The sequence below is a fragment of the Amia ocellicauda genome, chromosome 1 (genome assembly GCF_036373705.1).
Source record: "Amia ocellicauda isolate fAmiCal2 chromosome 1, fAmiCal2.hap1, whole genome shotgun sequence".
NCBI classification, from domain to species: domain Eukaryota; kingdom Metazoa; phylum Chordata; class Actinopteri; order Amiiformes; family Amiidae; genus Amia; species Amia ocellicauda.
This window is the reverse complement of record NC_089850.1, coordinates 59,137,865-59,282,043: the sequence shown is the minus strand read 5'-3', so window position 1 is coordinate 59,282,043 and position 144,179 is coordinate 59,137,865. Positions and strand designations below refer to the sequence as shown.

At 44.7% G+C, this 144,179-nt stretch overlaps 3 protein-coding genes across 4 annotated transcripts; 1 reads left to right on the top strand and 2 right to left on the bottom strand.

Annotated features, from left to right (window-relative positions):
* Positions 1 to 11,877: 11,877 nt before the first annotated feature.
* fxyd6 (FXYD domain containing ion transport regulator 6) lies at positions 11,878 to 30,526 on the bottom strand. 2 transcript variants are annotated; one of them, XM_066711453.1, is made up of 10 exons: positions 30,391 to 30,526; positions 30,258 to 30,351; positions 20,517 to 20,570; positions 18,705 to 18,728; positions 18,009 to 18,044; positions 17,763 to 17,837; positions 17,600 to 17,636; positions 16,746 to 16,795; positions 15,362 to 15,404; positions 11,878 to 15,076 (listed from the first exon to the last, which is right to left on the bottom strand). In XM_066711453.1, exons 3-9 carry the CDS (start codon positions 20,563 to 20,565, stop codon positions 15,376 to 15,378), a joined length of 300 nt encoding a protein of 99 aa, XP_066567550.1. In that variant the 5' UTR covers positions 20,566 to 20,570; positions 30,258 to 30,351; positions 30,391 to 30,526; the 3' UTR covers positions 11,878 to 15,076; positions 15,362 to 15,375. The 2 variants fall into 2 exon arrangements, with proteins under 2 accessions (XP_066567550.1, XP_066567542.1); XM_066711445.1 differs by having other exon boundaries at positions 30,258 to 30,526.
* A 2,928-nt stretch (positions 30,527 to 33,454) lies between these two features.
* On the bottom strand, positions 33,455 to 60,433 carry tmprss13a (transmembrane serine protease 13a). Its single transcript, XM_066711433.1, has 13 exons — positions 60,291 to 60,433; positions 53,685 to 53,853; positions 51,042 to 51,152; positions 50,712 to 50,858; positions 42,830 to 42,956; positions 42,032 to 42,130; positions 39,762 to 39,805; positions 39,350 to 39,512; positions 36,318 to 36,496; positions 35,680 to 35,778; positions 35,326 to 35,468; positions 34,965 to 35,117; positions 33,455 to 34,701 (listed from the first exon to the last, which is right to left on the bottom strand). The coding sequence occupies exons 1-13, from the start codon at positions 60,306 to 60,308 to the stop codon at positions 34,687 to 34,689; spliced, it is 1,467 nt and encodes a 488-aa protein (XP_066567530.1). The 5' UTR covers positions 60,309 to 60,433; the 3' UTR covers positions 33,455 to 34,686.
* Positions 60,434 to 80,307: 19,874 nt separating this feature from the next.
* On the top strand, positions 80,308 to 88,547 carry il10ra (interleukin 10 receptor, alpha). The gene is made up of 7 exons (XM_066711421.1): positions 80,308 to 80,700; positions 83,467 to 83,587; positions 83,768 to 83,949; positions 84,374 to 84,519; positions 84,934 to 85,093; positions 85,195 to 85,322; positions 86,040 to 88,547. Exons 1-7 carry the CDS (start codon positions 80,637 to 80,639, stop codon positions 86,925 to 86,927), a joined length of 1,689 nt encoding a protein of 562 aa, XP_066567518.1. The 5' UTR covers positions 80,308 to 80,636; the 3' UTR covers positions 86,928 to 88,547.
* Positions 88,548 to 144,179: the final 55,632 nt, after the last annotated feature.

Sequence of the window (144,179 nt, the reverse complement as noted above, 5' to 3'; positions counted from 1 at the left end):
GAAACCTGGCTATCGGTGAGCTGATAGTGTGGGAGGAGCTCCTAAGAATGCTTAACCCAGAAGTTCAAGTGTGGGTCAAAGATCATGAAGCGCAGACAGCAGATTTGGGAAACGCTTATAGTGCTGCAAGAAAGGGCCAGAGAGGCTATCTGTTTGGCAGACATGGAGGCGAAGATCAACGATTGGAGTTGGGAGGTACGACCGTTCTGCTGGGAGCCGTACTGTTGAGGCTGGAGAGAAAGTGTGGTTGCTTCTACCCACTCAGAAAGTGATCTTCTAGCAAAGTGGCAGGGCCCCTATGAAGCATTGTGGAAACTGAGGCCTGCAACTTATGAAATTTAACCACCTGACATCCGAAATAGGAAAGCCAAATACCATGTAAACCTGTAGAAATCACAGGTGACCCAAGAGGAGGCCCCAAGGGAACAGCTGTTAGCAAGAGCTATAGCTGAAGACGACAATTTGGCTGAGCAGTGCTTTCCAGTTTCTTCAGTAAACCGAGATTGAGGTGTGAGGGAAGAGTTGCAGGACTATTTACCAGAAGGGCTGTTTAGTGAAGTTCGTGGACGTACCGTTTGACACAACAATATATTCCAACCAAAGCTAAACCAAATTCCCTTGACTGAATCAGCAAAGACCTTGACGGCATTTCATACACCTATCAGTTCACTGTAATGCCATTCGGTCTTCGCGGAGCGGCAGATATTTTGCAGCGATTAATGGACCAAATGCTACAGGCCATCTGCAACTTTTATCTGATGTCTCTGATTGCATCAAACAAGCAGGTTTGGTTGTGAATGTAAGAAAATGCACAGTGGCAAAGACTGAAGTCCAGTATCTTGGGGATGTTCTGGGGAATGAAGTCATTGGGCCACAGAGAGGGAAAATGGAAGGAATACAGGCCTGTCTTGCTCCCTCTATTAAACGAAAGGTTTCATCTTGTTTAGGTTTAGTGGGATAGTACAGACATTTTATGTCCAACTTTTCTGCTGTGCTGTCTGAGCTCACCTACAGACGTGAAATGGACTGAGGATGTGAAGAAGCTCTCAGGGAGTTACAACAATGTTTGTGTAAAGAGCCTGAGCTGCAAAGTCCCAAGTTTGATTTGCCTTTTGTAGTTCAAACGGTGCTTCAGGAGTTGCGCTTGGGGCAGTATTGCTGCAGGAGGCGGACGGACATGGACGACCTGTAGTTTACATCAGCTGAAAATTGTTCCTTAGAGAGATTAAATATTCTACTGTTGAGAAAGAAAGTTTAGCAGTGAAGTGGACTTTGGACACCTTAAGATATTATCTTCTAATGAAGGACTTGACATTGGAGATGGGTCATCGAGCGCTGCAGTAGATGTGGAGAATTGAAGACTCTCGATGGTATTTGTCATGACAGCCCTTTCGTTTATTTCGCAGAATGTGGCTGCTGACTATTTGTCCAGGTGTCCAGAAGACATGGTTGGGCGGGTGATGAAGCAGCTTTAGTCTGGGCTTATAAGAATAAAAGTGTATAGTTAAATATATAACTTGTATAAACGTTCTGTTTGTATAAATATGCATTTTTCAATGATATGTAAAAGTGTGTTAACAATTATGAAGACAGAGGGTTGCACTGAAAGCACAGAATAATGTGATTGTTTAGTTTTAGACACCATAGTTGGTTATTTTTACGCGAACAGGAGTGGGGTTTGAGGGGTTCACCTTCATTCTGTGAAACTCGCATAGATATAGAACAAGCGTTTAATGGTTAAATATTTATTGTTTATTAATAAAAACAAAGCTCCATGTTTTAACATATGAACTGACTTCGACAGGAAACCATCCGACACATAAAGCTTCGCAAAAGTCTCCTGTACTCCACTGTGGTGGGCGGGTGGGTGGGCGACTTCCAAAAGAGCATGTAAGTGTTGGGAAGAGCGCACTCTGGTGGAGGGAAGTGTTACTTACGTCTATCTTTGAATGTTTATATTTGACATATTTGTTTATATTTGTTCCTTAATAAGATAATAATTTCCTTATACAATTTTATAATTAACTTAAAACCCCTACTGTTACAAATAATTAAAAGGCTCTGATTTAGGAAATAATTAGTTCAATTAAGTAATTGAGAGCTCGGTTTGAACAAAAACCAGCAGGGTAGGGGGTCCTCCAGGACCGGTTGAGAACCACTGCTCCTGGTTATTATAAAACAGGGTGTCAGACTCCAGTCCTGTTTTTTGTTCCAGCCCAGCACTTGGCTTCTTATTCAATCTAATTAAATGATTAACTGGATTAATTTAATTAACTCCTCTCTCGGGAACCCGAAATGTTAAGTAGGTACAATATTTTAATTAATCAACATATTGTAAGTTATCATTTGTAAAACTAAAATGTTAAAGTATTAGATAAGCCTACCTGAGAAAATAATTGCATTAATTGATTAATTGAGAGCTCTTACTGGAACAAAATCTAATAGACACTGCGGCCCCCCAGGACTGGAGTATGACACCCCTGCTTTAAAAGGTTTTTTGATAATGTGATAAGGTAAATAGTCAGTACCGTTATCTGTTTATATGAATGATTATGCAACACTATGTATACCTGGGTCATCCTGACTAGTGGTTTAGCTGAGACACATCCTCAGCCACGAAAGAGTCAGTGTGTCAGTAACAGGGGAGGTGGGATGTCCATCTTTAATTGAGACCATGTAAGAGGTGAATCCTTGTAGTGTATTTAGTTTCTTGTTGTCTGTTTGCCGGGCACAGTTATATTACTGTACTAAAATCTCTCTCTAATAACCTCTCAATTGGTTCATCGCAAAAACTGTTGAATGGACTAAATGCATTTCCTGGAATTTTACATTTGTGCTCGAAAATAAACTGCCAAAAAGAACCAATCGTCCTGGACTTGTGTCTCCCCTGGCTCGTGACCACTCCCCCATGTTTACTTTGTGACAAACATGGACAACTGTCCGCTTCAGAGTAGCTCAGGACAGGAGCCCTGGGAGGTGGGGGGACGTCCCAGTCTACAGTTCTGTCACAATGAGCTTTGTGTAAGTAGCTCAGGATTAGGACTGAGGACAACCTAGTATCTATTAATAGGTCTGGGATCCAATTACTCCGAGACCTCCCGCCTAAAGGAAGACTATATTGCGTCAGGGTGGTGTTGGAGTCGGCTCTACACATTTTGAAGGGGTGTGGGGAGACACGCCACCGAAGAAGGGGCAGAAACGTTTGTAACACTTTGTGGAGATATTATCTCTTGTGCTTCCCAGGCTGGGGACTGGAGCTCAATACCTGTATTGACTGTATGTTGACTAAGGCTAGAGAGGACGTTTCTGCATCCACCAGTGTGCAGTATTTACACTGTTTTTACCGTCTGGGCAGCAGAGGTCTCCATTACTCACTGTGTCTCCCACTGGGGCGGCCAGTACCAGAGTGTGCCTATAATGAATTCCGCCCACAAGGAAACAAAGGCAGATCTGCTTTGGATGTAGACTTTTCTTGGGAGACAAATCTGACTTACAGAAATACGGTAAACGAGTGGGTGTCAGCGGCCAAGTCAAGATTAGCGCAGACTTTGGTCAGGGTCAGGTGATCAGCAATCACTTTAGAGACCCTTTCTGCAGCTTCGCAAAATAGGCTAGAAGATTTACAGCAGAATTGTCAAGTTTTTTCTCCAGAGATAAATGTGTTCCCCACTTACTGAAGCTAACTGTAAATGTCAGAGGTCAAAGTCAAGACACTGAGCTACAGAGAAAGTTCAGTTTTAGAAGCTGAATGTGTATTTGTATTGCTGTGTTTAGGGAAGAAAAAAGGTGGCGTTCATTTGGTGTCAGAAAAGTGGGATATTTATTTTTCACTCCGTAGCAAAAAGCTTTTGAAGTGACCTTGTGAGTGTTTTAATTAATTCTTAATTCATTTTACTTTCAAAGGGCAAACCTACCTTCTTCTTTCCACAAGACCTCCTGATTTTGTTACCTGGGGGAGAGATTTAAAGACAGAAAAGGTCACTCCAGACAGTCTAGTAATTGTCATTGTATTGTCAAGCAATCGGCACACGCACAACAAACACAGACACGTTCTAAATAAATCAAAAGTATCAGGACCAACAGAAAAAAAAATGATGCATTGCACACTTGGGTCTAATTTTATTTTCTGGGGATCAAACTTTTGGTTTAAGTTTTATACACAGATTTCAGTCAGAACTGTAAAGATCGGCCGATAGCAGAAGGTGCTGTGTGACGCAGACCCAAGTTTAATTAAAGGGAAGCTATATTTTTTGTCCGTGACCTTTACTGTTTAAAGACGAGTGAACCGTCAGCATCATTTTTAAAGCATTTGAGACTGTAATGTGTAAAATGTGAGTTTAAGTGAGTTCTGTGCTGTACAGTGTAGGAACCTCCCCTTAACTTCCAGCAGTTGGACTGACTCACTTTTCATTAAGACTTATTTTACGGGTTTTTGTGGCATGACGTGTGGTCCTGTGTAGTAGAGGTACACACTCTCACAATAACAGCACTTCATTGGCATGCTAATCATGTTCCTGTGGTTAATATTGCGTGAATGTCTAACCCCTCTCTCTTGAGAGGGACTCCGCATCCTTTGACTTACCAAAGAGCAGCAATATGGACAGGAACGTGATGACCCCGGCAAAGGTCAGGCCTCCGACCCTGAGGACCTCGTAGTCTGGAAGGAAACCAGTGAGAGAATCGATCACTCCAGTGGCTTGTTTAACCAGGTACATCAAATGAGTTTCTGCAAGTCTATTCAGATAAAAGCAGCTGGTTCATGACTTATTGTTGCAGATCTAAATGATGAAGAACAAAACAAGAATTAACTCAAAATAACCGAAGTCTCGTGTGGAGAGGTGTCGGTGTGCAAGGGGAGAGGGATGCGCTGACAGGTGTCTAGCAGCACCAGGCGGCTGGGTGGGCACCCAGAGCAGGAGGTAGAGGCTGCCGTGTTAGTTGCACTGTGCTCTCACTCACCGTACACAAAGGGCTGGTCGTCGGGGTGGGTGGCTGGAGAGAGAGACGAGAGAAGAGTGAGGACCGCCTGCTCACAGGAACCGCCCAGGCATGAACGGACACAAGACCGTCGACCGCCCAGGCATCCAGACACACCACTCATCCCGGCAATCTAATTCGCAGAGCTCAGCCAACTCTCTGAGACCCAAACACACACACACACACACACACACACACACGCACACACACACGCACACACACACGCACACACACATGCTCAGGCACAGAAGGACACATGAAAGCACAGACCGCCACTTTCCATCAAAGGCAGAGATTATAGTGCTGCTGTAATAAAAGGGTGTCTCTTTGGCTCAGTACTTGGAGAATTACACTTCCAACTGCCCAATCATTTTCAATAACCGCTTCATCCAGTACAGCAGAGCCAATCAACCTCAGCAGCCTGTCTTGGGGATATGGGAGGAAACCGGAGCGCCTGGAGAAAACCCACTCGGACCCACACACAGGGAGAACATGCCCACTCCAACCAGGGAGACACCCAAGGCCGGATCCAACCCAGGTCCCAGGAGCTGTGAGGCAGCAGTGCTAACCACTGTGCCTCCCCAGAAATATACTGTAGGGACTATTACATTTTATAGCATTCAAATGTACTTATCTGCTTCCTATGTGCCTTCTCCCTTTCTCCTAAATGTTACTTACTCTCAGCTTCACTGCCCTGGACCTCAAAGCCCAGGTGGTATTATGACTAAACAGCTTTGTGGTGTATTATTCTTCACCTTGGTTGGTCTGGTTCCCAAGGGAAAAAGGGGGGATTGTTTTGGGAATTAAGTCTACATGGCAACAACTGATTTACTGATTACATGGCCCAGCATGCTCCTGGGGTGATTGTATATAGGGTGTACTGTGAAGAGGCATTATTGAGAGTCACTTTCGAAGCATCTCTGGGTACTGTAGTCTGTGTACACAATATCTCATCTTATGCTTTTATTCTGTAGCACTGCGCACATAATAAATGTTGATTGTCTTTTGCTCTGGGATTTCAGGCAGTTTTGTTTCCTTACAGTACTTTTAAAATGAAATAATGCCTAGAGGAAGAGGGGAGGTAGTGGATGTTCTCCTTAGATTCCTTAAAATCTCCATATTACTGCAAATGTCTCCTTTAGGAATCAACCACAGAAAAGGCAAATTAAAGAACACGCTGGAAGGGCATCCTGGGGGAAACTGTAGGAATCCCAAAGGATTGCTGGTCTTAATTCCTACATGATTTCTGGCATGATCTCCCTGTAATAATCATGATAATAATGCATATTGGGAGATGTTTTTGGTGTGAGAGGGCTGACCATGGAACTCACATTCGAGCATGCTGTCCGGTTGTCTGTCTGTCTCTGCCTGGCCAGTGGGATGGTTGGAGATGTCGGGCTGCGCAGGACAGAAAATACGGATTTGTTTTGGAGAGAACAAGGACACTGAAAACAGCTGCGATATTAGATAACACTTTACACAACCTAATCAGAGTTTCACTGCAAAACACTTTCACTTCTGTTGCTTTTATTACAAACCTGCAACGACGAGATTATGTTGGGGTCTGTTTTCTTTGTATTCCCATGTCTGCGCTGTGCTGCTCATTCCTTTATAAAGTACCCCAGTTACTACAGAATTACACTACAGTCCGGCAGCAGCAGCAGCAGACGCCCTTACCCAAGCAAATATGCACTGCACACAGAAACTTTGTAGCCTACAGTAACAACCAATAGAAACCTCTAGTGTTAATAAGAGGGAAAAACATGTATTACAAAACACAATGAGCCAATTGCTTCTGCATTTTCTCCTTCAATGATATAAATGAAACGTCTCATCCCGTCCGTCTGCGGTGTCATTATTAACAGCCGGCCGCTCGGCCACTGCAAACACCATCACCTACAGCAAGCATCTGTCCATCTCTCTCTCTACACACAGCGGAAATATACTTCATATCCACACTGTAATCAAATTAGTGGTGTTCAAACGGGGTGCAGAGAAGATGGGATTAAATAAGGAAAATCGTTTTTATACATTGATAAATACAAATACACAAACAAAAAATGCCAATTTATAAACCCTCCCTTTCTTCAAAATACATTCAAATTGTAATTATATACAGAGAGCGAGGGATGCATTTGATATGTATTGATTTGACTTATTAATGCACATTGCCAAGTGCCCTTGACAGTGTGACGCATACAGATACCATTTGAATCCGATTTGCAATGCAGTATTAAAAATAAAATTGTTTTACAGCGACATTCTTCATAAAGACCTTTAACCCCTTAGATCTGTATAATCGTATATGTCATATTGTTATTTTATTAGGCATTTTATATATTAATGTGATCTTTTCCCAATTTGAGTGATTGCGTGCGTCTGTAGTGTATTAATTGGTGCATCTCTGTATGAGTGCTTGTGGGGTACTTGCGTATGTCTGTGCATCTCTCCCATATTTCCACACATTGATCCTCTTCTGCTGAGGTAGAATTCATTACTTATGTCCCCCTCAAGCACACGGCAACATCAGTATCTTAGTTTGCCTCATCAGTTATTTTATTTTTTTAATCAATAAGCTTTTATCAAAAATTAAATAAAAAGCTTGAAGTTATACTGCTGGTGTTCAGCACAATTCTGGTTTATGTTTGTATCTGTTTGGTAATGAAACCCGATACTAAAGTTAAAAAAATTGACTAAAGATATCTGCAAATGACTTTCCAACCCACACACACATGCTGCTTGTGAGGTCAGTAGAGTTTGAGGAATCACACAACATCTCAGAGAATGAATGCCTCGTTTAGGTTTATTTTTTTATCAAAACTATCATATATGGTTGCTGTGTCTCGCAGAATCAGAGGTGTATTGAGAAAGTAAGGACAAGTCAATCAACTTTTTACAGTCTGAGAAAAAATAAGAATAAGTTAAGTACATTCTACACTTTTTTATCAATTAAGACAGGACTTTTAATTTCTGATGGAACTACAAACAAAGATCTAGGTCATACAAACTGGTTTTGACCGACGTTTTGTTAACAGCTATGGCTGTTCGCCCTGGCCCTGATATACTGCCAGGGCACCAGATCACATCACTGTGTGTAATTATACTCTTTAATGCCGCACAACTCCCTGGATAATCTCAGTTTTTCAGACTTCTGGCTTGAATTTCATACTTCAATACGTAATGACTGCGGACACTGGGGTCCCTGGGGTGTTTTGACAGCTGCAAGAATACAGCCAAGTCAAGGATAAAACTAAGCCTGGAGGTCACCAGGAGACTGTAACATCTTTAGGATCGACAGTAGGAGGTGAGTCTGTAGATAACGAGATCTAGAACACACTACCCAATCTCACAGAAGCCGATGTTTCTGGGCCCCATCAAGAAACGGGGAGATGGAAGTCTGGGTTTGGTTGAGTACTAAAAAAACAGGACCATAACCAAGATAGTTCAGATGTTTACTGTGCAATTATTAACACAAGAAAAATCCCCTCTCTAAATGCATCAACTCACTGTGAACTTATTTTTGTATCCGCAGCTAACCACCCACCTGTGCTGCTGGTCTTGGCTCTGGGTCCGTCTGCGTGTCCGGCCCGGTGTCCTGGGGAAGATGACGGTGCAAATGGAGAGATCCTCTGGGGGGCCGAAGTTCTAACACAGCGTCTCCGTGCCCCACCCTCGCTGCAATCTCTCTTTATGGCACCCATAAAAGCGTAACCTTCACCGAGATGCTGATAAAAGTTGGTAATATAACCTTTGGAGTCGACCAAATCAGATTGCTTCAAACAGGAACATTAAACGATAACAGAGGGGAGACTTTACACTTGCACTGAGGCAAAGTAACAGGACAGAGATAATGGGCAAAACCTGCATTAGCAGGAAAAGGACACCCCCGGAAACATTCAGTGAAATTGACCACCTTTGCGTTTTCATTAAAGGGGGGAGATTATAGTTTTAGTTTCTGTCTTTGGTCATGTTTTTGTTTTTTAATGCATTTACTGCCAGATAACAAAGATGGATAATTCTGACTACACAATACAGCTCAGAGGAATCAGTGTCTATATTTTGCCATGTGAGATATACACTCACCTAAAGGATTATTAGGAACACCATACTAATACTGCGTTTGACCCCCTTTCGCCTTCAGAACTGCCTTAATTCTACGTGGCATTGATTCAACAAGGTGCTGAAAGCATTCTTTAGAAATGTTGGCCCATATTGATAGGATAGCATCTTGCAGTTGATGGAGATTTGTGGGATGCACATCCAGGGCACGAAGCTCCCGTTCCACCACATCCCAAAGATGCTCTATTGGGTTGAGATCTGGTGACTGTGGGGGCCAGTTTAGTACAGTGAACTCATTGTCATGTTCAAGAAACCAATTTGAAATGATTCGACCTTTGTGACATGGTGCATTATCCTGCTGGAAGTAGCCATCAGAGGATGGGTACATGGTGGTCATAAAGGGATGGACATGGTCAGAAACAATGCTCAGGTAGGCCGTGGCATTTAAACGATGCCCAATTGGCACTAAGGGGCCTAAAGTGTGCCAAGAAAACATCCCCCACACCATTACACCACCACCACCAGCCTGCACAGTGGTAACAAGGCATGATGGATCCATGTTCTCATTCTGTTTACGCCAAATTCTGACTCTACCATCTGAATGTCTAAACAGAAATCGAGACTCCTCAGACCAGGCAACATTTTTCCAGTCTTCAACTGTCCAATTTTGGTGAGCTTGTGCAAATTGTAGCCTCTTTTTCCTATTTGTAGTGGAGATGAGTGGTACCCGGTGGGGTCTTCTGCTGTTGTAGCCCATCCGCCTCAAGGTTGTACGTGTTGTGGCTTCACAAATGCTTTGCTGCATACCTCGGTTGTAACGAGTGGTTATTTCAGTCAAAGTTGCTCTTCTATCAGCTTGAATCAGTCGGCCCATTCTCCTCTGACCTCTAGCATCAACAAGGCATTTTCGCCCACAGGACTGCCGCATACTGGATGTTTTTCCCTTTTCACACCATTCTTTGTAAACCCTAGAAATGGTTGTGCGTGAAAATCCCAGTAACTGAGCAGATTGTGAAATACTCAGACCGGCCCGTCTGGCACCAACAACCATGCCACGCTCAAAATTGCTTAAATCACCTTTCTTTCCCATTCAGACATTCAGTTTGGAGTTCAGGAGATTGTCTTGACCAGGACCACACCCCTAAATGCATTGAAGCAACTGCCATGTGATTGGTTGGTTAGATAATTGCATTAATGAGAAATTGAACAGGTGTTCCTAATAATCCTTTAGGTGAGTGTACACTGATCAGGCATAACATTATGACCTCTTGCCTAATATTGTGTAGGTCCCCCTTTTGCCGCCAAAACAGCCCTGACCCGTCGAGGCATGGACTCCACTAGACCTCTGAAGGTGTGCTGTGGTATCTGGCACCAAGACGTTAGCAGCAGATCCTTTAAGTCCTGTAAGTTGCGAGGTGGGGCCTCCATGGATTGGACTTGTTTGTCCAGCACATCCCATAGATGCTCAATTGGATTGAGATCTGGGGAATTTGGAGGCCAAGTCAACACCTTCAACTTGATGTTGTGTTCCTCAAACCATTCCTGAACAATTTTTGCTTTGTGGTAGGGCGCATTATCCTGCTGAAAGAGGCCAATGCCATCAGGGAATACCGTGTCCATGAAAGGGTGTACATGGTCTGCAACAATGCTTAGGTAGGTGGTATGTGTCAAAGTAACATCCACATGAATGGCAGGACCCAAGGTTTCCCAGCAGAACATTGCCCAAAGCATCACACTGCCTCCGCCGGCTTGCCTTCTTCCCATAGTGCATCCTGGTGCCATGTGTTATCCAGGTAAACAACGCATACCCACACGACCATACCCGTGATGTAAAAGAAAATGTGATTCATGAGACCAGGCCACTTTCTTCCATTGCTCCGTGATCCAGTTCTGATGCTAACGTGCCCATTGTAGGCTTTCGGCAGTGGACAGGGGTCAGCATGGGCACCCTGACTGGTCTGCGGCTACGCAGCCCCATACGCAACAAACTGCGATGCACTGTGTGATCTGACACCTTTCTATCAGAACCAGCATTCACTTTATCAGCAATTTGAGCTACAGTAGCTTGTCTGTTGGATCCGACCACACGGGCCAGCCGTCCATGACCCTGCCGCTTTTCCTTCCTTGGACCACTTTTGATAGGTACTGACCACCGCAGACCGGGAACACCCCACAAGAGCTGCAGTTTTGGAGATGCTCTGACCCAGTTGTCTAGCCATCACAATTTGGCCCTTGTCAAAGTAACTCAGATCCTTACGCTTGCCCATTTTTCCTGCTTCTACCACATCAACTCTGAGGACAAAATGTTCACTTTGCTGCCTAATATATCCCACCCACTGACAGGTGCCATGATAACGAGATTATCAGTGTTATTCACTTCACCTGTCAGTGGTCATAATGTTATGGCTGATCGGTGTATATCTATACTTTAAAAAGCTTTAGCGGTGTAATGTGTATGTAAAAGCACACAGAATAAAATAAAAAATGTAAAATGTTTTACAAAATATATATATTTTTTTCTGCTTTTACTGGGAGTGCAGATTGTGCGCCATACTACACACAGCGCCGCTCCAGTCTGGGCCCTATAGTCCCCACAGCGCCGCTCCAGTCTGGGCCCTATAGTCCCCACAGCGCCGCTCCAGTCTGGGCCCTATAGTCCCCACAGCGCCGCTCCAGTCTGGGCCCTATAGTCCCCACAGCGCCGCTCCAGTCTGGGCGCTATAGTCCCCACAGCGCCGCTCCAGTCTGGGCCCTATAGTCCCCACAGCGCCACTCCCGATCATTGTAATGGCGGCTGTAGGCCTCTCCTGCCCCCCCAATGAAGACCCTGAGCACAGTGAATGTGTACATCCGTTGTTTTTTATTGTCTGTGAAAAGCACACAAACAGAGACAATTCGTTCAATACAGCAGCACATCTGACATTGTTATTAATCTTATGATCATTATTCTTGTTAATACTTTGAAGAATTCAAAGTGATATCTGACTTAATTACATGATCTATACCTAACAGCTTTTACTTTGCTTTTTTTTTGCTTTTTAGATTATTTAAATCTCGTGTGATACTTAGTGAACTGTGATCCCTCACACTCAGGCACGCCCCTCGCACGCACAAGACACGCACACGCACAATGCACGCTTCTGCGCACATGGAATACAGCAAGCGACAGCACGGTGACGTCGAAACAACAAGCCCGCCGATCGCGGGGACGAGAGAGAGGACGGTGCGGTGGGTTTGGGGTGGCTCTGAGGTGAGAGAAGCGCTTGGCTGTGGAGACTCGTTCTCAGACGGATTCATTGAGCACCGCAGAGCTCTGACATATCAAAATGAGCAACCCCAACACCTCTCCCTGAAGCCGTGGATTTGAGCTGCGGGGGGAAGGGCTAACAGATTGGGGTGGGCTTGTGTCTGCTCCATTTCGTGTTTGGCAATGTGCTGAGGTTGTATTACCTAGGCGAGGCTGCTCATTCTCATGTGGCAGGGGTCATCAGAGAGAGACTAGTCTAGGCATAATGTTTTCTTCTATGTCAGAGATAAAAAGGAAAAAAGTCAGCGAAGGCATATTGTCCCATAAGATGTACAGCACAGTAACAGGGCAGTGCACAGTATAGTACAGTACATCCTTCCACAGGACAATAAAAGGGATCAAAACACAGGTCTGAGAAATACGGTCATTCTAGGAGGCAGCAATGCATGACCTCTGCCCTCTGACCTATTGCCTATGACCTATGACATCAGTGGTGGGTTCTGTCATCTCTCTGAAAGTTCCAGAACTCACTTCTCTCTAATATACCTCTCTCATCTGTACATATATTAAATATAAATATATATATATGTAATTATACACATACAGTAATCCCTCCAGGAACGTGACTTTGAGTCATGTGATTTTTGATAACGCAGTTTATAAATGGACATCCACGCAGGAGAATCAGTTTCATATGTTCTCAGAGTTTACATTAGTCCTTTCCAGAGCACAGGGAGTTGGCAGCAGATTATTTTACTAAAGCCTTGTAATAAGTCTCAGATTAAACCAGAAATATGCTCACTGGGACAACCTCCTTCTCATTTAAAGTGCATAAATAAATTGGAACAATTGACATGGTTAAATAAGTTATAATATAATATTTTGACTCCAACAATGTATGCCTAACATAATTAAACAACATAGAAATAAAGAACAAGTTAGACACATGTTCAAGACCCAAACACAAAGTGCATGACCAAGAATTTAAATGAAATCCATTTTAAATTAATTCAAAATTAAAATCATATGTTTGTCTTGTCAGATATGTACGACTCCGAACACTTTAAATCATTTGAGAGCATCCCACAGCCGTCAAGCCCAGTCTCTCTCTACCCCTTGTGAGGCAACATCTTGGACTCTGGCTTCTGCTTGAATTCACATTAAGAGCCCTGATAACGAGTCTCAGGTGCCCCGGCAGCAGCGATAGTTCTTCATTCAGATTGTCCTTGATCTCGATTGAACATTTAAAGTGTCTTTTTATTGTGTAGTACTTTATATCCATGTTAATTGAATAAATAGTCACTGAATATGATGTTGTAACTGTATAAAAAATATACTGACTAAAGAAATGGCATATCCACACATTTCTATTGCTGTTTGAGAATATTCCCAGAGTTGCGCGATTCTCACCTACGAAAAGTCCTCGCAACTCTCGCGTTCTCTCGAGGGATTACTGTGTTTATATATATATATATATATATATATATATATAGTCATGTACACAGAGCCGGCCATATTGACCTGAGCCATCTCCACCCAGAAAACTGATTAATTGCCCAATTTTCCCAAAGTTCACCCACCCCCAGGGTATCAAGATCAGCCTTCTGCATGGGCATCTACATCTGGCCTTGCATGAGGCACAGGGCCAAGATACCAGACAGGGAGGTGTCGGTGTATGCTCCGTTTTGTGCTTGGTGTTGTGTCACAGTTGTACGTCTTTAGTTACAGCGGCTCATTTCAGCACGGCAGAGCTCTGCCTACATGCACACACACACGCACACACACGCACTGAAATATATATTTGTATATATATATATTATACATAAAGCATTATGACAACAATAACAATTATAACCATATTAAGAATACGAGTTTTTCTTTTTAAAAAAAGCTACTTTTCAACAGAAAGTATTGCGGGAGATTGGCGCAGCCCTGTTACGATATGCACTGGGGAAACTCAGTGTGTAGACGGACATGGTCTCAGTCTGAGAGGGAATTGGGGAGAGGAGACAATAGTATAGATTTCTGAATCCCCCAAAATATCAAAAGTGTACTTTTTCAGTTTAGGTCCAAAACTAATTGAAATGAGCAGGAGAGTTCGTCAAGAACTGTAGTAAAACTGCACTGAACAGCTGCAAACTTTTCAGTAAACCGTATGACCTGTAGGTACTGATGGAGAGACACTAAAACTAGGCTGGCCACAGATCACCAAAAAAAATCCACAGCCATTTACCGCAGTGTCACTTAAAAACAGTTCGATTTCTAGTAAATCCCTCAAAGATAAAACTACAGTTTTGCTGAAAAGTTTTGCTCTGGGACGCATGTGGTGTTTTTATTTTTTTCACTGGCCGCTGAATGGAGAAAAGGACCATGTGGACGAGGTCGCTTCCTCTTGTTATAAAGGGTTTGACTGACTGTCCAATCAGAGTCCTGAACTAGGGCTGCCCATCCTCCCGAGATAAACAAACAAACAAACAACAAAAACAAACAACAGAACAAGGAAATAAAGGAAGCTAAGCCCCAAACACAATAACAGATACGGTATCACTAACGGCACTGGCTAAGACCTACTGACGGACGGACAGGGGCACTGCTCACGAGACAGGACGGTGCGGCTCTATTTACAGGACAGAGCCGAGGCTGCAGCCGCCCCCCCTCCCCCCGGCTCTGACACACTCCTCTTCCCTCTCTCTCTCCCCCTCCTTCTCCCTCTCTTTCTCTCGGGAAGCTTCAGTCAGCATCGCATCATCAGTCATGTCGTGGGTCCGTGGTGGCTCTGTGTTGGGCTTCAGGCTGGAGGGAGAGGAGGACAGAGGAAGAGTTAGAGCGCGATGACAGATCTGCACACTGCCACGGGGGTGAGTGTGCAGGGTTTGGGGAGGAGCCCGGCTGGACTCCAGCCAGCCAATGGTACTGGATGTCCAATCTCCCTGGAGAGCCGAGAACAAATCGGGTCGTGTTCCCCTGAACCCCAGACACTCCACTGCCCCCCACTACCATGACTCCGATTGCATTAAGTGAGAAATGCGCTGGATAATGGGTAATGGGCTTAAGTGCTAGCAAATGGGATTGGTTTACCTGGGTGAACTGCTTTAGTTTTCAGTTTTCGGTGCTTCTTTCACTGTGGTGGGGGAGAGCAAATATAAAGTGGAGAGAAAGAGAGAGAAAGGAAAGTGAAAGACAGAGTAAGATGTTAATAAAACATTGAACTGTTAATTAGCAATCCTGTTTACAAAATCCACCAGTCGCAGGGCATCATTCACCAAATCACACCTTCACCTTAATGTTCAAATATCATCAGTGAGACAGAGCTGTGCGCATATATACAGTAAAACTTAAAGCCCTGCATGTCCCTGTGTGCCAGTGTGTCCCTGTGTGCCCCTGCATGCCTCTGTGTGTCCCTGCATGTCCATGTGCCCCTGTATGCCCCTGCATGTTCTTGTGCCCCTGTGTACAAGGGTGTCCCTGCATGCCCATGTGTCTCTGCGTGTCCCTATGTGACCCTGTGATTCCCTGTGCCCGTATGCCTGCATGCCCGTGTGTCCCTACGTGCCCCCGTGCCCCCCTGTGTGTCCCTGCGTCTCTTCGTATGCCTACGTGCCCCCATGTGTCCCTGTGCCCGTGTGTCCCTGTGTGTCCCCATGTGTCCCTGGGCCCCTGTGTGCCTCTGTGTGTCACTGGTGCTTCTCACAATCTCAGCATGCGTCTGTAGTCTGCCAGTCCTGTCTGCGCATCACAGGGGGGGGCTAATGAAACAGAAGGTTGCCGCGCTTCAAACGGTATTTGCCAGGAGAATCCCGATCCCGGTGTCACTTAACTCTGTGAACCGCGTCTCAAATCAAACTACATGGAGAGACATGATTGCATTCCCGTCTCAGAATTATAAATTCCACGTGAGAAACCAGCCAATCACAGAACAGCATTACCAAGCAGTCCCCTTATCTTGTGTATCAAAGTCATCCCGTGCGGAGAATCATCAGCATTTAAAAACTGAACATGCCGAGCCATACCATCCCACACCAAACCAGAGCAATGGTTTCAACCCTTCACATACCAACAACATTTCAAGACACTTCAATGCTAGTGTTGCCAGTTTCACAGGATGTACGTTTGTTTTTAAAAAGTAGTTTCGTGAACAGCATGAAAACACAGCACAGGTCAGTTACAGCCCCCCCAACACTGCACATCTCTCATACAAACAGAGACACCCCTTCACGTGACATATTAACTTATAGTCAGTCAGGACAGAGAAATGCCAGCACTGTGAAATGGCCACTGGCCATCGCTTGTTTGCACAGAGAGTGGTGGGGGGATCAGCTGCAGACTGACCCACTGGGACCCACAGCTGGTCGAGGCTCTGGGATAAGGGAACGGAGTATTCAGCATGATGGGGTGACCTGGGCTGCGCTCATTTGTCGTGTCCCGTTTGATATAGACAGCGGTGTCATGCCTGTCCTCTTACCGTTGGAGGTGATGAGATTTTCTGCCTGTGCCTCCTCGTCTCCTGGGGCCCTGTGGGAACAAGCAGGGGTCAGAGTGGACACTAAGCTCTGGCCACAAAGGGGCCCCTCCCCTCCCTTCAGTCCCACTAAGCTGTAAAGAGCAAATAGTGGGGTCTTGAAAATCAATGTATACTGCGGGACACCTCCCCGATCATTGCTACAACAGTTTAGCCAACGCGCCTGTACCTCTTCCAATCACTCACATCTGTGAACTTTATTTAAAAGTCAGGCTGTAAGTTACTGCACTGTAATTGTACTGAAGTGTGCTGTACTGCACCAGTACTGCACTGTGTGGGACTGCAGTGTGTTCAGTGTTGGGGGAGATCTGTAAAAAAGTAGCCAGCTGAAGCTACAAGTTACCGCTGAAAAATATAGCTAGCTATACTATAAGCTACTGTGGATAAAAAGTAGCTAGCTGAAGCTGAAGCTAGTTTTGAAAAGCTGCTACTTTCAAAGCTACTTTTCATTTTTGAAAACCTTCATCCGATACAAATGTAACAGTTGAAGAGAATACAAAACATACATCAAATAATAGTAACATTAGTGTGCAGAGCGATCTGTATTGCTACTGATTGGGACTTATCCAATTAAAATCCTCACAGAGCCCTTACAGATACTTTCTTATCACGGCCCAGCGCAGTAACTCGCAGGGAGAGCGCGGCCAAACCACAGGAGAGCACGGAGAGGAGGATCAAGGAGTGGAAATCTCACGGGAACGCTGCAGTGAGAGTCCCGGTGAAAGCGAAACCTCACGTGAGGGAGGGCAGGAATTCATTTACTAATTAACTCTGTTAATTATTGACAAGGGCCTCACCTGGGCTTCTGGTTGAAGCTGCAGCGGCATCGTCTGCCTGAAAGATTAGAGAGGAAAAGAACACGAATAAATGGAACAGTCTCATCACTCCCCGATTATAAACTGATCCTTTTATTGTTATTATTATTTATGATAATTGCAAAATGCACACGGGGGGACTCACTGAGGATGAGGAGGATGCCGAGAGTGAAGAGCACCACTGCAAACACCAGCCCTCCGATTCGCAGGCTCTCATAATCTGCACAGAAAGAAAGAGAGAGAGAGAGAGGGGTGGAGGGATTAGGATTAAAATACACGTGTACAAGAGGAGTCCTTTGATGTGAACGAAGGAGGAGGAAGCAGCGCAGACAGACACCCGGAGGAGATGATGAGCCAGGATTCACACCAGCATGTACGAGCGGAGGCTTACCGTAGTCAAAAGGGTTCACTTCCTTCTCTTTGTCATCTAGACAGAGGAGAAGAAGACACAGTGTAACGGGGATCGCATCAGAAGACAAGAAACATACATCTGTGGAGCTAGCTATCTGCCATCTCTCTCCCTCTATCTCTCTGTCCGTCTGTGTGTGTGCTGTATCTATCGCTCGCTCGCTCTGTCTCTGCCACAAGCTGACAAACAGCCTGTGATAGTCAAGTGCTGACTGACTGACAAAAGCAGCTCATGGTTTGTCTGCCAAACTGCCTTCTTTCTTCTACGCTGGATTAATGGCTAGTCTTTGGCTTAAGACCTGAGCTTCTGGGAACTTTATTAAAGTCAGACATCAACTCAGTGGTAGAGTACAAGAGTGAGGCACTAATAATAATAATAAAACTACAAGAAAAGATCTGTATTCCACCTGTGTGTGAAGCGTATTGCTCTGTGGTTTGTCATTATTTATCTGACTGCTGGACTTCACTTCAGAAATAAAATCTTCTGCAAGTCAGGACTGAGATCAAAAATGTAGACAACCGCAGATCAGAGCCACAGTGAAGCAAAGCAATGAAGCACCCCCACCCCCAAGAGAGGATATATAAAGAACACATGGCCAAATCCCAGTGCTGTTTATGTACAACCACACAGAAGTGCAATAAAATCACATGAAGGGAGGTTTGTATAGAGGGGTCTTACCCTGTCCACTGGGGTCCGCTACAGCTGAAAGGAGAGAGAGAGATTGTCAATATTAATCTCACTGACACACCCCACCCCACCCATCAGCTCCAGCAGGGGGCACTGTGGCAGACACCCCTGTATAACTAATCTCATAGTTTACAGATATCCCTGTATAAGTATTCTATGTATATATGCTGATTCCCCCTGTGAAATGTCTACATATGTACAGATTCTCCCATATGACTACTGTATATATACTGTACCGATTGCCTTGTATAACTATTCTGACATCACTCTGTACCAGGCATCTCAAACTCTGGGTCTCTTGGTCACTCCACTTATCTCGTCACGCCATAGATCCAAATTACAATCACTGTTTCCAGGTCTTTCTTTTACAGTGGCTGGCTCAAAACGATTACTCTGATGATTCAAGATGCCACTACCTGTGACATCATTAGCATCCAGGAGAGAAGCACTACATTCCTCCAGCTCATCAGAACAAACTGGGTACCTGGGAGACACTGTGGCCCTGCAGGAGTTGGAGACGCCCACTCAGTGTCAGGGAATTTCACCTTGGATCAATATAACTGTTGGTGATGGCCAGATCTCACTCCTGTTAACTCTGGGCCATATCAGAGGGGTGGCAAAGTCCCACAGTAACACACACACACACACACATACAAACATGAGTACCCACCCACTCACTCACTCACACAAACACAGCGTCTTTCTTCAAGGTGATTTGTGTTTGCGACATGCTTCTCTAAACTGTGGTTGTTTAGGGTCAGCCTGGCTGCTTCTCCGTCACACTGTCCCTGATAAGGGTCTGCCACCAACGTGTGTTGAATCCTAACTAGATGGATCCCAGGTGAGGGAAATGCAGCCTCCCGGAGAGGTGGCCGCAATAAAAGCAGTTTATTAACCCGGGTTAGTCGGGGAGGAGGGGCGCTCTTTGCCCTTGGGATCTGCACGGTGAAAGAGGGAGGGAGAGAGAGTGGGAGAGGGAGGGGGAGAAAAAGAGTGAGTGGAAAAAGGGGAGGGATAACAAGGAGAGGGTGAGAGGGAAAAAGAGAGAGGGAGTGAGAGCAAAAAGGAGAGAGTGAGAGGGAGAGAGAGAGAGAGAGGGCAGGCAAAAGGGAGAGCGAGGGAGAGCAAGAGGGAGAGAGAGGATAAAAGACAGAGGCAGAGCAACAGGGACAAAGAGCAGGAGCAGGAGAGGGAGAGGGAGAGGGCGAAGGAAGGAGTGGGAGGGGGACGCAGCGTTGGCCTTACACGCACCCCGCAGGGCCGGACATAGGGGCACCCCCGAGATTTCACACACAGGAGGTTTTGCGAGTTTATATGTCAGCTAGCAAGTCTGTATGGTTATAAATGGGTTTCATCCAATGAATAAAATATAGCCTGGCTGCACACAGCGTTCTCTCTCTGTGGGAGGCCGAGTAGAGACTGCAGCCCACCCCCCTCAATGACATCAGACCGACTGCCTTAAATGACACGCGCCAGGCATTCAGTTCCAGCCCGGCATCTGACGCAGCGCTGCTGGGAGACGGCTCTGATCTGACAGCAGCCGGGGCAGTCTGTGGGGAGAGCCTGGCCGCGCCCACGGGCTCCCCGGATCCGTGAAAGAGCAAAACGATTATTCGATTCCACTCCGATGGCCTCCCCGTGTCTGACTCGTTTGGCTTCATCACATCACATTTAGACGCACACACACACGTCTCCAGTGCACAGCCATGTCACCCAGAGATCCAGAGAACACAACATCATTACAGACACAGAGACACTCCCACACACACAATCCCACACTCAGTCTGGGGGGGTGATAGCTACCAGCCACGTAGACCAGCAAGGAGCAGAAGAAGAGCAGCACTGTTTCCATGGCAACTGCAGAGGAGAGAGAGAGAGGCATTAGTGGCGGCGTGGAGGGGGGCGGGGGTGCCGTGTGTTTACGAGTGGAATTGGGAGCACAGAGGCGCAGGTCACACACGGCAGCGTCGGGACAGTCCTTTTGGGTCAACAGTTATCACACGTACCTAGGTCCAAAGTGAAGTTAATGTTCTCGTATTCCTCTTTTTAGATTAATCTGCATTTTGGGAGTATATGCTAATAATATGAAATAGTTCAAGAATAATATTCCACCCGAGAAGGACGGGGACCTTCATAAGCACAGGAGTGTGTGTGAACAACTGTGTTTAGCGCTACACAAAAGATGCCCATATCTCTTTGAAGTTTCTTTATGATTCCCAGGGAAAAGCGGATTTTGATCATTGACAGGGATGTCTTTGACCTGTGTGTGCTGCCTTTATCATCAAAACTATGGGGACTAGACTTTCGGATTGTGCGCTGTGGTAATGGCTGGTGTGTGTGAAGGGCCCCATGCCCAGCCAGTGCAGTGTTTCCCCTGTCTCGGGAGGATAGCAGCAAAATGTCACTTTTTTTAGATCTGCAAAACCTGCCAGATAAAGAAACTCCAAGGAGGGCAGCTCTGACACCCAGGGCTCGGTACTGGATCAGCACTGATGACTAAACCCAGCCAATACTATAGAGAGGAAAACAGCGCAGAAAGGTCTAACCAAGCAAATCATTTGATTAAAGGGTTCAGTAAGTCTACACAAATAAGCTCAGTTGGAAAGAATAATATCCTCTCCATTTCTGGTTCAGGACACAAAAGCGGTGCTGATAAAGAGAGAATTGTTTAGTGCAGTGTAGTACAATAGAGTGCTGTGCAACATAGTGCAGTACAATACCACACAGTGCAGTTCAGTTCAGGACAGTCTTGGTGTCTCTGCTCCACCTGATTCTCTCTCCTCTCTCTCTCTCATCTCTCCTGTACTGGTGCAATAGCTGAGCATTGCACAATTGTGTGTGTGTGGGGGGGGGGGGGGGGGCAGAGGTAACAGGCAGGTAAGAGCCCAGAGACACACAAGATGAGAGAGCAGGACCGGCTGCCACCCGGAGTAATGAGCCAAGCAAAGCCGGCTTACCCGTTTTTTAATCATTTCCGCTGTAAGCCAGCATAAAATCCCGGAGCTCTGCTGTAATCACACTGCGGCTCTGAACAAGACCGTTCATTAATCCATTATCTGGGGGAAGATCTTGCTGCATCAGTCCCACAGGTGGGTGGCTGTAGCGATCTAACGTTTCCAATTAGCTTCCCCTTCCCGTGTTGAGTCGGAGTGCGCTGCACAACGGCCCTCAGCACCACTGGAGTCGAGGCGCTTGTAAACGGAAAAGCCGCAGCACTTAACACTTAGGTTATAGTTAAGGAGCCGAGCTGATACTAGTTTTCAGGCCAGAGAAGGAGTTGGTTACAAGGCGCCACCTTGTGAAGCAAAACTGCACGACACCTCCCCACCCCACCCCCGGATTCAGGACTGAACTCAAACCACACACTGAACTCGGGTCTGAATTACACCGTAACCTGATGCACTAGTACAATCCCGCCCAGAATTAGTTCTGATCAGATCTGGTCACGGACAAGGACTCCAGTGGAAATTAAGTACAGGAAGCATTTAAAACTGTGAAATAGGAGGCACTGCTTGAATCCAACACCATAACATAGCAAACAAACAAAAAACATGGAAATAAACACAGAGGATCGATATGAAAAGGATTTGCTTGGCAGTAGCACTTTTGCATTTGCAACACAAAGGTCGCACTCTCAGCTGACATTCCCAAATCAAAGGAAGGCCGTGACCGACCCACAGGGATCTCCGATGTAATCCGTTGTCAGATGCATCAGACACTTTACAGCAGTGGGGTGCATCTCACCGGGAAGAAGAATGGCGGTCAATAATTTAATAATACGACCCTGTGGTCTGCAAGGGGGCTGGGGATGCTACATTTACTTCACTTGAACAGGTAAGACACACAGGGACAAGAGGTCATGACTGTGAGGACAGAGTTTGGCCCCTTTTTCTGATTAAGGGCCAGCAGGCAATCGGCTAGGGCCACCTGGCTGGGGGATGGGAGTTTGCTCAGTTACACCAGGTGGGACACAGATAGACAAGGCTCGAACTTTTCTGGCTTTATTTCCCTTCTCACTACTTGAATGTTGAGTTTTCCGGAACATATCCTTTGACCTGATTGTAAGAGAAACCTTTCATTTGCGATCGAAGAAGGCGCACGAGACACTGGAAGCTACATGGGGTAAAGTGAGAAATAGAATGCCAGTTGATATAGGATTGTGTGAAATCCAATCTAGACATGAAGTCAAAGAGGAGCAGCCTTACTTGATTTGGTCATTAGTGGCCTTTCCCCAGTTTAATTAAGAGTGTGAATGGGCTCCCGATACGGATAAAGGGAAACCGTGCGATCAGTGACACGAACGGAAACCTGCGAGGCAGATGGAGAGACTTTGAAGGCCCTCGAGAGCCTCTGTCAGGGCTAACATTCACAAGGTGACACTGGTCACAAAATAGACACTTTGTACAGAACACATCACAAATGAAACAAAGTCAAATACAGTGTAAAGGTTCTGTGAGGGGCAGTTCAAACAGAGTTCGCACAGAGCAGGCATTCATCGCAAAGACCAAAAGTGTTTCAGTTATGTTATCAAAGGCTGGGCTGGATGCATGCCAGAAGCCCGGCTGTCCGTCCAGCTCTGGGATTGGTGACCCCTGACCCCTGAAGCAGACACTAACCTGAGACAGGAATATGCTGAATACTCCTGGTACGGCAAACACACACGCCGAACAACTTCCTTACCAGCTACTCGACTTGTCCAGACCCTGGTCCTCTCATGCCATACTTTTATTGTGTTACTGCGTCTTTAGCACACACCTGGGACGTAACGATTATATCTGCACTGCACTAATTGTACCAGGATGTGTGCTTATTGTATTTTGTAGCAACTGTACGACTGCACTTTCGTAATGTTTTTAGTGTATCTTGTACAGACTGGATTACTGCACTTTTGTAATGCTTCTTGTGTAAACTAAGCTGGATAAGGGTGTCTGCTGAGAATTTATTATTATTATTATTATTATTATTATTATTATTATTATTATTATTATTATTATTATTATCAATAGTGGAGCCAGCAATCATTTAGCATCAGGACTGACAGCTTTTATTCATGTACGGAGACTCATGCCAGCCCAGGAATACCGATTGCTGTCCCACTGGGTGCCTGGCCATTTCAGTCTCTCACGTCCTGGGTTAAGATTCCTTGCTAGGCTCCAGTAAACAATACCATCCCATGTACTGGGGAAATGGACACGATGCAAATGGCAGTTAGCTGTAACAGTCCAGGCCCACCTTTGGCTGTCATGACTGCTGTGTAGCAATCCTTTACATAGACTGCCAGTGGAACAACGTATCATTCTCACTAAAGTCTTGATTTGCTGCTCCAGGTCCTCCCAGAGGTGTTCTCTCAACGGGATGGAGGTTGGGACTCTGAGCAGGGCTGTGAAATGTCTTCAGCACTGTCCTATAAACTCACTCGGCATCCCATAAGCTGAGCTATAAACTAAGGTGCTACGGATGAGAAAGCCTACCCCTCTGCCATTCCTCCCATATCACCCAGTCTTTTGCAGTGGGGGGAAATTGGTCCCTGAAGTTGCCATGTGATTTATATCTCGACTTCCTCCCTAGGGTGTTCCCTCCTGACCTCCTGAGCTAACCCTGCTGCTGTGTTATGTGGGGAGATTCGCAGAGAGTTAAAAGCCAGTTAAAGATCACCTCCGTTGTGAGTTCTTTACAGAAGCTGCACAACATCTCCGTCTTCTAATCCCCGCCCTGACTTGTATCTCCACACAATAACCAGGCGATGTCATCCCTCTGACTGCCCCGTGTGGGTTTTCAAAGGACACTGGGAAGCCTTTGGTTCACTGAAGCAGCCAACAAAAAAAAGGACAAGAATAGTTGGAACAGTCTGGGTTCACTGGCCTCTTCACTCCTTTCACAGATCAATCGCAAATAAGGACGCATGGTTTAATAAGAGGGGGGGTGAAGACATTCGATTTATTTCTCCGTCTCCCTGGAAAACTGCCCCAAAACCCTGAAAGAGTCTGGATGGAGAACAAAAGCATTTGAAGTGGCATTTGAAAAAGGCATTCAAGTTTGTAGTATTGCATTAAAAAAGCGTGTTTAACCTAGCATGACTGAAATACATTAAATATTTGTATTATGATGGTTTCGAGGGATGATTCTCTGTGCACTCCTGGCTGTATTGGGCAGGGTGTGGATGCCAGCTCTGTTCAGCAGCTGTGCCCTCAGTCGCAGGTGAGGTGGGCAGTCCTGCCTGGCACCTACCCGCTGCACTGGCTCATGTCACCCCCCCCCATGAGCACAATTAGCTTCTGCTCTGTCCCTGTCCCTCAGCCTCTGCCCGACACTGTCTCTGCTGGGAAAGCTGTCATTACTTTGAACGGGAAATTGCCAAGCTGCGATTGATTGATTAATAGGCTTCGGTCTGGAGGCACTTCTATAAATCACACTTCTATAACCGAACAAATAATAGCTTTCATTCACTGCAATTAGTCATGGAAGTACTATACCACAATAAACATGCAAATCAAGTCATGTTCACCTCATATTTGCATGACTGAATATGCAAACGTAACTGTACAACAATGCAGTTCACCCTGATGTTGCCAGTGGTTATAACTGCTACAACCCCCATACAAACAGCACTGCGACTTTTCCAACTATTACTTCTGATGCTGCTGTTACAGTCACTACTGCTCCATTGCTTGAGGACTGCAATTAGAAGAATAATTAAAATCTGAAGGCCAGTCAAGCGTTATTGCGGTTCGATCTCTAGCCTCCAGGGACACGTTTACTGATGAGCCTCAATCCTGCCGGTGGCACTGCTATCCTGTCACGGTCTGAGGATCAGTCGGTGGTGAACCAGGGTGATGCTCACGAAAGGTACTGTCAATCGCTGCTGGGAGCCCGGCTGGCCTCGCCTCCACCAAGGAAAACCAGTTAGCGTGATTTGGGCCTTCTTAAGGGTGGCGAACCCTAAAACTTCCCCTGCACGTCCCAGGGGAGAGAGAGAGAGACAGGGGGGGCTGGAGAGAGAGAAAGGGGGGAGGTTGGGAAGAGATGTCAAGTGGCAAACAACTCATACCCAGTTAACGGCATCTGCAAAATGCTTTACATATTCAACAGAACATTACACAAATAAAAATGAAATAAATCGATGACAACATTAAAATTGCCTATAGAATATATATGATGCATTTGGAAAGCAACTATGTAGAAATCTATGGAACGCCACACCGTCTTCCCTCGCACAACCTACCCATCAAAACCAATATCATTCTTTTTTTTTTTTTCACGGAATCCCGCCAGGTTGGCGACTGAGATTTAATGCAAGCTCAGAGAGGGTAGGGATGTATAACACGATTGAATGTACAATTAATTATGAATTCCCAGCTTGAGCAAACGGGGGAATAGAGCAAAATAAATCCGTTCCGAATTGACTGTGTGCGCTTGACTGAAGGTTGGCGTTCCGTGAATCCGTGCCCGTATTGACGTGTTTTGCGAGAGATTTCTTTTCATACAAGATTAAGAAAGCTGGAGGAAAAATACTGGACACGTTTCAAGATTCGTTGCAATCCGTACACAGTAAGAGGAGGTGGTTTCATGTACCATCGTGAAATGTGCGCTTTACTGCGTCTTCAATTCAGCAAAACACGCTGAATGAATGTGGTTACAAGCAGACTTGATAAACGCAAGAAAAAGATGATGATGCAATTCAATATTAAGAAAGAAAGAAAAGACAGATTTGCGTTTTCCCTGGAACACTGACTAAAATCCATTATAGAAGATAGAAGAAAAGTAAAGCAGTTTAAATGGAATGAAGTGCCCCCGACTCCAAAACACCCCTAATCTTAATTTCCACGAGAAAACTTGGTCCATTGTTCATGGTTGAGTGTGAGGAAATCCCTTCTGTATGTTGAAAAGCAGTTGAAAGTTGAAAAGTTCAAGACTACAGAGATTCAGTTTCCCTGTTTGTGTCCCCTGAGACCAGGTCTTTCTTCCGTCTCTCTGCTCTGAGATCTCTCCAGGGCCACAGTGGTGTAGTGTGGGGACCCATACTGCACACTGTATTCCCAGGGCCACAGTGTGGGGACCCATACTGCACACTGTATTCTAGCTGAGGTCTGACTAGCGAACTGTAGAATTTGAAGACAGATTCCACAATAAAGTGTTGTAAAGCAGAGCGAAATCACTGTCCATGACACACCAAGGAAAACCAAAGTAAATGCTCCTAATAACTATGTGAAACAGGTGACAAATTATAGTGCAAATGTACTGTGGCAAACTCCCATATAAACATTATTTTATATATGTGGGTGTGTACTCTATGTGCTCTGCTCAAGAATACACTATAAACTCATTAGTTCACATTCAAGGCCTGGTGCCTTCTTATCTGTGTGAACTGATGCCGTAGTCTTCTCCCAGGAGAGCACTGTTTCCGGCAGATGTTGCCCTGCTACATGTGGCTGTATTAACGATGGCTAATCTTTTTTAACTGCCATGTCCCACACACTGTGGATCTCCCTCTCAGAGACGGAGTAGCTCAACTGCTCCTTTGTTTAAAAACAGAACCAAGAGTTATTTTGTTTGTCATTTGGTTCTTTGTGTAAAAATATTTTGTAGAAATGGGGAGCTATGCTATATTATCAGTAATGTTAGGAAAACTGCAAAATACACAATACAGCTGTCTTGTCAGGGACACTCTTCTGTCCTGGCTTTCAGAGCTTTGTCAGATTACTGACCAGCGCTGCTATTGTAACTGTCATCAGCTTTTGTTTGTTTTTTCACCCACCCTATAATCTTGTGTCTATAATCTGATGCTGAATAAAGATAATCCCTGTCTATTGGTTGGATTTCAATAGAATCCAACAGCTTAGAAAACAACACACACACACACACACACACACACGCACACACGTAAAGAAACATACGGCCACAAAGACACACATATGCAGAGACAACAACAAGGGCACAGAGAGAGACAATCACACACAGATAGCGGCAGACAGGGACACAAACACACATCTGATACACACTGTACTGTCAAACACCTGTCTCCCTCTCTCCCTCCTGCCACTCCCTCCCTCTCCCTTGTCATTTTTCTCACACTATCTGACTCTCTCTCACTCACCCTATCTCTCCCTTGTGCTCTGTATGGTTGCATGGACATCTTGTCTTTCTTTATCCCTCCATTTCTGCATCTCTCCCCGTGGTTCTAACATTTTTACTGCAGTCAAAACAGGAACACCATACTAAAGACAGTTGAATGCGTGTGTGCATACATACAAACATATATATATGTGAATACATAGAGATATATAAATTAAATAAATATATAAATAAATGGTAAATATTGCCTAATATTCATGCAGTCAAAGGCCAAAAGATGGTGTTTGTGTTTTACTCTCCTCACTTCCTCTGGCTGTCTTTCTAGTCAACATAAACAATTTCTAATACAGCAGATGTCAATGCTAATGAAAGACAAGTATACAATTAGCAAGGATTTCCTTTATAAACACTGGACATATTGTCTTCTCCAGCTCACACGGTAGGAACTGGATTGTCACCCACACGCAAACACACACAATGATAAAAGAGTCACTAAATAAGCAAAGACAGCCGCCTGAAACTGGGGCAAGGCCTGCACATCCGGGCTTCTCTCAGAACGCATCGCATCCCTGGAATGCGAGACCGACGGGTAACCATGACAACCGCGCGGCGGTCCCCGACGTTGCCATGGCAACTGGCTCCATCAGGCGACTGCCCTGAAAAGCATCAAATGCCTGCAGGCGACCGCGGGGCAGAGAGGCACCTGGCGAGGGAAGAGACACAGGAGGGACAATTGACGCGGGTGGACAGGGGGACAGGATTTCTCCAGAAGACACACACGGACTCAAACAGACGCTTCCAGCAACTCGCGAGTGGAATCGCACTTCTGTCTCAGAATCGAGAATGTTGTGGGGAAACATTATGACATTATGACATTATGACCTATATAGCTGCAATACAGTTTGTAAAGATAGTGCGTTAAACAGTTTATGATGGGTAGTTCAGCACAATCGCAGCACATGTTTAAATCTCGTGTCTCTAATGCCTTTAATTACATCCAATATCCATCATAATAACTTGTATTACTGCCGATATTAAAAACTGTATCACGTTTGATGCAACACATGCCTAGTTTCCCATTGGACAGTGTTAGTTTGTTGGGAAAATGCAGGACTAATAGGACATACGGTGTGAACGACAGCGCTCCAGCTACAGGCTAAAAATGTATGTGTGAAGTACACTGTGGGGAAACGCACAGAGCAGTGATGTTAACAATCGGGGACCAAGTATTAGCCCACCTTATTATTCTGTTAATGGGGACAGTAGACGTCCAGCAGTGTAACTGGCGACAGGGAGAATTCAGCAGTAGTTGTAAAGAAAAGAAAGAGTACATGTGGGAGCAGCTGTAGCAGACTTCTGAAGCGTTCTGTGTGATGTCACTATCTGTATAAATATTAGTTATTTACCACACACACACTACGCTACTGGGGATAGTCTTGTTTCATTAATAAGAAAAATAAGATCATCATCATCATCATATAAACAACGTCGCCCGGTTACACGTATAAGCGCTGTCTGCAGATTTGCATCTTATGTTTTTCACGCCCTTCATCGGTCATAAACATGTTTATATCTTGGCCATCTTTTAGTGTTGAAACGACAACCCCCTCCCCAGCCCGTGATCGTCCCCTGGACCAATTCAAACACCACTATGTCGGCGTCTCTCAGTCCAACAGGTTATTTGGCGTTTCTGCGCACGTATACAGTGTCTGATAAGAATCACAATATACAGGTGGCAGGCTAAACGGTGCATAATAATATCATTGCTGTTGTTGTTATTATTATTATTATTATTATTATGAATAATAATAAATGCATTTGCTTGATTCGAAAAACGAAAAACAGTCGCCTTTACTGGCCGGTCTGTGTAGAAACTGTTGCACGTTGTTTGTTGAGCACCATTCCCCGAGCAGGGCACACCCTTCATCACAGCACACCCTTCATCACAGCACACCCTTCATCACAGCACACCCTTCATCACAGCCGGACAGCCGGACAGCAGCCCGCAGCCACGGAGCCGCCGGAGGACCGGCTGAGCGCAGCGCAAAGCACACCTTGTCGCACTTTTAAAAATGACTGATGAATTGATGATAAACACGGACTAGTGACTGAGGTGCAGACAAGGCAATTCCAGGGGAGGAACAATAATCAGCACACAGGCGCGACTGATCGTATTGTGATTGCACTTTAAATACACACAGATTAAAGCTATCGATTCTTCAGACATGGTCAATTATTTATTAGACCCCGGCTCCCCTCCCCCACGTCAAGACTCTTCCTCTCATATGTCTTTGTCCCCCCGCCCCAGACAGACTGATGAAAAGCACCCTTTATAAAGGGCTTAATCGATGTTGTTTCTGAATGAGTCAACAAAGAAATTAAAAGAAAAAAGGGTCAAATAACTTGTATCCCTGCCCTTAAAACATATATATATAAAACATGCACTATCAGACAGTAAACTTAATTGCTTACCTTGCGTCTCTGTGGCGAGCGACAGACAGACAGACAGACGGACGGACGGATAGGGACTGTCCGGATGGCCGCTGTGAGCTTTGATTGATATTGTAGATTCGCCCGCGTTGGTCTTCACTGACCCCCCCGCCCGTCTGCCGAGAAGTTGACTCGGGTGGGTTTTTCCTTCCAGCGCGAACAAAAATGGCTTAGTTTGAGTGTTGGCGAGGTTTAATCGCTTCTTAATGAATGAATCTCTCTCTCTCTCTCTCTCTCTCTCTCTCTCTCTCTCTCTCTCTCTCTCTCTCTCTCTCTCTCTCTCTCTCTCTCTCTCTCTCTCTCTCTCTCTCTCTCTCTCTCTCTCTCTCTCTCTCTCTCTCTCTCTCTCTCTCTCTGGCTGAACGCGACTGGCTGGCTGGCTGCGGGGTGGTGGGTTTGCCCGTGGGCTTGAGCTGTATGGGAGGGAGGTGAGGCGGGCTGGATGGTGCAGATACGAGCATGAAGATGATATGAAGTGTTATTATTGTAATACATTAATTCAAACACGAGAGCAAATTATTATGAATGATGATGATGATTCCAAGAAAGCGCCATTCAACAGATGTCCAGGGTTGACCGGCTGCAGTATGACCTGTAACCGGTCTGACCCTGATGTCTGCACTAATGGCACATGGATACACTTGTTTAACCTATTTTGAACAGCAGCGCTGCTGGGGCACCAGTAGCAATGTTAAAAGAGCAGACACTGTGGCGATGGCTGCGCTCTGTTTCACTTTAGGCAGGGTGGGACAGCTCCCCTCTGGGAGCCAACCCAAAACGGTGAGTTAATTCCAGTAAAATTGCCTTAACTCTAAAATTGACTAATACTACTACGGTTCTAGTTTCAGCATCTTGAGATTGTTTTAATGGCTCAATAATAATAATAATAATAATAATAATAATAATAATAATAATAAGAAGAAGAAGAAGAAGAAGAAGAAGAAGAAGAAGAATAATCAAAATATAGACCACTAACTATAATAATGGAATCAGGCCACTCTGACTGGCCGAACAGCAACAACTGGCACACAACAATACAACACAGACTAACCAGCTACAACCAAAGACAGACGTAAACTGGAAAGACCAGGAGCTGATCAACAGTGGCTGGGGTTTACAGTGCACAGGAGGTGTTTCTGTGGGAGGACCTGTAGGGGGCACCCTTCTCTCTGGAGCAGGCTGTCCCTGTCTAACCTACCTGGATAACAACCTGCAGTTTCATTTTCATTCCTCCACACTCTCTGTAGGGCAGTGTTAGTGAACAACTGGTGTGTGTGTGTGCGTTTATTTGCGTGTCTGTCTGTAAGCAGATCTGGCTCCGAGTACACAGAGGCACAGAGACGCAGTGTGTGACACAAGACTCGTGGATGCAGAGGCCCGAGTGGATGTTCACCTCAGGAGGCCTCATGTGATGGCAGTGGGGAATGATGTACAGCTGTAAGCGACCACAGAAACACGACCCCCAACTGAAACTGATACACGGTACACAATACACAAAAAAAGAACCAACTGACCAGTAGAATGTTTGTGTTCATGCGAATCAAGGACAAATCCGAATGCCACGTGCCTTAAACGACATTGTGCCCTGACTTTGATTCATTCGTCCACATTATTGATCACAAGAGGACCTTTTTCTTCAGTCAGTGGAGGAATTCAGTGAACTGGTCAACCTACAAGTCTGAACAGGACCTTCTCCTGATAATACCATATCTACTACAATTACTGCTGCTGTTTATTTCTTTCTTTCTTTCTATTTTACAACTGCTGTACTTGTTGAAGAAATCCTCCCATTTTGGCGAGTTCTTCAGTGTCTGGCAGACAAACTGTGATCAATGCAATCAGGATCTGAATGATCACTGACCTGTGGAGATTGAGTAAGAGCTGCTTTTGTCTCGTGCTAATGGAAAAATAACAGATGTGGTTGGGTGTGGATTTAGATGATTTCACATAGATTAGCTGCCTAATGGACAATGCATGGAGAAAGAATGATAAAACATTAATCAAGACGGTAAAATGCAAACAAGGTCAATGGAGCCGACCTGAGGAGTGAAGAATTCTTGTTCCAGAGTTTCTGCTTCTAGAACAGTAGAATTAGTGGAGAGAGCTTGACATTCTAATACTATAGAGCAGGAACATTTGAATAAAGATGGGCCATCATTATTAGGGTACGACCCAAAGGGGGAGTAATAAGATCAGGTAAACACCTTATTTGTACTGCTGTCAATGTTGCTGGCATCTTTTTATTTTGTCATTTTTAGCTGACGCTCTTATCCAGGGCAATTTACATTTGTACCCATTCATACAGCTGGGCATTTTACTGGAGCAATCTAAGTGAAGTACCTTGCTCAAGGGTACAACAGCACTGTCCCACCGAGGATTTGAACCCACAACCTTCACAGTCATGAGTCCAGAGCCCTAATCACTACTGCACAGTGCTGTAACTCACTTTGCACTTTGCAGTCTAATGCAATTGTTACTATACATGTAATATCTGAATCCTGTATCAATAAATGTCAAGCTATGTTTATCTGTGATTGTTTTAATACGTAATTAACAACAGACGATCATATTTTCCCTTCATACTATAGCGACCATCTCCACTACCTGCCTGCGGACATCTGTGAAAGTAACGAACAAAAACGTACCTGCCAGGAAGACGAGCCGCACCGTCGAGAAGCAGGACGTGTTTGGTGTCGCAGTCATTTGTGAGTGTGTCTTTGTGCATCCCTCAGTTACACCTTCCCAGATCTTTTTTGTTTTAATTGTATATAATTTCCCGAAGTTTTTTTTATTTATTTAACGCTTGATCTGTGATTTATTGTGTAGTAGTTTTTTTAACGTCCGAATGACGTAGGCCGAATGTCGAAGAACTGTTGATAGATCGAAACTAAATCGATCAAAACTGAATAATTACACTATGTAACACAATTTGTGTTCCTGGGTAGTAAGTGTTATTTCCTAATTTCTTATGCCTCAAAAGTATAGAAAATGGCTATTATTCCCCACAAACTTTGCTTTTGTGACCAGGACAGTGATATTTTGAAATTGAACTATTTCCAATGAGAAAACGGGCGAATTTGTGTCTTTTCGTTCACGTAAAGTCAGAAAAAAACAACATATGGATCCAAATTAACATGTATTTATACTACAGTAATGACTACAAAAGATTTAGAAGTGAGTAGTTTTTCAAGATTTATGATTATACTTTATTTACTGTATTTAGAGTCAAACAGAAACACATATATAAAGAGTACACAAACAAATGGGAGCAGATTTAGAACTTGATATTTTCCACCACCCCGCATTTATTTGGCATTCAGCAATGAATTACAGAATGGAGTCAGTGCTGGACACGTATCGCACACATCAGTAATGCTATTCTCAATAAATTATCATATAATCATTATTATAATAATAAAAATACAACCAAAAATCCCAGAACCAACACAAACAGACACAGACAGACAGACACAATCTCTGAGTCCCATTCCACCCCCAGGTTATGTCAGTTATTGGTCTTTGTTGGGGGGGTGCACAGCGGTAGACAGCTGGGGGCAGGACTCCATCGACATCATTAGAATATCTTTTAATTTAATTTAACAGACTTAGATAATTTAATTTAATAGAATTTCCTTTTCTATAACAAATACAGAGTATCGGAGTCACATCAGTCAATACATTTAATCTTATGTTTCCTCAGTTTAATTTAATTACATATCAGAGAAATACTGGCAAATAAGATTGGGTGAGGTTGCGGGTGGCTACCATTTCCACCCCGCTCCTGCCCTCCCCACTCTCCGCCACCCAGCCAGATCTGTGTTTCTGTCCCTGCACCCACCACTCCAACACACTTTCATAAAACTATACAATATTTACACCTGACATGTACATAGACATTGAGGAATATTTATATATGTACATCAGAACATGCAAGGGATTCATGGTTAGATTGCATGAGCCCTATCAAATGATCTGAGCAAGCTAACAGATCAGTTCAAGGACTAATTAACCTCAGTAATTAAGACAAATCAGAAGACACAGGGGATCTCCAGCACTGGTCTTTTACCCCTCAGAGCTAAAAACTTTAAGCTTCCATTGCCCTCGAAACCTTGATTGATAGTGGTTAAGCCGGCTCCAGGTCCTAATCGAGACAAAAGCCATCGCTGGGAGCGGAAGATATCTGTGTTGTCTTGCTATTGTCAGGTATTGCAGCCTTGCTTGTGAGGTAAACAGTATCGTATAGGAATAACAGCATCGGTGAAGGGCAGGAAAAAGAGCTGGGGAGAACCGTCCGGCACCAGGGGGGTGCTGTGCACTGGTGGAGCTAGTGAAGGACAGGGCTCAGGAATGGTTGCTGTGCCCACTGCTGCTGCCCCCATGCATGGGCTGCCCTCGGTGCTCGGCCCCTGTCTCAGGGCTTCTGTTCCTGGGGGACCAACACAAGAGGGGACACGTTAGAGCCCTGCAGTCCGGGGACGAGGGAGAGAGCTCTGAGACTGGGGGTGGGGGATGAGGGAGTGTGGAAAGGAGACACAGTGCATAGTGCATAGTGTGTGGGCCTGAGTGTAGTCTATAGACTGCAATGTAGCGTAGTACATAGTGTAGTGCATAGTGCAGTGTGTAGTGCAGTGTGTAACGCAGTGCGTACTGCAGTGTGTATTGCAGTGTGTATCGTGGCTGCAGTCTCACCTGCATCTGTGTGTAGACCCAGGGCAGCAGCTGGGTCACTTTGCTGTACACCCCTGGACTGTTCGGCTGCCCGCAGCCCGCCCCCCAGCTGGTGATGCCAGCCAACAACCAGCTCCCCTCCATTTGACACACCAGGGGGCCCCCGCTGTCACCCTGCCGAGAGAGAGAGACAGAGAGAGAGAGATTATTGCAGACTAATTTGAAGCAGTGAACAGGCGAGTTGGACACACACACAAACACTCACACTTCTTTAACAAGCAACAACAACAACAAGAAACATCAAAAAGACAGAACAGATTGTCTTCCCTGGTCATTCCTGGGCCGGGAGGGAGCCCAGCTGAGGGGAGGAGAAGCAGCTCACCTGGCAGGAGTCGACGCCCCCGTTGAGGTCTCCAGCGCACAGCATACTGGAGGTGATTGCGCCGTTGTAGACAGTGCGGCTGTTGCAGACGGTGGAGTCGATCATTTTCACCGACACCTGCATCAGCGAGTTGGAGCCTTGGGCTGCACAGAACAAAAAATGCATAAATAAATACAAATATACCCTGTTTGTACATTGAGTCTGCTGTCCTGTTTCAAAACCCTCTCGCTTCTATGTCTTCCAGTCTGCCTCACTGTCCCCCCCAATCCCTCCCTCCTTGCTTTCCCTCTCTTCCACTCCTCCCCTCCTCCCTGGCCGTGACCCTGCCGTCCTCCCCCAGCCCAGTGCTCTTACAGGCCCCCTGATGCAGAGTCCCGAAGCCTGTGGTCCAGCATGCGATCCCTGCAGGGAAATTCTGGTTGAAGGCAGGGAGACAGATGGGGCGGATATTATCTGAAACAGACAAAAACACTGTGAGACGCACTGACACACTTGAAACACACTGACACACTGAGACACACTACCCAGAACACACTTACACACTGTGAGACACACTGACACACTGAGACACTGTGAGACACACTGACACACTGAGACACACTACCCAGAACACACTTACACACTGTGAGACTGTGAGACACACTGAGACACACTGCCCAGAACATACTGAGACACTGTGAGACACACTGACACACTGAGACACACTACCCAGAACACACTTACACACTGTGAGACTGTGAGACACACTGAGACACACTGCCCAGAACATACTGAGACACTGTGAGACACACTGACACACTGAGACACACTACCCAGAACACACTTACACACTGTGAGACTGTGAGACACACTGAGACACACTGCCCAGAACATACTGAGACACTGTGAGACACACTGACACGCTGAGAAACACTGCCCAGAACACACTGAGACATTGACACACTGTGAGGCACACTGCAGACAGCAGGGCAGTGGGAAAATCAGGCGCTCACTGTTGAAGGTGAGAGGGCTGGCCAGTCGCAGCAAGGCGATGTCATTGCTGTGCGTATTTGAGTTGTAGTTCTCGTTCACGATGATCATGTCTACGTAGGAGGGCAGGGGCAGCGAGAGCTGAGACACGGTGCCTGAGTACACAAGCCAGTTGTTCGGGATCTTGGAGTTGGGGTCGGAGCTGAGAGGCAGGGAGGGAGAGAGAGAGAGAGACTGGTTGACTGCCTGCCACAGCACAGCAAAACACAGCCCACAATGCTCCCGCCCCCGTTGAACAGCTGAGCGGAGCAATTAGGAAGCACACAGTGAAGGGAGGCTAAAGACACTGATGGATAAAATGAGCGGATGGATAGTGCGTTCACACAGTGTTGGTAGAAGGACCTTCCTCTGATTAGCACAGATTAAGTGTTTACTCTATTACTCAGTGTAAACAATGAGTTTGATATGATATCGATCAAGGAGTCATTCGGTCAGTAAATGAATCAATCGGTGAGTCAGTGTATCAGTCAGTCGGTCAGCTTGTCAGTCAGTCAGTCAGTCAGTCAGTCAGTGTGTTATTCAGTCAGTCAGTCAGTCAGTCAGTGAATCAATCAGTCAGTCAGTCAGCATGTCAGTCAGTGTGTCAGTCAGTCAGTCAGTCAGTCAGTCAGTGTGTTATTCAGTCAGTCAGTCAGTCAGTCAGTGAATCAATCAGTCAGTCAGTCAGCATGTCAGTCAGTGTGTCAGTCAGTCAGTCAGTCAGTCAGTATGTTATACAGTTCAGTCAGTGTGTACTTCAGTCAGTGTGTTATTGAGTCAGTCAGTTAGCATGTCAGTCAGTGTGTTATTCAGTTCAGTCAGTCAGTGTGTACTTCAGTCAATGTGTTATTCAGTCAGTCAGTCAGCGTGTCAGTCAGTCAATAAGTCAGTGTTATTCAGTCAATCAGTCAGTCAGTCAGTCAGTCAGTCAGTCAGTGTGTCAGTCAGTGTGTTATTCAGTCAGTTCAGTCAGTCAGTCAGTGTGTCACTCAGTCAGTGTATTATACAGTTCAGTCAGTGCGTCAATCAGTCAATCAGTCAGCATGTCAGTCAGTGTGTCAGTCAGTCAGTCAGTCAGTGTGTTATTGAGTCAGTCAGTCAGTATGTTATACAGTTCAGTCAGTGTGTACTTCAGTCAGTGTGTTATTCAGTCAGTCAGACAGTGTGTCAATCAGTCAATAAGTCAGTGTGTTATTCAGTCAGTCAGTGTGTCAGTCAGTGTGTTATTCAGTCAGTCAGTCAGTCAGTGTGTACTTTAATCAGTTCAGTCAGTCAGTCAGTGTGTCAGTCAGTGTGTTATTCAGTCAGTCAGTGTGTTATTCAGTCAGTCAGTCAGCGTGTCACTCAGTCAATAAGTCAGTGTTATTCCGTCAGTTCAGTCAGTCAGTCAGTTCAGTCAGTCAGTGTGTTATTCAGTCAGTCAGTCAGAGTGTACTTCAGTCAGTTCAGTCAGTCAGTCAGTGTGTTATTCAGTCAGTCAGTCAGAGTGTACTTCAGTCAGTTCAGTCAGTCAGTCAGTGTGTCAGTCAGTGTATTATTCAGTCAGTCAGTCAGCGTGTCACTCAGTCAATAAGTCAGTGTGTTATACAGTTCAGTCAGTCAGTGTGTACTTCAGTCAGTGTTATTCAGTCAGTCAGTCAGTCAGTCAGTATGTTATACAGTTCAGTCAGTGTGTACTTGAGTCAGTCAGTCAGTCAGTCAGTGTGTTATTGAGTCAGTCAGTCAGTCAGTATGTTATACAGTTCAGTCAGTGTGTACTTCAGTCAGTGTGTTATTCAGTCAGTCAGTCAGCGTGTCACTCAGTCAATAAGTCAGTGTGTTATACAGTTCAGTCAGTCAGTGTGTACTTCAGTCAGTGTGTTATTCAGTCAGTCAGTCAGCATGTCAGTCAGTCAATAAGTCAGTGTGTTATTCAGTTCAGTCAGTCAGTGTGTTATTCAGTCAGTCAGTCAGTCAGTGTGTCAGTCAGTGTGTTATTCAGTCAGTCAGTCAGTGTGTACTTCAGTCAGTGTGTTATTGAGTCAGTCAGTCAGCATGTCAGTCAGTGTGTTATTCAGTCAGTGTGTCAGTCAGTGTGTTATTCAGTTCAGTCAGTCAGTGTTTATTCAGTCAGTCAGTCAGTCAGAGTGTACTTCAGTCAGTGTGTTATTCAGTCAGTCAGTCAGCGTGTCAGTCAGTGTGTTATTCAGTCAGTCAGTGTGTCAGTCAGTGTGTTATTCAGTCAGTCAGTGTGTTATTCAGTCAGTCAGTCAGCGTGTCACTCAGTCAATAAGTCAGTGTTATTCAGTTCAGTCAGTGTGTTATTCAGTCAGTCAGTCAGAGTGTACTTCAGTCAGTTCAGTCAGTCAGTCAGTGTGTTATTCAGTCAGTCAGTCAGTCAGTCAGTGTGTTATTCAGTTCAGGCAGTCAGTGTGTTATACAGTCAGTCAGTCAGTCAGTGTGTACTTCAGTCAGTTCAGTCAGTCAGTCAGCGTGTCAGTCAGTGTGTTATTCAGTCAGTCAGTCAGCGTGTCACTCGTCAATAAGTCAGTGTGTACTTCAGTCAGTGTGTTATTCAGTCAGTCAGTCAGCGTGTCAGTCAGTCAATAAGTCAGTGTGTTATTCAGTTCAGTCAGTCAGTGTGTTATACAGCCAGTCAGTCAGTGTGTACTTCAGTCAGTCAATAAGTCAGTGTGTTATTCAGTCAGTCAGTCAGTCAGTGTGTCAGTCAGTGTGTTATTCAGTCAGTCAGTCAGTGTGTACTTCAGTCAGTGTGTTATTGAGTCAGTCAGTCAGCATGTCAGTCAGTGTGTTATTCAGTCAGTGTGTCAGTCAGTGTGTTATTCAGTTCAGTCAGTCAGTGTGTTATTCAGTCAGTCAGTCAGTGTGTACTTCAGTCAGTATGTTATTCAGTTCAGGCAGTCAGTGTGTTATTCAGTCAGTCAGTCAGTGTGTACTTCAGTCAGTTCAGTCAGTCAGTCAGCGTGTCAGTCGTCAGTGTCTGGGTGTGGGGGTGGGAGAGGGGTTGACCTCTGACCTGGGGAAGCAGTGTGCGGCTGTGACGATGAAGTCGAGGGAGATGATGGTGCCGCCGCAGGTGGGGAAGCCCTTGTAGTGAAGACTGACCTGCCAGGGCCAATTCCCCAGAGACGCCTGCGTGCCCCCGATGATCCTGGTGGAAGAGGTTCGCAGGCCACAGTCTGAGGGGAGAGGAGGAGAGTGAATAGGAGGGAGAGGGAGTGAGAGAGATGGAGGGGGAGAGGAGATAGGGAAAGTGAAGTAGGAGGAAGAAGAGGGAGGGGAAGAGTAGGACAGGGAAGAAACAGAGGGAAGAGAAGAGCGTGAGGATAGGTGAAGGAGAGGGAAGGAGGTGAAGGCACAGCGTGGGGTGCAGTACAATAGCCAGCTCAGTTCAATTCAATCAAACGGAAGATGAAGAAGGATCTTACTTGTACACTTCAGAGACACCGTCTGCTGGCCTGGGCAGGAGGAGCTGTAGGGAGAGGACAACAGCGTCACCGCACAGCCCCTTACTGAACACCAGCCTGTTACTGAACACCAGCAGTACATTACTGAACAACAGCCCCTTACTGAACAACAACAGCCCCTTACTGAACACCAGCAGCCTGTTACTGAACAACAGCCCCTTACTGAACACCAGCCTGTTACTGAACACCAGCAGTACATTACTGAACAACAGCCCCTTACTGAACAACAACAGCCTGTTACTGAACAACAGCCCCTTACTGAACAACAGCCCCTTACTGAACAACAGACCTTTACTGAACACCAGCAGCCTGTTACTGAACAACAGCCCCTTACTGAACAACAACAGCCCCTTACTGAACACCAGCAGCCTGTTACTGAACAACAGCCCTTTACTGAACAACAACAGCCCCTTACTGAACAACAGCCCCTTACTGAACACCAGCAGCCTGTTACTGAACAACAGCCCTTTACTGAACAACAACAGCCCTTTACTGAACACCAGCCTGTTACTGAACACCAGCAGTACATTACTGAACAACAGCCCCTTACTGAACAACAACAGCCCCTTACTGAACACCAGCAGCCTGTTACTGAACAACAGCCCTTTACTGAACAACAACAGCCCCTTACTGAACAACAGCCCCTTACTGAACACCAGCAGCCTGTTACTGAACAACAGCCCTTTACTGAACAACAACAGCCCTTTACTGAACAACAGCCCCTTACTGAACAACACACCTTTACTGAACAACAACAGCCCGTTACTGAACAACAGCCCCTTACTGAACACCAGCAGCCTGTTACTGAACAACAGCCCTTTACTGAACAACAACAGCCCTTTACTGAACAACAGCCCCTTACTGAACAACACACCTTTACTGAACAACAACAGCCCGTTACTGAACAACAGCCCTTTACTGAACACCAGCAGCCTGTTACTGAACAACAGACCCTTACTGAACAACAACAGCCCCTTACTGAACAACAGCAGCCCCTTACTGAACAACAGCAGCCCGTTACTGAACAACAGCCCTTTACTGAACAACAGACCTTTACTGAACACCAGCAGCCTGTTACTGAACAACAGACCCTTACTGAACAACAACAGCCCCTTACTGAACAACAGCAGCCCGTTACTGAACAACAGCCCTTTACTGAACAACAGACTTTTATTGAACACCAGCAGCCTGTTACTGAACAACAGACCCTTACTGAACAACAACAGCCCCTTACTGAACAACAGCAGCCCGTTACTGAACAACAGCCCTTTACTGAACAACAGACCCTTACTGAACAACAGACCTTTACTGAACACCAGCAGCCTGTTACTGAACAACAGACCCTTACTGAACAACAACAGCCCCTTACTGAACAACAGACCTTTACTGAACACCAGCAGCCTGTTACTGAACAACAGCCCTTTACTGAACAACAGACCCTTACTGAACAACAGCCCCTTACTGAACACCAGCAGCCTGTTACTGAACAACAGACCCTTACTGAACAACAACAGCCCGTTACTGAACAACGGCCCTTTACTGAACAACAGACCCTTACTGAACAACAGCAGCCCTTTACTGAACAACGGCCCTTTACTGAACAACAGCCCCTTACTGAACACCAGCAGCCCGTTACTGAACATCAGCCCATTACTGAACAAAACAACAGCCGTTGCTGAACACCATCCTGTAACTGAACAACAGCCCAGTGGAATCCACAGTAACAGGCGAAGGCTGACGTACATGTTGTTGGTGGCAGCTGACTTCTATTGAACAGAGCGTTAGTGTTTATATTTGTTCGCACCGATATTTCTGAAGGTCAGGGTGAGGGTTAGGGTTAACACGGTCTACATTTACAAACAGGTCCCATTATTAAACTAAAACATGTAGTTCAATGTCTGTTAACGTACCTCTCAGCAGATACAATATCGAAGTTTCCTATTGGCTGACTAACAAGTACGCACAGGTATACCCTGCTTTGCACAGCTTCGCTACAGAATGAGTTTATGAAATGAATTGATAAAACAATCCATGAAACCCATTTATGTTTATGAAACCCATCCCCCATTAATTAACTGCATTTATGACCCACAAATTGTTCTGGACCCTTTGACAAACACAAGATTTGCCCCCTCAAGGAAAGTCAGACTAGTTTATTCACAGGGGTTGTATTCTGTGACGGGTCTGTGGAGTCTGATCCCACACGGGACTCGCTCTGCTGATGGATGTACCTGTAGCTCAGCTGGCCCTGGATGGTGTCAGAGGTCGTCGGGGTCACGGTCAGGAAGCCGTACGCGGAGCTGGTGAAGTTGCTGCTGCTTCTGTAGTATCTGACAGTGGGCAGAAACACACGGACTCACCATCGGCCACAGTGTGGAGCTGCGCGAATCTCTGCTGACCCCCCAGATCATGTAACGACTGCACTGACCACAGATTATTTTCCCTCTGCTCCCCCAGCATTTTGGTCACCAAATTCAATACAGTCGCACTTTCAGTCTCTCACCACTGGGTGGTAGCAAATGACACCACTTCCTCCTGAAGCAATCGCTCTTTGTGGAGGAGCAGCAACAGGAAGTTGAGCTGTCTTCGCTTTTGTCACATAAGAGACTAAATGTGCGCACGCTGTGATCGATTTTTCACTTGATCAGTGGTCCAAATAAGGACATTCTCCATCATATAGTTATTGTAGTAAGGTGTCCTTTGACTGCCATGGAGTAACTTTTACAAAATGAGTCTTGCTCCATTGTGAGTTTACTAAGTGCATTGAACTGCTTTGATGTAACCTTTGAAATGTGTATTGTGTTGTTGTAGGTCACCTTGGACAAGAGCATCTGCTAATTGATAATTATATTATTAATAAGAATAAGAATATGCAGAACTTTGTGAGAATAACAGACATAAATAAGCCATTACTGTGAGTAACTATCACCATTTACAGTGCAGTTTGCGTGTGCATGTGCGTGTGTGTGTATGTATGTATGTACTCGGGCACATGACCCCGCGCAGGGCAGCAGGCAGGGTGAGATTACTCTCTGAATCCCAGCTCCGTGCAGGTCAAGGTTGCGAGGGAGTTGTTCCACTCTGTAAAGCACACGGGCAGGAACGTCTTGTCCTTGTAGTTCATCACCTGGAGGGTGTTAGTTGTAGCGAAGCGCACTGCAGGGGCAAGAGAGGGAGACTGGGGTTTACTGTGGGGCACCAGATCCAGGGCCCAGACTGGAGCGGCACTGTGGGGACTATAGGGTTCACAGTATGGTATTAATTCCTCTGTACTAGACACCAGGTCAATAAATGTGTATTGTACAGTGTGTCTGTGTAGAGTGTAGAGGAGTGTGTCTGTAGAGTAGTGTGTCTGTGTAGAGCAGCGTGTCTGTGTAGAGTGTAGAGCAGTGTGTCTGTGTAGAGCAGTGTGTCTGTGAAGAGTAGTGTGTCTGTGTAGAGTAGTGTGTCTGTGTAGAGCAGTGTGTCTGTGTAGAGTAGTGTGTCTGTGTAGAGCAGTGTGTCTGTGTAGAGTGTAGAGAGTGTGTCTGTGAAGAGTAGTGTCTGTGTAGAGTAGTGTGTCTGTGTAGAGCAGCGTGTCTGTGTAGAGTGTAGAGCAGTGTGTCTGTGAAGAGTAGTGTGTCTGTATAGAGCAGTGTGTCTGTGTAGAGTAGTGTGTCTGTGTAGAGTGTAGAGCAGTGTGTCTGTGTAGAGTAGTGTGTCTGTGTAGAGTAGTGTGTCTGTGTAGAGTAGTGTGTCTGTGTGGAGCAGTGTGTCTGTGTAGAGCAGTGTGTCTGTGTAGAGTGTAGAGTAGTGTGTCTGTGAAGAGTAGTGTGTCTGTGTAGAGCAGTGTGTCTGTGTAGAGTAGTGTGTCTGTGTAGAGCAGTGTGTCTGTGAAGAGTAGTGTGTCTGTGTAGAGTAGTGTGTCTGTGTAGAGTGTAGAGCAGTGTGTCTGTGAAGAGTAGTGTGTCTGTGAAGAGTAGTGTGTCTGTGTAGAGTGTAGAGTAGTGTGTCTGTGTAGAGCAGTGTGTCTGTGTAGAGTGTAGAGAGTGTGTCTGTGAAGAGTAGTGTCTGTGTAGAGTAGTGTGTCTGTGTAGAGCAGCGTGTCTGTGTAGAGTGTAGAGCAGTGTGTCTGTGAAGAGTAGTGTGTCTGTATAGAGCAGTGTGTCTGTGTAGAGTAGTGTGTCTGTGTAGAGTGTAGAGCAGTGTGTCTGTGTAGAGTAGTGTGTCTGTGTAGAGTAGTGTGTCTGTGTAGAGCAGTGTGTCTGTGTAGAGTAGTGTGTCTGTGTAGAGTAGTGTGTCTGTGTAGAGCAGTGTGTCTGTGTAGAGTAGTGTGTCTGTGTAGAGTAGTGTGTCTGTGTGGAGCAGTGTGTCTGTGTAGAGCAGTGTGTCTGTGTAGAGTGAAGAGTAGTGTGTCTGTGTAGAGCAGTGTGTCTGTGTAGTGCAGTGTGTCTGTGTAGAGTGTAGAGCAGTGTGTCTGTGAAGAGTAGTGTGTCTGTGTAGAGCAGTGTGTCTGTGTAGAGCAGTGTGTCTGTGTAGAGTGTAGAGCAGTGTGTCTGTGTAGAGCAGTGTGTCTGTGTAGAGCAGTGTGTCTGTGTAGAGTGTAGACAGTGTGTCTGTGAAGAGTAGTGTCTGTGTAGAGTAGTGTGTCTGTGTAGAGCAGCGTGTCTGTGTAGAGTGTAGAGCAGTGTGTCTGTGAAGAGTAGTGTGTCTGTATAGAGCAGTGTGTCTGTGTAGAGTAGTGTGTCTGTGTAGAGTGTAGAGCAGTGTGTCTGTGTAGAGTAGTGTGTCTGTGTAGAGTAGTGTGTCTGTGTAGAGTAGTGTGTCTGTGTGGAGCAGTGTGTCTGTGTAGAGCAGTGTGTCTGTGTAGAGTGTAGAGCAGTGTGTCTGTGAAGAGTAGTGTGTCTGTGTAGAGCAGTGTGTCTGTGTAGAGTAGTGTGTCTGTGTAGAGCAGTGTGTCTGTGAAGAGTAGTGTGTCTGTGTAGAGTAGTGTGTCTGTGTAGAGTGTAGAGCAGTGTGTCTGTGAAGAGTAGTGTGTCTGTGAAGAGTAGTGTGTCTGTGTAGAGTGTAGAGTAGTGTGTCTGTGTAGAGCAGTGTGTCTGTGTAGAGTAGTGTGTCTGTGTAGAGCAGTGTGTCTGTGTAGAGCAGTGTGTCTGTGTAGAGTGAAGAGTAGTGTGTCTGTGTAGAGCAGTGTGTCTGTGTAGTGCAGTGTGTCTGTGTAGAGTGTAGAGCAGTGTGTCTGTGAAGAGTAGTGTGTCTGTGTAGAGCAGTGTGTCTGTGTAGAGCAGTGTGTCTGTGTAGAGTGTAGAGCAGTGTGTCTGTGTAGAGCAGTGTGTCTGTGTAGAGTAGTGTGTCTGTGTAGAGTAGTGTGTCTGTGTAGAGCAGTGTGTCTGTGTAGAGCAGTGTGTCTGTGTAGAGTGTAGAGCAGTGTGTCTGTGTAGAGTAGTGTGTCTGTGTAGTGCAGTGTGTCTGTGTAGAGTGTAGAGTAGTGTGTCTGTGTAGAGTAGTGTGTCTGTGTAGAGCAGTGTGTCTGTGTAGAGCAGTGTGTCTGTGTAGAGTGTAGAGCAGTGTGTCTGTGTAGAGTGTAGAGTAGTGTGTCTGTGTAGAGCAGTGTGTCTGTGAAGAGTAGTGTGTCTGTGTAGAGCAGTGTGTCTGTGTAGAGCAGTGTGTCTGTGTAGAGTAGTGTGTCTGTGTAGAGCAGTGTGTCTGTGTAGAGTGTAGAGCAGTGTGTCTGTAAAGAGTAGTGTCTGTGTAGAGTAGTGTGTCTGTGTAGAGTGTAGAGCAGTGTGTCTGTGAAGAGTAGTGTGTCTGTGTAGAGTGTAGAGCGGTGTGTCTGTGTAGAGCAGTGTGTCTGTGTAGAGTGTAGAGCAGCGTGTCTGTGTAGAGCAGTGTGTCTGTGTAGAGTGTAGAGCGGTGTGTCTGTGTAGAGTAGTGTGTCTGTGTAGAGCAGTGTGTCTGTGTAGAGCAGTGTGTCTGTGTAGAGTAGTGTGTCTGTGTAGAGTAGTGTGTCTGTGTGGAGCAGTGTGTCTGTGTAGAGCAGCGTGTCTGTGTAGAGTGTAGAGCAGTGTGTCTGTGTAGAGTAGTGTGTCTGTGTGGAGCAGCGTGTCTGTGTAGAGCAGTGTGTCTGTGTAGAGCAGTGTGTCTGTGTAGAGTGTAGAGCAGTGTGTCTGTGAAGAGTAGTGTGTCTGTATAGAGTAGTGTGTCTGTGTTGAGCAGCGTGTCTGTGTAGAGCAGTGTGTCTGTGTAGAGCAGTGTGTCTGTGTAGAGTGTAGAGCAGTGTGTCTGTGAAGAGTAGTGTCTGTGTAGAGTAGTGTGTCTGTGTAGAGTGTAGAGCAGTGTGTCTGTGTAGAGTAGTGTGTAGAGTGTAGAGAGTGTGTTGTGTAGAGTGTAGAGCAGTGTGTCTGTGTAGAGTGTAGTGTGTCTGTGTAGAGCAGTGTGTCTGTGTAGAGCAGTGTGTCTGTGAAGAGTAGCGTGTCTGTGTAGAATGTAGAGTAGTGTGTCTGTGTAGAGCAGTGTGTCTGTGTAGTGCAGTGTGTCTGTGTAGATTGTAGAGCAGTGTGTCTGTGTAGAGTAGTGTGTCTGTGTAGAGCAGTGTGTCTGTGTAGAGTGTAGAGTAGTGTGTCTGTGAAGAGTAGTGTGTCTGTGTAGAGTGTAGTGTGTCTGTGTAGAGCAGTGTGTCTGTGTAGAGCAGTGTGTCTGTGTAGAGTGAGAGCAGTGTGTCTGTGTAGAGCAGTGTGTCTGTAGAGTAGTGTGTCTGTGTAGAGCAGTGTGTCTGTGTAGAGTAGTGTGTCTGTGTAGAGTGTAGAGCAGTGTGTCTGTGAAGAGTAGTGTGTCTGTGTAGAGTGTAGAGTAGTGTGTCTGTGTAGAGCAGCGTGTCTGTGTAGAGTGTAGAGAGTGTGTCTGTGAAGAGTAGTGTCTATGTAGAGTAGTGTGTCTGTGTAGAGCAGTGTGTCTGTGTAGAGCAGTGTGTCTGTGTGGAGCAGTGTGTCTGTGAAGAGTAGTGTGTCTGTGTAGAGTGTAGAGTAGTGTGTCTGTGTAGAGTAGTGTGTCTGTGTGGAGCAGTGTGTCTGTGTAGAGCAGTGTGTCTGTGAAGAGTAGTGTGTCTGTGTAGAGTAGTGTGTCTGTGTAGAGTGAAGAGTAGTGTGTCTGTAGAGTAGTGTGTCTGTGTAGAGTGTAGAGCAGTGTGTCTGTGTAGAGCAGTGTGTCTGTGAAGAGTAGTGTGTCTGTGTAGAGTAGTGTGTCTGTGTAGAGTAGTGTGTCTGTGTGGAGCAGTGTGTCTGTGTAGAGCAGTGTGTCTGTGTAGAGTAGTGTGTCTGTGTAGAGTAGTGTGTCTGTGTAGAGCAGTGTGTCTGTGTGGAGCAGTGTGTCTGTGTAGAGTAGTGTGTCTGTGTAGAGCAGTGTGTCTGTGAAGAGTAGTGTGTCTGTGTAGAGCAGTGTGTCTGTGAAGAGTAGTGTGTCTGTGTAGAGCAGTGTGTCTGTGTAGAGTGTAGAGCAGTGTGTCTGTGTAGAGCAGTGTGTCTGTGTAGAGCAGTGTGTCTGTGTAGAGTGTAGAGCAGTGTGTCTGTGTAGAGTAGTGTGTCTGTGTAGAGTAGTGTGTCTGTGTAGTGCAGTGTGTCTGTGTAGATTGTAGAGCAGTGTGTCTGTGTAGAGTAGTGTGTCTGTGTAGAGTAGTGTGTCTGTGTAGAGCAGTGTGTCTGTGTGGAGCAGTGTGTCTGTGTAGAGCAGTGTGTCTGTGTAGAGTGTAGAGCAGTGTGTCTGTGAAGAGTAGTGTGTCTGTGTGGAGCAGTGTGTCTGTGAAGAGTAGTGTGTCTGTGTAGAGTGTAGAGTAGTGTGTCTGTGTAGAGTAGTGTGTCTGTGTGGAGCAGTGTGTCTGTGTAGAGCAGTGTGTCTGTGTAGAGCAGTGTGTCTGTGTGGAGCAGTGTGTCTGTGAAGAGTAGTGTGTCTGTGTAGAGTGTAGAGTAGTGTGTCTGTGTAGAGTAGTGTGTCTGTGTGGAGCAGTGTGTCTGTGAAGAGTAGTGTGTCTGTGTAGAGTAGTGTGTCTGTGTAGAGTAGTGTGTCTGTGTAGAGTGAAGAGTAGTGTGTCTGTAGAGTAGTGTGTCTGTGTAGAGTGTAGAGCAGTGTGTCTGTGTAGAGCAGTGTGTCTGTGAAGAGTAGTGTGTCTGTGTAGAGTAGTGTGTCTGTGTAGAGTAGTGTGTCTGTGTAGAGTGAAGAGTAGTGTGTCTGTAGAGTAGTGTGTCTGTGTAGAGTGTAGAGCAGTGTGTCTGTGTAGAGCAGTGTGTCTGTGAAGAGTAGTGTGTCTGTGTAGAGAGTGTGTCTGTGAAGAGTAGTGTCTATGTAGAGTAGTGTGTCTGTGTAGAGCAGTGTGTCTGTGTAGAGCAGTGTGTCTGTGTGGAGCAGTGTGTCTGTGAAGAGTAGTGTGTCTGTGTAGAGTGTAGAGTAGTGTGTCTGTGTAGAGTAGTGTGTCTGTGTGGAGCAGTGTGTCTGTGTAGAGCAGTGTGTCTGTGAAGAGTAGTGTGTCTGTGTAGAGTAGTGTGTCTGTGTAGAGTAGTGTGTCTGTGTAGAGTGAAGAGTAGTGTGTCTGAAGAGTAGTGTGTCTGTGTAGAGTGTAGAGCAGTGTGTCTGTGTAGAGCAGTGTGTCTGTGAAGAGTAGTGTGTCTGTGTAGAGTAGTGTGTCTGTGTAGAGTAGTGTGTCTGTGTGGAGCAGTGTGTCTGTGTAGAGCAGTGTGTCTGTGAAGAGTAGTGTGTCTGTGTAGAGTAGTGTGTCTGTGTGGAGCAGTGTGACAGTGTAGAGTAGTGTGTCTGTGTAGAGCAGTGTGTCTGTGTAGAGCAGTGTGTCTGTGTAGAGTGTAGAGCAGTGTGTCTGTGAAGAGTAGTGTGTCTGTGTAGAGCAGTGTGTCTGTGTAGAGTGTAGAGTAGTGTGTCTGTGTGGAGCAGTGTGTCTGTGTAGAGTAGTGTGTCTGTGTAGAGCAGTGTGTCTGTGAAGAGTAGTGTGTCTGTGTAGAGCAGTGTGTCTGTGTAGAGTGTAGAGCAGTGTGTCTGTGTAGAGCAGTGTGTCTGTGTAGAGCAGTGTGTCTGTGTAGAGTGTAGAGCAGTGTGTCTGTGTAGAGCAGTGTGTCTGTGTAGAGTAGTGTGTCTGTGTAGTGCAGTGTGTCTGTGTAGATTGTAGAGCAGTGTGTCTGTGTAGAGTAGTGTGTCTGTGTAGAATAGTGTGTCTGTGTAGAGCAGTGTGTCTGTGTGGAGCAGTGTGTCTGTGTAGAGCAGTGTGTCTGTGTAGAGTGTAGAGCAGTGTGTCTGTGAAGAGTAGTGTGTCTGTGTAGAGCAGCGTGTCTGTGTAGAGCAGTGTGTCTGTGTAGAGTGTAGAGTGTAGAGTAGTGTGTCTGTGAAGAGTAGTGTGTCTGTGTAGAGTAGTGTGTCTGTGTAGAGCAGTGTGTCTGTGTAGAGTGTAGAGTGTAGAGCAGTGTGTCTGTGAAGAGTAGTGTGTCTGTGTAGAGCAGTGTGTCTGTGTAGAGTAGTGTGTCTGTGAAGAGTAGTGTGTCTGTGAAGAGCAGTGTGTCTGTGTAGAGCAGTGTGTCTGTGTAGAGCAGTGTGTCTGTGTAGAGTGTAGAGCGGTGTGTCTGTGTAGAGCAGTGTGTCTGTGAAGAGTAGTGTGTCTGTGAAGAGTAGTGTGTCTGTGAAGAGCAGTGTGTCTGTGTAGAGCAGTGTGTCTGTGTAGAGCAGTGTGTCTGTGTAGAGTAGTGTGTCTGTGAAGAGCAGTGTGTCTGTGTAGAGCAGTGTGTCTGTGTAGAGTAGTGTGTCTGTGTAGAGTGTAGAGCAGTGTGTCTGTGTAGAGCAGTGTGTCTGTGTAGAGTAGTGTGTCTGTGTAGAGCAGTGTGTCTGTGAAGAGTAGTGTGTCTGTGAAGAGCAGTGTGTCTGTGTAGAGCAGTGTGTCTGTGTAGAGTAGTGTGTCTGTGTAGAGTGTAGAGCAGTGTGTCTGTGTAGAGTAGTGTGTCTGTGTAGAGCAGTGTGTCTGTGTTGAGTAGTGTGTCTGTGAAGAGTGGTGTGTCTGTGAAAAGTAGTGTGTCTGTGTAGAGTAGTGTGTCTGTGTAGAGCAGCGTGTCTGTGTAGAGTGTAGAGTAGTGTGTCTGTGAAGAGTAGTGTGTCTGTGTAGAGTGTAGAGCAGTGTGTCTGTGTAGAGCAGTGTGTCTGTGTAGAGTGTAGAGAGTGTGTCTGTGAAGAGTAGTGTCTGTGTAGAGTAGTGTGTCTGTGTAGAGCAGTGTGTCTGTGTGGAGCAGAGTGTCTGTGTAGAGCAGTGTGTCTGTGTAGAGTAGTGTGTCTGTGTAGAGTGTAGAGCGGTGTGTCTGTGTAGAGCAGTGTGTCTGTGTAGAGTAGTGTGTCTGTGTAGAGCAGCGTGTCTGTGTAGAGTGTAGAGCAGTGTGTCTGTGTAGAGTAGTGTGTCTGTGTAGAGTAGTGTGTCTGTGTAGAGTAGTGTGTCTGTGTAGAGCAGTGTGTCTGTGTAGAGCAGTGTGTCTGTGTAGAGTGTAGAGAGTGTGTCTGTGAAGAGTAGTGTCTGTGTAGAGTAGTGTGTCTGTGTAGAGCAGCGTGTCTGTGTAGAGTGTAGAGCAGTGTGTCTGTGTAGAGCAGTGTGTCTGTGAAGAGTAGTGTGTCTGTGTAGAGTAGTGTGTCTGTGTAGAGTAGTGTGTCTGTGTAGAGCAGTGTGTCTGTGTAGAGTAGTGTGTCTGTGTAGAGTAGTGTGTCTGTGTAGAGCAGTGTGTCTGTGTAGAGTAGTGTGTCTGTGTAGAGCAGTGTGTCTGTGTACAGCGGTGTGTAGACCAGTGTGTCTGTGAAGAGTAGTGTGTCTGTGTAGAGCAGCGTGTCTGTGTAGAGTAGTGTGTCTGTGTAGAGTAGTGTGTCTGTGTAGAGCGGTGTGCCGGGTGCAGGGTGTAGTCTCCTCACCGCAGCCTGCCTCGTCACTGCCCTGCAGGCAGTCCTTCTTGCCGTCACAGAGCACCGCAGAGGCCGGGCAGGTGTCGGGGGTGATCACAGTGGGGGTCCCCCCGGTGCCCTTGATCGCACTGGACACCAGTCCGGGGCCGTAGCGTACTGCAAGGGACAGGAGGGGACAAGAGGTCAGCACCGAGGTGAAGGGGTCAAGAGCTGGGATTTCCCTCTCTCTCCCAACCTCCAACATGCCCTCTTTCCCAGCCTGCAATCACTGACCCCCCCCACCCCTCTCTCTCTCTCTCTCTCTCTCTCTCTCTCTCTCTCTCTCTCTCTCACTCTCACCTCCGAGCCAGATGGCAATAGCGATGGCCACAGCGAGTATCACAAAGCCGGTGGAGCCCCCCAGCCAGCGGCAGCCATTACTGCAGCATGCGGGGTTCTTGCGACGGAGGGCTATTGGGGAGAAGACCACCGTCACAGGTGAAAGGTCACATTCACTCTCACACACTGACCGCCGGTCCACACTGGGCTCAGTACCCTTGCGCTGGAACAAACAGTATTAATGTCTCTATACTGTACTGTACTCAGATACAGGTGTATAGAACAGTGTTGATGTCTCTATACTCAGATACAGGTGTACAGTTCAGTGTTGATGTCTCTATACTCAGATACAGGTGTACAGTACAGTGTTGATGTCTCTATACTCAGATACAGGTGTACAGTACAGTGTTGATGTCTCTATACTCAGATACAGGTGTACAGTACAGTGTTGATGTCTCTATACTCAGATACAGGTGTACAGTACAGTGTTGATGTCTCTATACTCAGATACAGGTGTACAGTACAGTGTTGATGTCTCTATACTCAGATACAGGTGTACAGTACAGTGTTGATGTCTCTATACTCAGATACAGGTGTACAGTTCAGTGTTGATGTCTCTATACTCAGATACAGGTGTACAGTACAGTGTTGATGTCTCTATACTCAGATACAGGTGTACAGTTCAGTGTTGATGTCTCTATACTCAGATACAGGTGTACAGTACAGTGTTGATGTCGCTATACTCAGATACAGGTGTACAGTACAGTGTTGATGTCTCTATACTCAGATACAGGTGTACAGTTCAGTGTTGATGTCTCTATACTCAGATACAGGTGTACAGTTCAGTGTTGATGTCTCTATACTCAGATACAGGTGTACAGTTCAGTGTTGATGTCTCTATACTCAGATACAGGTGTACAGTACAGTGTTGATGTCTCTATACTCAGATACAGGTGTACAGTACAGTGTTGATGTCTCTATACTCAGATACAGGTGTATAGAACAGTGTTGATGTCTCTATACTCAGATACAGGTGTACAGTTCAGTGTTGATGTCTCTATACTCAGATACAGGTGTACAGTTCAGTGTTTATGTCTCTATACTCAGATACAGGTGTACAGTTCAGTGTTTATGTCTCTATACTCAGATACAGGTGTACAGTTCAGTGTTGATGTCTCTATACTCAGATACAGGTGTACAGTACAGTGTTGATGTCTCTATACTCAGATACAGGTGTACAGTACAGTGTTGATGTCTCTATACTCAGATACAGGTGTATAGAACAGTGTTGATGTCTCTATACTCAGATACAGGTGTACAGTACAGTGTTGATGTCTCTATACTCAGATACAGGTGTATAGAACAGTGTTGATGTCTCTATACTGAGATACAGGTGTACAGTTCAGTGTTGATGTCTCTATACTCAGATACAGGTGTACAGTTCAGTGTTGATGTCTCTATACTCAGATACAGGTGTACAGTACAGTGTTGATGTCGCTATACTCAGATACAGGTGTACAGTACAGTGTTGATGTCTCTATACTCAGATACAGGTGTACAGTTCAGTGTTGATGTCTCTATACTCAGATACAGGTGTACAGTACAGTGTTGATGTCTCTATACTCAGATACAGGTGTACAGTACAGTGTTGATGTCTCTATACTCAGATACAGGTGTATAGAACAGTGTTGATGTCTCTATACTCAGATACAGGTGTACAGTTCAGTGTTGATGTCTCTATACTCAGATACAGGTGTACAGTACAGTGTTGATGTCTCTATACTCAGATACAGGTGTACAGTACAGTGTTGATGTCTCTATACTCAGATACAGGTGTACAGTACAGTGTTGATGTCTCTATACTCAGATACAGGTGTACAGTACAGTGTTGATGTCTCTATACTCAGATACAGGTGTATAGAACAGTGTTGATGTCTCTATACTCAGATACAGGTGTATAGAACAGTGTTGATGTCTCTATACTCAGATACAGGTGTACAGTTCAGTGTTGATGTCTCTATACTCAGATACAGGTGTACAGTTCAGTGTTGATGTCTCTATACTCAGATACAGGTGTACAGTACAGTGTTGATGTCTCTATACTCAGATACAGGTGTATAGAACAGTGTTGATGTCTCTATACTCAGATACAGGTGTACAGTTCAGTGTTGATGTCTCTATACTCAGATACAGGTGTACAGTACAGTGTTGATGTCTCTATACTCAGATACAGGTGTACAGTACAGTGTTGATGTCTCTATACTCAGATACAGGTGTACAGTACAGTGTTGATGTCTCTATACTCAGATACAGGTGTATAGAACAGTGTTGATGTCTCTATACTCAGATACAGGTGTACAGTACAGTGTTGATGTCTCTATACTCAGATACAGGTGTATAGAACAGTGTTGATGTCTCTATACTCAGATACAGGTGTACAGTACAGTGTTGATGTCTCTATACTCAGATACAGGTGTATAGAACAGTGTTGATGTCTCTATACTCAGATACAGGTGTACAGTACAGTGTTGATGTCTCTATACTCAGATACAGGTGTACAGTACAGTGTTGATGTCTCTATACTCAGATACAGGTGTATAGAACAGTGTTGATGTCTCTATACTGTCTGGTCCTGGGGTGACGTGTAGTGACCGGTCTGCTTACGGGCAGCTTGCTGAGTCACACAGGGGGCCGCAACTGTGGGGGGCGGCTGGGGGATGTAGTAGGGCTGGTAGGGAGGTACCCCCCCACCCTCTTGCCAACCATAGTCCTCGTACTGGGGGGGTGGTTGGGGATGCACTGGGTTGGGATTGTAGGGAGGAGGATTATCATTCTGCGGAAAGAGAGAACAGAATTATTTTGAATTCTGGTAATAGTGGTAATTACACAACAATGTAACTCAACTTCAGATTAAACATTCAGCTGATACACTGATTCGGCCAAATGTTAGTTGTTGTTTTTGCCACAGTGCAGATTTTGATTTCCATCTCCAGATGAAGTCTACAAGCATGTTATGACCCTGGAGGCCTCAGCTGTTAGCAAGAGCCTGGAGGATGAATGTAGGGAACCGCAACCACGCCGCTCTTACGTCAAGATCCCCATCGAGAGGAGATCTCCAGAGCACCGGCTCCTCGGGATCTCGGCACAGCTTTGTCTGTGTCCGCCTGCTTCTATGCAATCTACTGCAGCAAATCCAGGCAGGAGGCTGCGAAGTGAAGCATGTGCGTGAAGAGTTCGTGCTCCTGCGAACAGGAGTCACTGCAGCTCACGCATATGCAGGGGGTCTGAGCGAGAACATCGAGTCCAGGGGGAGAGAAGCACCTGTTGGAAAGTCATCCTGTGGCTTTGAGGCTGCCGCTCCTGGCCACACAAAGGTTTGTTCCTCAAAAAAATGAAACGGAGTGGGGATTTCAGAAGGCTTCTTCCACCGATCACTGATCTTCCTGGTAAGATGACCCTGAGCAACCAACAGATGGTAAACCCCCCCAGACCCAGAGCGCACAGGAATCAGCCCACATGTGGTGAGCTCAGAAATTATCTCATGCAGGCTGCGGTCCAGTCTGGGCCCTATAGTCCCCACAGCGCCGCTCCAGTCTGGGCCCTGTAGTCAACAGTGCTGACTTCAATCTGGGTTTTCATAACTGACTGTGGCTGTGATTCCTCAAAGAGCAGTGCGCTGCCAGGGGTGGGGTCTCAACTCGACCTTACCAGGCGCCTGGGAGCTCAGCCTTGTTCTCAAAGAGAGAGAGAGCGTCAGTCTTCCTGACAGGGCTGTAGCTGCGATTGCGCTGTGGACTGGCAGGATGGGAAGAGGCAGAAAGCCCGACGCCAGGGATCTAATCCACCACGTTCTTAAGAATCAATTTCAACAAACGCATTTTTACCACAAAACTGAGATCTGATGACCCGATTCTTCTGAACAGGAAACAAAAGCCCTGTGTCACACTTGGAATGTGTCGGAATGTGAAAATGCATATTTCCTGCTCAGCTCCCGAGGTGACGCCGCTTGCCACTGATCCAGGAACTGACGGGTATTTTTCAAAAGCTTGTGTTCCAATTTCAGGAGCCGACTGACTCTTCTGCGAACGAACGCCTCATACTGGCTGGTGATTGGTTGGAATAAGGTGCACTTAAAGATCAAGCATCGCTCCTGGGTTTTTCTAGTGAAAACGAATGCATTTCTCCAAGAATGCAAAGCTGCAGGATTTCATTCCAGGCCACGGCAGGAATGCAGCGACTCCACATTCCTCGAAGTGCGCACTTCTCCTCTCCGACCCACCAGTGATGAAGGCTTTTGTTTTAATTTCCTTTTATTGCTATGCATCTTATGTTCTTGTTGTTTGTTCCCCTCTCCTGCCAAATGTCACGGCTCAAACCCTTCATTTACCAGCATGAACTGCATTCCTGTTCCAAGTTGCCGGTGAATGTGCGCTTCAGTTCTGCTTTTTCAAGGGTGTTACTCGTGCATAATCTAAACAAATCTTCATTTTCATGTGTCCCATAAAAAAACGATCAACAAACAACATTCACATAAGTAACAGATTGTACAGCAGCGCAACTTCATAGGGAAGGCAAATAGGGAATGCAAATTGTCAGGCTTTCCTGCATTCATTCACCCAGAGCGCCGTGAAGGACAGGCCAGGGATCGGACACACGAGGGATGGTGCTGTAGGGAGAATTGACGTAGTGTTATCTCTATTACAGACTGGAGCCAGACAATAGGGTGGGACTATGTGTGGACTATAGGGCCCAGACTAGAGCAGCGCTATGTGGACTTTAGGGCCCAGATTTGAACACTGTGTGAGACTAAAGGAATACTTTGCTTTATTCCAAACAAAAGTAAGAAAAGTGACATATTTAAAAGTTCTCTCTTTGACCCAAGAAGATACAATACAAAAATAATGGGTAGCTTCTGAGTTTCTCTGGTGTCTATGAATTAAAAAAATCGTCATCATACTTTCTTTTTGGGCTGTGGATAATTTGGCTAAATTGAATACATTTTCCCATATGTACAGTAACTCTGTCTCTCACACACACACACACAACCACAGGCTTGTCAACATTTCAGGCAGTTCTGGAGAAGAGCCACCTCATTCCTGGCCATTTATATAGACACACCAGTGTTTACCTCTCGGCCGTGCAATCAAACAAATGCTCAGATCAACCCTTAAAAGGCTGAACTTGATGAAACTGTTTTAAGGCGGCCCTGACCTTTTTGGAAAGGTTTAAGGTTCAATGTAAGAAACAATAAGATCCAGCTAGGTCATTGTTTAAAACTTGCTCTGCAACAACTTTCAGGACTCAGTGTTCAGTTGGGGACATGGGAGTACAATAGATGACGCTGCTGCACTGAAGAGAGTTCCAGGAAGAGCAACGACTGCATGGGCTTTTACACGGCCTAATTAGCATACCTCAGACTATTGAACCTGGAACCCAGATACTTGGAAAAGATTAATCCAAAAACTGACACATTACTTACACCGAGAGTGGCAGGGGCAGGCCCAGCAGCAGGATTAATTCGGCAAGGGGGCATCAGAAATGTCTAAGGGGGCACAACTATTTTCACTCGATGATTACACAGGATGGATAACACTGTAATGTAACACAATTTTTGTTCCTGGGTAGTAAGTGTTATTTCCTAGCAATTGTGAGCATTGGTAAACTATTAATTTTGCCTACTAATTAGTAATGTTAGATATATTTTTTTATCCAGCTGCGCGGAGAAACTTATTTTTTTTATTTTCGTTGTAGGCACACGTAACTTTAAATCTAGATGGTCAAACTGACCCCGCCCTTCTGCCGTGTGAAGGCCAATCAAAATTAGATTTTTTCCAACGGGTAAAATGTGTGAGAATGAAGCATATAGTAGTTTAATTAGTAGTTTAATTAGTTTAATTTAGTATAGTAGTAGTTTAATATTCATGAGCTCCCGGAAGTGAGCTGTGTGCCCCAGAAAACGTACGGTTTGATGTTATTCTTTGCTGCTACACTGAGGGGGCAAACTGTAGGACAGATAGGGATACAAAACTGAGGGGGCACAATATTCCAGCTGATGTAGCATTGCCCCCTTTTGGGCAGGGGGCTGGACGGTGCTGCCAATGCACCCTGTGTCCCACTTCACCGGGCCACTTCAGAGGGGCTGGGATTTAAAGAGCAGAGATGGTGCCGAGTGGGGCGGTTATCTTTGTGCTCCCCGCCTCGAGGGACCACTGCAACACCCCGTCATAGCAGTGGCCAAACTGCCAAAGTAACACATCTCTCGGGCCTTTGGGGAGTGAGTAGAGACTGATGAAGGGGTGAAGACCCTCCATTATAAAGACTTACTCATGGTCTATAGAGGTGAAAGCCCAGTAAAGCCCAGGAGGAGAGGCAGGGCCCAAAAAGGCCCAATGATCTCATACATTGACCACGGAGACGAGGGACGATTCTGAAAGCAAGAAGAAGAAGAATCTAAGGGGTGTCTTAGAGCACAAGCTCACTGCGAAAAGCTGGAAAGCAACTGGCGGAGTAACTGTATCTCACCAGACCGGCCTGCACAGATTCTTCTCTGCTGATGATTTACTCATTTCACTAATTATGTAATTTGAATACTTGGTATTTATGGATATTCAAATCGCCACACTCCCGCTCCGACAGCGCCTAGGGAATTGCAAGGTGTGTGTGCGTGCGTGCGTGCATGAGAGTGTGTGTGTGTGTGTGTGTGTGTGCGGTGTGTAATGCACAGTCTGTGTGTGTGTGTGTGTGTGTGTGTGTGTGCGCGTGTGTGTGTGTGTGCATAAGAGTAAGAGTGCGTGTGCTTGTGTGTGTGAGTGTAGCTCAGCTGGGAGAGGGTGTGGAGGATGTGTTGTGGTGAAAAAATAAAGACAATAGCAGTGATCTCAGAGAGTTGTTGTCGAGAGCTCTGCCCTGTTCCATTCAGGCTGTGCTCGGAACAGGGATTCTGGGTAGAAGCAAACAGAACTGTCTCGGATGGGAGCAGATATAGCACATGACCAGAGGTAACAGACAGGGATACAACATAGGCTTTCTCCTCAAAACCTTGAACTCCCTGTATGTTTGCATACGGCTTGTAGATACAAACGCAGAGTAGAAAGGTTTGACCGAAAGGGATTTAGTGTTCTTTCGGCCTCAAGCCTTAATGATGAACACATCCACACTTTATTACCAAACGTGATGAGAGAAGGTGCCCTCTACCAGTGAAGGACTGTACCAGAGGTGGGGGGTGTTGTGTAGAGGCTGGTGTGTGTGAAGGGCCCCATGCCCAGCCAGTGCAGTGTAGTGATATTGGGGACCACAGGGCCCTGCAAGCACTGATACAGTTTTTCAGTGAGTGGCACCTGTACATCTACCCACAATGCACCCTGTCCCAGAGCTGGGAGTGGAGCACAGCATGCTCAGGGAGAACAGGACAGCGCTGAAGACACTTCACAGCCTGGCTCAGAGTCCCAACGTCAATCCCACAAAGAGAACACCTCTGGGAGGACCTGGAATAGGGAATGAGGGAAGGAACACTCATGGCCGGGGTTGTGTCAGACTGTGTGATGTCACTCGCAGCTGACGGAGGAATACCAGCTGTGGGTGCTTCCATAACATGGCATGTAGGAGTGAATTAACAACAATACAATTGTCATAATCCACAATGAATAACTCCCAATCAGGGCCCATTGAACCTAAACTAATTAACTAGCCTTTCTAATTAATAAAGCATAAAGCATGGCAGCATATGAGAAAATGACCCACAAGCACGAAGTAACACTAAAAACAAACGCCGCATCACCACGTAGCTGGGACAGTGACATCACAACCGGCAACTCGCAATCCCATCGAACGCCAAGCTGAGGAAGTGGATCACTGGCCAAGATTTCCACTGGGCTGAATAAACTGAGACGGGGCGACTCACAGCATGAGCAGAGGTCTAGTTCACTCGGACTGAGCCAAAATCCAGTCAATCTCTGGTTAATATATCTGTTGAGCATAGCGACTGCTCAGACTACAAAGTGTCGTGACCACAAACACGAGACCTAACCAGGATACACACAGTTTCATAGCAATGTGGATGAGCGTTGTCAGCATGTAAGATAATGCCAAATCAGTATTGCCTGATACAGAATCTGAACAGCCCAGGTGATATCTGGTGGGAGCTTTTAGAAATACAGGAAAGCGCAAGAGAAAAATCTGTCCAATTTGAATGTACTTTTTCGGGGTTTAAATCTATGGTTTGTAGCTATTCTAAGACAAATAAACCGATCATTCGACCAAAACGAATGGGTTTAAAGTCCTGTTAAAGATCTGGCGCAACTGATCAGTTTAGGATCAGTTTTTAACAAGTTCTATTTTGCTTATTGTTCGATTTTATTTTTGTCTGGTTCATTCTGCAAGCCTTTACATTTTCACACTTTTGTCCAGCGCCACAGTCCGGGGCTCTCAGACAGTGGCAGTTTACCTACAAAAGCCCCCAAGAGGACACATCACATCCTTGTACGGCGATTGTCGAGTATGCATTGTGTATTGAAGAGATGTCAGATTACAGATTATCTCTGAGCTGCTGCTCATCTGTGAGAATCTGCACCACAGAAAGATAAAACTGGCAAGGAGAGATTGACAAAATACAACTGAAAAACAAAAAAAGAAACCATCTTATCTTCATCTTATCTCAAAACGGATGAACACTGCAGACACAGAGACTCAAATGTTTCAGAGCTTCCTGTTTGTGAGCGCTCTGCTCAGTGCGGTCAGACTGATGGGGAACGCAATGTTCATTCTCTCCCTTTAACATAAGAGTCTTTAAACTGCAGAAAACAATCCAAAAAACATAAAACCCCAGAGTACAGGTAGACAACCCTACAGTCTGCAGGTGGCATTTTGACCAGTGCAGTTATTCAGATCTTTGGCAACCAACCTCTGATCAGCCCTGAGTCCCCAAAGATTCCCTTCTGAGAAACAATCACTGTGCCTGCCATTCACAGATAAAGGCTATACTGGAAGCTGAGGTTTTCCTTTGAGAGCCGACTTGGAGGAAAGTCTTTATCTTTCAAAGCATCTCTCCTGGCCACTCTCACCTCCAGCCTGGTCCAAGACAGACCTGTGTCCTTCTCTATATATCATCTACTCTCACCCTAACAGTTACACAACATTCAGGACAACAACTTGAGAATATAGAGCAACAAACCCCGGACACATCCAATACAGAGAATCAAGAGAGAGAGAGAGCAAGATAGAGAGGAAGGTCAAACTACTAACCACAGCAAGAGAAATCCTATGAGTACATACCATGTTCAGGTGTGCCATTAGATGTCCGGCTCCCTGGCGTGCGGATGGTGAGTTTGGCAATCCCTGAGGAAACTCTACAGAGTGATGTTAATGTTTCAGCCAAGCCTGGTGCAACCTGGGTCCTGATTGGGCGGCTGGGAGCCGTACTGCTGCCCCATACCTCGCTGAGGGAGTCGCCCTCCAGGACCGGTCGGACCTGTATGTCTCTTTTCCTGCCACTCACCGTCACACACCTGCCACACCGGTTCCCCCGCTGAGCAAGGGAGGCCATTCAGGCTCCAGGCTCTGGCTCAGGCTCAGAGGCAACATGGTGGCTGTGGAGAAGTAGGAAGTGTCGGTTTCACTCATTTGCTTACTTTTACTTGCCCTGCCCTATCCTCTCTCTTTCCCTTTCTCTCTCTCTCTCTCACAGAAGTTACAGAGCCCTCCATCTGCATATCTACACTCTCTCTCTTGCGCATGACTTAAACTGCTGTCCAGATACAGTAAGGCAATGGTTGTCAGGCAGGCCGATTCAGTACACCTTTTCCAGAGTGACATCTTACATCGTCTTTCTTCTTCTCAATAATAAGTAGGTCTGTATTTTAAGAACATAAGAGCATAAGAAAGTGTCCAATCGAGAGGAGGCCATTCGCCCCATCGTGCTCGTTTGGTGTCCATTAATAACTAAGTGATCAAGGATCCTATCCAGTCTGTTTTTGAATGTTCCCAAATTGTCTCTTCAGCCACATCGCTGGGGAGTTTGTTCAGATTGTGACGCCTCTCTGTGTGAAGAAGTGTCTCCTGTTTTCTGTCTTGAATGCCTTGAAGCCCAATTTCCATTTGTGTCCCCGGGTGCGTGTGTCCCTGCTGATCTGGAAAAGCTCCTCTGGTTTGATGTGGTCGATGCCTTTTATGATTTTGAAGACTTGAATCAGGTCCCCACATAGTCTCCTGTATATTTTAAAAGTCAATTCAAATCCTTTAGAATATACAAGCTGTGGCAAACAGTCTGTAAATGGATCGGTTCAAAGCCCAGACTGAATCCTGGTGTAGCTGAGCCCGAGTCCTCAAGCCCTGGTACTGGTCAGTCCTCGTCACTCAGGGGTTTATAGCTTGGCTTCAATTAGGGGTTTAAGAATGTGTCAGAGTTCGGTAATCATGCCATTCAGGACCAGAAACTGAAAACATGCTGCGTCATCCTCATCAGACCTGTGGCTTGTCACATGCAGAGGCAGATAATGTCCCTGTTGTTTTGGGACATTTGAAAGTGGATCCAACACTCACGCAACAGGAGTCCTGATATCTGGCCAGGTGGACAGGAAAGTCTACTACAGCGCTGGTTGTGTGATCACGGGGCACCTGCACACAGAGACACAAGGGCGGGGGGGGAAGTAGGAAACAAGGCCTCATCTTTTTCTGTCTATCTCTACATCAAGAGATTAATGGTAGAGAGCTGATCGTATCTTGTGCTCTTACCATCGCAACTGCATCAATTAAGAAAACAAACCAGCCTTTGGAGAAGGCCACAGTCTATCCATCGAGATCTACAGGACTGCACCACAGAGCATCATGGAAACTATTTCGAAAGCAGTTCTACAGAGACGCTGAGTGCCGGCCCCGTCTGCAAACGCCGATTGTCTTCCAGAGCTCAGGTGTCATGGCGTTCACACGGAGGATGCGAAGGAGATGAGGAGTGAGCTGAGCTGCTACAGACAGAGGTGGTACCGGTAAAGGATAATGCCATGAAGCACTACACACCCACAGTTACCCATAATTAGGCTGATTTGACGCACTGAGTGTCAAGACTCATTCACAGGCTATAACCATAACAAGGCAGGGTAAACAGTGACGCGACACTGCGATACAGGACACATTCAGAGCTTGAGTGATTAAAAAGTCCACAGGACTGAAACCCGGGTTAGAAGCAGGGGATGTCAGTCTGGATCTAGAACAAGACAGACTAGATATTCACATGGTTTATAAGGGCAGACGTTCTCTTCTTGATGGGTCTGCAAGGGTCCCAGGGCAACAGTTTTAAGACCATAGCTGGGGCAATCTGTTCCGGGTTCCTGCCACTCTTTGTACAAAGGAGGGCCTCTTCTGCTTTCAAGCTGAAAGCAAGGGGGAACTAGAAAAAAGTAAACTTCTTTCCTGTAACATAACTGTACCCAAATAATGAATGTTACTCATTTGTGCTTCTTTCTTTCTGTGAAATCCTGTTTCTGAATCTGTTCCACACTGTTTCCAGTGTAGAGGGTTGTGTGTCTGTGTTTGTGTGTTTTAAGGGGGTGGGGCAGGTTCATTATTAACTAAGTTTATAGTTTTATAATTGAGTACTGAAGACTCAAGAAAGGCACTATTTTACATTCTGGCTAATGGCAAACTCTGGATGTCAACATCAGAAAGGAACAATTAACACGGAGACAAACAATCTCATGACATAGGAGGTGACTCATGGGTTCGGCTTTCAAAAGCAGATGACAGGTTAAAAAGTGAGAGAGAGAGAGCGAGAGCGAGAGAGAGAGAGAGAGAGAGACAGGGCAAATTTCCAGTGCAAGGAAAAACAAAACGGTCAGTATGTTCACCATTGAAAGCCCCGCTGTGTGACATTGCATTTCAGTTTCAGATCTGATGGTCTGCAGTGGCAATAGCTCTGAGAGAAACATCACACGGACGTTCAGACTGAGGTAAATGAAGACGGTTTCTTCAGTGCCATGTGCAAGGTAAAGATGGAAACGGACACCAGCGACGAAACAAAGGGATCTTAATTACAGGTGGTTGTTGAGCAACACAGCTGTTTCCCCAGACGCTCAGTCACTGGGTCACACCTCCAGCACCTGAACACAAGAGTCTAACGGGTTTGAGAGAGTGAGTTTCAGTGCGGGGGGAGCGGGGCGAGAGAGAGCGGGGGGGATTGTTTTACAGGCTGCATTATCTTGGAGGGAGCGGTCAATAAAACACACAGAGCACACCTACTGGAAACTACCTGAGAGAAAAGCGTTACGTGATGTAGCCAACGCCAGCGGACGCACTCTGGCCTTCCTCTCGCAGGTGGAAAGTGTGAGGCTTCAGCGTGCATGGGATGAGAAAACCACACGGGCTGTCCACCCAAAGACTCACTGGGTCAAAGACACAGGGGTGGCTACTCCCGATCAGGGCACAGGCACATCCTTTTGTCTCGGTCAGGTTTGAATTGTTGCCTCTCAGACCCTGTTTTAGTTTGTTGTACATTTTCCAGCCTTTATCCCAGCCTAATCCAGTAAACCAAATAAGTCAAGAACAACAAATACAAAATCATCATCATCACAGAAAATATATATATAACAATGACAACAATGACAAATCAGAAACCAGTTACATAATCGTCATATAGATGTTATTATATTTCAGTCAACCAAAAACATCTCTCCCTGATTCAATACACACACGCCCTAACCGCACCCGTCCCCACGGGCAAATAATCGGCTTCTTCAGACTCACAAGTATGGAGCATTATAAGGGTCAAAATTAAATCTTTAATTCATCAATTCATAAATGAATTAGTCAATTCGTAAATCAATTCATTAATTTATTGCGCTGTTTGCCAAGTAATTGCTTATGTAATTATTTTTTAATATAATATTTAAACAAATCAATACCTACATATTAAGTAATTTAATAATGCTTGAACACAGCATAATAATAATGATAATAATGTATTGTTTTTGATCTCAAACATTGAATTTGATCCACTGTAACTGTGATATAAAGCGAGCGGCGCAGGCAGGACTTCGCGGGGGGGCATGGCGGGGGCCTCCCCATAACATTGTGAAAATTACATACATGACATTAGGCAGATTCAAATATATCTGCTTCACAACCACATGTGACTATGGGGCAAATGTGGCGACTCAACCAGCATTATGCAGCGAACTAGCCACAAACACCGTGTCATGGCCCCCAGGGCATCGTGTCACTGTGCGCTATTACCCCGTTGCCGGAAGCGCTGCTCTTATTGGTTATTATAGTTATAGTTCTAATTAAGAGAAGCTGTGTAACAGGCTAATTAATCACCGTATAATGGATCGTTTTATTTAACTACAGGAAGAAAAAATATACAGCTCTGGAAAAAATTAAGAGACCACTTAAAATTGAATTATATATGTATATAAATCCAAGACCTACATAAGCAATAACTTCTCCCGCATGTGGAATCGAACCCACACCCGCAGGTTCAGCTTATTATTATTGGAATTCTTATTGGAATTCATTTAAAATAAATGTATGCATTGAGGAAAAATGTGTGTATGGGCTTACAGCACTATATTACATATGCTTTTTTGACATTCACTTGGGAGACTTTAAAGCACTGATCACGGGTGCAAACGGACTCTGTGAAATATTGTCAGCACTAGTCGTCCAGCAGCCGCGCAGCCCCGCCCACAACCACAGCGCCACCGCGCGGCCCCGCCCCCTGCGTGCGATTGGTGCCTCCAGAAGGACAAACCCGCCCCCTCGGGTGATTGACAAGCATTACAAAGAAGTTCGTTTGCCAAATGAAATTGACCGATCACTTGGCAAACAGCGCAATAAATTAATGAATTAATTTACGAATTGACTAATTCATTTATGAATTGATGAATGAATTGATGAATTAAAGATTTAATTTTGACCCTTATAAGGCTCCATACACAAGAGATTCCTCGCGGTTCCTGGGCCGGCAGCCACATCTTTCCTGCCGCGGTGCTGCAGCTCCCAGGTCTCGCCACTAGAGGGAGACTTTGGATAGCAGTCTTTCTTTTTTAACCTGGCAACTTGAATGAAGGCTGTTGGACTGGTCTTATTGGCAGAGATGGGAAGTTACAGATCTATGAGAGCCTTGACTTTCAGATGTGTTTCAGGATTTGTTGGCAATCAGAATAGTTTGATCAATTTCTGCAGAAAGTCACACGATGACAGCACATTGTGCTTAGGACTGCGCTTTTCTCTTTTTTGTTTCAAATCTGTTTCTCCTTATTTTGTTATTTTGTTATTGGATAAGATGCTTCCTCAAAGTCCCGCTCCTAGGGAAATCCCCTGCAATTTAAAAACTCTCATGCTCCACTGAAACTGCAGTTTAAATTTCAACAATTTCAACAGCTCAGATGCCCCCTTACAAATGTAGCAATCACCAACTGATGGTAAGTCTGGTTGCTCTCCTCTGAACTGCCTCTAGAGCAGCGATATCTTTCTTGAAGTGTGGAGCCCAGAACTGCACACAGTATCCAGATGAGCTCTAACTAGTGCATTGTACAGTCTGAACATCACTGCCCTTGTTCTCAATTCTACACTTTTGACAATATACCCTAACATCCTGTTTGCCTTTTTTATTGCTTCCCCACATTGTTTGGATGGAGAAAGTGAGGAGTCCACATAGACTCCTAGGTCTTTCTCATGCGTTACTTCTTCTAGTTCTATTCCTCCCATAGTGTAATTATAGTGGACATTTTTGTTACCTGCATCTATTACCTTGCACACACAGAAGCTGAACACAGTCAGAAGAGGTCAGATCAAGAAAAGAGTTTAACATACAGATAAAAGCGAGATCCTACGTAATGCCAGAAATAGTGGCAACAAAAATGCGATTGAGGATTTCTACTCTAAAAAGGATTTAGCAAACATGTTGCGACATCACCCATATAGTGAAATACGTGGGATATTTCAATTTGGAATCCATATATTTGAGGTGCTGAAAATATATAGGGGACTTAACTTCACCACAGGTTTTGCATATATGAATAAACATATGAATTACAGATTAAAACTATTATAAATGTATCCCATGTATTTAAAATGTACAAAAAGGGGTCAGTTTTAGTGTATGAACAATATAAGGATCTACCATATATTAAAAACATATTTTTTCATATGGCAAAGGGCTGGAGGCAAAACCATCCATTACCTTTCCATTGACTCATGCCAATTAAACAAACACTGACAAGAATATCCTCCCACACACCTAATTCCTTGTGGAAGGAAATCATTTCATAATATATACATCTTGGTTGAGACCACCACTCAACAATAAACAATAAACATTTGGGCATGAAACAGCTGACAATCCCGGCAAACCACAGCTCCCGAAACATGCAACAGGAAGGTAGGTGGCAGTCTGCAGTAAATCTGTAGATCTGGGAATGTTATTATTATTGCCCAACAAAAAAGGCTGAAAGCCGGCTTTGTTTGAGAGAGAGCAGTCTGTTAGCACCTTCCCCTGAACCGCATTTCAGCTCTGAACATGCAGTTTCTTAGGGCAAGGCAGTGCGTGTGGGGGGTCTGGGGGGTGGTTGGGAGTCTGGCATTTCTTCACAACTTGTCTGCTTTGACAGGAATTGTTAAAATTGAATCAGTGTCCAACCAACTCCAAGAAGCCATCGTGGAAAAATAAGTTAAATTGACTTAAGCAGATTTATGACACGGTTTCCATGGAAGGGTGTGAAAACTATCCCTTAAAACGTCTGTCTGTGCAAGATGTGTCTCAGCTCTGGAGCGCACCGCCACAGTACGTGTCGAAACGCACATGACAGACAAACATAAATGAGATCTGTGGTTAACAGCGCTGGTGCTTCAGGGTTAGTAAACCTCACGTAGGTGTAGATATCCTTTCCCATGGCACGGGCTCTTCTCCATTTCAACAACTCATTCCAGATGCCAAAGCCATGTCACAGGGTCCAAGGCCTGGTGCGTTATTGACACGCAGGGTGCATCGCACACACCGAGAGGCTCACAGCTATAGGTGGGAGAGTTGGGTGACACAGCCAAACTCCCCGGCTTTCACACAGGCCAAGCCCCCGTTCAAGTTCCCTTCCTTCAGGCTTGGCTGGGGTCACCGGGGTGGTGAAAGCGATCTGCAGATGGGGGGGTGGGAACAGTGTCGAAACAAAAAGAAGAACTGAATCAGAGGTTTCACTCCTGTCTGGAAGTCCCTCAGCATTGGGAGCTGGGGCTGCCTTGACCACAAGGGAAATTCTGTGTGGGCCATGAGTTTGAGATGGGAGGCTTAGAGGGTCAGATTGTAAAGCATGCCCATTTGATATTAGACTATTACGCACCCAGCCCACACAGAACGAGTCTGGCATCTAGAAAAGCAAAACAACAACAATGCAGATGTAAATTCACCCTTAGACCCACACCTGGTTCCTGAAACTGACCAAGCCAGAAACTTTTCCACACCCTGGACAAGCCCCACTCCTCGGAAAACACTCTCTTCTCCTTGGAAAGCTCCTTGGAAAGTTCCAGAAGGAATTGGCAATGGATGTTAAACCCAAGGTCTCCGACTCCATGTCTGAAGCAGGAACACAATGAGATCCCACACAGTCAGGATCCTCAGCTTTGGATTTACTTTAGTAAAATAGGATGCGAGAGAGACCCTAAAACCCCACCTTTATGTCTGTGTCACAGTGTCACAACGCACGACACAGACTCCATGCGTTATCCCAAAACCGAAAATGCACAACGTCTGTCTGTCGCCAGTTTCCTGTAACTGCGCACATCTCTGCCACTTCGCTCTTCACTTTATAGTTGTTCTGGGGAGTTATTGGAACGTGTGTAGCAGTGGCACGGCGTGTATCTAATGAAATGCAGGTATACAGCGCTGTGCACGAGAGAGAGGCTCCAGAAAGATCCGTGCTAAATGAAATTCATGCTCAACAGAAATTCAGTGAATTAATGGGAGATGGGTTTCTTAATCAAAATTGGTTTGATAAATTGACAATATTTCAAATAATGATGATGCTAAACTTCAAACGTGGACTATTTATTGGAATTTTAATTTGAAATCTTGGCTCCTGACTGATGCTCTTTCACTTAATTTTAGATCCCCCTCAGCACTTTCACTTCCTGCACGTTTTGGTCCCGTTATAATGATTCGGTTCCTTTTTATTGTTTTCCATGTTTTTCAGGATTAAAGTAATGAAGTTAAATGGATCCACCGCTGTCAACACTGTATTCAGGGCCGGGGGAGAGTCTGACGGCAGGCAGCATGCACTTTGTTTGATTTTTGACTCACTTTAGAATTTTTGTAATTGAATCAGTTTTGTCTTTAAATTACTGAACAGAACTAAAAACACCATCTATCTACGCACGGCGACTGTTGTGTCTCAGTCTTGCGAATGCATGATATTTCTTTTTAAAATGAATGCTTTTCATAAATGTGTGGACTGAGTGCTGGACTGAGGTGCCCCCACCGTCCACACCTCCTGAAGACACACCTACTCCCTTGATCCCTGTAGACCTGAATACACCCAATAGTGTGTATAGTGAGGTTGTTACCACTGCATAGTTGTATGTACAGCTCTGGAAAAAATTAAGAGAGTGGAGTGGTCTCTTAATTTTTTCCAGAGCTGTATATACTGTGAGCTGGCACCCAGGAAGCAGGAGGCAGGAGAAACAAAATTAGAGAGAACAAAATGTATTTAAATAAATACAAAACCAAACCACAAGTTTGGCCTGAAATACCAAAATTAAAATGCTCAGTTTCTGTCTCATAAGAACATAAGAAAGTGTCCAATCGAGAGGAGGCCATTCACCCAATCGTGCTCGTTTGGTGTCCATTAATAAGTGAGTGATCCAAGGATCCTATCCAGTCTGTTTTTGAATGTTCCCAAATTGTCTCTTCAGCCACATCGCTGGGGAGTTTGTTCAGATTGTGACGCCTCTCTGTGTGAAGAAGTGTCTCCTGTTTTCTGTCTTGAATGCCTTGAAGCCCAATTTCCATTTGTGTCCCCGGGTGCGTGTGTCCCTGCTGATCTGGAAAAGCTCCTCTGGTTTGATGTGGTCGATGCCTTTCATGATTTTGAAGACTTGAATCAAGTCCCCACGTAGTCTCCTCTGTTCCAGGGTGAAAAGGTTCAGGTCCTCAGTCTCTCAGTAGGACATTCCCTTCAGACCTGGAATAAGTCTGGTTGCTCTCCTCTGAACTGCCTCTAGAGCAGCGATATCTTTCTTGAAGTGTGGAGCCCAGAACTGTCCACAGTATCCAGATGAGCTCTAACTAGTGCATTGTACAGTCTGAACATCACTGCCCTTGTTCTCAATTCTACACTTTTGACAATATACCCTAACACTCTGTTTGCCTTTTTTATTGCTTCCCCACATTGTTTGCATGAGGAAAGTGATCAGTCTACATAAACTTATCACTTTCCCCATGCAAACAATGTGGGGAAGCAAAAATAAAAGGCAAACAAAATGCTAGGGTACATAATGTCCCTACCCCACTGTCTCTCTCATGGTCCCCATCTCTCTCAGAGCCTCCTTAAAAGGGTGGTGTGCCAGTTCAGGGGATAATTGACTGATTAAGCCTCAATTAATCAATTAAGCCTCAGACCAGCACAGCAAGTCCCCATGTGGTGGGAGGGGAGCTCACTCGGTCCCAATACGTAGAACGCGGTCTGTTCATTGTTTGAAAAGCAATATAAATTGCCAGGTACATTGATCTGATAAATGACTGAAATAAATGAAAAAAATATTAAACTTGAACTTTGAAACTAGGATTAGAAACAGTAAACTTTAAAAACAGTAAACAGAGCCCTTGAGGTTGTGAGCCTTCCCCACACTACTGAGCACAGACAGATGTCCCCTTGTGTGCTTTAATAAAACCGATATTGACTATTGTCGTTCTGTCAGGAAACATTCGATCGCTGGGGAAAAGAAAGAGGAACACAGAGCAATGCAGACCTGATTAAAGCTCAAATTCTCAGCACATCTCCTTTCAACTCCTTCGTGCTTGAGCATGCATGTGGGGGAGGGTTAAGTGCAGTGAAACTGTTAAACACTAACTGAAGATAAAAGGAAGGGGGAGAAAAAAAAATCCCCTGTCAATTTTTAGTTTCTGTTTTAAAGTCCCTAAAGGCAGATAATGCCCAAGCTCAGCCACCTAGTTGTGATGAGACAGACTGGGCTTTCTGTTAATGACTGGTCTTCTTTGAAAATGTGTGTGTGTTCTTTATCCTTTAAATATATCATATGTCCCCAGAGCACCACACATCCTTGCAACATTAACCCAACAAAACATTCAAGTAGGCGGGTAAACACAAGTGAGGATCGAACTCCATTTTGTTTTAATTTTTAACCAGCAAAAACACAGATCAGCTGCAGATCTCAATTCAAAACACTGCCAACAAAAATACTTTAATGACTGATTTTAATGACTTATTTTACATCGATTTCTTCTTTCCTTCTGTGCATTTCTCAGACAATTCAAGCTATTTAGATAGATGGGTGTTAAATCTGTTAGACTGCAGGTTATACAGTGAGAGACTACAGGACAGGATACAGCAGTTGCAGCACTGAACCTCCTAGTGCTCTGTCAGTCTGGAGAAATGACAAAACTGGAGGCCTGATGGACAGTCAGTGACTCTACAGCAGCAGCAGTACAGTACAGTCAGTGACTCTACAGCAGTACAGTACAGTCAGTGACTCTACAGCAGTACAGTACAGTCAGTGACTCTACAGCAGTACAGTACAGTACAGTCAGTGACTCTACAGCAGTACAGTACAGTCAGTGACTCTACAGCAGTACAGTACAGTACAGTCAGTGACTCTACAGCAGTACAGTACAGTCAGTGACTCTACAGCAGCAGTACAGTACAGTCACTGACTCTACAGCAGCAGTACAGTACAGTCAGTGACTACAGCAGTACAGTACAGTCAGTGACTCTACAGCAGTACAGTACAGTACAGTCAGTGACTCTACAGCAGTACAGTACAGTCAGTGACTCTACAGCAGTACAGTACAGTACAGTCAGTGACTCTACAGCAGTACAGTACAGTACAGTCAGTGACTCTACAGCAGTACAGTACAGTCAGTGACTCTACAGCAGCAGTACAGTACAGTCACTGACTCTACAGCAGCAGTACAGTACAGTCAGTGACTCTACAGCAGTACAGTACAGTGCAGTCAGGACTCTACAGCAGTACAGTACAGTCAGTGACTCTACAGCAGTACAGTACAGTACAGTACAGTCAGTGACTCTACAGCAGCAGTACAGTACAGTCAGTGACTCTACAGCAGCAGTACAGTGCAGTCAGGATTCTACAGCAGTACAGTACAGTCAGTGACTCTACAGCAGTACAGTACAGTACAGTACAGTCAGTGACTCTACAGCAGCAGTACAGTACAGTCAGTGACTCTACAGCAGCAGTACAGTACAGTCAGTGACTACAGCAGTACAGTACAGTCAGTGACTCTACAGCAGCAGTACAGTACAGTCAGTGACTACAGCAGTACAGTACAGTACAGTCAGTGACTACAGCAGTACAGTACAGTAGTCAGTGACTCTACAGCAGCAGTACAGTACAGTCAGTGACTACAGCAGTACAGTACAGTAGTCAGTGACTCTACAGCAGCAGTACAGTAGTCAGTGACTCTACAGCAGCAGTACAGTACAGTCAGTGACTACAGCAGTACAGTACAGTAGTCAGTGACTCTACAGCAGCAGTACAGTACAGTCAGTGACTACAGCAGTACAGTACAGTCAGTGACTCTACAGCAGCAGTACAGTACAGTACAGTCAGTGACTTTACAACAGTACCGTACAGTCATGACTCTACAGCAGTACAGTACAGTACAGTAGTCAGTGACTCTACAGCAGTACAGTACAGTACAGTAGTCAGTGACTCTACAGCAGTACAGTACAGTAGTCAGTGACTCTACAGCAGTACAGTACAGTACAGTAGTCAGTGACTCTACAGCAGCAGTACAGTACAGTCAGTGACTACAGCAGTACAGTACAGTAGTCAGTGACTCTACAGCAGCAGTACAGTACAGTCAGTGACTACAGCAGTACAGTACAGTCAGTGACTCTACAGCAGCAGTACAGTACAGTACAGTCAGTGACTTTACAACAGTACAGTACAGTCATGACTCTACAGCAGTACAGTACAGTACAGTAGTCAGTGACTCTACAGCAGTACAGTACAGTAGTCAGTGACTCTACAGCAGTACAGTACAGTACAGTAGTCAGTGACTCTACAGCAGTACAGTACAGTAGTCAGTGACTCTACAGCAGTACAGTACAGTACAGTAGTCAGTGACTCTACAGCAGCAGTACAGTACAGTACAGTAGTCAGTGACTCTACAGCAGTACAGTACAGTAGTCAGTGACTCTACAGCAGTACAGTACAGTACAGTAGTCAGTGACTCTACAGCAGTACAGTACAGTCAGTGACTCTACAGCAGTACAGTACAGTACAGTCAGTGACTCTACAGCAGTACAGTACAGTACAGTACAGTCAGTGACTCTACAGCAGCAGTACAGTACAGTCAGTGACTCTACAGCAGCAGTACAGTACAGTCAGTGACTACAGCAGTACAGTACAGTCAGTGACTCTACAGCAGCAGTACAGTACAGTCAGTGACTACAGCAGTACAGTACAGTACAGTCAGTGACTACAGCAGTACAGTACAGTAGTCAGTGACTCTACAGCAGCAGTACAGTACAGTCAGTGACTACAGCAGTACAGTACAGTAGTCAGTGACTCTACAGCAGCAGTACAGTACAGTCAGTGACTACAGCAGTACAGTACAGTCAGTGACTACAGCAGTACAGTACAGTCAGTGACTCTACAGCAGCAGTACAGTACAGTACAGTCAGTGACTTTACAACAGTACAGTACAGTCATGACTCTACAGCAGTACAGTACAGTACAGTAGTCAGTGACTCTACAGCAGTACAGTACAGTAGTCAGTGACTCTACAGCAGCAGTACAGTACAGTACAGTAGTCAGTGACTCTACAGCAGTACAGTACAGTAGTCAGTGACTCTACAGCAGTACAGTACAGTACAGTAGTCAGTGACTCTACAGCAGTACAGTACAGTACAGTCAGTGACTCTACAGCAGCAGTACAGTAGCCAGTGACTCTACAGCAGTACAGTAGTCAGTGACTCTACAGCAGCAGTACAGTACAGTACAGTCAGTGACTCTACAGCAGTACAGTACAGTACAGTCAGTGACTCTACAGCAGCAGTACAGTACAGTCAGTGACTTTACAGCAGTACAGTACAGTACAGTCAGTGACTACAGCAGTACAGTACAGTACAGTCAGTGACTTTACAGCAGTACAGTACAGTACAGTACAGTCAGTGACAACAAAATCTTGATACTGCACTTAGAAAACCTTGTTGGCCTGTCTCACAATGTGCTGTCATGGTTTAAATCATATCTGTCAAGCAGACTCCAAAATGTACAGATTAATGAGAACCACTCAAACGTAACTGAGGTTAAGTACGGAGTCCCACAGGGCTCAGTCCTCGGACCTGTTCCTTTTTCATTGTACATGCTCCCTTTAGGTGATATCATTCGACGACATAGTTATGCAGATGATACACAATTATATCTGTCAGTAAATCCTAATAATACCATAGACCTAGAAACACTAATCTGCTGTCTGTCTGAGATTAAAACAAGTAATTTTTGTATGCTTAATTCTGACAAAACAGAAGTCCTAATTTTAGGGGACAAAAATCGAATTGTTCATCATGCACTGTCAAAACTGAGTAATGATAACTTTAATTCTCCCTTAAGGAGATGGCACGAAACCTGGGTGTCATCTGTGGTCATAATGTATCCTTTGAATCACACATTCAGAATGTGTCGAGATCTTCCTTCCTCCAGCTTAGAAACATTGCTAGACTGAGACAATTCCTCTCGTTACAGGACACTGAGAAATTGATACAGGCATTTGTTACATCTAGATTGGATTACTGTAATGCCATTCTGTCAGGCGGCACAAACAGCTATTTCTGCACTTCAGTCCAAAATGCTGCTGTAGGAATTCTAACAAAAACAAGAAAACATGAACACATCACTCCAGTATTGGCATCTCTTCACTGGCTGCCCGTGCGCTACAGGATAGACTTTAAAGTTCTCTTACTAGCATTAAAGCACTAAAGGGACTGGCACCTCCCTACCTAAAAGATCTCCTTATCGAATACACTCCAGGTCGGCAATTGAGATCCCAGGAAGCCGGTTACTTAGTGGTCCCTAAAATACACAAGAAAAGTGCAGGTGGTAGAACATTTAGTTATAGGGCCCTGAAACTGACAAATGATCTTCCAGCCTCTGTAAGAGATGTCCCCTCTGTATTAGCCTTTAAATCACGGCTGAAGACTCATCTGTTTAGTCTCTGTTTTTTTAGCCCATAGTGCCGCCGGTGTGCCATGGACATGCAATGCACAATTGTTTTTGGAAATGTCCTGCATTGCATGACCAGTATCTGAGCACATCTGTCTTCATGTCTTCCAGACCCCTCTGAGGATCCACCGTGGGAGTCTGACGAGGCACAACCCATCCCAGAGGCACCCCACCAGAGATGGCCAACTGGGCATCCACACCCAAGGTCTGATGAGCCATCACCACCCAAAGGCTGTTGATGGTCCAACCCCCCCCCCACTCCCGAAGGCCGGCGAGAGGCCTCCTCCAGAGGAAAGACCACAGCCGGCAGCACCGATCAAGAACTTTCTGATCTCAAAGATACTGCCTAGAGGGGAGGGAACCACTAGGCCTGGGCCCTAAGACGTGGACCCCCAGAAATTCATTTTCTCCTACATGCCACCCATAGGAGTTTTTTGTTTTTCTCTCCTCTGTGCCTAATGTTTTATTATTTAAATGTTCACTTACTTTATTTTAAATCATGTAAACTGATTACAGGTCTATATTTATTTTACTTTATTGTATTTATGTATTATTTTATTTTGCTATACGTTTATTGTATGTTTACCAGTCTGTAAAGCGCTCTGTGGCTACCCTGCGAAGGCGCTATACAAATACAAATTGATTGATTGATAATAAATCCAATTCAGTGGATTACACTTGAACCAAATTAGTCACAAAAGCACTGTAATGTATGTCTTAATTTCCATGATATACCATTATTTAGGGATGTGTTGAGAGATTATGTTTCAAAGTTCAGTCTCCTGAAGCAAAGGCAGCAGACACTGTTCCCCATCCAGGACAGTCTACACTTCCAAGCTGTATTTATTTTTAGACCTACCAGTTACCTGAAGTGCATCAGCCAGAACAGAGCACCTTTCCTGAATAAACACATTTCTGTGACACAAGCCCTGGCCTGATTAAATCTACCAGTCTCTTAGAGAAATGTCAACTGGCGGTTTATGTGCGAGGAAACCACAGAGAAGCTGTGGAAACGACTGCAAGAAAACGCAAGTGGAACTTTTCCACAGAAACAGTCGCTGAGCATTTTATCAGGCACAATCATTTAATGAATCAGTTCATCATTGTGTTTCTCACCCGGGTTCACCATAGATCTTCACATCATTTCAACAAAAACATTAAATGGAGTTCTAAATCAGTTCCAAAAGAAAAAAGTCTCCCCATTTCTTCTGGACCGGTTGAGAAACAGCAGGGCATAAGTATGAATAAAAAAATATAAATATGCAATAGAATTCCAATAACTAGCTATTTCTGAAAACATATTAAAGTCTAGAAAGGGCATAGAGCATTCCAGAACTGCAAGGTTGTTAGTGGAGTTCCACAGGGATCAGTACTAGGGCCTTTGCTTTTTCTAATCTCGGCAGCACAGGCTATTCAGAGGGACTTAGATAATATTCAGTTGTGGGCCGACACCTGGCAGATGAAATTCAATGTGGACAAGTGCAAGGTATTACATGCAGGCAACAAAAATGTCCACTATAATTACACTGTGGGAGGAATAGAACTAGAGGAAGTAACGCATGAGAAAGACCTATATTATATTGTCAAAAGTGTAGAATTGAGAACAAGGGCAGTGATGTTCAGACTGTACAATGTACTATTCAGAGCTCATCTGGATACTGTGGACAGTTCTGGGCTCCACACTTCAAGAAAGACATCGCTGCTCTAGAGGCAGTTCAGAGGAGAGCAACCAGACTTATTCCAGGTCTGAAGGGAATGTCCTACTGAGAGACTGAGGAACTGAACCTTTTCACCCTGGAACAGAGGAGACTACGTTGGGACTTGATTCAAGTCTTCAAAATCATGAAAGGCATCGACCACATCAAACCAGAGGAGCTTTTCCAGATCAGCAGGGACACACGCACCCGGGGACACAAATGGAAATTGGGCTTCAAGGCATTCAAGACAGAAAACAGGAGACACTTCTTCACACAGAGAGGCGTCACAATCTGAACAAACTCCCCAGCGATGTGGTAGATGCTGAAAATTTGGAACATTTAAAAATCAGACTGGATAGGATCCTTGGATCACTTAGTTATTAATGGACACCAAACGAGCACGATGGGTCTAATGGCCTCCTCTCATTTGTAAACTTTCTTATGTTCTTATGTTCTTATGGCAATATTCCAAAATATTCCAAAATATTAAGGCACATTTTCTGGAATTTCAACGTATGGGAATGAGAAGTGGTGAATAGGCCAATACTTGTAACTCTCTGCTCTTGAAATGGCTAATTTTTGCCCCCATAACCGACAACAACCCCTCCCTTCTAATAGAACTTGAAATACATAGAGAGAAAAAACACTAAAATAAGCTATTACACACACAGCACCAGCAGATTTGTTGCTGTTTGGTGCTGTAATGTAATGTGAAACTCTTTTTTTCCAGCTACGTCAGCTGAACACTTTCAAAAGCATGGACTTCCTGTTTTCTGAAATGGCAACCATGTGAAAAAGCATATCATGACACATGGCTACTTTACATACATTAATATGTCCACTTTGTAGGGCCCAGACTGGAGCAGTGCTGTGGGGAATATAGGGCACAGACAGGAGCGGCGCTGTGGGGACTATAGGGCCCAGACTGGAGCGGCGCTGTGGGGACTATAGGGCCCAGACTGGAGCAGCGCTGTGGGGACTATAGGGCACAGACAGGAGCGGCGCTGTGGGGACTATAGGGCCCAGACTGGAGCGGCACTGTGGGGACTATAGGGCCCAGACTGGAGCCGGCGCTGTAGGGAATATAGGGCCCAGACTGCATGGGTAGTGAAGGCTTTCATTTGTTGAACTACTCCGAAGGACTTGGATCTAGCTGTATTGACACTTAATTGAGTGTCAAATTGAGGTCAAACTGAAGTCATCATGACTAGACCCATGTGAAAGCAACAACCCATCTAACCCCCCCTGTCACAGCTGATCAAAAACACAGACAGTTCACAGTCTGACAGAAAGACAGCAGTCCCCCACCCCCATTTTCAGGTTTCAGTATTTGATTAAACATGAAAAATTACTCCCATTCTGAAAAACAAGGTGGATGAAAGTGAAACCATCTGCAGCCACTCGAGGTCAACCACAGTCCAATGATTCAAAGAACAGAACAAAACATAAAACAGGCGGCGACTACTGAGAATTAAAACCACCTTCAAGAACCCAGAGCTCAGTCTTAGCCCCCTCCCCACAACCCACCACACTGATGATTTCATCCAGGCTGAAATTACACTATGACCTTCATCGCATCAGAGGGGAATTCTCGGCCTGTGATCAGGGGTAGAACACAGTTGCCAGAGCTTCTGAAGTCTTCTGAAGTTGTTTCAAAATGGAGGCTTCGAAGGGGAGTGTTCGGATGACTGCCCCGAGGAATACACTCTCGCTCTTGCTGCTGTGACTGGAGTTAGCTACCTAGTCGACCTACCCCCTGCGCTGTTGATTGAATAGACCCATAGTGGTCCAGAGCTGGCCTCTCCCTCCCTCAGAGTTAAGTAAGCAAGCAGGAGGATTGTACCTTCCAGAGAATCCATCGCATGGTGATTCCACCATAGTTAACATCCCACAATGTCCAGCTGTCTCAGAGTGTAACAGAAGACGTGTCGTGAAGACGTGGTCACCTTGATAACAACACTGACTGCAGGCGTGTCCAAGCCGCCACCTGTGAGTCTGTGAATATCAGGTGCATTGCTATTCTGTGTCTGCACCACTCCAAACAACCTGGAAGGACTTGCATCAAATGACTACTAATGAACCGATTGATTATCACAGGGATGGACGAGGCAGTTAAGCATGAAAAGAGATGCAAAGCTAAAAAAAAAAACTAAAAAACAACTATAGACCCAAAGCTTGGTTTCAGGTTCTTGGACACAGGAGGCATTTCTACTGAGTCTAGCGGTCTTTGTTTGGAAGGAACTGAAACGATGTAGGTCGAGGTGATATTTGAGAGAAGCCCAGGCCAAAGACAGCATCTGTCCTGTCTCTCGGCATTTCCAAATTTTGTAGGAAACAAATTCTAAGTCTTGTAAACAGTTCCCAGAAGACCAAATGTAAACATTCACAAACCTGCATTAAAGAGTATACAAAAGCAAAAGCTGGGGTCCTTCCTCTCTGTAGGGGGGGATATGTCTCTAATGAGCAATACTGTCAGTCCCAGCTTATGGATATTTATTCACACAGTCAATCAGTGATTTATAAATAGCTGTGTTTAGTCATTCTCTGTGGACTCTTGCATTGCAACCCTCACTGATGCACTGATACAACAAAGTGAACTTCCCTGTCCGAAGCAAAGGGCTATTTAAGATTCTCTATTGCAGTTTTACAGCATATTCTACACTCTTTTGTTCTGGGGACTAATGTGTTAAAATGTCTAAATCAGTGGCACTGGCTTATTTTTAGAAATAACTGACCTGTCAATTTCCTTTCTGACGTCTTCAAGTATCACTTTGCAGCAGCACAAGTCACAGTGCAAGATCTTATCACTGATAGAAGAACCCATACGTAGGGACACCCTGATTCATTATTATACCTGGAATCACCAGTTCGTGAAATGTCCACAGTGTGAAGGTGAAAATCCAGACTCTTGTAAAATGCAGAAAACTTAAAACTTCTTATCTTTCTTCTGCTTTCTGAGAAAGAGCATCTGTCTGTGTAGCAATCAGTGTTAGGAAAGGGTGCCAAAGTGTGTTTGTGTGTGGGAGTGTGCGATCTTGAATGGCTGTGCAGTTAGACACTTAAGAGAGTCCGTATGTGCAATCCAGTTGGTGCGTTGTGTGCCTGGATGAGTTGAATGCAAGTCTGTGTAATTCAGTTTGTGCGTGTACTGATGTTTGGAACAGGATCTTGTGTTTTCGTGTGTGTGTGATTCAATATATGCAAGTACTGGAGTCTCTCAGTGCAGGCAGGTATGGCACTCAGGGTTGTGTGTCTATCCCCCTGTATATACAGTATCTAGGATGCACATGCATGTGTTAGTGTGTATAAAGTGTTTACCCATCGGTCTCTGTGTGTATCATATCAAGAGTGTGCCAGTCTGTGTATGTCAGTGCGCGTGTGTCCTTTCGTGTATGTTTGTGCACAGCCTAGTGTATGTATGTGTGGGGGGGAGCATCAATGCCTGTGTAAGTGCCACTGCTTATCAGATTGTAACCTTTCACAGGGGAGGCACCAATTTCCACCAATTCTGCCTGGAACCTAAAATGTTAACACACACCACTGCCCCGCTCGGTGTGAGCATGTGTGTGTTATACACTGTGGGTTTGTGTGTCTATGTCTGACTGTGTGTGTCTCGAGTGCAACAAGAAAAAGTGTAATCAGGTGATACAGAGCAATGAACCGTGGAGACTCATTAAAACTGTGACTGTGCCAAGAGTAAGAGCCTTTTCAAAGCTCATATACTGAGACTTGCTCTTAAATTGCTTGAAGTTTCGAAAGTGAAAGGAATCCAGATCTGTTGACAGATCCTTGTGATGTAATCGTGAAGAGAAAGGGATTCACGGAGATTAAAAAACAAGACTCGCAAAAACACCCCACGAGAATGACTGCTTCAATATCAGAAATAATCACTGGAAGTACGACGACCTAAATGTGTCTCGATATACAGTGCGCTTATTCCGCTCTGGGTAATGAGGTGTGTGTGTGGCAGTATGTACAGTTATATACAGTAGACCACAAGGAAGTGTTTCTGGGTCTCCGTGGGCTGTTGAGCTGAATCTCTTCAGGGTGAAGGAGAGGAATTACCCAGCTGTGATAACAAACATCCCCTGAGTGCGCACTGCCTGCCGGAGAGAGGAAGTGAGAGCAGGGCTGATGACATCACACTGTGACGCTGTGGAAAGCACACTCACTCACACACACACACAGCAGAGAGAGGCAGTGCTCTAAGTGCAAGGAACAAGAGCAGCAACTCAAACACAGACTCTGTCAGTCTGCACGAGGATCAAAAGGGACTACAGCGCTGATCACCCAGAGATTGACCCTAGTGACACTCTCAACATACATTTTTATTATTAATACAGTTGGATCACGATTATTATTATTCCGTGGCATTGGAGACTTTTTTCTTGGGAAGAAGGGAAAGTGAAAGTTTTGTGGGACTTCTGTCGGTGAGAGGAGGCTCCTGGTGCCCAGCCCTGCGTCGGAGAAGCTGCCATCAGTGCTGCCTATAGAGGATGCCCACTCTGTGACAAGGATGGGGCGCTGTGTCTGGGCAGCGGCTCTGCTCACCTGCTTGGCACTGTGGGGTTGTGTGCTGGGTAAGACATAGTTCATCTAGGCTTTGTTGGCTGCTTTTCTCTTTACAGACTCTCACTCTCACATTTTCTTCCCACCTCTCCTCTCATCCCTCATTTCTTCTGGGATGTCAGCATTTCTCTCTCCTTCATTTTGTATCGTTCTTTTATTGCTATCCTTTCTTTTCACATTTCTTTTGATTGGTCTGATTTCTTTATTTTTTATTTTTACATCTGATCTATTTTCTCTTTCTTCTGGCCCCTCTCCCTCTCTCTCCCTGGTATTTCCCTTTCTTATGCATTCCATTTATGTTGCGTTTTCATTTACGTGTGTACATGTGTGTGTGTTTGTGTAAGTGAGCGAGTGGGTATGTAATTGAATCTACTTTTCGGGCTTTTGTTATGCACTTCATTGCTTTCTTCTGCAAGCACTACACACAAGCCTAGGGCAGATTCACATAGTCGTTCTGGGACAAAATGCAACTGTGGGGTGTTTTGAGCTCCTCATGTGATCCCTGTTGTGGAAACAGAGATGAGTGTAACATTTCAAGCTCTCTGTTAATGAATAAGTGCTGTGGTAAAGACATTCCCATGGGGTGAATCTGATTTTTTGGGAGCCGACGTCAATCCACTGGAGACTAATGTTTTTGTGCAATGTAAATCTTGCTGAAATAATAAAAATAAAAATCAAAGGCAGATACAAAGAAGAGGAGAGGGTGGGTGTTTCATTCAGATGTGTTCAGTTCACACACACACACACACACACACACACACACACACACACTCACACACACACAAAAGTCTTAGTTTATCAATGTTTGCAAATTATTATAGTATAATTTCAACAGCAGTGAACCTTGAAATTTGGTGCAATCATCGCTTGGAGGGTTTAAGCAGGGGACTGGTCTGTGCCTGACTGCACACCTGTGTAGATGCACAAAACAGTCACTGCTGAACATGTGTGGTCAAATGGAGGGACAGTGTAGTCTGTCCACCTTTAAATAGTACAGCTGGGGGATGAGCCTGGCCTGATGGCTCAACATTAAACATGAGGATCTCTCTACACACAGCAAAACTTCCCCCTTACCAGGCTGGGGGTGAACTGCTTATGAAGTTTGTCCCCGTCGTGAACGCAGGTGCCCTACTTTCTCGAGAGGTGCGGGAACAAGTGGTGGAAAATGTGTGGCAGAGGTGCACTAGTTTCGCTGTGCTATATTAGCTGGAATCAGCAGCCTCTCTCAGAGGCAGGGGAACAGTGGAACGGCTATGCACTACTGGGAAGACTAGCGTCTCTCTGTTTTTGCAGAGCAGAGCGTTCTTCACTTCCGTCACATCATGTCGGCCTGACCACGAGAGAAACGTGATCGGGGAGATCAAAAGAGATAGAGAGAGAGCGGTTCACGTAAATGAGCTCTAGCCAGGGTTTTCCAAGTATCCTGAGCAGAGGGGCTGTGAGATTTAATTTCTAAATTCTCCCTTCGCTCGAGTCTCAGGCCCTTCTTAACGAACAGGGATATCGGCTGCTCGTTGTCATTCTGATTCATTGTGAAATGTTTCAGCTTTGTAAAAACAAACCCTCCTCCTCAACCACATCCACCTCTATACCAACATCTGGAGGCCAGGGCTCTGTGTTTTCAAACCGCCACAGGAAACAGGCTGTGCCAGTTTCAGTATATGCTCCATGATCAAATGCTCGCATAGTCGAAATCATGCCCAAGTGGAGAAAAATACGGTTCAAATGGGTGAGTTTGCGTACCCGAAGTTACGTATTTCTTACAGATTGTTCAACCTAGATCTCACTAAGGTGGCAGATACGATTTTTCCCCCGAAGAAGATGGCACGAGATGAAAAATGATTAGGTGGTACATAGTGGTTTCCAACACATCAGCACTTGCCAGTGCTGGCAGGGCACTGTGGGCCATTGAATCACAACACAGCACTGGCTGACCATTGGGGCCCTTCACACACACCAGCCTCTACACAGAACAGCCCCCCGAAAGAAAGGGTGAGATGCTCTCACACAAAACAAAGCAAGAAAAAAGGAGAACTAAGCTGACAGAAAGCCGAACAGGGCTTTCTGAGAAATCCCGTCTTCCCTCACAACCAGAGGACAGAACAGAGCTCAGCATCAAGAATATTGTTGGAAAAAACACAATGATGTAAGAGTTTGTACAAACACAGAAACAACAGGGAGGGTGACTCCCCTCGCACAGCTTTGCCTCTCTTCGTCAACCCTGAGAAATGCAGGTTTTAGCCGGCTAGATGAGTTTTGGTTTCAAATGGGAAGAAAAAATTATGATCTTGCAAGTTGGGATTTGTGATGGATCAGAGGTCGGCTATTCAGCACTGAAAATAACCTTTAAAGCTAAACTTTAAAAACTTTAAAGCTAAATTAAGGTTATTGTTGTGGTAATGTATTAATCTCTGATGCATATTTTGGTGGGTACATTATGGACAAGCCAGTTTCCCAGTCCAGGTCCCTTAATTTTGAGGTTAATCCGACATTTGACTATAAATCAGCGGGAAGGCACAGGAAATCCAGTGCAAGGTGTTTTTCTCAACCCACAGCTCAACCACACAGCATGTTCTGGCTTGCAGTTCCACAATCACATGAATAATGCCCGACTAATGGCAGGCTCAGGAAGGAGATGAAATAAAAAAGGAAGATAATGTTTTTTTTGATGTTGGAAAATGTGCAGGGAAATAATTATTTTTTTCTTGGTCCCTGTCCCCGTCTATTGCGGTCTTGCTCTGCTGTTTCTCATGCGTCTCTCTCTCTCTTTCTCTCAGGTGAGAAGCTGCCACAACTTAAACCCCCAAGTGTTGTTGCTGAGAAGGGAACATTTACGCTGCACTGGAGCACCCCTGAAGATGCGCCTCAGCCGGCATATTACCAAGTGGATTTCAAACAGTAGGTATCACTGAGGTGGGGACGGTCAATAATGCCACAAAGATCTATTGAGGCCGTTAAAGGAATATCAGGGTTTAAAATATTACAGCAAGTCAAGACATCCAGATAAAAATTAGGTTTTTTTAAGAGAACACTGTAAGTGCTTGAGTAGAGTGTAACTGTGTTTGTTGTGATGTACAGGTATGGATCACAAAACAAGCAAAATTGGACAACAGTGAAGAACTGCAACTGGACACAGGCCACTCAGTGTGACCTCACTGATCTCATCATGGACTACCTGCATTTCTACGTAGCCAGGGTCCGACTGGTCACTGAAGACAACGCCTCGATATGGGCCATGAAGAGGTTCAACCCCAAAAAAAGTAAGTTCAGAGGTTTTCTGCCATGAGCAATGCCAGGTCCTGGTTATATTTAATTGGCTCTTTTAAGCTCATTTTGGGTTTGCGCCATATTTTCTGTTTTTCATTTGCATGGCTACTATTACATACTTTAGGAAAGAGGTCACAGCGACACGTGATCACTGGTCTGGTCTTCAGACGCATTTTATATATAGGACAGCCATAAATCATGCAATTATAAAAATTTTGAAATATTTCACTCTGATCAGTGTCGTTTTGTAAACAGTCACTTGGTCCACACTCCTGGTGCAGAGTTGATGACACTGTCCCCTTGTGATGTCTCTCTCCTGATCATCCTCAAAGACTTTAAAATCGCCCATTATTCACACTCTCTGTGCTGTTCTCTAAATAAGCCACCTAACCTCTCTTCTCTCCTCTGGTCGGTTAGCCACCTTGCTGCCCCCCCAGTTCTCTCTGTCCACAAGATCGAACTCGGTGCTGGTGATGGTGCAGAGGAATCCCAAGCTGGAGAAGATATTCCCTTCAGGGCTGAAGTACACTGTGTACCTGCAAAAGGAGGGCCAGGAAAACAAGGTAACATCCTCTTCTCTTCTTATATATGACATGCATATATTTGAGAACAGTAACATTATAGTAGTGGTCGTACGACTTGATAGTGTAATAGCATAACTTATTATCATCTGTCTGCTGAAAATGAGAGGGTCCGGCCATTCAATTTCACTCAAAACCTATTCCATTCTCACCAGGACAACTGGGCCATAACTCCTTCCCAGGGCCACCATATTCAATAACCAAGCAACAGCTTCCTATCTATAAGGTTCCCCTATAGAAATAGGACAGGTTGTTCATATCGTTGGTTTTAGAGCTTGCACAATTACCCTCCCTCTGACTGTGCTGCCCTCGCTGACAACACCTTAACAGTATCACCTGCTGCTGTCTGAGTGAGTTTGTAGCTCCAGGGATGCTAATGAGATCCTCATTTCCTAGGCGGAGTTCACCTACAAAGTGAATACGGACCTGCAGCCCTTTGAGATTGAGTTTCTGGAGTGGGGCCAACAGTACTGCTTCAGCCTCAAGGTGGAGAACACCTTAGGGATTCAGGAAAGCAACATCTCTTCCCCCGAGTGCCTCCGGATGGCCCAGACAGGTACTGCGACCTGTGTGTCTCTGGCGCATCCTTGCTCCCTCCCTCCCTCATTCGGATCAGTACCAGACCAGTACGCTAACGGTGCTCTGTGTGTGTTTCAGTGGAGCAGAGGATTCTGACTGCGCTGGCGGTTCCTCTGGGAGTCCTCAGTGGATGTGGGGTCCTGGCTTTCTTCCTCTTCCTCCTCTACCTCTTCTTGAGGAGGCCTGCCCGGCTGCCCAGTGTGCTGGTGAGTACAATTTGGCTTTTGTCTGCCCTGGTTTATTGAAATCTAAGCCACCAGCATGTCAAAATTGATCTTGCAAAATGGATTTTACGGCGTTGTCATAGGACTAAATGCAAATGAGCAGAATCTCAAGGATGTTGGAAGGACCGTCATCATATAGTGAGATATAGAGAGAGAGGAAGTTACCATTAACACAGGGAACAACTGACAACATTTTCACAGCAGTGCGCTAAGTTATAGGAAATGTTAAGCATTTTGCGATTGAAAATATGCATTGATTGTTACTTAAGCACGTGTTCATGGCACATTCTGCATTTATTCAGATCCTGCCCCTTCATCTAGGCAAATTAACTATGATTGGACAGTTTTCATCAAACTGTTCTTGAATTATTCAGGAAATGACTGCTATTCCCTATTTCGGCTTTCCAGGGAAATCTGTAGTTCTGCTATTCAGAGTCAGAGCCAATGCATTGCTATAAACCAAACACGGATTATTGTTATCAGGAGTTCCTATTTCAACCCTATAAGGCCTGGTTCTTTGTACTGTTAATGCAGAAGGCTTAAAAAAAAATCCCATGAGTCAAAAAATTCCCTGGGCTTTCAATGGCCACGTCAGACAGGCCTCTGAAATGTGAGTGGGCAATGCTGTCAATGTTGCAGGTTTTATTATGTTTTTATGATCTATTCATTATTTTAATCTTAATCTTTACTGTCCTTCAGAAATCTCCAGGGAGTGGCTGGGAGCCTCTGTCCTTGGGAACGGTTCCAGTGGAGACTGTGACTTCCCGTTTGCAACGAAACTGGTTGCTGGAGGAGAAGGCCAAGCCGGGAGAAAGGGGAGTGCAGAAGGAGGACGAGGACGAGGAGGAGAGGAGAAGCAGCGTGGACAGCGGGGTGAGCCTGGACCAGGGCCTCCTGCAGCCTGACAGCGGAACTGCATTCAGGGAGGCGGGCGAGCGGGGAGGAGGAGAGGGCTGCCTGAGGCAGGACAGTGGCTGTGGCAGCCTGGGAAGGGGCGGGAGTGGAGGAGGGGGACAAGGAGAGAAGGGGAGAGACACAAGTGGGAGCCACACAGAGGACAGTGGTGTGAGTCTGCGGTCTCAGTACAGCGGTGCGGAGAGCCTGGGCGAGGACTGTGGGTTACAGGCGGTACTGGTGGCTGATGGGTACAAGAGCCAGATCCCTTGTCCCGAGGAGACGACGGGCATGGAGAACCCCACCCCTGCGGAAATGGACTGTGTCACTATTGCCCTGGGATACAGGCCCAGCTACCCAGGCTGCCAGTGCTTGGGACAGGGCGTTTGCTCTTGGTGCCAGGCCAGGGGACACTATGGGGAGAGCAGCACAGGGACTCAGGAGCCACCGGTGGAGTGGGCGCCAAGCTACACTACGGACAAAGGCCTCCACTCCGCCTCCACGCCCTCGCTGGCCTGCTTCCCGGATGGTTACCTGCGCAAGATGGTGATAGCCCCCCACCTCCTCCTGCCTACAGAGGAGGCCCTGCTTCTGGCCACCCCTCCACACCTCAGCCTGCCCAAGATGGGGCTGGACACCAGTGTCCACACTCTGGCATTGTCCCTGGGGGACGTGGAGCTGGGGTGCAGTTAACAATGCAGGATTAGAGACATTGGGGGCCCGGAAAAGGGGCGCCGTGAACTGACACAAACTTTCTTTTCAAGCGAGCTCCTCCAAACACAGGTCTGAGGCAGACTTGCTGGGAAGCAGTGGCACCAGGCCATAACCTGACAGAAGACACCTTTTCCACAACGACCATGAGAATGTATTGAGTACGACATTGAAAGACGAAAGATGCTAATATGATCAATATGCAATGAAGGTCACAATCAGGAAGCAGCTTGTCCATATGGGGAAAAGATATATAAAAACACTGGACTCTGAAGACTTGAGATTTTGTTGATAGAGATAGACACTATGTTTGAAAGCAATAGTTTCTGTCTGCATTGTGATTGTGCATTCCAGGAATGCGTTTTCAATCGATTTCCCTTCTACGTGTGAGCTGGGACCAGTATATTACAGATTCACCAGTGAGCTCCAGTCCCTTCCCACCATGGTCTGGCCTTCACCCTGGCTATTTACCCCTATGCTGAATCTATTTCAAAGGCAGCTATTCAACCTTTACTACAGTCAATGTCTGCAAAAACCAAAAAACATTAACTGATCTCACAAAGCTGTTAGCAATGATTTACTGTGCGTATGGGTTGTTTTTTTTACATAATTTTTAGTATTTTTTTTGTGGTTGCACAGAGCAGGCTAGTTTTCAGTTATTCAATTCTTTATCACTCTTCCTTTCAAATCATTGTCCACAGAGAGTTTGAAAGCTGAAGAGCACTGCAAACACAGACTTCCAGGGCCCAGCAAAAAGGGAATCCTTTCTAAACTCCTGTTGCGGGAACAGGAGTTGGGTCAGCTCCTTTTTCCTTCAACCCCAGCTCCCGTTCCAATCAAAATCCTGTCCCTCTTTTACGATTCAGTTCCAAACGAACTGGCATTGACTCCGACACTGGGCGGAGAAACCCAACTGTTTCTATTATTTACATCAGATATCACCTTCAATCCAGGTGTTCACAGCAAAACCAGCCGGGGAGCTTCCATGTCACCAGGTTGGCAAGTGAACAACCAAGTGACATTGTCACATACTTAATGCACCATGTAAAGTATTCAAAAAAGGAAAAGAAATGTGTTTACCTACTCTGGTACTGGGTTTAAAGACAGGATTGTACTGACCAATAACTGAAACTTGTGCTGGTATTCACACTACTTCACACAGCTATGATCATTTTAAAAAAAGGTTATGACTGACTGTATGCCCTGGACACAGTTTGCAGGCACTATGTACAACATGTGAGATTGATTGATGTTATTAGAAAAGCCCTGAATACGATCTGTTCAGTGCGCAGGCACAGACACAGCCTGGTTTGAGATCAATTCATAAGGAAGTAAAAAAACTAAAACATAATACAGTGTGTGTGCTAGTTAGCAGTGGAGTTTACAAACCCAGATCTGTGTCACAGCAATGGCGTAGTTTCAGTATGCCTAGCAAAGTCTGTGGTTTCTTTCATATTGAACAAGTGTGACTCACAGTTTTTGCACATTTCTGTTGTATTTGATTATTTTTTCCCTGTTTATTTTTTGTTTGTTTTGTCTGTTTTTTTTGTGTGCCAACTCCATATTTATTGATTTCTAAATAAAAGTATTTATTCATTCAAACTTGTCCTTCATACTTCATATGCTGGCCAATGTTGCATATTCCAGGGCTAAGGGCTCTGGTGTGAATTTCCTGTGTGTGGGAGGCAGGTGCTTACAATGTGAGAGTAATGAAGCTGATCATTAACGAGAAAGACTGCTCACCTTTCTGTAATGCAGTGGACTGGAGATTTCCACCCTGCTCTCCCCGCTGCAGGCATTTCAATTATGTGTATCACAGCACTGGAACAGCACAGTCACTTCAGAAGTAGTTTGCAGACCACAGTCAACAAACATGGAAAAACTAGTAGCTATACAAACAACAGTTAAGCTAAAAAAAAAAACTACCCAATCTGACAGGTTAGAAGAACTGAAATAATTTAATTTGGGACACGGGAAACTGCAAGCGGCCTGGAAACTGACCGTGGGAAGCACGTTACACAGAGAGTGGTAGGTCTGTGGAATGTATTAGGTTTAAAATTAATAAATAAACAAATAGAACGCAATGTGGCACACTCATGACCAGTTGATTCCAAACCCGTTTTTCTTTTCTTTTTTTGAACTCTCTTCACGTCACTTCGATTCTGGAAACAGTGACCGAAAGTGTAGACATGTTATCTTGGCTTCAGCTGCTTTCGTCAAGATGACCATGTCTGCCTGGGTGTGGTTGTGCTTGAGGTGTGTGCTTGTGATGCTTGTGGGTTTCTGTCAGTCAGTCAGCACTGGAGCCAAGAGCGGTTTAAAGTAAAGCTCTTCTTCTGGCAGTAAAACCAGTGAGTCAGGCCTGGCCAGATTCATCTACCACACATGCGTTGGCTTTCCCTTATCCCCCCTGATTTGCCAATTCATTTTCACCAATGGACTGTGACTGCCAATGTCGAGATTCCCGAAAGCAACGTTGGGAAGGGATGAAGGGCTTCCTGGACCCCAATGAGCAAGGCTGACTGGATTGCGGCTATTATAATCCCAGTAGAGATGGACTGCGAATCCACACAAGCATGAACGCCATGGGTACGGATGCAAAGATAATAGATGCCAAGAAATAAATCTGTCTGATAACGGCGATGGGACTAGGACTGGGACTGGGACTGGGACGTCTGCCTGCACACAAAGCAGAAGGAGAAGTGAAGCCAGGCCCGACACCACGCTTGTGCGCGTGTGTGTCAGAGTGTGACGGCAGTGAAATGTCAGCAGGGTTTAGTATGGATCAGTTGGCTGTATCGGGAGGGGCATTGTTCCTCCTTTCTTGGTAATTCCACTTCCCTTTAATGGAGTTTAAGTTTTGAGCTTCCATTGGTCTGTCTGCCGAGGCATGTCTCTGTGGTCCGTCGGTCAGTGGGCTCTGGTCTGTCCGCAGCTCTTGTGTAGGATGGCCTATCTGTATGAAAATGTTGCATGTCTGTCTGTCTGTTGTGGCGGCATGTCTATTGTCTGCTTAATCTTTGTGCTTTTATCACTTGTTGTACTTTGCACAGAGGGCCACCACTGCAAACTCACACTGTAGACAATCAGATCTCAGCCAGCTTTTGTTTAATTCGTAGTTCAACCTGCTCACTATGCACATGTGTTGCATGTGACTGGCCCTTATGTGTAGTAGCTATTTTGTTTTGCAATATTGCATTCTATACTTGTTGATCAGCGTTCTACACCACGGAAACTTTTCAGCTTTTTTTTTTTTATGTGGTCACCATGGTTTTAAATGAGGCATCCGCTGCCCAAATCAACAACTAATCATAGTCAGAATCACAATAATACAGTACCAAACACACAAATCAATAATTGGATTTTTCTTTAAGTTTAAAATTCAGTGACAGCTACTGGACTTAATAATAGGGTAAGAATATTTGTATTTCTGTGTATCCGTGGGCGTCTGCGTTCTTGGTAGAGAGATGGAAAGTAGCTGTTTAACAGCACTGATGAGAATACAATGTGGATTTTCTGCTAAAACTACGCGCTATCGATTCTGTGAAGCCGGCCTAAAGATAAATATCATAATTTTGCTTCTCTCCCTGTATTTCTGCACTTTGTAGATACGAACACAGTTGAAAAGATTGTGGGTGACTGACAGAGATTAAATGTACTTTCAGCATCAACCTTCAATGATAAGTAGTCGTGTGGAGGAGTGGTGGTTAGGGACTCCTGAGTGGAGGGTCGGGGGTTCAATCCCAGGTGGGGGCACAGCCGATGTACCCTTGAGCAAGGCACTGTACCCAGAATGCTCAAGTAAAATACCCAGCTGCATAAATGGGCAATTCTATGTGAATAATCATAATAATCATAATGAACACATACATACTCTATGACCAAATGTATTATTAAAGGACTGATAAGAGGTGGGGTTGTGTGTGTGTGTGAAGGGCCCCCCAGGTATGGGTCCCCCTGTATACCTACCCACAATGCACCCTGTCATAGAGCTGGGAGTGGAGCACAGTGGGGTCAGAGGGAACAGGACCACAGAATACACTGCACCACTTCTTCCAGAAATGCCAATTTCCACAAACATTATCAAAAGCAAACACAGGTAAACAACCTTTGTAAGACATTTGTGAAATATCTAGGAAAATAGTGAAATATACAACCTATCAGAATTATTATTTTTTGAGGGGAGGAGGAGTTTTTGATGAGGAAAATAATTTGAAAGGCTTCTAGAAAGATTACAATTGGCACTGTCAGACCTCAAGTCTCATATAGAAGACTTTCAAGTTTCAACTATATAGGCTATATATTAAGAGCAAAGGTAACAGAACTACAGAATATAATTGATAGTTAAACTTTCATTTTCATTTTAAAACAATCATCAAAGGGATTGTGACAGCAAGGTGTTGTCTGCTTAATTAAACCGCTTATTGATTAATAATCTCACAATTCCTTTAATCATCTCAATTAGTCATTATCTTAGGGCAGTGGCTTCCTGATTGAAGCCACAGCAGACATTGATATTTATTTAGTCATGCATAACTTTATTACTCATAGGTCTTATTCAATATTATTTCTTAGAATTAAAATGTAACTGTGTCTGTTTACTAGGAGGAACACTTTGTCAACAAGACAAATGTAAAGAATAAAATACAATGATCTACAGTGGACACATATAGACAGAGAAAGATGAGACCCAATAAAACCCGACCACAGATTAGTTATGGCATCTGTTAAACTTAAAATGGTTCGTATTTTCATATCAGATTGTATTAACAAGAACCAATAACAATGACAGTGCTGGGAAACATCTGAAAAACAAACTAGCCAAGAACTTCTCCCCTTTCTGAAATGTGCAACAAACTTTATCCCTTTCATGGCTTGTACACATTCAAAATGAAACGGCACTGGGAAGAAATGAATCACACACACACACACAAACAAAAAAAAGCACAGAATCACAGGCAAGCAGGAGGTTTGGAGCCTGGCAAGACCCTCGGGACCCCTGTAGTGTGGGGGTGCACTGATACATTGACTGCTTATTGGCAATGATATGAGGGTGCATTATATTATATTAAACAATCCATTGTATTATTTTAAGTACAAATACTATGATGACACTTTCTTCCTGAATTTGTTGGACTGAATTGGCGAAAGTGAACATTGACTTTCATTGTGAACTGGAATCAATATTGAAGTGTAGAACGTTGTGCACTACTATTCTAACAGAAAAAGGACATGGTGCGTTTATACACTCACCTAAAGGATTATTAGGAACACCTGTTCAATTTCTCATTAATGCAATTATCTAACCAACCAATCACATGGCAGTTGCTTCAATGCATTTAGGGGTGTGGTCCTGGTCAAGACAATCTCCTGAACTCCAAACTGAATGTCTGAATGGGAAAGAACGGTGATTTAAGCAATTTTGAGCGTGGCATGGTTGTTGGTGCCAGACGGGCCGGTCTGAGTATTTCACAATCTGCTCAGTTACTGGGATTTTCACACACAACCATTTCTAGGGTTTACAAAGAATGGTGTGAAAAGGGAAAAACATCCAGTATGCGGCAGTCCTGTGGGCGAAAATGACTTGTTGATGCTAGAGGTCAGAGGAGAATGGGCCGACTGATTCAAGCTGATAGAAGAGCAACTTTGACTGAAATAACCACTTGTTACAACCGAGGTATGCAGCAAAGCATTTGTGAAGCCACAACACGTACAACCTTGAGGCGGATGGGCTACAACAGCAGAAGACCCCACCGGGTACCACTCATCTCCACTACAAATAGGAAAAAGAGGCTACAATTTGCACAAGCTCACCAAAATTGGACAGTTGAAGACTGGAAAAATGTTGCCTGGTCTGATGAGTCTCGATTTCTGTTGAGACATTCAGATGGTAGAGTCAGAATTTGGCGTAAACAGAATGAGAACATGGATCCATCATGCCTTGTTACCACTGTGCAGGCTGGTGGTGGTGGTGTAATGGTGTGGGGGATGTTTTCTTGGCACACTTTAGGCCCCTTAGTGCCAATTGGGCATCGTTTAAATGCCACGGCCTACCTGAGCATTGTTTCTGACCATGTCCATCCCTTTATGACCACCATGTACCCATCCTCTGATGGCTACTTCCAGCAGGATAATGCACCATGTCCCAAAGGTCCAATCATTTCAAATTGGTTTCTTGAACATGACAATGAGTTCACTGTACTAAACTGGCCCCCACAGTCACCAGATCTCAACCCAATAGAGCATCTTTGGGATGTGGTGGAACGGGAGCTTCGTGCCCTGGATGTGCAACCCACAAATATCCATCAACTGCAAGATGCTATCCTATCAATATGGGCCAACATTTCTAAAGAATGCTTTCAGCACCTTGTTGAATCAATGCCATGTAGAATTAAGGCAGTTCTGAAGGCGAAAGGGGGTCAAACACAGTATTAGTATGGTGTTCCTAATAATCCTTTAGGTGAGTGTATTTCACTTCTAGAAATACTGCCTGGGCAACAAAACCAAATGACAACAGAAAAGGTGGCATTTCTTTCATTAGTATAAATCTCTAAATGCTAATTTTGCAGAGAGATTTTTGTAGCCACTGAGGAGGTGTAAAAGAGAAAACACCAGACAAGCAAAGAGAGACGGAGAGAGAGGTGTAGAAATGCTGTAACGAACTGCTCCTCAGCCAGACTTGCCCGCTGCTAATGTAATCTTATACCAGGTTCCCGATACTTCACTATTTTTAGATTTGTTGAGACGTGTTGACTTCAAGTGGCATGGATTATGTTATCTCCCACTCTTGTGCTTTAGCATAGGTAAAACTTAAAAGGGAACAATTTCTTGCTGAAAGGGAGTCTGGTTTCTAGTGCCTGTACTACAATTACTTCTCCTACTACTACCCTACTACTTCTTGTTCTACTGCTATTGCTGCCGCTGTAGATAACGGCTCTGCTGTTACTAAAGACAACAGTAAAAACAAAGCACATTTTTTCAGATACAATTAATCAGTTAATGAAACTTGTATGACTGGAATCCAAAGTACTTGTACCGTGTTTCCACTGTACTTTACACTGTACTCACAAAGTAATTCCTGTACGATATAAAGAGTGTGAATTCATTGAAAAGTGGAAGTCAGACAGGGCTTGACATTTAAGATCTGTTTGAGGGGATTTTTTTTGTATTCTTACATTGTCAATTTCTGCTTATTTGGCCTGTAACACAGACGAGCAGAACCTGATCTTGAATTGAAAAAGAAGAAAGTACAATAAATTCACAATCTACACTATTACATTCCTATGTATTTAACTGCTGAAAAGCCCAGGTTGCCACACAGTGATTGCTTATCTGATCAAATGAAGAGAGAGGTATTTAGGTATTTAGGGATGTCATGCACAGTTCCCAGAGGGTACAGTGTCCTCTGCTTTGGTTTCAACTCTAGTTGTCAATTCATATATTAACTGAATTATTTTCTTAGTCAGGATTTTTAAAGATTATTATTATTTACCTATATCTGTCGCATGGGTGTTTGCCAAGTGCTCAGGTTTCCTCCCACACCCCCCCCAACAGGCTGCTGAGCTGACCTACAGTCTTGTGCGTGTGTGGTGCATGGCTGTGCTGTTGCGCAAAGGAGTATGACTCCGTCCTTGCGCCCCGTGTCTGCCAGGCTGGACTCATACTGGATACTGCATACTGGATGGAGCAGTTACTGGAAACAGATGGATGGCTGAATATTATTTGTACAGCTGTTACCATGCTTTGTCTGTTACACAGCTGTGTTCCCAGTACAATTCCACAGAAGATCTTTAAGTCTGCAGAAATGTGTTCAATTCACCCACTTCAGTGTGGTACGAGATTAAGAACAGAGAACTGGGTTGGCTGGAACAAAATCCAACTCTACGGCTGCCCAGGAATGTTAGGGTTTTTCTTGGGGAACCAGCAAAGCCCCTGACCCAGAGTGTTAGGCAATGCAAAAGTCAATGAAGCCATGAAAAAACTGAAAACACAGCAATGTGAGGGATTCTCTTCCTCTTTCCCCTGTGAGGTCATTTACCAGCATTTCTACCCACACAGTGTCTGTTCCTCAAAATGAAGTGCCAAACACTGCTATTCCTAGAAAATGCTCTCCAAACAAAGGGATGGTTGTCCTGGCATCACTAAACAGGATCTGGCAAAGGCAAGGCATGTGTGTATATATACAGTTAGGAGAGTGACACAATTGTCATCATTTTGACTCTGTACGCCACCACAATGGATTTGAAAGGAAACAATCAAGATGTTGCTTAAAGTGTAGACTTTCATCTTTAATGAAGGAACTGCTCATGATCCGAAGCATCCCACATCATCTGTGAAGCATGTTATGGCATGGGCATGTATGGCTGCCAAGAGGACTGGTTCCCTTGTATTTATTGATGATGGGGCTGCTGACAAAAGCAGCAGGATTAATTCTGAAGTGTTTAGGGCTATATTATCTGCTATATTATTCAGCCAAATGCTTCAAAACTCATTGGATGGCGCTTCACAGTGCAGATGGACGATGACCTGAAGCATACTGCGAAAGCAAACAAGACATTTTTAAGGCGAAGAAGTGGAATGTTCTGCAATGGCCAAGTCAATAACCTGACCTGAATCCAATTGAGCAGCATTTCACTTGCTGAAGGCAAAACTGAAGGCAGAATGCCCCAAGAACAAGCAGGAACTAAAGACAGCTGCTGTATAGGCCTGGCAGAGCATCACCAGGGAAGAAACCCAGCATGTGGTGATGTCTATGGGGTCCAGACTTCAGGCAGTCATTGACTGCAAAGGATTTGCAAGTATTGAAACTCACAGTTTAATTCATGATTATGTTAGTTTGTCCAAATACTTTTGAGCCCCTACAATCGAAGGGATCACATACAAAAAATTGTGTAATTCCTACACCATTCACCCAATTTGGATGTAACTACCCTCAAATTAAAGATGAAAGATGACTGTTTCCTTTCAAATCCATTGTGGTGGCGTACAGAGCCAAAATGATAACAACTGTGTCACTCTCCAAATATTTATGTGCCTAACTGTATTTTCAAATATGTTTAATACATATCCATCATCAATGGATCCCGTAGGCTGACTGTTTGCCTGGGAGAGGGTGAGGATGAGGTGTGTGGGTTTTTGCACAATAGCTCAAGTCAGTGCTGTTGAAATGAGAAAATAAGGCCATCAGCACTGGACCCATTCTCAGTAAAGCTCTTTGTCCAGCAGTATGCTTCTAAAACATTGAGTCAGGCCTGGCAAGGCACATGCTTTGGACTTCTCTTTTTTCCCTAATTTGTTTATTTATTTTAAGTGTGTTTTGTTTGGGGGATTTCCCACAGTGATTCCAGAGTAGATCTGCATTTCTGAAAAGGAAACAACAGCATCAGCTCTAGGTCTATCTGGAGAGAGCAGGTCCGAGAGCGGAACCAGCAGTCATAATGAGGTTAAAAAGAAATAATCACATCTCAACACATTTGAACACATCTACTCATCCATCTTGTGTATGCCCTGGTCCTGTTGAGCTACAGGGCTTTTTGCTCTTAATTCCAGACCAGCTCTCAGTTGGTTAGATAAGCCAAGCATTGTGTAACAGTTGCCTAATATTTGGGGTGCCAAGGAAGTACTATAACCCTGACAAATAAAACAGTGAATGGAGAACCAATAAGCAGAATATTAAGGTCTGCAATAAATTACCAGGTCCTGCCCTGAAAGTCACACAAGCCCTGCTAAGCAACAATAATGACCAGGGTGGATGGCTGGTGCTGCGTGGAGAGCAGAGATGGAAAACAAACAACACAGAAAAATAATAAAAGTTCCAAGAAGGTTATTTTGGGAGATGGTGGCAGGAACTCAAAATAATCAGGAAGTAGGCCTAGACCTCCATCAACCCTGACACACATACAAATCGCACTCCGCAGCAGTATTTTACAGTGTCATGTGAGGGAAGAAAGGACAACATGAGATTGGAACCAAATGCATTATTTCAGAAAAATCTCCTCGAAAAAAAACTAAAAAGTTAAGGCCAGCATCCTTTCAAAGTCGCAGTGACCAATGCGTGAAAACGGTTTTATGCACCATCTTAAAGAGGAGAGCGTAAGTTTTGAAGTGATGTACAAAACAGCGCTGATCGGTCTAGTCCTGGAGTTCCTCCCCGGCAGCGATCTCACTGGCTGAACAGATTATAACAATGCAACCTGGAAACAGACAGAGGGAATTCCAAGACTGATTTTGCTGAGGTGGGAATTCCCCAAGAGAGCTGGTGGCAATGGACAATACTATGATACATTTTCTGCACCGTTTCAAGTAAACAAATGCCAGTGGTGGGGAATACAGCTGGCAAACTGCTCCTTGTTTAATATTATAATGATGTTTTCTCACCCTGGCATTTCTATTTCGACATGTCAAAGTAGACACCTAAAATACATTCGACAAAATCTCTCAAGACCGTTTTTGTGCAACTGAGAAGATTGATTTTGCTGTCCTGGGATGGGATTGTAGTGGATTAATTCTCTGTCACCCACAGAGACTCAGGTTGATTTTCATCTCCGGATATTTTATGCAATATGCAATATGCAAGGGAAGAGCCACCTATCACTCGTGAAGCGATGGAGTGACTCTCAGAAATACAGACAAATATATACATGTAGTTTTGATGGGTGTATTGGTTGGGAGGACACACAGTGCGCTTGGTAGGACCTGGGACAACCAATCATGATAGTGGTGTAACATGAGAAATGGACTAGAGATGTGCTTGACTGACCACTTTCAGGCAGGCAGACATACCTTTTGTTTCAGGGTTCCTTTGTTACATATGTAGGCAAGCAAACAACAGTTATACCCGACTCCTGAGTGTCTGCAAGCTTAACTGGAAAAACCTGTTTCTGGAGAAGAGCTGTATGGGATCTACTGTCTTTATGCCAACCTGGTCCCCAATGCATCTGCAAGTGAGAGCCATGTCTACTGCAGAGTCCAGTTTGATTTTAGGAAAGTTCATTTTTCCCTCTTCAGGATACAGGTTATTACTTCTGCCATGAGCCATCCTGCCCATTTGCTTTCGACTCCATGGGGAATCCGTTCTGACGTAGACCATTGAGCCCCGATGCTTAGTAGAAGCTCAGTAACCTAATCTTTTCTATTTCAAACAAATCTCTCTCAAAGATCTTATTTCAGGGAAAAGCAATCTCATTCTGATGCAAATTATATTGAAAACTAAAAGGGGCATTTAAAAAGTTAGAGAAACTGAAAATCTCCATAAGTCTCAGTTTCTCTTGCATTTCTGGGCCTTAAATTCAATATGAAGCCAATCTGTACTCGAAAGCCCCTAAAAAATATTTTTCATTTTGCTTCTTCTATTAACTAGTCTTGTATGGAGAGCTTGCTAATGGGTTTACAGCTGAAGTGACAGTTGCAGTGTGGTTTCTGTTGCAGTTAAAAGATGCATGATTATCAAATGTGCTACAATCCTCCTGCTGCCATTATTATTAAAAGATGCAAAAAACTTTTCTCCTCATCATCCTCTATAGCAGATCTTGATTCTGAATGCATCTGTCTGTTCAGAAACAGTTGGTGAATCATTCCTAGAACAGGTCATGCTTTTCGACACACTGATGCAGACAAAGGAACTCAGACACCCCTGAACCATTGGCAGCCTGGGAAACTAACCGAGTCAGGACCCTGCATCTCCCATAAACCAACGAGACTTCCCTTCATTTCCAGATCGAGGTCTGAGCAAAATGGATGTTAGCGGCACAAAACTGATCAATCAAACAATCAAACACATCAGAGCAGTAAAAATGCAGGTCCATATCTACTCCCACCATTTCTGCACCATTACCTCAAAATCGGTTAGTGATTCAGAGGTGTGGGATGTGTGAATTTATTGTAAATCACCCATCTGATTACAATGAAATGTTAGCTTAACTGACTTTTTTCATTTTCTTACAAATAGGAGGGTTGGACCTCAAGATTTTAATTTTTTTTCCTGTAACGAAGCACACTCAAAAATATTCTGGTGAAAGTTCGCACACACAAATCTGAGACTTGGACCATTTGGGGTAGTTTTGTGAGAGCTTGAGATTAGGGAGCTAAAAGTCAAAACAATGCCTGTAACTGTAACTGTGTAACTGTTATCTTTTCTTTCCCATGCGTTCAGAACATTTACAGATGTATAATGTCTAATGAGGCAGGACTGTGTTTCATAAGGTAATGTGCAGTCTTTTACATTTTCAGCGTTCACCTGACCACCCCACCCAGCCGTTCTGAAGCACGCGTTCATTTGAGGACACTAGCAGCTGATGCAAGCTGGCGTTGAATTTAAAAGAAGGTTTCCTACATCTTACAAGAAAGGAGATCTAAGATTTTCATTGTGGGTTTCCAATTGAAACTGAGACTCTCCCACATGTTTCCCTTATTAGCAATTCTAAAGTTTTGTTTTGTTTTGTTTTTCAACTGCATTAAAGTAAAACTAGACATTTTTAAATTAAGAAAGTCACAAGGTTAGGAGCCACGTGTCAAAGTCCAGTGTAAGCCACGGTAAACAGAGAAGGGGCGAGCGGGAAAGAAAAGGGGAAGCGGGGAAAAAGACAGAGTAGTGGAGGATCCCCTGAAAGCACTGCGCCAAGGTGATATTGTGCAGACGGTGGAAGAGGCAGAATTTCTCAGTAACGCGTTTTCAGTTGAGCGCCAGGGTCTCTCCTGTGCGATCAGCTACCGCTGCCCCCCCAGACCACACTGTCATTCGCACCTTCTGCCTTCTGTGGCTAACTCTCTTTCTTCTCTTTCTGCAGTTTCTGAGAAATGAAAAGCAAAGTCATGCTGACCACCAACTTAATCAGCACTATTTTACAATGTAGACCCTGCATATTAGCTGCTCATTAAGACTATACCATACACTCTTTGTTTGTTTTTCCTTCTTCCTCTACTGTCTTAAGCTCTCAAATTCAAGGTAATCCAGCATGGTTCTGAAAATTAGAGTTTTATGCATGTACTTTGCTATTATTTCCTCCATGCTTTCCATGATTACTCTTTGCTTTCCTACACTGTCTTGTGGTTCTCTTATTTTTGTATTATTATTTATTTCTTAGCAGACACCTTTATCCAGGTTTACAAAACTAAGAGCATTACAAAAGTGCAATACAATCTAGAATTATAGATCAAAGCATAATGCAATTACAAGTTCAAAATTACATAAGTGCATAAGAAAATATAGTTACATCCCAGATTGTGCGCTACTAATGACAAACAAGATGTGAAGTCATAAGAGCTCAGGGGAAGGGACATAGGAGCAATCAATATCAACACAAGTACTAGTTGTACTAGCAATGTAAAAGCAAGTTGTACGATGAAAACTAGATATAAAGTGCAATTGTACAGGAGAGCTGAGCAGCACATGGTTCTACAATGCCAACGAAGTAAAACTGTATAAAATTGATCAATCTATTTCAGACAATTTTCCTAAATGTGTATTGAATGATCGACTTTCTGCCTGGCTTTGACCTCCACGAAAGAGATGGTTTTGCGACTTTTTCTCTGAAGGCCAGACTAACAAGCTCCCCTAATCATGGAAGGTGAATTTTGTGCATTCTATTGATTTGTATGACGGTTTATTAACAACTTGCTACAAATGTTATACATGACTTGTGCTGCTGACATCTTCAGGTATCCTGTCAAACCACATTTCTAAGAAAACCGGCAGTTCTAAGAAAAAAGAAAGGTAAAACTCATATTGCTACGAATCTCTTGCTCACATCCTGAGTTTTCAAATCTGACTTTTTTTTTTCCTACGTTCTTCCTCAAAATCTCGTCACAGGACGGAGCACATGCACCCAGACCGGAAGTCGTTGGATCTGTAGCTTCAATCCTGCGTTTCACTGAAACGCGTAGAATGAGTTCTCAAAAGAAAGAGTTACATTTTCACCAATCGTTCGAAAATCCACAGTCGATCATGAATGTGAGCTACAATTAACACTAATCTAGAGGCTCGGTTCCCCAAAAACAAAATTGCAACTCAAAAACTGTGAAATATATCAAATGAAACCAGTGCAGATATGCCTTTGTTATAGTGATACGCTGTGTATAACAACTAATGAACAACGGCCAACTTCCAGATTGATGATGTCACTAGAAATCTCGTTCCAGTTTTTGCTTTATACATTTTCGATGCACATGCGCAGTTTCAGCGCCACACAAACCTACACAACAGAACGACCCATGCCTGGTTCATCTAAAATCAGATAATCAATCCGATTTGTTGTTACCTTTTCAATGGTTCGTAACGCCACTCCTCAGATCGACTCCAGTGCCTTTTGGTCTCAGCCTTTTTTTTAACAACTTCTTTAAAACTACTGTAGTGTCATAAAGGACGATACAAATTGCAAATTGCACTGAAGACTTCTGCTCTTTTGTGGTTATTGAAGGTCCATCTAATTGGGATGTAACACTCCCAAGACATTTTCAATCGAAGTTTCTTGTGTTATCAACTTGGGTAAAACCTACTAAGGGTATTTCTCAGTCCTACAGATTTTGTAAATTGGTTAGGTTGGTGTCATAATAGACAAACACTGTCAATAAAATAATATAAGAGTAATCTGAATTTTAAATAACCTATCACAGCAGCTCCGCGCCAATTTGCAACTAGACATAACTAATCGATACAGAGCTTTCGTCGTATTACACTAGCAGCTAGACATAACCAGTCGATACCGTGAAATCGGCGTGTAGGCATAGCCTGGCAGATAGACATAACCAGTCGATACAGAGTAAGCCAGGCGTAGAAACTCCTCACAATAGTGTTTTGCCTGGAAAACAGTAAGATGATAATCATTTATTTATTTCCTGCTTTGAAAACGTTTTACTTACCAAACAATGTCCGTGGTCATCACTGGTTTAGACGCTTTGTCTTCATCATCGTGGGGCAGGGGATGGGTAGAGCATTATCAGATTGAAAAATATTCACTTATCATGCATGATCATTATAATTTAAGAAATTGCCCATATCGCTAAGATTGTAAATTGATAAAATGCTTGATATGAAATCACAGGATAGTGTAGTAAGACGATATCTTTTTAATTAAATGCTTTCATCACAAATTATGATAAAATACATTTTATCTGGTAACCTTAAGGTTTATTTAAATGTTATCACAAACTCACATATGTATAATAAACATTTACATCGCTTTATAAATATATTACAAATATATGAAAACACATATAGTGTCTATAGGAAGTATTCACCCCCCTTGGACTTTTTGCTGAGTTTGCCCCTTTTACTTTTTTTTTCCCCCTCCTAGAATTACACAACCTACTCAACAATTTGGAGAAGATCATTTTATTGTGAAACAACAATTAATGTTGAAAAAATGAAAGAAATGTAGTTGTTAGAAAAGTATTCAGCCCCTGATTCAATACTTGGTAGAACCACCTTTTGGGGTTGGGCTCTACCATGTTTGCACATCTGGATTGTGCAATATTCGCCCAATATTCTTCTAGGCAATTTCAAGCTCTGTCAAGCTGGATGGGGATCGATCGTGGACAGCAATTTTCAAGTCTTGCTACTGTGGAAGAAAATGCAGTCTTCATTCAGGTTGTGATATTCAAGCAAATTCTTTATTCGAGCATGGAGAGAGAAACTATCTTAGCAGTGTAACGTTCCTCTCTGACTCAGTTCCTCTGATCAGGGAGCTTAATACACTTGTTCAAACAAACACTTTTGAGAAATAGAAAAACATCTTGCCAAAATGAATCAAACTCCGGTTTGAACTGGCCTCTGCTTCAGCAAAAAACAACCCGACTCACCAGCCAGACGTAGAACACAGATGTTCACATTCCTAAACTAAAAAGGGAAAAAAAATATTGCTTCATATTGAGCAAACTAATAGTTTATATACTTGCAGCCATAGAAATTTAAAATAGAATACATTAATAAAGAATACAATAAGATAAAATAAAAACATGAAAGTATTTCATAATTTTCTTCTACACTACAGATTCCCAATCAGATTGGAGTTTGATCTTAGACTAGCCACTCTAGGACATTCATTTTCTTGTTTTTAATCTATTCCAGTGTCTCTTTGGCTGTGTGTTTGGGGTCATTGTCCTGCTGAAAGGTGAATTGCCATCCCAGTAAGTATTGTGATGATATATATATATATATAGCCCAGTTGTTTTAACTCCCAAAAGTATTTTCCTCAAATTCAACCTGTGCTCAAACCACATCAGTAAACAGCCTGGTTTCTCTGGGGATTACCCAGCATGCCATAGCACGTCATGTGGCCTGAAACACTGCGTGAAGCTGCCAACCTGAGCAATGGTCACACATCCCACTCAGGAGTTTACCAACTGGCGTGAGAAGACACATGGCTCTGGACAGAAATATACATACTGCTAATGTAAATGACTTTCTGCAGACTGTGAGACACTCCGGCTCTAGGGCATCAGCCTAAGTGGGTCATAACACTCGCATAACACTCCTGAGAGTTCACCCTGAGAAACACAGACTGAGGGCATCAAACTTATTTATTGTAAAATGCATCTTGGACTCGGGTTTCCCTCCAATAGCGAGAGAAACCTTTGTCCAGCAGGGGGCTTTTTGAGCTGTACTTGACAGTCTTTCTTTTTTCCTTGCAGGGAGCTGATCCATCAGGCCAGACCAGACGAGACGGGGAGGTGCCGGTTGACAGAGCTGCAGAGTCCTGGGTCCTTGGAGCGGTCCGGAGGCCGAGGCGAGTGGAGATTGGGACGGACCGGGAGCGACAGGGGACCTAGCCAGAGGGGTCGGAGGACTCCTCACGGAGTGGGTCCCATCCAGAAGCCCGGCCGACCATCTACCCGGAGCCCGGCCTGACCAGGACTGCTCCCCGCTGACGTCACCAGCCAGGATCCAGGAGAGGCCTCGGATTCCAGGGACCGACCAGGCCGATCGGCAACGTCCCTGAGGGAGGCCTCCTGCAGCCAGGGCCCGGACTTCTCCCCGCAAGGCCCGCTCCCTGCAAGAGCCCCGGAGGTGGAAGCTGCTCCCCAGCCAGGTGGACTTGCCCCGACCTCCGGATTGAGAGCCTCCCGACCCTTCTCCAAGGTAGGAAAGTGCAGCATGGCCCAGCGAACCGCCGGTGTGAGGCGCCATAATGCGGTGCGCTTCAGCCGTGAGGCTGGAGCCGAGACCGCGGCCCTCACCCGGCTGGAGTTCAGCAGGTCCGTGCTGCAGAGGGGCCTGGGCTTTGCCCCTTCTGAGCTGAACTGTGTGGTAAAACTGCCTGGACCTAGGGACGTGTTCGAGGTGAGCTTTAAGAACCCTCAAGTGCTGGAGAGTTTTTGGAACCTGTATAGGGAAAAAAAAGACAGCATGCCCCTGAATGACTTTGTGGTCGACGCCCTGACAGATAGAGAGATTAAAATTGTAACAATTCAGTTTTACAACGAAGCAGTGGCAGAGTACGACGTAGAAGTATGGCTGAGGAGACACTGTGAGATCCTGTCTGAAAGCAGGAGAGTTAATGATGAGGATGGGGTCTGGACCGGTGCTCGGCGGTGGCAGGTGCGCCTGCAGGTGGAAGTGGCCGCCATCGGCGGAGTACGCCATCTACCAAGCACCGTGGTTTTAGGAGCAAATAGGGGGCTTGTCTTTTATCATGGCATGCCCAAATTATGTAGGAACTGCGGGGCCCTGGGTCATTTAGCCGCAGCCTGTACCGTTGTTAAGTGCAAGGTCTGCGGCGGGGAACATCAGACCAGGGCCTGCAAGCAGGAGAGGGCCTGCAACCTGTGCGGTGGGGGAGGGCACCTCTTTAGGAATTGTCCCTCCTCCTATGCAAATAGGGCGCGGGCCCTCGGGGGTGGTGGAGAGAGAGAAAATCAAGCGGAGGCTCCTCCAAAGGTGATACCCCAAGATGGGGGTAGAGAGGAAACAATCCTCAGGAGCCTCATAGGCTCCCTCTCTGACTCTGGGTCAGAAGTGGAGGCGGAGGGAGAGTGGACAGTGGTAGCGGGGAAGAGAAGGAGGGCTGAGAAGAGGAGCATGGGTAGGGGGGGTATGATGAAAAAAAGGATTCATTCTGCAGATTCTCCCCCCCCTGCCGGCTCCTCCCCCGCTCCAGAGTCCCCTCCCTCAAATTTCTACACCCCCCACTCTGACTCCGGAGAGGAGAGTAGTGGGCCTTCTCCACTGCCCCGAGTGGGCAGCCTGGTAGATGAGAGGCCCCCTAGAAATAACATTCCTCCTGCCCCACAACTGAGACTCTCCCAGGGGAGGGGTCAGGTATGCCCTCCCGGCAGTAGTGGGAGAGCCGCAGGTCCTCAGGAGACGAGAGTCGGCGCCAGTGTCCTTTCCCAGAAAGACATCAGGGACGTGATGGCAAGGTCACTGGCGCTGGGGGAGGAGGCCTGCGGCGGCAGACAGCCGGGAAGGGAGAGACCACCCCCTCCCCCACCATTAGTTAAAAGAACAACTAGCGGGGTCTACACAGTTTTCTCCCCAGTTGTACATAAAGCCTCTGCCCTGCCATCTGTTCGTCGGGCCTCGGCCTCAAAGGAACCAGGGAGAACCTCCAGCACCACGGGCCCTGAGCCCAGTGGAGTTTTGCCCGCCTTACCGGGTGGCGGGAGCCGAGCCCCCCCCATAGTCTTCCTAGAGGATCAAGCGGTGAGGCAAATGATTGAAATGATGGGTGCTAGCGCTAAGCTAGGTTAGGGAGAAGAGAGGAGTGGGGAAGAGAAAGGTTTCTTTACATGATTGTTACGGAGCGGGTAATTGCCCTCACAGCCATTATGGCATTAACCATTATTTCAATTAATGTGAGGAGCATTGCTGAGGTGAAAAAGAGGACCGATGTTTTAAACTCTCTGGCTGGAATGAAGGCGGATATTATCTGTTTGCAGGAGTGCGGCATCCCGTTCCAAAAAGAATACAAAGATCTCCGGGACACTTGGACCCTAGGAGAATCCTTCTGGTCGGGGTCCAATGTGTCCCGAGCGGACGGGATTGCCGTACTCCTGAAAAACCCCTTCTTAACAGTTAAAACATTTAAGGTTATAGAGGCGGGCAGACTGGCCAGCCTCGATTTTAAATACAAGGGGGCTGTATTGAGGCTGGTCAATGTCTATGCCCCCACCAGCCAGAGAGAGAGAGTCCTCTTTCTCCCTCAGCTACGCCCGCTCCTGATCGGCACCTTGCCAGTTATCATTTCAGGTGATTTCAACTGTGCTCTGAGGGATGTAGACCGGAGTAAGCCCCGCAACGATAGATCCAGCAGGGACCTCGCTGCGTTCGTGGAGGACTTTGAACTCTGCGACGCAGGTCGGGACCTGGTCCCCTTGTTCACCTGGGTGAGTTCTTCTGGCTCCTCCTTCTCCAGGATAGATCTCGTCCTCCTCAGCAAGCCACTGGAGAGGACCGCCATGTCTTCGGAGGCGGTCTTCTTTTCAGACCACAGGCTCCTGACGACAGAGGTGCTCATTCCGAGCACACGGGAGTCGGGGCCTGGGGTCTGGAAGCTCAACACCTCTCTGCTCGATGACCCTCGTGTGATTAAGACCTTTAGCAGACGCCTCGAGGAGTGGAGGACCCTGAAGGACCTTTTTGATTCTCCCATAGAGTGGTGGGAGATGATGAAGAAAAGAACCAAGGGCTACTTCATTCAGCTGGGGAAACGGAAAGCTCGCGAGAGGCGGGCGAGATATTCCCATCTAAACGCCCGCCTCCAGCGCCTGAGTCTTTTACAGCTCAGAGGCTTCGACCTAGCTGAGGAGGTGGCCCGGGTCAAACTGAGTCTCTCCGCCCTCTATCGGGAGGAGCAAGAAAAGATCAAGGTCCTTTCCAGGGTCCGCATCATGGAGGACGATGAGAAATGCAGCCGCTTCTTCTTCAAGAAAACGAAGGAGAGGCGGCCTGCAATGTCCTCCATGATCGACTCCTCAGGGCAAGAGGTGGAGGGCAGAGAGGCTGTTGAGACAGTGGTGCGGGATTTCTACAGGGAGTTGTACGACCAGAAGGTGGTGGATCAAAATCTGATCCATCACTTTCTGTCCCTGTTGGAGTCCCGCAATGAGGGGGACGAGGAGGAGGAGGAGGATCCAGAGATCACCACCACTGAACTCTCCCAGGTGATAAAGAGTCTTAACTCTGGAAGGACACCGGGTCCCGACGGGATCCCTGCTGAGTTCTATAAGATCTTTTGGGAGGTGCTTAAGGAAGATCTGGGCCAGGTCCTGGGGTCGATGTACAGAGAGGGCAGATTGGCCCCTTCGATGAAGAAGAGTATCCTCTCCCTTCTTCACAAGAAGGGAGATCCGAAAGATCTGAGGAACTGGCGGCCAGTCAGCCTCCTGTGCACCGACTACAAGATACTGGCCAAAGCACTGACGCTCCGGCTGCAGCGGCCACTCCCTCAAGTCGTGGGTCCCGACCAGGTCTGTGGTGCCCGGGGGAGATCGGTGGCCGACAACGCCATGCTGCTCAGGGATGTCGTGGCCTACTCGAACGAGAGAGGGCTTCCCCTGGTCCTAATCAGCTTGGACCAGGAGAAAGCCTTCGACAGAGTGGGCCACGAATACCTGCAGCTTGTTATGGAGAGGATGGGTCTCGCTCTTGGCCTGAGGAAGTGGGTCAAGATCATCTACAGCGGCCTAAGCAGCAGGGTCCTTGTGAACCGCCACCTGACCGAACCATTTCTGGTCAGGTCGGGGGTCCGGCAGGGTTGTCCCCTGTCGGCCCTGCTGTACGTCCTCTGCTTGGAGCCGTTCATGCAGGCGATCCGCCGGGACGTCCGGGTGACAGGTTTCCATCTCCCGGGTTCCGGCGGAGAGCAACTGAAGGCCCTGGCCTATATGGACGACGTGGCCGTGGTCTGCACGGACGCTCCGTCCGTGGCCAGGGTCGAGGAACTGCTGGACGGCTTCTGCAGGGCGACGGGGGCCACTGTGAACAAGGCCAAGAGCGAGGTCTACCTCTCCAGGGCATGGCCTGTCGGCCGGGGCCCGCCGACCGTGTTCCCTGTGAAGCCGTTTATCAAGGTTCTGGGGATCACGATCGACGGGACCAACACGGGCACCCGGAGCTGGGAGGAGGCCATAGCAAAGGTCCAAAGGAAGATCCACGGCTGGAGCACAACGACCTTGACGATGGCTGGTAAGGTGCTGGTCGTAAAGGCCATCCTCTTCCCGATACTCCTCTACGTAGGAATGATCTTCCCCCCAGACAAGGTTATCGCAAAACTAGTGACCCGAATTATATTTCGGTTTGTCTGGGGGAGCAAAATGGAGAGGCTGAAAAGAGTGCAGATGGTGAAGGGTACCCTGGATGGAGGCAGGGGGGTCCCGGACGTTGTGCGGCTGATAAAGGCGCAGGGGCTGGCCTATGTGGTCAAGAACATCCAGGCTGCTGGCAAGAAGGTGAGTTTCATGAACCGCTTTTATTTTGCCAGCAGCCTGAGACCATTCGGCCTCTGCGCCATGGATAACACCAGGCCGCACTCGTGGGATCCCCCGCCGTTCTACAGGGCGCTCCGAGCCTTTGCGCTCGAAGTAGGCCTCCATAAAGTCGTGCTGGCCTCCTGGGATTACAAGACCATCTGTAGTCAGATGAGATCTGCCCAGGAGACCAGCCGGATAGAAGATTTCCCTCCCGAAACCTGCCGGTTTATCTGGGCTAACGCTACGCACGTTTGCCTCACGAACACGCAGAAAGATGTCTCCTGGATGGCTGTGAGTCGGTGTCTCCCCACCCAAGTGTTCATGCACAGAAGGGGCATAGCTCCTTATGACACCTGCCCCTATAAGGGTTGCTTGGGGAAGGAGACGGAGGCTCACATCTTTAGTGAGTGCCCCTCCGCCCACAGGGTCTGGCTCCTGTTTTCTCCGTTCCTCCACAGGTTCGCCGTTCCTGCGCGGGCGACCGCCCAGCAGATCCTATACGGTCCAGCCAAGGGAATCTCTACATCTACCTTGAGGTGCTGGTGGCGTGTCGTCTGCGCAGTGAAGCAGGCACTGTGGGAGGGACGGAACATCTGCTTGTTCAATAAGCAGGAGCTGGACCCGATCGTCATCGCGCGGAGGGGCATGGTGTTTGTAAAAGACTACGTCAATCTGGAGGTCCATCAGAGGGGCAAGGAGGAAGCCTTTAAGAACTGGCGCATACAAGATCTGGGGGAGCTCAGGATCCCATGATGGGACCCACCTCCGGGGACGGTTAGTTCCCCCTGCTGGAGCCCGAGTCCAAGATCTTTTAAAGATCTTTTAAAGATTTTATGAATGATTGTTTTTAAAAGAAGAATTTAAATAACGAATCTTAATTGTTTTTAAAGATTTAGTTGTTTTTAAATCACATTGTTTAGGGCTTTTTAGGTATAGTTTTGTTATATTTTGTTGTCAAATACATTGACCGTTTTGGGTTTAATTTAAAATGCATTAGACTTTTTTTGTTTGTTTTTTATTTTTTCCTTTTTAATTGTTTCTTTATTTTGTCTAATGCATTTTCAGTTATTTTCAATGTATTTGACTTTTTTGTTGGTGTGCAGTTTTTGCTTTTATCACGTTTTGTTTATTTGATTTGAGCACGTTTATTTTAAAGTTAATTGTTTTAGTTTTGTTAAAAATCACAAGATTTTAAAAAATTTTAAGTGATTTTATGAACTGATATTTTAAATGATTTTAATCATAAGTATTAAAATTGGAATTGTTTTATTTTAAGAAATGTAAAATACTTTAACCAAATAAACAGTATTATTTATTGTAAAATGGTCCTGTACATTTCCAGTGCATTAATTTTGCTCATGTATTTGCACTGGGTGTTTCATGCATATGCTATGCCAGAAATGGGTGTCGATAGCAGAGAGAGGAGAGAGAAACACAGAGGTTGTCTATACATACTGCTGTTTACTTCACACCTTTTGTTTTGGAAGAAAGTGCAAAAGCAGTGCGGTAGCACACGGCAAACCACAACAGGCAATCCAACACAATTCACCGAATTACCAGATCATTTTGTGTCATACTGATAAACATTTACCACCAAGCTAAATGTAACACTTGTTTTAAACTAAAAAAGCTACAAATTATAAAAACAAGCATTTAAACTGCTGACATTGCATTTGTATCATATTGTTAATGTTAAGCAATCTTCAGATTCCTTTGAACCTGTGTTAAAGGCGTTAGCAAATTAAATACATTTTACACTTCAAAGCGAGTTAATTTAAACAAATAAAATAAAAACACATATAGGTAACCTAATATTACCTGAAATAAGGCATGTCACTTTGGTGAATTACAACTAATTCCCCAAGTCACTTCAGTAGGAGGTCTGTTAATGTTATCATTGAATTAACAACAATTCACAATTCCAGGGAAACTCCAATCCTTTTCAAACAGGAGAGCATTTGAGCTATTATGTTTGAGAGCCCAGGCAATCAGCTTTAACTAGGTGGCTGAGTAGTTAGTTCCACTCCCCTGCAACTCTTTGGGTAAATAAGGGCCTCATGTTTCCAGTTTCACCTAATCTGAATTCCCACTTTTGCCCCCTGATCCTTGTTTCACTGCTGAGGGTGACGTAGGGGTTTCACATGGTGACCACAACTACACACAACATTACAATGTACAATCTCAGCCCTTCGCAACGCATGGAGATAACGGACAATCTGGGAGATGCAACAAACAGGATTGCACAGAAAGGGATGGACAACCGACACACACAGCAGTGCGTGATCAGAACAAGGGAATGACACGTAACTATTTAATGACAGCACACAGCACAATATGTGAGAATCAATTAATCACACTGAACCAGTAATGCTGTAAAAAACCCAGAGGTAACAAATAAAAAACTCCCCTTTACTTTGAATTGTCTGAAAATGGTTTGTAATGCTCTGGTGTTTTTCTGTATGTGGTACAGTTCATGTGAGGGCAGCTGATGCTAAGCCAACAATATGCCCACATTTAGAGTCTTCTTTGATTTGTGCCATTAGCTAATGTTGTTTCTGGATTGCTTTAACACATTAACAAAGATCTTACTATTTTTTAAGACAACAGTATAGTCTGTTAATTAAACCATTAATTAAAGAAATGATCAATCATTTGACCACCTAAAACCAAGCATATTAATCCACTGTGTTTGAATGGAAACTTTCCATTCCAACAACCCTTTGCAGTTAAAACAACTTCGCTTAGAATAAGTGAGGAAAGTTATTATTGTACAGTCTATTCTAAATATTATTATTATTATTATTATTATTATTATTATTATTATTATTATTATTATTATTATTATTTCTTGGCAGATGCCCTTATCCAGGGCGACTTACAACATAAGTGTAAACAAAGTGCAAAAATACAGTGAAGTACAATTAGCAACCTGAGAGATTGAAACTGAGGCGCCTCAACTGAGTCTGTGTGTGTGTGTAAGTGTGAATTATTTGTCAAATGTTTTGTTTTCTTTGCCCCACATTGTTAAGTCACGCACTGTGGTTTGTGGTGAGGTGGGGAAGTGAAGAGGAGAGAAAGAAAAGGTCACAGTTCAACAGCACTGGGAAGGTCTCTGCATGATTTATGAAAATATATATTTTCTGAATGCATTTCATTAGGTGCGAGTCAGTGCCGGTGTCTCTGATTGTGTGTGTGTGTGTGTGTGTGTGTGTGTGTGTTTCTGCATTGTTGGAACGTGTGGGCATGACTGGCAGTTCCCCACCCGGCTGTGCTTGCAGACAGGTGTGAAGTGTCTCATAGAAAAGCAATACGTGGTGTTTCAGAATGACACAGACACGCAGGGGGTTGGGGGGGATTATGTTAAAGTGTGGCATTTCTTCTATTTAATCTATTTAACAGAAGGCAAACTGACCCACCCGACAGCCCCGCAAGCTCAAACACTGTGCCCACACAAAGACAGAGATCACTAGTCACTCAGGTTCAGTGATCAGGTTCATACTGGTACTGGTCAGGTTCAAGTCTACCAGGGCGGGACCTTACTGTGCCTCGACTTTTCAGTCCCTCCTGATGTTTTAATAATTATTTATGGTGATTCTATTTGGAAGGGGGGACTTCCACTAGAAAACTACAGTGGATTTCCTCTATAGAAAGAATGCGGTGCAATTGATCCAGTGTTTGTAGTACTGATGGGGAACTTAGAGGAGGGAGACTGAATGAATACTTTGTTGCAGTACTTAAGTATGTTTTATTATTATTTGTGGCTTATTTTACTTTTACTCCACTACATTTCCCACAGACGACTCATTACTGTTATTACAATTGGAGAGAGGAATTACATACATTTACGTGGAATTAACGTGTTTCAGGTTTACTAGATACTTGTGACCAATCACACTGTAGCATAATGAGCAGCGCTGTAGTGAGACAGATACAAGGCACAAATCCGCCCCTCTCTCGTCATTAGCGCATCAGCTCTTTGTTTTTCCTGATCAAGATGGACTCGAACCCGTGGCCAGACCGGACACTCCGCACTGAGACACACGGTATAAGCTTTCAGAGGCAGGTCTATTTTCTGAAGCATCCAGCAGAGAAAGTTATTGATTGTTCTGATGCTTGCATTCAACAACAAAGGCAATTTTGAGCATTCGGAGGCTGTTTGGGGATTTGAAAGAGGTTAGCCTACACTCCCTAATTTAGGTAATTTCTCCAACCTTAACAGTTTCATGAAATGAGTAAGAATCACATACTTCTGAAGGCCCGTCCTGCGTCAGACAGGAATATAAAGTGGGTTGGTGGTTCCAATGGACGAGCGGAAATCGCAGAGCTGCCTGTATTTCAGTAGGAGCTCCACACTGCTTTAAGACAATGAGCACCGCTCAGATGGAAACGGTCTACTTTCTAGATTATGGCGCCGCAACTGGAAAGAATCTGACCAATCAGAAGTTACGTCAACCCACGTGGAAACACGCACAGTATACGCATGCGCCCCATAACAAACAGCGTGGACGAGAAGTTAATTAATGAGATCCAGTAATATCCATGACTGCATCACTGCATATTAAAGACAAACACATCCATTCAAAAGACAATGCTTGGGTGAACATCACAGCAGCTCTACTTTAATGACAGCTGTCCATAAAAGATCCAGTATTTATACATAATATGGATAATGTGATTTTTATTTTACATATTAACTTTATTATTCACTTTATGATTTAACTAATACAAGTGTGTATGAGAAAAGGTCCCAAAAAGTTTACACTTTATATAAAAAAAAAGTTTTTTAAGATGCTGTGCATAACGACACCAAATTTTATATTTATTATTTATAATGAAAAAGTGATTTTGTAGCTGCACTCTCACTTATTAGGTATTTATAGCCCGGATGAAGACACAGTAGTGTTGAAAGGTGTTGTTATTCAATAAAATGAAACTTTTGTAATACAAGAGTCCTTTTTTATTATATATGTTTGCCTTATTTGGGCCAGCACCTTATGGGAGTGAAGAGCTGCAGTGCACGGATGCTTTTAAGTTATATTCAGATACAGGGCTGTATCGAGCCGCTGCCCCTTTTCATTCCCCTGTCATTTTTTCCTAAGTGCCCCCTTTAGTCCCGATCAGCCTGGGAAGTTTGAGCGCACTTCACCAGCACCTCCCCGGGACCGAAGTGCCCCTTCAGCCACTGCCCCCCCGCTAGGCTGTGCGCATCACTGTTCATTTTGAGTTTTGAGATTCAAACCCAGTCTTCTGCAGCATAGTGCAATAGATTACATTATAACAAATGTGATCACTACTGGGGTACATATTTTATATTTTTTATTTTGTTTTATGTTTTATTACACAACTATATTTGTATATATGTGTGTGTGTGAACATTGAGTTTGCTAAGAAAACTCAAAATTATTTATATAAATCCTCCAATGTTATCCTTTGTTCATACTGATCACATATGAAAGTAATATCCAGATATGTGCCTAAATAACATTTATTTTTGTTGGACATGGTTTTCTTCAAGATAAAATTGAGGAACCGTAAAAATACCTTGATAATTTATGGAAAATAAAATGTTGGATTAAAACATCAAATTAATCGCTTGTGTGCCCCCTATATAAGGCTCACATACAAACATATCCACATTCACTTTATTACTAAAATCACAATTTACTTTTACTTTTGGTAATTGAGTACTCTTAAAAGTAGCTACTTTTTTTCACTTGTACTCAAGTACTGTTTGAATGGGAGACTTTTTAAGTTTTTGATAGAATATTTTTACTTTTACTCAAGTATGACTTCAGAAAACGTTTTACACCTCTGATGCCCGGTGCTGCCACTTTGCGTGTGATTTTGGACAGAAAGCACTTTGGCCAGCTGGCAGCTCCTTGATCTGGGACAGAGGCTTGGCCCGCCACGCTGGAAATACAGCACGGACCACCATCGCAATATGGCACTGACTCGCAGAACTGAGAGTGATCACAATTTTAATGCAACTACTTCAATGATTAATCTGAGACTCTTCCCCTAAACGTGCAAAAGATGAGCCAAAACAAAAGTACTCGAGGCTAAGAAAAGCACAGAGGATCTAAGAATATTCTGATTGCGAAAGTAACACATATACATTTAGAAGGATAAACATCTATTTACAGGGTTTACTCAAGATACTGAACTTATAACACTTGCAATTTTTGAAACAATAAACGCTACATTACACAATTAACTCGACAGTGACACCATGTGATGGCTACTGGTAATTTTCCAGCTCAACACATCTATATAGATCTATAACATCCATCTGTCCCTGTTTAGTAATAATCTTAGGGAGGTCCTGCTACATACAAGGTTAATGACATTTAGGATTTGTTTTTATGGAAGCGTATTGCTGCCACACGTAAAAAAAAAAAGATATATATATATATATATATATATATATATATATATATATATATATATATATATATATATATATATACACTCACCTAAAGGATTATTAGGAACACCTGTTCAATTTCTCATTAATGCAATTATCTAACCAACCAATCACATGGCAGTTGCTTCAATGCATTTAGGGGTGTGGTCCTGGTCAAGACAATCTCCTGAACTCCAAACTGAATGTCTGAATGGGAAAGAAAGGTGATTTAAGCAATTTTGAGCGTGGCATGGTTGTTGGTGCCAGACGGGCCGGTCTGAGTATTTCACAATCTGCTCAGTTACTGGGATTTTCACGCACAACCATTTCTAGGGTTTACAAAGAATGGTGTGAAAAGGGAAAAACATCCAGTATGCAGCAGTCCTGTGGGAGAAAATGCCTTGTTGATGCTAGAGGTCAGAGGAGAATGGGCCGACTGATTCAAGCTGATAGAAGAGCAACTTTGACTGAAATAACCACTCGTTACAACCGAGGTATGCAGCAAAGCATTTGTGAAGCCACAACACGTACAACCTTGAGGCGGATGGGCTACAACAGCAGAAGGCCCCACCGGGTACCACTCATCTCCACTACAAATAGGAAAAAGAGGCTACAATTTGCACAAGCTCACCAAAATTGGACAGTTGAAGACTGGAAAAATGTTGCCTGGTCTGATGAGTCTCGATTTCTGTTGAGACATTCAGATGGTAGAGTCAGAATTTGGCGTAAACAGAATGAGGACATGGATCCATCATGCCTTGCTACCACTGTGCAGGCTGGTGGTGGTGGTGTAATGGTGTGGGGGATGTTTTCTTGGCACACTTTAGGCCCCTTAGTGCCAATTGGGCATCGTTTAAATGCCACGGCCTACCTGAGCATTGTTTCTGACCATGTCCATCCCTTTATGACCACCATGTACCCATCCTCTGATGGCTACTTCCAGCAGGATAATGCACCATATCACAAAGGTCCAATCATTTCAAATTGGTTTCTTGAACATGACAATGAGTTCACTGTACTAAACTGGCCCCCACAGTCACATCTCAACCCAATAGAGCATCTTTGGGATGTGGTGGAACGGGAGCTTCATGCCCTGGATGTGCATCCCACAAATCTCCATCAACTGCAAGGTGCTATCCTATCAATATGGGCCAACATTTCTAAAGAATGCTTTCAGCACCTTGTTGAATCAATGCCACATAGAATTAAGGCAGTTCTGAAGACGAAAGTGGGTCAAACACAGTATTAGTATGGTGTTCCTAATAATCCTTTAGGTGAGTGTATGTTTCCACCCAGGCTAAAACGATAGTCTGACGATATAAATAATGTGCATTTGTTCAGGATAATTCATATTGAGTAGTTTCTATTTTTAAGATTATTACTGTTGTCTCGATAGAATGTGCGATGTCCCAGATTCAATTTGATCGACATGCTGTGTTTGTCCATGATCACATACATATTCCTGATCTTCAAATAGTAATGTTTGTAGGAGCCAATTGATGTATTAATAAACATTGATAATAATATGTTTTGTTTCACTTGTATTTCTGTATTGAGTGTACATAATTCAATTATTTTTCATTTGATAACTTGATCAATAATGTAATTGATAATTGGGTGAGAAAGGGGAAGGATTGAAGTTCAGGAAAGTGGATGGGGCGGGGGATAGATGGTGTATTGTTGGGTCACAGACCGGTTTTCAACCACCTGTACCTTGTTTTGAAGAAAATGTGTAAATAAAGATGATGTAAATAATAGCTGGACGCATGGACTTTGATTAAAGCGAAACGGTGTGTTGCTATTTTCACAGATATTTTTAAGATTGATTGTGTTTGTGATTTAAAATGTAATTGGATAAGTATTGAGTTATAGGAACCTAAAGTAATTTCGTACACAATCTCTAACGTCTGACATCATTGTTTTGTCTCAGGTATTCTAATTCAGTCTGTTATTATGTGACAATTCCCTATCACGTAATAACGTAATAATTCCCTAACATGTAAAAACGTGATAATTCAGTATCACGTAAAAACGTGATAGTTATCACCTAATTACGTGATATATATTTTTTTCGTGTGGCAGCAATACGCTTCCGTATGTTTTGTCTGTCACCTGTTATAGTAAAATAACTGGAATATAAATGCGAATGAGCCCACAGTATTTACACACCTGAGAACAGCAGTTTTCTGTGCAAACATAGGGGTGCGAGAGTAGAATAAACCATCCAATCAGGGAGTGGGAGCTGAGTGAGCGGGGTAACGGACAGTCCAGTGCAGAGAGATCTGCTGGGTCTCTGGGATCTGTGTAGCTCCACCTCCGAATGGGAATGAGAAACAGGATGAGGAGAGGGAGAGAAAGAGAGGCTTGTGAGTGGATGATCCCTCTCTCTCTCTCTCTCTCTCTCTCTCTGTGAAGCAGGTGGCTGTGTCCGTCTTTTCGTTTGTCAGTCCCTTGAGCCCCCCCCTTTGCGTTAGTCCTACTTCTTCTCCCTGTTGGCCATCATGCCGCTGACAGAGAAAGGAGGAGAGGACTTCTGTACTCCCAGCTTCCTGTGCATGGAGAGAAATGATAAGACACTTATATCAGTACAGTCCAGACACAATGACACATAGTACAGTAAGAACATGCAGTACAGTACAGTACAGACCCACAGCACAGACACACTATAACAGACACACAACACCACCACTCTGTAACAAACACACAGAACAGACACAATGTAACAGACACACTAATACACACAACACAGACACACAGTAACAGACACACTGTAACAAACACACAGAACAGACGCAACACACAGCACACTTCAACACAGCCCAGCACAGCGGACAGTCCATGGTCCCTACTGACTCACTTCATTATTTGCTGATTCAAAGTGGGCTCTGCAAGACAGACAGGGAGAGAAGGGTCATCACACAGAGCAGGAGACCAGCTCAAACAACCACACTAGTGTTTCTCAGGCCTGACACACACCTGAGCCTATCGGCACAGTTCTCTAATCAGTTTACATAAACACCTAAATACGATTCCACAAGTTTACACAGATAATGCTTAGGGTTGCCTACACGCACCGTAATCCCTTTGAAACCTGTGGCACACAAGCATGTCTCGTTTGCGCACAGCCACCAGATCGCTGTTGCAACCACACAGTTCATTGTTATAAATAATGAGAGAGCTGTGTTTAATTATGGCCTAACAATAAATATTCAAATACCATAAACGGTGCATCTCGCGGTTTGGTGCGGGTATTTGGTTGTGTGTGTGTGTGTGTGTGATGACACGTAGCTGCATGAGTTGTAGTTTTTTCTTTTATAGGGAAAAGCTGAAGGTTATTTCTAAGACAATGGCTTTGGAATGAGATGGGGTCGGGGCAGACAGGCAAGATGTGAGAGATTCAGACACTGTGAACCAGAGAGTGAGACATCGACCGAGAGTGAGCGGCTCAGAGCAGGTGTGGGGGGGAGTGGCTAGAGAACGCAGACACGGTGAGAGAGTGAGTCAGTCAGCCAATCGGGGGGGCACTCACTGGGACGGTGGCACATCTTCTTGCAGCACCTCTTCAGGATGCAGTAAAGGACAATGGCCAGCACAAGACACACAGCGATGACGACAGCAAGGGCCACGGGATCCACCCGGGAACTGACAACCTCTGCATTGCAATGAAGATCATGGTTATAATGACATCACTGACTTTACTGGGTTGACATCTTTGTCCAAGATGGCTCACAGATCAGGGATGGGTACTTACGTGGTGGGGGGAGGGTTGGCATTCTGGCAAACAGGATTTCTGTGAAGGAAACGAGAACGAATGGAGCTGAGTAAAATGCCAGAGAGTGCCTGGGGTTATCATTGCGCAAGACTGAAGAGCCAGACAATGAAAATGTGGATTTAAATTATTATTAATTGATTTAATTTAATCATTTTAGGCCAATAAACTTCTATACTCCACATTAGTCTTCATGCCGAGGTCGCTGAAGACTGTAATGTAGTGTATAAAACATTTCCTTTTTTGTCTGTTTGATTACAGTTTAACCACGTTGCCTTCAGAAGCCTCATTTAAGTTATCATTTAAGTGTCATTTACTTGGGGCAGTCCCATGTTATGGTTTTGGGGTCAGTGTTCAATCTTCCTTCCAAGATGGTTGCTGCTGTTTTAGTTTTATAGGCAACGACACGTAAAAAAAAATGAAGGATATGAACAATTTGAAAGTCTTATGATTTCTCCAATAGATAAAAAGCAGGCAGGAATTCTCCCATACAGGAAGGTTCGTAATACCCTCAGAGCAAGATTGAATGCTAGTCTTGTGTGTCTATTTAAAGACTGCAGAGCAGCCCAAGATAAAAGTCACCTAACTGGTCCCTCCATTCTGCAGCTATGAGGCGTGGGCCCTGCTGAACCACACCGCACTCCTGCTGAGCACCTCTCTCTCTCAATCTGAATCTCAATGACAAAATCCCATTGAATATTGGCGTTTCAGTTACAGAATAAAGCAGTCAAGTAATTCTTGGTGGGAGTTGTTGAGAGCGTATCTCGTGGTTGGTGTTGTTTTGGTCGTTCCTCAGGAGGGATGAGACCAAAGCTGACATCCTTTGACAGGTGCATTGTCAAAGCCGTCCACCATTTTCCCCAGGATGCCTAGCAGGCCCCCAGTCTATGTATCACGTCCATTGGTGGCTGGGGCTGCAGATCAAACAGCTACGACACCATGGCCTCTCAGGACTGAGCCATTCACATCATTCAGCAGTGAGTTGCATTGACTAATAATTGCCGATCCCAAACAGGAAAGCGCCAGCAACGCGAAAAAATCATTCCACATTCCTGTTCCATAAAATAAAATATTTTCACAGAGAAGTTTAGATGCAGATGTTTTCCACTTTCCCCGAGTGGAATTATACAGTGCACTGTGACACACAGTTCCCGTGCTGTGCAGATAAGGCCCGGCTTCCTCCACACAACAGAGGAAATGAATTCAAATCGGTAGAAAGGTAGATCAGATCTCACTACTTACATGAAACAACGACTTGTACTGATAAGTAATTTCCGCAACACTGCAGTGCTGTGCAGTGTTGTAGTAGAAATAAATACCTGATTATTTCTTACAACGTTTTGTAAGAGACCGTTTTGTGCTGTTTTTCAATGGTCCGTGTCTCTTGAGCATCATTTTCCTCCCTGACATCATGGGCCCGGCCTGGAATCACGTTGTCACAAGACACAAATATTGGTGGATTGTGTTCTGAGGTCCACAATTAGGAATCAGATGGGACTCCGATCACATCATCTGAGGGGGACAAATCTGATTGAGTTATTATTTATTAATTCACATAGTTATTATGAATTGATCCTTTGTATAAACTGAAGTGACCTTGTAGAGCCCCCAGCTGTCTGCAATACCTTGTTTGCATACCTTTTGCATTTGGCTGATTGGTCATGTACTTCTTGTAGGAAGAAGAACCAAACTGAGCTTGGATCGGAACATTTTTCTAGAACTCCTCGTTTTTTGCAGCAGTGCTCAATTATATTGTAGGTTTTGCCGACAGGTTACTGAATGAACATTCAGTATGTTCAGTATGAATGAACATTCAGCCCGCTTCAATCTTCTCACAGAATGAAAAAATACAGAAAAGTATACAAGAGTTTGCTGTTGCGCCGTACACACGTGTGATTTTTATTTTTATTGTATTTTTTTCATCAACCCCAGTTTTATACCTATGCCAAACCCGGGCTTGTGGGGTTGAGAAACCGCCTGGGTTGCCTGGGTTTTCAGTGCCCCGGGTGCATGCTTCTATGGAGTTACGTGTCACAGCCTCATTTTCCATTCAAATGTTGCAGGAGGACATCTGTGGGGCAACATCATCCACAAACCCAAACTCTGGCTGGTGCTGCTGTCTTTCCAGTTGACAGTCCAGCTGTGGTTCAAGCGCTGAGGAGTCCATTCTTTAAGAAAGAGATTTCAAGAAGCAGCGCGACCTTTCTATAGGAGTCTATACAGTGTTGGACTGGCTTATGCAACATGAGCCACAGTCCTCTCCCTACCCATTCCGATCAGGTGCTAGAAAGAAAGGAGCTGAATATAGAAGACAATATGCTGTGCCCTACGTGGCAGAAGCTGTCAGGTAGACATCAGCCATCTGAAGGAGCGTCAGATCCTACATGATACACTAGACCCCCTGTAACTACCAGATCCTGATGCCCTTCTTTTCTTGCTTGGGCAGGGGACTGGGGACCACATGAGGGCCACATAAAGTTGATAAACACTGTGAATCTTCCTGATGGCTGGGAGAAGCCGTCTATTCTTCTTAAAACATTTCTATGTATTCCTTGAAAGGACAACTTTAAGTACAGCACTCTTTAAAATATAACATGTTTTCACTGAGGTTGTATCTACTGCCAGATGTGTAGGGGAACTTCCTGTTCACAGGTGACTTATCTTGGTTGGGTATTCTGGTATTTTTATACCACCGATCAGCTAAACAACACTCCAAAAGACACGTGCACAAAAACCACAAGCCTGCCTCAATATCAATAAGAACCAGAAGAATTTAGACGAACTGCCTCTGCATTAAGAGTTTGGCTTACAACGATCCCATTCCTCATTTGAACAAGATGGGCTGGACTGGCTTGATGCTGTACAGAACAGGGCAATCCCCCATCCCCCTCCCTACAAACCGATTCAGTCTCTTACCAAATGTGGAATTCATGGCGAGGCCTTCCAAATCACAGAGCTTTCTCCTCGTGCTTCTTCGCTCTCGCCTCCTCCTGCTCCTCCACTTCTCCCGTCTCTTTCCTAAAGAAACAGTCCCTCTTCTTGCTTTCCAGCCCTTGCTTCCTTTCCTCCTGAAACTGCTCTCCCCGTCTCTCTCTCCCTGGCTCTGTCTCTCACACACAAATGTCTTTCTTGGTTTCTTTTTCTCTACCCCGCTGACTGGATTGTTGTCATTCTTCAAACTGGTCAGGCCTCTTTCTCCCTGCGTCCCAGTGCAGTCATGTTTCAATCACTTTTCAGTGACGCTGAGTCTAAGTTGGCTTCGCTCTGGGCCCAGGTGTTCGAGACTTTGGCCCTGATTTCTGCTTGTTCTTAACCCGGGGTCCGTGGGGAAGGTCCGGGCAGTCTATGGAGGTCCATGATACTTGAAAGATATAATTAAAGGTAGCTCCTGAATAACCTCATGTATAAATAACACATCCAGGTTTTTTAAAGGTTCTGATAACTGGGAACTCATATGGAAGCATTCCATAAATATTCTTAATTGTACAAACTTCACTCCTGTGATTGATCACTGATTAACAGCTGATGATTATAAGTTACCGGTAACCTGATAGCAGCTCTGACTGGCTTCCTGGTGAGCCAGAGGAAAGGTTGTGAAAACTGTCTGTGGCAAAAAGGTTAAGGATCCCGAATCTGGAATAAGATGCCACCCACAATAATGATGAAACAACAGCCATTCCCACTATAAGACTATGGGTTTATGAAGAGAAATTTAGGAGGATTAGCACATGGGCTATGTTCCAGCACAGTGAAATCTTACAGCCTCAGTCTATTTGGATATACAAGGCTGGGCTCTTTTACTGTCACACACAAAGGTTTACATGTCTGCTCTCCTCTTGGCTTTACATAGACGGAAAGGTTAGACATGACAATAGTTATTTGGTGTATCTAGTGTCTGTGAAGTTTCTCCAACCCTGACTGTAGTCAACGCAAACACTGCCGTTCCATGCTCAGATGGACAGTGATCACACTAACACATAACAGGATAGATTTGAATGCCATAAGAGATACAATTCATTATCTTCATTTAAAGGGCATTACATTGGCATTACAGGAGCCGGGTCAGGCACTAACCCCACTGCAGAGATACTATAATATACTGCTCATCCCAGACTCTCTCGTGGCTTTTAATAATTATGTGGTGGACATGTTTGATGCTAGAGACAACTCAGGAAATTGCATCTGTATATCCCAAAAGCATTTTTAAGCTAATCTTCAGCTCCTCAGGGGCTAATCTGCTGCTCAAACATTGTTGTGGTCTAGCGCTCCACGTGACCGACACCTCCGATTGCCTGCGTTTTGTTATCGTTTCTGGTTTCCTGGCCCTGCGGTTCAGCGAGGCGGGCCATGTCACTTGTGCCCGTGGAGGCGGACCGGATCTTCACGCTGAAGGGCACGGGTAGCAGAGGCTTGTCTGATGGTGTGAGATAAAAGTGGCTTTGAACTCCAGCCGGGCTCTTGAGGTGTGAACACTGGGGCCCGCCCGCCCACGAAACCAGCCCTCAGCCCTCACTTCAGAGGTGAAGGGAGGAAAAGAAACTTTGAATAAATAACTTAAAATCCACAGGCTAATCAGAAAAATTTTCCCTGCTGCACAAACCCCCTGCACAGAGTTAAAACTGAAACTGATGTCTGTTTCCTCCTGATCAAAAGTGTTGTTTTTTCTAAAAAATAAATTGTGACACTGGGGTCTTGTAAATACTGATAATAGGCTTTCTTCTTTGACAGGATGACACAAAATATACATAATCAAGAAAAGCAATACAGTAGGACTGAAGATAATGTAATACACTGTTGTATTGTTGGCAGCAGTTCTTTGAGTGACTGACAATGCTCCTGTGGGTGTGTTTTTGTGAGTTTTCTATTGTAGGATGTGTTTTTGTTGAAGGAAGAGGCAAAAGAGGGAGAGAGGAAGATTTAAAAATTAAAAAGGAAACTAAACTTGTCCCGTGAATAACTGCATACGTGCTCAATGATCAAAGGTGCCACAATGATCAGAGAAAGTTGTGGTGACACAATCACACATCATTAGAGACACATACAGAGAGAGACATATCCACATCACATTGTGGCAGCGTAGTCAGAACCATGTGCGTTTGCAGACTCCAGGGGAAGTCTCGAAAAGATTGTTAAATAACATCATAGAATTCAAATGAGAAAACTACATTCCAGAGAAACAGTATTGACAAGTAACAAAATGCACATCTGCAATGTGTTGACCACGTTCCTGTGTGATATCCGACATCAGTGACACTGTGGTCAGGGTAATACGGCACATCTCTCTCATATCATATTGGTCAGAACCAATATTAAACCAAACTACGTTTATACATATATTAACTTGCTACAGAATTAAATGTAATTTAAAAGGTAAATCTAAAAAACTTGTTTTATGGAAATGTAATCACCAGGAGAATCGGGCAATTATTTAGGAGATGCGTATCCTGTTCTTCCACCTGAAACCAGCAGAGGGCGCTGTGCCACCTCAAATGTTTCTCAAATACATTTAATTATAAATACATCAATTAAAGAACATTTTCGTTTTGCATTTATAAAATGCAAACACAGAACAGTAATTGTACTGTACTTCAGAAAATTCAAGTATTCAGTAAAGATTCAATAGTATTCAAGTTGTCCACAGGCTAAACTAGCAAAGAAAGAAAAAAAATATATACATTTTAAAACAAATTACCCTACTCAAAACATAGACTTGTTATCAACATGTTTATTGATTTCTATTTGAAATGAGAATTGCTTTAAAACGTTCCCACACTTGTGATTTGAGTTACACTGGGGCACACTGTATTTCAAGAATATACTACTAGAGGCTCAGGAGAATTTTGTACTAAAACTTAGCAGACCGAAAACCATTGGCTAAAATGGTTAAAATGTTGTATAGCGCATACAAAAAGGGAAGAGACAAAACAAAATACAAAGAAAATGGTAAGACTTTATAATAAGGTGCTGCTTATCAATGTGTTATTGATGTTTTATAAATGTTTAATATATGAATAATATATACTTTATAAATAATGAATACCACATTACAAACTATTTATTATTCAGTAATAGCAATATGTGGAATGGCCACTGTCGAACAGGTAGCTAAAAAGTGTGCCTTCTATACAAAAATCATGATTCAAAACTAAAAAAATATTTATTAGGAGTGTGTCAAAGCAGTAGTGAAAAGGGACACTTTTTACCTTCCTGTTAAATGTTGTGACCATTCTATGGAGTGCTATAACTAGTTTGTAATGCATTAGTCATGCTTTATAAAGTATCTATTAATCATTTAATAATAATGTACTACAACAGCAAGATATCAATAAAGGAGGAAGTGAAACAGATAAAGGCTCAAAATGGAAGTATCTTGGAAAACGAACAAGATGTGGGAAATGTTCTAAATGAGTATTTCACAGAGGTTTTTACAAAAGAAAAGACAGATAACATGCCACAGGTTAACAATCAGTCCAGTCAAACCCTAAGAGAGATCAGGATAAATGAGGAGGAGGTACTAAAGGGACTAGCAGAATTAAAAACCAACAAATCACCTGGGCCAGATGGGATATTTCCAACAGTACTTAAAGAAATTAGGGAAATTATTTATAGGCCGCTAACTCAAATATTCCAAATGACACTTAGAACAGGGGATGTGCCAACTGACTGGAAGACAGCAAATGTCAAACCAATCCACAAGAAAGGGGACAAAACTGAGCCAGGAAATTACAGACCAATCAGTCTCACCTGGAAAAAATGATTAGACAGAAAATAGAGGAGCATCTTAATGAAAACCATATTCTTGGAGATAGTCAGCATGGGTTTAGACGAGGCAGATCATGTCTTACTAATTTATTAGAATTTGTTGAACATGCAACTGCAGCTGTAGATCATGTGAAAGCATATGATATGATATACTTAGATTTCCAAAAAGCTTTTGATAAGGTTCCACACCAAAGACTGATCCTCAAATTGGAAGCTGTAGGCATTCAGGGTAATGTAAGTAGATGGATTATGAACTGGTTGATGTATAGGAAACAGAGGGTGTCGATTAGAGGAGTCGCTTCTAACTGGAGTGAGGTTGTTAGTGGAGTTCCACAGGGATCAGTACTAGGGCCTTTGCTTTTTCAAATCTATATTAATGATCTGGACTCTGGGATAGTTAGCAAACTTGTCAAATTTGCAGATGATACTAAAATAGGTGGCTCAGCAGATACAATATCGGCAGCACAGGCTATTCAGAGGGACTTAGATAACATTCAGTTGTGGGCCGACACCTGGCAGATGAAGTTCAATGTGGACAAGTGCAAGGAATTACATGCAGGTAACAAAAATGTCCATTATAATTACACTATGGGAGGAATAGAACTAGATGAAGTAACGCATGAGAAAGACCTAGGAGTCTATGTGGACTCCTCACTTTCTCCATCCAAACAATGTGGGGAAGCAATAAAAAAGACAAACAGAGTGTTAGGGTATACAGTGAGGGAAAAAAAGTATTTGATCCCCTGCTGATTTTGTACGTTTGCCCACTGACAAAGAAATGATCAGTCTATAATTTTAATGGTAGGTGTATTTTAACAGTGAGAGACAGAATAACAAGAAAAAAATCCAGAAAAACGCATTTCAAAAAAGTTATAAATTGATTTGCATGTTAATGAGGGAAATAAGTATTTGACCCCTTCGACTCAGTACTTGGTGGCAAAACCCTTGTTGGCAATCACAGAGGTCAGACGTTTCTTGTAGTTGGCCACCAGGTTTGCACACATCTCAGGAGGGATTTTGTCCCACTCCTCTTTGCAGATCCTCTCCAAGTCATTAAGGTTTCGAGGCTGACGTTTGGCAACTCGAACCTTCAGCTCCCTCCACAGATTTCTGTGGGATTAAGGTCTGGAGACTGGCTAGGCCACTCCAGGACCTTAATGTGCTTCTTCTTGAGTCACTCCTTTGTTGCCTTGGCTGTGTGTTTTGGGTCATTGTCATGCTGGAATACCCATCCACGACCCATTTTCAATGCCAATCTTCTCACCCAAGATTTGACGGTACATGGCCCCTTCCATCGTCCCTTTGATGCGGTGCAGTTGTCCTGTCCCCTTAGCAGAAAAACAACCCCAAAGCATAATGTTTCCACCTCCATGTTTGACGGTGGGGATGGTGTTCTTGGGGTCATTCATCCTCCTCCAAACACGGCGAGTTGAGTTGATGCCAAAGAGCTCGATTCTGGTCTCATCTGACCACAACACTTTCACCCAGTTCTCCTCTGAATCATTCAGATGTTAATTGGCAAACTTCAGACGGGCCTGTACATGTGCTTTCTTGAGCAGGGGGACCTTGCGGGCACTGCAGGATTTCAGTCCTTCACGGCGTAGTGCGTTACCAATTGTTTTCTTGGTGACTATGGTCCCAGCTGCCTTGAGATCATTAACAAGATCCTCCCGTGTAGTTCTGGGCTGATTCCTCACCGTTCTCATGATCATTGAAACTCCACGAGGTGAGATCTTGCATGGAGCCCCAGACCGAGGGAGACTGACAGTGATTTTGTGTTTCTTCCATTTGCGAATAATCGCACCAACTGTTGTCACCTTCTCACCAAGCTGCTTGGTGATGGTCTTGTAGCCCATTCCAGCCTTGTGTAGGTCTACAATCTTGTCCCTGACATCCTTGGACAGCTCTTTGGTCATGGTCATGGTGGAGAGTTTGGAATCTGATTGATTGATTGCTTCTGTGGACAGGTGTCTTTTATACAGGTAACGAGCTGAGATTAGGAGCACTCCCTTTAAGAGAGTCGTTACCTGTATAAAAGACACCTGGGAGCCAGAAATCTTGCTGATTGATAGGGGATCAAATACTTATTTCACTCATTAACATGCAAATCAATTTATAACTTTTTTGAAATTTGTTTTTCTGGATTTTTTTGTTGTTATTCTGTCTCTCACTGTTAAAATACACGTACCATTAAAATTATAGACTGATCATTTCTTTGTCAGTGGGCAAACGTACAAAATCAGCAGGGGATCAAATACTTTTTTCCCTCACTGTATTGTCAAAAGTGTAGAATTTAAAAAAAGGGAAGTGATGTTAAGACTGAATCAAAACACAAGACACTTCTTTACACAGAGAGTCATCACAATCTTGAACACACTCTGCAGCAAAAATTCAATAAGAGACTGGATAGGATCCTTGGATCACTCAGTTATTAATGGACACCAAACAAGCAGGATGCAGCGAATGGCCTCCTCTCACTTGTAACCTTTCTTATGTTCTTATGATATGAATGGGTCCTGATTTTGTCCTGTGTACAATCCCATGGGAAAAACCCAACAACAATTTAATTATGTACTCAAAATAGCTCTTGCCAGGTTTACCACTATTAGAAAGAAAGGAAGGCTTGGTCTTACTCACGAGGTTAGCAACAGACAGAGTGTTTCAGTTGTCAACAAACCCTACATCTGGGGTTGGGATAAAACATCAAAAGCCTAAATCAATTACAGAGTAATAAATAACAGACCCCGGAACAATGAGTGCACAGTTAGGGCCGCACCCTGGCGATGGCTGAATGTTTCTGCTCCAGGTGCCTGGATCCCGTCTTTGTCTGGATGGCACTGGCTCCTGCACTCTGAGCAGGTCAATGTTATTAAAAGGACAGGCCATTGAAACAAGAGCCTTTGACTACACAATTGTGTTCTGATAACTAAAGGGCTGTAGATTGTAAACGGGCAAGATGCCGAGCAACAGGGTCAGGAGAGGTCACTGAAACCTCAAGACTCGTCAGCATAAGAACCCATGAAAAGAGGATGCTGAGGTTAGTCATAGCTGCTCGAGTTAGTGTGTCTGGCCTATATAAAAAACCTTATCAGTGGATAACTAGAACAGGGAGCCGAAATGTAAGGTGCGTAAGGCTACGCTGGGGGCGGCCCCAGACAAACTGTTTCACTCCGACAACTGATCTCTGAAGACAGTGTTTCCTTGTATTTCCTCAATTGCACTGACTAAAAGATAAAAATACCTAAAACATGATTTAATATTGATTGTGAGCAGAAGCGTTGACAGTTTATTTTTCCATTGATGAACAATGATTAACAGGAACACGAGGAACACTCAGTAAGAGACACAGGCTTCACAAACCGATAATAAAAGGGTATTGTGATTTTTTTTTGTATTATTGAATTCATGGCAGGGAAAATCAAAACTTTGACCCACCCGCTAACTGTACTCAGTTGGGCTTCATTTTTAGTAAGATGCCACTTTCTTCTAATCATACATATAACCGCTATGATGTACAAGTTTGAGGTTTGCTATTAGTGGGTGGGTCAAATTTTTTTAATCCGGGCCCTGTGCCTGTCCTGCCCCCCTAGACCTCCTAAGACTCGCAAAATGAGAACCAATAATGTATTAATTTATTCAGTTTATTACCAATAATTTATTCAGTAATTTATCTTGCATAGAAATTGTAATATGTAGTGTACATATAAACAGTTGAATTAATATGTTTTTTTTTTTTATAATGGGGCATGTACTAACTTTCTGTTTCACCTATTTTGTAAAATGGTTTGATCTGCCGACCATAAGCTAGTCTTCTTGCTTTTGCTACTTGCAAGACGTAGGGAATGCCGGCAATTAACCCCAAAACAGGAGCCCAAGGAAAGAGAATTGAAATAGAGAGCATGAAAACTGCTAGTTCTGGTGTAAGCGTCACGTGCGGGGCGTGACTGGCTTTAAGTAATTACATGGATCAGCCATAACATTATGACCACCTGCCTAATATTGTGTAGGTCCCCCTTTTGCCACCAAAACAGCCCTGACCTGTCAAGGCATGGACTCCACTAGACCTCTGAAGGTGTGCTGTGGTATCTGGCACCAAGACGTCAGCAGCAGATCCTTTAAGTCCTGTAAGTTGTGAGGTTGGGCCTCCATGGATCGGACTTGTTTGGCCAGCACATCCCACAGATGCTCGATTGGATTGAGATCTGGGGAATTTGGAGGCCAAGTCAACACCTTGAACTCGTGATTCATCAGACCAGGCCACCTTCTTCCATTGCTCTGTGGTCCAGTTCTGATGCTCACGTGCCCATTGTAGGCGCTTTCAGCAGTGGACAGGGGTCAGCATGGGCACCCTGACTGGTCTGCGGCTGCGCAGCCCCATACGCAACAAACTGCGATGCACTGTGTGTTCTGACACCTTTTTATCAGAACCAGCATTAACTTTTTCAGCAATTTGAGCTACAGTAGCTCGTCTGTTGGATCAGACCACACGGGCCAGCCTTCGCTCCCCACGTGCATCAGTGAGCCTTGGCCACCCATGACCCTTTCGCCGGTTCACTGCTTTTCCTTCCTGGGACCACTTTTGATAGGTACTGACCACTGCAGACCGGGAACACCCCACAAGAGCTGCAGTTTTGGAGATGCTCTGACCCAGTCATCTAGCTGTCACAATTTGGCCCTTGTCAAAGTCTCTCAGATCCTTACGCTGCCCATTTTTCCTGATTCTAACACATCAACTTTGAGGACAAAATGTTCACTTGCTGCCTAATATATCCCACCCACTGACAGGTGCCATTATAACAAGATTATCAGTGTTATTCACTTCACCTGTCAGTGGTCATGATGTTATGGCTGATCGGTGTATAACTAATTATTGTCTTGGGTTCTTTCTTATTTATTTATTTATGCACTAACTTATTATATTTTCACAGTTTTTTCTTTGTAGTTTTTACTTATTAATAACCTTGTTTTGGGTTTCTTTTGTTTCTCATTACTTGATACTTGTTTTCAATTGGTTTATTATTTCACATTTGTTATTTAAGTTAGTCAATCCTATGCCGGTTCCACAGCACAGCACAGCGCCTTTACCTAAGCTTCTTATACTGGAGGAGAGAGCGGGGGATAAAGACAGAGCTACAGACTCTGGGCACCTGGGTCAGACAGAGCTGGGCGAGCCGACTACAGAGAAAACTAAGGAAACAAAGACGTGACATTTGGAGAGCGTGGAAGAAAGGCGGACCCTTCCTGCTTGGATAAGTACTTTGTTGCGCCATTGATGGAAGAGTGATTGCGGTAATTGGAGGCTTGGAAATCGGCACTTAGAGCACTTTATTGCACACACCACAGAGCCTGGTAAAGGTTGGTTGGGGCCCTTTGGAACTAGAACCTTAACTGTAACTCGTATTGTTGGATGGTCGCTGTCTTCCCTCGCTCTCCTCTGGTGGCTGTAGAAATCTCAATCTACGAGCAAACAAAAAAAAAAGAGACATTTAAAATTGCGTAGTTGCACAAAGACTGTTTTATGGATGAACATCACTGACCTGCATCTCTCTTAGTATTTGGGCGGTTGGTGTGGAGCCGGCCCGGGTTTGGATGGCTTGAGTCGGCTACCGGTCTGGAGGCACCGAATTGCATCCTGGAGAAGACAGCTCACTTACCTGTGGGTGGTTCATGGAGTGACTACTATCTGACGAGACAGAAGCTAAATAATTATATCACTCTGGCAAATAATTTTGCTTTGTAGTTTAGCAACCTAGGACAGCAAGAGACTCCTGAAACTGCTGCTGCTTTTTGTATATTGGGAAGATTCGTTTTAGCTTTTATAGTACTATCTTTTATTAGCTCTATTTTGTTCTGTTTCTTTGGGTAGGGTATTTTAGCATTTATTGTGCCCTGATCATTAAAGGCAACTTTAGTTTTATTATTGTATTTATAATTCGGTGAGCAGTCTTCATGCCCTGTGCAATTGAAAACCAACCTGCGAATAAAAATCATTGTTATCACTTGCCTCCTGCTGTTGTGTCTTGGGGTCCGATCGAGCCTGCCCGGGGGAAAATAAATAGGGGGTTGTGAGTTCCTCTCTCGCTCAACAACTGAGGAGGCGTAGTTGGCCATGTGTTCACACTGAACCCCCCCACCAGTCATGACATAAATATTCGAAAATAGATAGCAGAGGAAGATGACAGGGACAGAACTGCAGGGTCTTCTGCCCTGGCTGGTGGCAGTGCACAGCGTGATGTAGAGGGAGAGAGCGGTGAGCTTCTAGCTAAACCTGTTAAGCAAACCACTACCAACACAAAAGTGTAGGCTAACCATCAATAAGGTATTAGGCCTGTTGTCTTGTATGTTACATCCACAATAGTTGCTTTCTAAATAACTAAATAACGCTTAGCACTAACTGCCGACATTTAGTACTTCATACAACCACTGCACCGCAAAATGTGCGGCTCCTTTATAAGACAGTTGAAAATGAAAAGGAGTTAGATAAGTTTATAGTTTTACATAAATATGAAAAAATGTATACAAAAATAAACTTTTCCTCAATAAATTGGTTTATAAATGAGTATGCACATATTTCAGCAGACTGAGCAGTTATAAAAATAGCATAAAACTGAAATATGCTATTATGCAGTGGCAGCTGGTGCAAACAAAATTTGGGGGGGCACAAACAAACTTAAAATCACACCGTTAGTAATGTGGAACTGAATGTAATTGTTAAATAGCCGTTTAACAGGTGCTATAACAATGTATCATCACTGCTTTGCTAAAAATGGGAAATTCAACTGTTAAAGCATGCAGTAAGGTACCACGCATCAGTGAATTTGAGTTCAATGTGGGTTTATTATCAGTAATAAGGTAATCACTCAACAAACTAATCACAAAAAAAAAAAAATGTTTAAACAATGGCCATTAGCACTACTTAAATACATTTTGCCCTTCTTTCTTTCTGGCTTGCAAATTTCGCCCAGTTTTTGAAGTTATTATTATTATTATTATTATTATTATTATTATTATTTATTATTTTTATTTCTTGGCAGACGCCCTTATCCAGGGCGACTTACAACATAAGTGCAAAAATACAGTGAAGTACAAGGCATCAATCATTACAAAATCAATTTAGCTAAAACAGCAATTCAGAATAATACATTTTACAGATTCCAATTTACAATTTACACAAGTACAGTAAGTGACTTCCTACATCCTGGACGGTGAAAGCTAAGTGCTACGGGAAAGGGAGCAAGGAGGAAAACAATCAAGAACGTGAGAAGCATAATAAAACTGTGAAGTGCTATCAAGCAGGGATAGAGGACTAATATTAGTGCTTGAAAAGTGCTTTCGGGACAGACAGTCCGAGAGCTGACGGTGGACCGCCCGCTCGAGAGTCTTGGAGAGGAAGGGAAGTAGGGAGACAGGGCGGTAGGAGAAGGTGGAGAAGAGTTTGTGGGGATTGTTGACAGTGGATTTGAAGAGAGATTAGAAGTAAGACTTCTTGGCTGAGGTGAGTGAGGAGGAGAATGTAGACAGTAAAGAGCGGTAGACTTCGAGGGCAGCTGGGAGTTTGGTCCTTTTGCACTTCTGTTTGGCGGCACGCAGACCAGTTCGGGTTGAGCGGAGAACAGCAGAGAGCCAAGGCTGAGGAGAGGAGGGATGGGCAGGACGAGACGTGAGAGGACAGAGAGAGTCAAGGGAGGAGGTGAGGGAGGAGAACAAAGAGGAGGTAGCACAGTTGACAGATAGATGGGAAAAACATGTGTTGAAGGGGAGCAGCCTCTAGAGAAGATGAGGTCTAGCTGGCGGCCAGCCCTGTGAGTAGGAGGAGACGGGGAGAGAGACAAGTTGAAGGAGTGAAGGAGAGGAAGAAATCCGGCACAGTGGGAAGGGTTGGAGAGGTGAATGTTTAAGTCTCCCAGGAGGATGGTAGGTGAGGTTAGTGAGGGGAGGGAGGAGAGAAGAAAGTCGAGTTCATCCAGGAAGGAGGTGAGTGGACCAGGTGGACGGTAGAGAACTAGAAGGAAGAGGTGAGAGGGAGAGGTGATTTCCAGTGCATGGAATTCAAAGCTGTGGGTCAAGATAGAGGAGAGAGGGGGGGACAGAGAAGAGGAGAGAAGGGGAGAGCAGGAGCCCTGTTCCTTCTCCCCGCCCGGTAAGACGAGGGGAGTGGGACAGGACAAAGAGAGAGGATAAGGCAGCAGGGGTGGTAGAGTTGTCTGGGGAGATCCATGTCTCGGTGAGAGCGAGGAAATCCAGAGAGTGGTGGGAGGCGAAGGCGGAGATGAAGTGGGGCTTGTTGGAAGCTGAGTGGCAGTTCCACAGGCCTCCAGAGAGTGGAGTAGAGGGGAGGGAGGAGGAGGGGGGGAGAGGCAGAGAGATGAGGTTGGAGGGATTAGGGAAACAATGGCGCGCAGGTGCACGCCGAGAGGAAGGAGAGCGCAGGACAGGAATTGGAGAGATTGTCATGGTTGGCTGCTGTTGCTGTTGGCGTCTCCTCGCAGTCTTCTCCTCGCTGGAGTCCCGCAGCTAGAGTCCCTGCCCTTTGTAAGTGTGGCCCTTCGAAAGGGGGGCACTGAAGGCTGCTGGCGCTGACTGCTGGAGCAGAGGGGTGGGGGGCGGTTAAATACGACACCTGTAACTAATGAGGACAGTGCACACCTGTGTTGCGTTGGATGGCCCTCCCTCCCACACAGGACTGCCAATAGCACAATTAATGGCCGCTTAATATCTGAATACAGACAAAGACAGTGCCAGACACACGCAGTTACACTGAACAATAGCTCGTAGTAATGTTAAACAAATGCTAAATAAATCACAGCCTACACAGTGTAACGCTTCTGATTGCAGACAGGGCGTGTCGAGTGCACTATGTTACTGGCTAAACTCACTAACAAACAGTCGCTGCTCTTCCTACAAAACAGGTGCAAGATATACAATTCGTAGCTAAACAACAAACCACGTAAACAGTCAATGTTACTTAACTAAACAAGGAAACGCGAGAGAAAAGCGATACTTAGCTGCGGCGACTTGAGCGACTTCTCAGCTGGCTTGCCCGAGAGTCCAGTGGCAACGACACAAACACACCGGCTAATTTAAGATGTATTAGACAATAAACTCATAAGGCTGGTCAGGATGGCCCTCCCTCCCACGCAAGACTGCTAAAGTTCCCTTGAACACAGTGGCATCTCAAGCGCTCTTCAACACTCCGGCAAGGGAAGCAACACAATCCACAGCCACGTATTCCTGGATTATCAGAGACCTCACTCTCACTCAGCCACGCAAAGCCAGCTCAAAGTGCCACAACATCTCACACAGTCTATTATTATAGACAGGATGTGTCGATTTTTGTCACCTCTTTATTGTGCCTTCTAATGCCAATCCTGTGGCCTTCATCAATGCTTAGCTTCCAAAAAAAACTGTAGCCACATAGCATTGTCTAGATGACTGCAGCAACTTTCATGCTGTTTGCATTTTTCATAAAGATGTTTTAAATCTCGTACCCCCGTCGTTGTCCACAACATGTCGGTGCCAGGACATTGAAAAGCCAACATGGAAAACAATACAATGCGTGACTTACTTCGCATCCAGCGAGCCAGCTCTGTTTCCCAGAGCAAGCAGAGCTAAAACCCTAGTGTCAGCTCGGCCGCGATCACTTGATTGCTGCTTTATCTGTAAATTTGGCCAATCTGGTCCAAGCTCCTTTATCCTTTTCTTCTCTTCATTTGAATGCCTTCTGAAAGGTTGTTGTTGTAAAGATAAAACCGAATTTTCTTTCATTTTGAAGAAATGTTGGTGTTGTTAGCTAACTCTCTTGTAGCTCTGGTCAAGGTCAACTGACACGGTGCTGCGCTGGAAAGAGAGTCGTTGCGAGCGGACCAATCACATGAGGTCAAAAAATATAAAAACAATATTGATTCGCTAACAACACAAGTGGGCGTGTCTGGGGCGCACTGAGCTGCGCCCCGAGGAAAATCTGACGCCAGCCAATCAGTGAGCAGCCTCAAGTCACCTGTTCTCCAAAAGTGTAAGGACCTACATAGACTCTCATTTGGCCGGCGCCCCGCAACACGGAAATGAACGAAATACAATGTTGATTTTCTTATTTTTTAATAAATGCTAACATGACTACCAGGCAAATATTACGACGAAATACTTTTTTTTCATAATTATTTTGCAATATATATTTAACTTATGTTTAACATGTTTAAGTAGCCTTCTTCTCTGGATACCTTGGGGGGGTGGTGCCCCTGCGCCCCATATTGACCAGCCGCCACTGCTATTATGCAACGTAAAGTGCTTTGAAATGCCTCCGTCTATTACAGCTGCACTTTTCAACACTACAGTGCGCTGTGCCTCAAACAAAATAATTTAGCATTCATGATCAAACCGATGATCAAAGCATTGATCCAGAGACCTGGGTCAAGATTGAATCCACAGGAAAATTTGAAACTTGCTGAGCCGATCAGGACAGGCAGACGAGAGCCATAGCAGGTGCAAATCTGCCAATAAAATCAAGCAGTATAATACATGAATATGGTGTACAGTTCTAGGCTCCACACACTCTAGAGGCAGTTCAGAGGAGGAGGAGAGCAACTTATTCCAGGTCTGAAGGGTCTGAAGGGAATGTCCTACTGAGAGACTGAGGAACTGAACCTTTTCACCCTGGAACAGAGGAGACTACGTGGGGACTTGATCCAAGTCTTCAAAATCATGAAGGGCATCGACCACATCAAACCAGAAGAGCTTTTCCAGATCAGCAGGGACACACGCACCTGGGGACACAAATGGAGATTGGGCAATAAACACCTGTGCGCAATAAAAAAGGCAAACATTGGGGCTAATGAGTGCTTTGTTCGAGCCTGTGGTTACTGTGTGCCACATGGTATGAACCCCACCTCCAGGGGCTCAAAAGGCAGGGCGAGACAAGGAAGTCCAGCCTGCTACTGGGAATCCGCAGGCTTTTGTGTTTTTTTTTCCTTTTCCTGGATTACATGCTGAATTGCATAACATGAGTGACACTTGCTGGTGTCAGAAAGGGCCCGAGCCCAGCAGCACAAAGCACGGCATTGCATGACACCGGAGAGGCGTTCAGGTGACAGGAAGCATGGAGATACAAACAAAGGTGATGCCTCCCCCGCACTGAGGGGTGTATCAACTGATTGAGGAGAGAGCTTTGCCAAAAATAAAAATGGAAGCTGATTCTGGGAACTGCATTTTTCACACATTGCTCTGTTACTCACCAGCTGTATCCTACTGACTTGTGCTCAGGTAGTCTGTCCAGTGTATTACAGCACAGTATCGGAAAGTACGGCTCTCTCTGGCCCAGGGTTCAGTATTCAAACTATTTACAACATCAGCCGTCCATCTTCGGCTCACAGAGTCTGATTACCTTCGGAGCCTCAGAAAACTGTCTTGACTCACAAAAAACCCCAATGAATTGACATGATTTAGACCCTTCTCTCACAGATGTACTTTAGCACTTCATATTACTGAACCAAAGTGATGCAGTTAAACACTAAAAAGGTACTTTGTTTTTTTAAGCTGGCCCCCTAACATCCGCTTTATAGCTCTTCCCACATCCAGTTTTAAAAATTATTACAGTAAAAATTTATTTGACATGGTTTAAATAATATTTGACTAAGCATCTAGCGTGTTTAGTCACAAAATTATATGTGACTAAGCACGCTAGATGACACAACCAACACGGGAAAACCACAACAGTAAGGTGTATAGACTTGCGGTAACTGTATTCAGAAGCAGAGCCTGTGTTTGGGAAGGCTGGTAACAGGTTGAATGGGTTCCCGATGTTGTGAAATAGGAGGAAAAAGACAAAAAAGAACAAAAACAGATGAACCCACTGCACTGAGCATGACTCAAACTGCAGGCTCCCATGATGACAAAAGCAAGGCTGTGTTGCAGATCCAGCAAAGCACTGTGGGATGGAGTCACAGAATAATGTTGCTGTGGTGCTTTGTGTTACAACATGAAACCAGAATGGATTTAATCAGGAGTTTTTGCCACTGATCAACACAGAAAATGTCCATAATGTCTGCAAATTGTTCCAAATTTATTACAAATTCAAAACAGAAAATAATTGAATGCATAAGTAATCACCCCTTCAGTCAATATTTGGTAGAGGCACCTTTTTCAGCAATTACAGCAATAAGTCTATGTGGATAAGTATCTACCAGCAATGGACACAGCAATGTTTGCCCATTCTTCTTTGCAAATTTGCTCAAGCTCCATCAAGTTGGATGGGGACCTTTCTGTGAACAGCAATTTTCAACTGTTTCCACATATTCTCAATTGGATTATGGTCCAGGCTTTGTCTGGGCCACTCCAGGACATTTACCTTTTTGTTTTTAAGCCACTCCAGTGTGGCTTTGGCTGTGTGTTTTGGGTCATTGTCCTGCTGGAAGATCAATCTTCTCCCAAGTCCCAGGTCTCTTGCAGACTTCAGCAGGTTTCCTTCCAGGATTTCTCTGTACTTCGCCGCATCCATTTTGCCCTCTATCTTTACAAGGTTTCCAGGCCCTGACGTAGCGAAGCATCCCCATAGCATGATTCTGCCACCACCATGCTTCACAGTAGGGATGGTGTTCTCAGGATGATGTGTGGTGTTAGGCTTGTGCCAAACATAGTGCTTAGTGTTGATGCCAAAAAGCTCAGTTTTGGTCTCATCAGACCATAGAATCTTCCTCCACTTGGTCTCTGAGCCGAGATTTGATGCAAGTTTTTTCTTTCACATAAAGGCCAATTTTGTGAAACACCTGGGCTGTTGTTGCTGTATGCACAGTGTCTCCCAGCTCAGCCGTGGAAGACTGTAACTCCTTTTACTTATGATTAAGATCTGATGGGCTCTCTGACTTTCTGTCCCAACACTCAATCCTTGATCCTCTGCAATGCAGCTTCCGCACACCTCACTCCACTGAGACGGCTCTCCTGGCAGTCACTGACTCCCTCAGCTGTGCTCAGGAGGCCTCCCTCTCCTCAGTCCTCATCCACCTTGACCTCTCCGCAGCATTTGACACCGTTGATCACTCCATCCTCCTCTCCTGTATCGCTGACCTTGGAATCTCTGGGACTGCTCTCACCTGGTTCACCTCCTACCTCAGCGACCGCTCCTACCAAGTGACATGGCGAAGCTCCTCATCCACCCCCCAACCTCTCCTCACAGGCGTTCTCCAAGGCTCCATCCTACGCTTCTACGCTGATGATGCCCAGATCTTCCTGTCTTTTCCCTCTTCTGACCTTCTCATCCCCTCTAGCATCTCTTCCTACTTGTCTGCTATTTCCACATGGATGCACTCGCACCACCTCAAGCTCAACCTCTCCAAATTGGATCTCCTGTTTTTCCCCCACTCTTCCTCACCTTCTGCTGACCTCCCCATCTCGATCCACTTGGAATCCACCACACTTTCTCTTTCTTATTCCGCTAAAAATCTAGGAGTCACCCTCGATCCTGCGCTCTCCTACACCCAGCACATCACCACGCAGACACGCACCTGTAGATTCTTCCTGAGCAACATACGCCGGATCCGTCCCTTCCTCACCGACTACTCGACTCAGCTGCTCGTCCAGTCACTGGTCCTCTCCCGCCTGGACTACTGCAACTCCCTCCTGGCCGGCCTGCCTGCATCTACTACCCGCCGCTCCAGCTCATCCAGAACTCTGCGGCTCGTCTGGTATTCTCTCTGCCCCGATTCACACATGCTACTCCACTGCTCCGCTCCCTCCACTGGCTCCCGATACCGGCACGCATTCAGTTCAAGACATTGACCCTCACCTACTGCTGTCTTGACCACACTGCACCGAGCTACCTTCAGACACTCGTCTCCCCATACATCCCCTCCAGACCACTGCAGTCCTCCAGTGCCAGAAGACTAACTCTGCCTCCTCTCCACTCTCATTCCTCAAGAGCCGCTCCTTCTCATCCCTGGCCCCTAAATGTTGGAATAACCTGCCCACCGAAGTCAAAACAGCAGAGTCCTTGACCTCATTCTGGCACTTACTCAAGACACATCTTTTCCAACAGTACTTGTAATATTAGTCATTTTATCCCTGCTAGATAGCACTTCACAGTTTTATTATGCTTCTTGTGTTTTTGATTGTTTTCCTCCTTGCTCCTTTTCCTGTAGCCCTTGACTGTGACCCTACATCTTGACAGCACTTAGCTTTCACCGTCCAGGATGTAGGACCTCACTTACTGTACTTGCCTGTGTAAATTGGAAGTTGTAAAATGTATTATATTTTGAATTGCTATGTTTTATGTAAATTGAATTTGTAATGATTGATGCTTTTACTGAACTGTATTTTTGCACTTTGTTTGCACTTATGTTGTAAGTCGCCATGGATAAGGGCGTCTGCCAAGAAATAATAATAATAATAATAATAATAATAATAATAATAATAATAATAATAATAATAGGACAGCTGAACAATTTGCACATGGACGTGTGACATGGACCCAGTTCCTCCCTGAGGTGTTCTATGTACAGGGTTCAGGACACTGAGCAGGGCTGAGAAATGTCCTGTTCTCCATGAAGCCACTGTGCTCCACTCCCAGGCACCTATTGTGTGTCTGGAAATCTTTCTGCTCTCTCCCTCTTTCTCATAACAGGTTTCACGGCCGCTCTTTGTTACAGATCCAAATATCAGTGCTTGCAACTTCCAGCATCATGCTCTAGTCATTCATTTCTCTTTCTAGTTCGGTGGCCCTTCATGGTTTCCCAACCCCACACTGCAGAGCGAGGAGGTCCAGTCAGTTCCAGTCAGCTCTGGGCAACGTCTGCAACATGGCATCTTGAATCCCTGAGTGACAGAGATGCTTGGCGGCAAGAGTTCTCCTCTCTGTGAGTGCGGCGGCAACCGGGGCCCCACTTCAGCAAACGTGCTGAAATCCCCGGTGTCGTCTTTCAGGGGCACGCTCCACTGCACCTGCCTCTCGAAAGGGCTTAATTTGTCTTCTCTGAAACCATGTTGGTTCAGTGGGGTGTGTCTGAAGTTGAACGTGTTTATATTAGAAAGTGCCCAGTCAAGAGGTTTCAGCAATCAAGTGTTCCAGCAGCTCAGATTTCACCCGTCTACTTTTGCTCTGCACTTTCTGCTTTGCAAACCTCTGCACTGTGATGGAACACTGTGTTTTACTGTGCTTTTCTTTCTCTGTGTAACTATATAAACTAATCTGCCCACAATGGACTGTGCCATTGGAGGGTGCTGTATAGAGGCTGTCTATGGTGCCCTTCACACACAACAGCCAGTGCAGTGTTGTGATATTGGGGACCACAGGGCCCTGCCAGCACTGATGGGGTTTTACAGTGAGGGGCCACCTGTACATTTACCCACAATGCATCCTGTCCCAGAGCTGAGAGTGGAGCTCAGCAGGTTCGAGACGATTCCCTGGGATCCTTCGGGAGGCAGCTGGATGAGTCTCTGGAGTCAAGGACTAGGCGATCAAGCAGAGATGAGCCGAGGGGAGCACCATTTGAGGTTTTTGTAAATGTTATTATTGACATGCAAATTGGAGCATGCAAATCACACCCAATATCAACAAACACAAAATGAGCAGCACAGTAAGGGTGGGCAGCGGGGCTGGTGACCTGAGCCACAACCTTCACTGCTTCCCTGTGGGATCTGATTACAGAAGGTGAAAACACAAAAGCCAGAAAACGGAAAGAAACGAAAACAATGAAAAATGGGGAAAGGTGGCACTTTCCTGACCCAGATATCGATAACAATGATCAGGGAAAAAAAAAAAAACACAGATTGAATACACAAGGAAGTGTGATCCTGGCAAAATCTGACTGAGAGCCAACTAAGAATAGAAAGAGGAGCAGCAGAGAGGGAGTGAGGGAATGAGGGAGAGAGGAGGGAGACATTCAGGGAAACGGGCTGGGCTCTGACCCCGAGATTGGGTGGAGGAGCGTCTGTATAAATCCGCTGAGAGACGACTGTGAGGTCAAAACACAGAGAGAGAGACAGAGAGAGAGAGAGAGAGAGATAAGGGCAACACACAGACGTCCTCACACAGACCCAGAGGAGCTGCAGACAGACTGGTTTATAATCTGCTCCTGTATTCCTCTGGCTCGTGGAGATCAGACACAACGCAGCAATTCAAGACCATTCCCAGATTCAGTCCCGGCTGTGAGTATTTGTATCCAGTTCAGTTAATGCTGTTTAGCAGATGCCTGTGTCCAAAATTAACTACCTGGTATATTGAGCAGTAACACACTGTTCTGCATATCTACACAATATCGCAAGGGCAACTTTGACTGGACACATGAACTATCTGTGGAACAACTAATATTAACTATGTTTCCATCTGATGCTGTAAGCATGGTTACATTGACTATCTATCTATTATATATAGGAAAACTTGTGTACCTTACGCTACATATATAAATATATATATATATATATATATATATATATACACACACACATACATGCAGTACATACAGAAATAGCTGTACATATAACAAAAAACAAACATATACAAACATGCACATGTATAGAGTGATGTTCTTGCAAAGTCTGTGTTCAGGTGTTTATCGACCGAGTTTCTGGGAAACCACGCAGGCTGCTGCTTCCCAGTGCTTGAATACACAGTGTGCAACGTAGTCCTGTGGTCTTTATTTCACTTCCCTGTGTTGATGGAAACAACTGTAATTTCAGCTTCATTACTAGAAAGAATTTGCTGAACAATTCCCTGAAAAAGGGATGGACACTGTTTTGTTGTTTGAAAGAGAAAGTATCTATAATCTGTCACCCAGCAAGAATGAGCTGACTGATGACATCGCCTGTATGTGTCTCTATTCAATTTTATAGGTGATAACCTTACTGTTACTTATTGTACTATATCAGTGGCAGCTGGTGACTCAAAACATTGGGGAGGACAGGAGGAAAACCAACCCTCTGTGTCATGTTATTTTACACTAGTTGGCTGCTTATCTCTACGTTCTTATGTTCAAGTTATGTTATATTCTTATTTTCAAATGTAGCAATAATTCAACTAGCAACTTAATGCAAACTTACTATACAACTATGGTAAGGTAATGTACCCGAAGTTTATACCCATCTTCCATAAGGAACAAACATCATATCATATATCATATTACAACACAAAGGATGAATATAAGAAAGGGGCCAGGTGAGCGAGAGGGAAAGACACATCAAATCACTGTGGGCTCTGGATGGGAATGAACCTTGTGTGTGTGTAATGCAGCACTAGAAGCCAATTAGGGGTGATGCAGCACCCAGTACGTTACAGTGGGAATTTTACACAACACCCTCTGACTTAAAAAGGAAAAACAAAAACCGTGAGCATCTGGAATATTAAAAACAAAGCAAAAATGAAGTGTGTTATAAGTTTCCTGTGGGGGGGTTCCATTTACTTTACACGTTGGGAGATTATCTTCATAGCTGGCCTGTAGTTGCATCCAGTCTTCCAAGAGCAAGAAAGAAGTAAAAGCTAACACTAGCTAGCTAATTCTTGATAAAAAAAAAGGGAAACGTAAATCTGAAAAATCTAAAAGTGGTTTGCAATTTGCACTTATAATTTCTCTTTTCTAATATGGTACTGTATGTATCACTATCTATCGCTTTACCAGCAGTTCATCACATTCATGTACAATACAGTGGTAGAGAATTGAAGATGAAATTTGGAAATTATCATTGGACGAAGACGATGTCAATATTGTATTCTGGTTGTTGGTTAGGGAGGACGTCCTCCCTTGGAGCATCATTTGACATGTTTTGGCCAATAACAGATTAGCATGAAAAAAAATGAAGTACATATAAGAGATCCCGCCCTAGGAGGACAGCAGGAGCCCGTCCTCATCCTCCTTTTTTCCAAAGTAGAGAGAAATTATGTTATAAATGATACTGAGATTTGGTAATGGTTTATTTCAACCAATTACTCCTTTTTATATTTTGATCTCCCTCTTGCCTCTCAAAAATAGAGGAGGAGCAACCTCCTCTGTGCTGTATGTATTGGAATACATAAGAGACACTGAGTAGATGTTATTTGAAGGGATAAAGTCACTGACTGTACTGTACTGTACTGCTGCTGTAGAGTCACTGACTGTACTGTACTGTACTGCTGTAGTCACTGACTGTACTGTACTGTACTGCTGTAGAGTCACTGACTGTACTGTACTGCTGTTGTAGAGTCACTGACTGTACTGTACTGTACTGCTGTAGAGTCACTGACTGTACTGTACTGTACTGCTGTAGAGTCTCTGACTGTACTGTACTGTACTGCTGTAGAGTCTCTGACTGTACTGTACTGCTGCTGTAGAGTCACTGACTGTACTGTACTGTACTGCTGTAGAGTCACTGACTGTACTGTACTGCTGCTGTAGAGTCACTGACTGTACTGTACTGTACTGCTGTAGAGTCACTGACTGTACTGTACTGCTGTAGTCACTGACTGTACTGTACTGTACTGCTGTAGAGTCTCTGACTGTAATGTACTGTACTGCTGCTGTAGAGTCACTGACTGTACTGTACTGTACTGCTGCTGTAGAGTCACTGACTGTACTGTACTGCTGTAGAGTCACTGACTGTACTGTACTGTACTGCTGTAGTCACTGACTGTACTGTACTGCTGTAGTCACTGACTGTACTGTACTGCTGCTGTAGAGTCTCTGACTGTACTGTACTGCTGTAGAGTCACTGACTGTACTGTACTGTACTGCTGTAGAGTCACTGACTGTACTGTACTGCTGCTGTAGTCACTGACTGTACTGTACTGTACTGCTGTAGAGTCTCTGACTGTACTGTACTGCTGCTGTAGTCACTGACTGTACTGTACTGTACTGCTGTAGAGTCACTGACTGTACTGTACTGTACTGCTGTAGAGTCACTGACTGTACTGTACTGCTGCTGTAGAGTCTCTGACTGTACT

Coding starts and splice junctions, on each gene's coding strand:
- il10ra (XM_066711421.1), top strand. CDS start 80,637: ATGGGGCGCTGTGTCTGGGCAGCGGCTCTGCTCACCTGCTTGGCACTG. Junction 83,588..83,767: donor TACCAAGTGGATTTCAAACA/GTAGGTATCACT, acceptor TGTGATGTACAG/GTATGGATCACAAAACAAGC. Junction 83,950..84,373: donor GAGGTTCAACCCCAAAAAAA/GTAAGTTCAGAG, acceptor CTGGTCGGTTAG/CCACCTTGCTGCCCCCCCAG.
- tmprss13a (XM_066711433.1), bottom strand. Junction 39,806..42,031: donor CAGGGCCAGCTGAGCTACAG/GTACATCCATCA, acceptor CTCTCCCTACAG/CTCCTCCTGCCCAGGCCAGC. Junction 39,513..39,761: donor GGTGTCTCTGAAGTGTACAA/GTAAGATCCTTC, acceptor CTCTCCCCTCAG/ACTGTGGCCTGCGAACCTCT.
- fxyd6 (XM_066711445.1), bottom strand. CDS start 20,565: ATGGAAACAGTGCTGCTCTTCTTCTGCTCCTTGCTGGTCTACGTGGCT. Junction 17,838..18,008: donor AGTGAACCCTTTTGACTACG/GTAAGCCTCCGC, acceptor CTTTCTGTGCAG/ATTATGAGAGCCTGCGAATC. Junction 16,796..17,599: donor AGCTTCAACCAGAAGCCCAG/GTGAGGCCCTTG, acceptor TTGTTCCCACAG/GGCCCCAGGAGACGAGGAGG.